The 144,179-nt window shown below is 44.4% G+C and overlaps 1 protein-coding gene across 1 annotated transcript in view; it reads right to left on the bottom strand.

The window, feature by feature from the left end:
- LOC142490679 (sec1 family domain-containing protein 2-like) overlaps window positions 1-3,695 on the bottom strand; it is a 12,737-nt gene extending 9,042 nt beyond the window's left edge. Inside the window, exon 1 of the mRNA XM_075593100.1 lies at window positions 3,269-3,695. Coding sequence (XP_075449215.1) covers window positions 3,269-3,695 — 427 coding nt within the window. The remainder of the gene's footprint in view (window positions 1-3,268) is intronic.
- Between the last annotated feature and the right edge of the window lie 140,484 nt (window positions 3,696-144,179).

The following is a 144,179-nucleotide window of genomic DNA, read 5'->3' as shown; positions in this document are numbered from 1 at the left end:
GGAAAACACGATACCCATCCCTAGTAGAGGTTATTTCCTTGATGTAACTCTTGGTCCGGTTCCTCAATCCCTTGGAGTCTCACCCACTCCATATCCATTCGCAATTGTATTTCCCTGTCCTGACAAACATTTATTTATCGTTGGATCACATCAGGAGGGTATTGTTGTATAAGAGGGGTTTCTGTCTGTTTCTATAAGGCATAAATCACAACGAGGCGCGACCGCGGGGCTGAGGTAGGGAATTGTATAGAACGCCAACCACAACTGCAAGGGCACGTCTAGAGTGCAGGATAGTCATGCAGGGCGGATCAGGGTAACAGAAGACAACCGTGATACAGGAAATGTAAGCGCAAACCCAAATTATATTAAAATAATAAATAGTTGAAAAATTATTCAAAAATAATTAATATCACCAAGAGGAGATGCTGCTGGTGTGAGGAATTTCTCAATCCCTCAAGGTTACATCTGGAGGAGTACATAAAGCGCAAAAACTCCTCTCACAGGTAAAGATGTTTGTTCACAGGAATCAGGTCTCAGTATAAGCAGCATATGTTAAAAAGAAAAGAGAGGAGAGAAGAAAAAATAGTGCAACACAGTTTTAATACATAAACAAAACTAGAGCAAGTTTGACACCCCTGAAGAAGTCCGGTCATTCGGATGAAACGTGTAGGGATATCACTTGCGCTGTGACCTGTGTTGCAGTTTGGAGCCTCTGCCTTGCTGATAGCCGTCTCTCCGCTGAGAGATCCAAATCTCGCGCTGACGCTGACTAACCAGCCGGGCAACCCCTCCCCTACCAGTGAAGGACGGAAAGAGAAGGTCCGTGACGTCAGACACCGCCAGAGTGCGGGAGTAAGAAACACGAGAAGGACTCTATTCAGCTGATTTAAGCAGAGCCAAACAAAGCTGCGTCGTTCCTGAACCCAGAGTGGTTAAACTGCTTTTTATATCCTGGAGCATGTGAGTGAACTGGAGCTCCTTGCTCTAGTTTTGTTTATGTATTAAAACGGTGCTGCACTATTTTTTCTTTTTAATATATGCTGCTTATACTGAGACCTGATTACTGTGAACAAACATCTTTACCAGTGAGAGGAGTTATTGCGCTTCGTGTACTCCTCCACTAATAGAAGACAGCGTAAGTGAGGTACTTGCCAAGTCTTGGAGTATAGAGCAGCGGATCGTTGGGGTACGTAGCCAGAGTCAGGGTTGGAGAGCGTAGAGTAGTCGTAGAGCCAAGCCAGGGTCAGTACAGGAGAGAGCAGCATTGTCGTAGTTCCAAAGCCAGGGTCAGTGCAGGAGAAAGTAGAGAAGTCGTCCAAAGCCAAGGTCAGTGCAGAAGAGTATCACAGGGTAGTATCCATGTAGGGTCAGGCAACAGGGTATAAGCAGACAGGAACTAGGCAGTGAGTGCAGCGTCACACAAACAGAGGTTATGCTCGGCAATGACTGGGAGCACTGAGAACATATTTATAGGACCTCACACCAATGGGGTCAACCAGGAAGCAGGAGAATGACACAGAATAGGCTGCTGGTCCACACAGGTGCATCCTATTACACAGCCAATAGCCAGTGTGTCAGAATGTGTGCGCACGCCGCGCGCAACCCACGCAACACGTAGGCAACCTGGTCACGCGCCATCATCGCGAGCCGCAAGGGCTGCGCCAACACAGGGGTGGAGACCAGAGGCAGGACCCGCAGGGCAGGAGGTGGAGCAATGAGCGACACCGCACCGCGTAACCATGACATCACAGCGGGGCGGAGACCAGAGGCGGGACCCGTGGAGGTAGAGGCAGAACAAGGGACGCGACCGCGCTGCGTAATGGTGATGTCAGGCCGGGGAGGGGCCGAGGGGCGGGGGCTGCAGACCACCGAGGGGACCGCGCGTGCTGCGCGCCATGACGGGAGGGATGAGAGCGCGCCCCATGGCCAGGAACCGAAGGGGACCACACAGAACCCGCGCATAAGTACCGCCGCCAGATTGCCACTCTCGGGTGCCATGGTAGTCCAATAGGTGGGGGAGGATTAAAGGGGCAGGAGCAGCAGAACGGCAAATCCTCACAGTATCCCCCCTCTAGGAGCGACCTCTGAGCGACTCCATGAAGGCTTTTCTGGAAAGTTCGTATGAAAGTTCCTGACCATCCTTGCCGCATGAACCCACGATCTTTCCTCAGGACCGAATCCCTTCCAATGAACGAGATAATGTAGAGAGCCTCGAGATATTTTGGAATCCAGAATCGATTGGATCTCGTATTCCGGCTGACCCTGTACCAACATGGAAGTGGTGGGAAAAACGGGAATGGAATGAGCGTTCCGGATCACAGGTTTAATCAAGGACACATGAAAAACAGAGGGAATCTTCATGGATGAAGGCAAAGACAAACGATAGGCAACAGGATTAATCTTTTCAGAAATGGAGAATGGACCGAGAAATCTAGGGACAGACTTCATGGATGGAACCTTTAGCCTAATATTTTTTGAGGACAGCCAGATTTTGTCACCAGGCTTATATTTAGGAGTTGGTCTACGATGGCGATCAGCTTGTTGTTTTTGTCGCTCCACAGCAAATTTTATATTCCTTTGAGTTCTTCTCCATAGACCCTGGAGTACCCTGATCCTGTAATCGGCGGCTGAGACCCCTGAGAAAGAAACTCTAAGTGGAAGAGTAGCTGGATGGAATCCGTAATTGATGAAGAAAGGTGATTCAGTGGTAGATTCATAACGAAGATTATTGTGTGCGAATTCCGCCCAAGGAAGAAGGTTCGACCAATCATTCTGAGAATCAGACACGAAGCACCGAATAAATTGTTCTCTGTCTGTCCATTAGTTTGCGGTGACACCCCGAAGAAAAGTGAAGAGATATACCCAACTGCCAGCAGAAAGAACGCCAAAATGTAGATATAAACTGTAATCCTCTATCAGATACAATCACTGTAGAAACTTCATGCAGGCTAAAGATCTCTTTGAATATCTCAAAGTCTGGGACAGCTGGGCAAACCTTTGAGAGGTACGAAATGTGATTGCTTGGAGAACCGATCTACTACAACAAGAATGATGTTCATACCTTTAGAGTTAGGTAAATCCACTATGAAATCCATTGAACCGAACCGGGACAGACAATGGCTAAAGAAGTCCAGCGGGAAAATTTCTAGAAGTCTTAGTCCTGGCACAAGTTGGGCACGCAAGTACAAAGTCCTTAACATCCTTCTGCATCCGAGGCCACCAGAAAGTCCGGGAGATGAGATCCAATGTCCTTTTGCTCCGGGATGACCATCCAATTTTGAAGAGTGTCCCCATTCCAGGACCTGTTTGCGCAAGGAGGGAGAAGTGAACAGACGACCCTCCAGGACCAAAAGATTGTCAGGAATCTGATTTTGCTGAAGAACGATATCCATTAAGGCCTCAAAATTGGTGGACGACAGAATGAGTTTGGATGGAAGAATTGTCTTGAGTTGATCCTCTGAATTATCCTCCAGCAAAAATTGATGAGACAGAGCATCCGCTTTAACATTTTTAGTCCCAGGAAGGTAGGAGATAACGAAGTTGAACCTTGAAAAGAAGAGTGGCCATCTGGCTTGGCGGGCTCCCAAGCGGCGAGCTCCCTCGATATACAGCAGATTCTTGTGATCCGTAACAATTGTTATGGGGGTCTCGGCTCCTTCTAGAAGATGTCTCCATTCTTCTAAAGCGAGTTTCATGGCCAAAAGTTTGCGATTCCCAATATCATAATTACGTTCGGATGCGGAAAATGTTTTGGAGAAAAAAGCACAAGGATGCAAAAACGAGGAGCTGCTATTCTAATCCGTCAAGGGGTCCCATTCAATGTGGAAAAGATAACCATGGAACCAGGGGGTAGATTTCTAGTGGTATATGGTTCGCTCTCTGGATTGACAGTCGCCTTGATCAATCTTTACGCGCCAAATGAAAACCAAAACTGACTTTTTAAAAAACAGTCCTAGACGCTATTGAACCAGCGTACTTGCCCTCAATGATTGTGGGTGGGGATTTGAATATGACCCTCAACTCTAACGAGGACAAATCATCCACCCCAAGCTGAGCACACGTGATATCCACCCAGAAAATGGGGGAAAAGTTTAGGGAACTCATTAAGGATTTCTCGTTAGGACGCTTGGAGAACACAGCATCAGGGCCAAAGAGACTACACTTTTTTCTCCGCCTCTCACCAGTACTATTCTCACATAGACCATTTCTTGGTAACTAAGAATGTTCTAGAGGCCTCTATAAAGTCAGACATCGGACCGATTTCCTGGTCTGACCACGCTCCAATTACACTCTACCTTAATGTGCCATTTGTGAAGTCAAATTCATTCAATAAAAGACTAAATGATTCTCTACTAAATCACCCTGAAATTGAGAGGGAAATCAAAAAAGCTCTTACTGAATATTTCACCCTTAACTCAGGTTCTGTTACATCTCCGGGGGTGTTATGGGAAGCCCATAAGGCAGCAATCAGGGGTAATCTTATCTATTGCTTCCCACAGGAAAAAGGTCAAATTAAAATTAAATAAAGATCTGACTGATAAGATTATAGAGCTGGAACTGCAACACAAAGCCAATCCATCCCAAATGTTTTACAAAAGCCTGACCGCTACCAGAATTGAGCTGAGACAGATCCAGCTGGAAGACACAGAGAAAGCGCTTAAGTGGACTAACCAGCGGTTCTACGACAAGGGCAACAAGGCCGATAGACTTCTAGCTAGCAAGTTAAGGGGAATACAGAAAAGATCCCAAATAACAGCAATTGAAAATAGGGCTGGTGAGATAATTTATAATGATAAAAAAATTGCGGAAGAATTCACGAAATTCTATACCAAGTTAAGAAACCAAAATGGAGATTCAAGGGCCTCAGCGTCAGAAGCATATGCGGAATACTTAGATAGCTGCCACCTCCCAACATTGACAGAAGAGGAAAATTTGACCTAAAATGCTAAAATAACATAAAAAGAATTAGTGGATGCTGTTAAAACCTTAAAGATCTCCAAAGCCCCGGGCCCTGATGGCTTCACCAACGTCTACTACAAGAGATTCCTACCCACACTGTCAACGCACATACTAAGTATGTTTAATTTCTTTATGGAGGGGAATTCAATCCCGTCAATGACTTTAGCTAATTTAGCTATTATCCATAAAGAAGGTAGGGACCCGATGCATTGTGACAGTTACCGACCAATTTCTCTCCTAAACAATGACCTCAAATTGTACAGTAAGATCTTGGCGAATAGGTTGAACCCCATTTTACCCAGATTAATAAATATTGATCAAGTGGGTTTTGTATCTGGCAGACAAGCGTCAGACAGTACCCGAAAGATAATACATTTTGTTGACCATATCCATCTTATGGGCGCTAAGGCGGTTTTGTTAAGCTTAGAAGCAGAGAAGGTGTTTGATAGAATCGATTGGCAATTTTTAGATAATACGCTGCAGAAATTCGGATTTAAAAATTCTTTTTTGGATGGGGTTCGTGTACTATACCGCAACCCATCAGCCGTAGTTAAACTACCGGGTGGTACCCCAGATAGGATGGTTATTAAGAATTGTACCAGACAAGGATGCCCCCTGTCCCCCCTTCTTTTTGCTCTGACAATTGAGCCCTTAGCATCGAAAATCCGAGAAAATATAAACATAAAAGGCATAGTAATTGGGAAAACAAATACTAAATTTCATTATTCGCCGATGATATTATCCTAACTCTAGCTCATCCCCAAACCTCTCTCCCCAATCTTCATAAGGAGTTGTCAGAATTTGGGAAAAAAATCGAGATACAAAATTAACAATGACAAATTCGAGGCCCTAAACCTAAATTTGTCAGAGCCTGGAGGTAAAGCTTCTCAAATTGAACTTCAATTACAGGTGGAACTCCTCACACATTAAATATCTGGGAGTAAATGTGTCTAGGAATTACCACTCATACCAGAACTACCCGACCCTATTTGGGAAAATTAAAAAGGACTTGGATAAATGGGAAAATTACCAGATTTCATGCATTGGAAGAATGATCTCTGTAAAGATGAATATACTCCCCAGGTTACTATACTTTTTTCAGACACTTCCAATCTGTGTCCCTGGCTCTGAGCTGAAAACATTCAGAATAGGATGTTTCATTTTATTTGGCAGGGTAAAAGACCCAGGGTGGCTTGATCGGTCTTGTTGTTGTCAAGGGCAAGGGGGGGTATGGGAGTCCAAGATATTTTAAAATATTATCAGGCAGCCCAATTGAGACAAGTAGTGGGGTGGAACGCTGACCCGAACAAAAATTTTTGGTTAGCCATAGAATCTCATTCTGCTAAAACGCCTTCTCTGCCAGCTTGCCTTTGGAGCGCAGATAGGGGGGGTGGGGATGTGCAACGAAATAGGTTTGAACTGGGAGCGATGAAACATACCTGGGAAGTCTGGACGAAATGCAGATCTAAGTACAAACTCTCATCTAATGGCTCACAGCTCACCCCGATTATGAATAACCCTAAATTTCCACCTGGATGCAAATTTAAGCAATTTGACCAATTTAAATTAAGGGGGATCGAGGCGATTGCTGACCTATTGAGTGACGGGAAGTGCTTGAGCTTTCAGGATTTCCGAACCAAATATGCAACACCAGAATTGGACAGGTTCAAATATCTCCAAATTAGACATTTTTTACAAAAAATATCCCCAAAATTAGAATTTCCCCCTCTCACAAACTTCGAGTCTGTGTCAAAACAGCACCATTCAAAAAGGTCTAATATCCAAAATATACTAATGCACAAAAGACACAATAATAAAACATTAAAAACCACCGAAACACCACCATTCAATAAATAAAAACACTAGCCAGCTAATGCAATTAATTAAAGCACTAACCAGCTCAACAATTAAAGCATTCTCCAATCAAAAAAATAATTAATAAAACAATGAATTAATTGTACCAGTAACCAATGAAACCAATTAATAAAACAGTTAATTAATTGTAACAGTAACCAATGAACCCAATTAATTAATAAAACAACAATGAATTAATTGTAACAGTAACCAAAGAAATTAATTATGAAAAAATATCGTCAACACAACCATTAAAAGCATTACCCAACACAAGACATCATTAAAAACGAAAATAAATCAGCATCAAAAAATTACAAAAAGCAGCCAAATGGCAATCAATTACATCCACATAAACAAACATAGAAAAAAATCACCATCAATACAAAACAAGAAATTAAAAAAAAAGTTTTGGCCTAATAATGTATTGATTTGTACCCTAAAGGGGTACAGATTAATACATTATCAATCAATGTGCAAAGAAAAAATAAAGAAAATACACATCCAATGGAAAAACCTGTAAAAAAAAATACATTTCCAAACATGCAATATATTACTTAACTTTAGAAGCCCTGGCCCTACGACTCCTGGGGAAACAGGAAGCTCACGTACCGCGAAGGCCCAAAACGGCATCCGATGCCATCTGCCATGAAGATCAGGAACCCAATTCTTCTTTCTTCTATCTTTAATCCGCTTCTATCTTCATCTTCAATTATTTCTTAATCTTCTTAATCTTCTGTCTTCATCTGTCAATCCAAAAAATCCCATGGTAGATCCCAACCGATGTTGTCTCGTTGTCTTCTTGGGCTCAAATGAGGCATCAACGACCTTAAATATGGCTTGTGACGTCACATTTGGGCGGGAACTGGTTCAACAGCCATCTGATTGGCTGTTAAAACCATTTGCCGATATAATTTTTTTTTCAATTACGTAATTTAAAGGGAATGATGCCAGCCAATCAGAATGGCTGGGCTTCATTTCCCTTTAACATGACGTCACTAAATCCAGTTTGGACGGCGTCACGTGGTATTTCAGCCAATCAGACCGTGGGAAACAATTCCCCAATTTGATTGGTTGTTGTACACCATGTGACGGAGTCATTTTAGTTCAAGTATGTGAGGTCATCCAAGTTACATGGTGAAAAAAAAACAATCAGATTGGGGAATTAGTTCCCACGATCTGATTGGCTGAAATACCATTTGACGCCGGCTTAGTGATGTCATGTTAAAGGAAAATTAAGCACAGCCATCATTGAATACTGGCACAATTAATTAATTGTTGTTTTATTAATTAATTGGAGAAATGGGAGAAAGATACCCCCTGCGATGCTAACCAGACATGTCCATGTAGATAAGCGTGCAGAATGTAGCACCTTTAATCTTGATCCTACTCAAAAGACAGCTTAATTAACCCATTCATATACCATCCCCCGTTGTCAGCCACTTAGAATACACCACTTTATATGCATGTTCAATAGCCTAGTACATTAGGTTGATCTTACATGAACTTTGCAAAGGTGTTCTTTAAACTGTGACTTGATTTGTAGCAAACAAGTGTCTAAGGGTATACCAATATAATGGTTACTCACTCAATTACGCTGTGGGACTCCGGGTGCTGTCGGCGTGCTCCTACCAGATGAATTCAGCATGAAGGAGGAGGTTTGAATGGCGGTGCAGCTGCCATGAGAGGAAAAATGGAGACCGGACTGCTGGCTTCACGGTACACAAATGTTTAATGTAGGCACGTAAAATTCCGTGCCTACATTAACCTTTTGTGTACCGTGAAGCCAGCAGTCCGGTTTCCATTTTTCCTCTCATGGCAGCTGCACCGCCGTTCAAACCTCCTCCTTCATTATGAATTCATTGGTTTCATTGGTTACTGGTACAATTAATTTATTGTTGTTTTATTAATTAATTGCTTTGATTGGATAATGCTTTAATTAATTCATTGTTGAGCTGGTTAATGCTTTTATTAATTGCATTAGCTGGCTAGTGTTTTTATTTATTGAATAGTGGTGTTTCGGTGGTTTTAAATTTTTTATTATTGTGTATTTTGTGCATTAATGTATTTTGATTAGGGTGCCTATTGAGTGCTATAGTGGCTTATCATGCCCATATTATTATATGGGTATGATGTACCACTATACTACTCAATGGGTACAGGGTGGGTATAGTGGGTCTGGGGTGGGTGCTTAGGCCTCCTGGGTGGGTAGAGGGGCAGAGTGGGTTAACCCCTTAAATACTATAGTGGTTATGAACCGCAAAGGTGATTAAGGATTTAGGAGACATTAGATTGTATTTATTATGTATGTATGCTTTCTGGCAATGGAGGACAGGGACCTGCAGTATCCTGACGAGGATGCCCTTCATATTGGCTGTGGTAAGTAGAACTGTATTTATTTACTTTATTTATGCTGGCTAATGTTGTATTTAATAATGGGCAAATAATCTATTATCCCTAGCTGGATAATAGTTAATTTGCCCATTACTGTACTGTATGTGTTTGGTGGGGGGGGGGGGGTTTATTTAAATATAGCCCATATTTTATTTTTTTACATACAGGATTAGAACCGCAGGCCTGCGGGGACCCATGGAGACAACCTGGGGATCCCCGAACACCCACGGGTACCACCCAAGGACCCCTGGACGCCCACGAATAACACCTGTGGACCCATGGGAGACAACTGGGGGAAGAACTGGGGGCCCCACAGCTGTGGGGGCCCAGCGGACCCGCAGGGACCACCCGAGGGCTCCAGACCATCGTGGCTACCACCCGAAAGCCCCAGACACCTGTTGGGATGACCCGGGACCCCTAGACACCCGTGGGACCACCCATGGACCCCATTGGGGCCTGAAGTTGACCCGCAGGTACCACCTGGAGGCCCACGGCCTAGCAGGGACCACCCGGAGACCCCCAGACACCCGTGGGCACCCCCTGGGGCTCACTGTGGGGCCTGCGGAAACCTGTCGGACCCACCGGGGACCCCCGTCGGCCCAGGGTATTAATCCTGTATGTTAAAAAATAAATTATGGTTTTACAGTGGGGGGCATGGGGGGTGGGTGGTGTATTGGTGTTTACTAAATATTTTTTAATATACATTTTCATCCTAGTGTAGATGAGCAGGGGCTCTCCGGAGCAAAACCACATTGGTTTGAGGTCCAAGGACCCCCTACTTCCACAGATACAGGCTCCGTTATGGGCTGCTGGTATCTCCTATGCATTGGATTACCACGTCATGTGACCGGGACATTTAAATGCATAGGAGATACCGGCACCCCATAACGGGGGCCTGTATCTAGGGAAGTAGGGGGTCCCCAGACCTCAAACCAACGCGGTTCTGCTCCGGAGACCCCATGCTCATCTACACTAGGATGAAAATGTATATTAAAAATCATAAATTTTGAGATTTTCGCTGGAAGAGGCGGCTCTCTCTGAGGAGCTCTCTGCAGCAGAAATGAATCGCTGGGTTAGGCCTTTTCAGAGGGTTGATCCTATCGCTGGCGGCAACTCACCCATTTTGGGAATTTTGCTATGACACGTAATCGAGGCTTTCTGAATACTGTGATAGCAACGCTCCAAAAATGGTGATATAAATGGCCCAGCGATTTTTTTTATGAACCTTTAGTGCATTGGTCCCTATGTCTCCCTTGGCCAGCAAGTATCAGTAAATGAAATTAAATCAATAGGAGAATAAAGATGGGATGGAGCGCATTTGGGAGGAACAAGACAATCTGAAGGGAACCTTCCACTGTGTCTCAAAAGGAGAGTGTTTGACTAGTGCATTATGCCTGTGATCATGTATGGATGTGAAACATGGACATTAAACACGAAGACAATTCAGAATCTTCAGACAACACAAGGAAGCATGGAGACACATATGCTGGGTACTCCTCAAATAGACAGGAAAATTAATGAATGGGTTTGAAACTAAATAACTCTGTGACATAATTACATGGGTGAAGAATTTCAAATGGCAGTGTGCTCGACATATCACAAAAAGTAATGACCATTTTAGATAGGGATGCTACTCGACTAGATTCCGAGGGATATCAAAAGACCAAAACAACTAAAAGTTAAACGGGAAGATGAAATCAGAAAATGTGTGGAGGAATGTGGGGAAGATAGGCTTGCAATTGCAATACTTGGAAGATTATTGAGGAGGCCTTCCTTGAGCAGTGGCTAAACAAGGTGCGTGTGTGGTGTGTGGTGTGTGGTGTGTGTATATATATATATATATATATATATATATATATATATATATATATACACACAAATCATGAATATCTGGCACTCCTGTAGTGATATAATGACCTGGTGCTTATGTCATAAAAAATAATAAAGCATACATTACCAGCAAAGGTAAGGAGACAACAGCACTCAGAAGGTATAAGCAGTTATAAACTGTATTAAAGAAACTTACACATATATCCAACGTTTCGGTCCACTGAACGGGACCCCCCCCTGAGGAAGGATATCTCCTTACCTTTGCTGGTAATGTATGATTATATATATATATCACAACAAGACAAACTGCCTACAACAGACTAAGCAAATAATGAGTACTTACATTAGTAATATAATAACCACTAACGGTGATTGGGACTAGAAGTAATATAACAATGAAAAGAAAAAGAAAAGTGTCCCAACTCAGCACTCAAGTATACTCAGAACAAATATCAAAGAAAATTATGATTTATTTAACAGCACAAATAATCAAACATAAAATACAAAAAATATTAAAACAAACCCTGACATCCTCCTGTGATAGAATATGTATCAGACAGGGGAAATCCCCTATGAAGATACTGATGGACCCCTAATACCCAAGGCAAGGGGAAAAACGCCTATAAGCACAAAATATATGTAGAACAAGAGGTTAACAATAACCCCTTGAACCTACAAGGCCGGCTAGACTTCACTAGATTGTTGGTGTAGGCTTTTCCTGGCAGTACCCAGCACAATGGTTCCTCACCCATGTCACCTCTTCATAAATTTCTTCCTCCAGGACTGGAGAAGAATCTTTGCCCTCCTCATAGTCATGAGCCCTTTAGCGCATTATCTCCGCCTCCTGCTCAGGTGTAAATTCTCCTACTTCCCACTAGTGTTCTACCTCATTTCCCTTCACAATGATGTACCTAGTTCTATCCATACAGTATGCGGAACATAACCCTGAAACATTGCGTCCCGCCACTTGAGTAATGCATCCTTCATAGTAGTTGTAGGCATAACATTTGCAATTAGGTTAGTATCAACACATTTGGATGTTACAGACGCTATGGGTGGCTATGATGTTCTGGGACTTAGGGGTTTACACATACCAACTAATACAGGGGATGCAGTTCTGGGCACATTAGCAGGCTTACAGTCACTTAGTCTGTCCGGCTCAACATTGTCCTGGTTCTCCGGCGGTGTAGCCACCACCAGCACCAGATGCGCCAAAGAGTCCAGGCTCACAGCCTTAGTAGCCGTAGCAAGCAACAAGTGTCCCGGTCTTAAACTCACTTGTGATCGACCCTGTCCAATCACTTCCACCAGCTCTGTGACAGCCTCCTCTTTAAGCTGTGGGCCTGGAGCCCGAGTGGAAGACTTAGCGTTTAAAGTGGCTTGCTCCCTGGCTTCCTTGATGGCTTGGCAACGAAGCAGAAACGGACTAGGAGTGTACACCTTCCTAAAACCAAGGACGAGTTGATCTCAGGAACCACTACCAAAGACAATTCTCTCTCGTTGGCAGGAATGGTCGAAGCATCAGCCGACACCTCTGCAGTCGTCGCTCTCACGCCATTCTTCTGGGGGCGGAAGAAGTGGCAGTGTCCCTGTGAGGAACCTCAGCAGCTGCCAACTCTTCTCGATCATGTATTTTTCTCCTGGATAGTGTGGAAGAAGCTCGACGGAACTTCTCCCCACAGTGGTTCTCCACATGTAGTAAGCATGAGCCCGGTTGCTCATACTCCATCAGGGAGAACGAGAAGGGCTCTGCACCTTCATCACCATCCGGCGCTGAATCAAATAGATCTGTTTTCACATCACTGGACCAGGCAGTAGCTGCATGTGGAGGAGGAAAAGGGGTCTTTCCCTCCGGCACTGCTTCACCAGTACCTCCTTCATCAGCATCGGAAGCTGGTAAGTCTCTACAAGTATCGGCCACGGACGACCCTCAACTCAGGCTAGAGAATAGATTGCAGCGCTCACCGCAGAGATTAATTACATCAGCATATCTCTCCTGGTGGGTGTCATATAGAATATCCATATAGTCCTGCTCTGCGTCCGCAAAGCAATGTTCCACCATAGCCTTTATCTTAGTGATTGGGGTGATCATTTTCTGTGCTTCCACCGGTCTTAGTGTAGAGGGGGGCATCTCACTTGACTCCACCACTGATTGAAGGTATGGCACCTCACATCACCCACAGCGGGACGTGACTTCCAGCAACCTCCCAGCTGATCACACAGCGGGCATAGTAGCCGCAGAAGGTCTTTTCCATTTAGGGTGAGCAGCAGGAGTCCTCCTGGCAGCTCGAAGCATTGGGCAATTGGTTCAGACATGGTAGTTGCTCAATGCACCAACCATCACGAATAAGCACAGTCCTGACCTGCTGAGTAATAACCGCTCCTTGGATGTGGTCGCTGCATCCGCTAAACCACACATGACAGCAATTAAGTCTGACTCTGCTCCCCCTGTTGGAACCAGGAGTCCCAGACACTCCAGGAAAGGCGCGGTAAAGCTTTTTGTGCCAACACAAAGTTGTTCTGCAAAACATTATCCTGCATTTTGCAAAATCTGCACACGGTTTCCCATTTTGGCGGGAACTGTTTGCAGCCATTGTTTTCACAGATCACACACTGGCAGCTCCAATTGTAAGGATACTTTCTTCCAAGGCCTTACTTTGGCAACTCCACATGTAGAATGGTTGATACCATGACTGTACCTCCAGCAGTCACATCTCAGCACTATCAACAGCCTCAAAAGCTCCAAAAGATAGTGTGGCTGATACCGTCTGTACTCTCCAGTGTGCATCTCAGAAGTTATACTGTGGCTTTAAAAATATTGAGGCTGATACCGCAACTGTACCTCCAGTGTGCATCTCAGCTTTGCAATTATAATGTGGAAATGTGGCACCCAATTCCGTTGTGGGGTCCCAAAAGTTCCAAACGCAGACCACCAAGCACAATTTCTTCACTCCTTTATGTGGACAGCCAAACCAACATTTCCAGCACCAATATAAGTGGGACTGGCACTATAATTGTATCCACTCCTCGAGCCCCACATTGGCAGCACCAATGTAACACCCCTATCCCTCCCTGCCCCACCATGTCTGCAGGAGATAGGGTGTACAGGATTTAGAGTAATTTATAGTCTCTTCTTCACATTCCCTGACAGGGTTTAGACCTGCTCATAGTGTTAGCTCAGTTATTGTTACCTTTATCTTTTCTCAGCGTCTTTCTCTTCCATTGGTTCAGGCCAAGGCTGTTATGAGGAATGATAATGAAGTAGATAGGGTGCCAGGAACTTTTCAACATGATTCTTTATTGGGTGCTCCACATCTTTCTAGCATACATTAGCACAGGCCCCTGCATGCATCTCCCACTACCCTCATGTGTAGGATAAGACTGAGGATCTGTATCCCCTTTCCCTGAGGGAATCTCACAGTCTGTAATGCGTAGCTCACCACAAACGAAGTGCGACCGCGGTGCTGAGGTAGGGGATTGGATAACGCCGACCCACAACCACGCGGGCGCGCCTAGGATGTAGAGAAGTCATTCAAGCCAGGTCAGGGTTATAGATTTGAGAATGGTTAAGGTACTTGCCAAGTTCAGGAGTGGAGAGTTTCGGATCATCGGAGTTCGTAGCCAGGTTCAGAATTGGAGAGTATCGGATAGTCGGGGTACGTTGCCAGGTTCAGGATAGGAGAGTGTCGGATCATTGGAGTACACTGGCGACACACTTTATTCGAGCTCGGCTAGTCCCACGAATTCGGGTATACCCGGGTGTATTGAGGTTTGTGACTGTTTTCTGCCCGAGTGCATTGAGGTATTTTCCAAGCAGGGATTGAAGCATTTTATTCCCGCTGGCTGCAATACTGCACAGTATATATATATATACTGCATTACAATTCATGAATTTATGCCATCTGGTAGACACGCGAAGCATTGCAGCCTATTAAATCCTAATCATTATCATTTAACAGATCAGCCGCCCATCAGCCAGGCATGAACCCAGGCTGGGAAGGCAAACGCAACGGGGCTTGTCAGAGGTGAGGAGCGGCGCATTCCAGGTATCTGCCAGGTACATACTGGGTATTTGCTCGAATAAAGTGTGTCGGTGCAGTACTTAGCCAAGGTCAGGACAGGAAACTGGAGAATCGTCGTAAAAGCCGGATCAGGAGTAGAGAGAAGCGGAGTTCAAGGAGCTAGCAAGGGTTCAGGCAACAAGAGGTTAAAAGCATACAAGGCAAAGCCAACAAGGATTTGGCAAGGCACGGTGTCACAATGACTATGCTCTGTGATGACTGACTGCAGAGTGAAGGTATACAAAGTAGGAGCCTCCAAAAGCCAGCCAGGGCGGAACCAGGAAGTGTAATACGATTGGCTGCTGGTGCACACAGGTGTGCCTTATGATGCAGCCTAATCAGGGTTGAGGGTGGAACTGCTCACGGCCATCCTGCGCGCGTCATGGAAGCCAGGGGGTGGAGTTTAGGTTGCGCATCACTCCAACGCCGATTCCTGGGACAAGAGGGGGCAGAGCCAGTCGCGCGTCGACCCGCGCGCGTCCAGGAGGTCAGAGGGCGGGACCTGACTCGCGCGTCAGCAGGGAGGCTGGCTGAATGTCTACGTTATGGGACAGTGATGGGGGCGGGGTCTGAATCCGTGGGCGGTTGCACAGAGTGCGCAAGGTCTACACGCGCACGCGTACTGGGACCATGGAACCACGTATCCGTCACGGAAGGTTTGTTGAGGTGAGGAGATGGTTTGCGACCGCCAGGATGGCAAATCCTCACACAGTCCTTAGGAGAGCTCATGTTCACCCTTGATGGATGAATTCCATCCTTACCCCCTTAGGGGTAAGGCAGGGCAGACTGCCCTTACTCCATAAGGAGCACTGCACAGGACAGAACTGGAACAGTTACTGGGCAGAATCAAATGTAGCAAGGCCCTAATCCTGTCATGTGGTTCCAGCAGCTTCCAGGCTCAGACATGTGCCTGCAAGTTGCTACATTATTGAAACCTGAGGGGATGTGATCTCACCGGGTTGCAACTATTAACCCAGCACTTATATTCCAGACTATGGAAATATAGCAGGGTGCTATATATATATATATATATATATATATATATATATATATATATATATATATATATTCCACACGAAGCCAGTCAGCACACTAATGTAAAGCATAAAGCAGATGCTTGTCCCATAGAAAACCACACAACATATGTACCAGCCCAAAGACCAGTGAAGGAGACAGCAAACTGCAAAATGTAGTCCAAAAACAATTGCATTGAAACAACAGTAACACCATAGCCGATTGTTTTTTGACTACCTTTTGCAGTTTGCTGTCTCCTTCACTGGTCTTTGGGCTGGTAAATATGATATATATATATATATATATATATATATATATATATATATATATATATATATATATAAAATGGGGCAGTCGGCACTCCCAATACCATAAATAGTTTGCGGTGCATGTCCTATACCAATAGTAAGAGAAAAGTAATGCACTCCAGCAGGAGCAGACACAAGACAGCACTCAAAGGTAAGTAAGTAAGAATATATGTGTGTGTGTGTATATGTGTATATATATATATATATATATATATATATATATACGTACGTACGTACATACGTACGTACATACGTACGTACATACGTACACACACACAGCAAGTAAAAATATCACTTGTCAGCACATTCACATGTCTTAGACAGGTCTGCAACCCTGCTTTTCGCCATTATCACATAGTATACAGTGCTTCCACTGCAGCAAGGGATTCTGGAAGAAGTGGAAAGAAGCTGACAGTGCAGCGGTGACATCATCGGGGGAGGATCCCAATCGTAGTCGCGTCCGTGAGGACTAGGGAGATGTGGCAGACGGCACATTGTAATTCACACGTCAAGACCATTTAATATGTGAGTGCAATTTTTGTTGTCTTGTTTTTTTTATAATACATTTTTCCATTGGTACCGTACTATGGGCCTCATGCAGTAAAGTCTGATAGAAATTATCGGCAGGGTTTTGAAATCGCCATTTTTCTGCCTTGTTGCGCTCAAATATGGCGAGTTGCTGGCGCCGAGATGATCTGACCTCCGAAAAGGGCACACCGGCGAGATGATCTGCCCTCCGAAAAGGGCACACCGGCGAGATGTATCTGCTGCAGAGAGATCCGCCTTTCTCTGCGAAAATCTCTCCGGAAATAAAAATATTTTAACATTTAAATGTTATTTCTTGTGTATTGTAGCAAGGGGTCTCCGGAGCAGAACCGCATTGATTTCAGGTCCAGGGACCCCCAGCTTCCCGAGATACAGGCCCCCGTTAAGGGGTGCCGGTATCTCCTATGCATGTAAATGTCCCGATCACGTGACGTGAGATATTTACATGCAAGGGAGATACCGGCACCACATAACGGGGTCTGTATCTCGGGAAGCAGGGGGTCCCCGGACCTGAAATCACAGCGGTTTTGCTATGGAGACCCCCATCTTATCTACACTAGTTATAAAATTTAAATTTAAAAATATTTAGTAAGCACCAATACACAACCCACCCCCTGTGCGCCCATATACTGTAAAACCATGATTTATTTTGTTACACACATAATTAATACCCCAGGCCGGCGGGGGTCCCCGGTTTTCCTGACGGGTGTCTGCAGGTCCCACAGTGCACCCCAGCGGGTATGCACGACTGTCTGGGGGCCTCCGGGTGGTCCCTGCTTGTCTTCGTGGGACCCCAGGTGGTCCCCGCAGGTCCCCGTGGACCCCATTGGGGTGGTCCATGCTGGTGTCTGGGGGGCCCTCGGGTGGTTCCCATGGGTGTCTGGGGGGCCCTCGGGTGGTTCCTGCTGGTGTCTGGAGCCCCCAGAGCTGTGGTGCCCCATTTCTTCCCCGCAGGTGTCCCCCATAGGTCCTTAGGTGGTACCCGTGGCCGTCCGGGGGTCCTCGGGTGGGCCCTGTGGGCGTTCGGAGGTCCTCGGGTGGTCCTCGTGGGTCCCTGCAGGCCTGTGGTACCAATCCTGTATGTAAAAAAAAAACATGGCCTACATTTCAATCAATACACCTCCCCCCACCCCCCCCCTTCCCCCACCAAACTCATACAGTACAGTAACGGGCAAAATAACTATTATCCAAATATGTATAATAGATTATTTGTCCATTATTAATCACAACATTAACCTGCATAAATAAAGTAAATAAAACTGTTCTACTTACCCCTGGCAATATGAAGGGCATCGTCATCAGCATACCATGTCCATGTCCATGTCCTCTGTTGCCAGAAAAAAAAAACTAGCAAAATACATTCTAATGGCCCCTAACCCCTTAATCACCTTGGCGGTTAATAACCGCTATAGTTATTAAGGGGTTAACCCACTCTGCCCCGCTACCCACCCGGGAGGCCTAACCCCCTTCCCTGGACCCACTATACCCACCCTGTACCCATTGAGTGTCATAGTGGTACAACAACCTAAAATGACTCCGTCACATGGTGTATAACAACCAATCAGATTGTGGAATTAGTTCCCATGATCTGATTGGCTAAAATACCATGTGACATGGCCATCTTGGATTTAGTGACGTCACGTTAAAGGGAAATGAAGCACAGCCATTATGATTGGAAGGCTTCATTCCCTTTAAATGACGTCATAAATTTTTTTTTTTTAAAAATCAGATGGCTGTTGAACCATTTCCAGCCCAAATGTGACATCACAAGCCTTATATAAGGGTGTGACGCCTCATTTGAGCCCAAGAAGCTGATGAGACAACATCGTGTTGTAGATCTACCTTTGGGTTTTTGGATTGACAGATGAAGAAAGAAGATATAGAAATTTAAAATATAATTACAGAAAAAGATAGAAGAAGCTGATTGAAAAGAAAAGAAAGAAGAATTGAGGTACCTGATCTAGATCTTCATGGCGGATGGCATCGGATGCAGTTTTAGGCCTTCGGGGTAAGTGAGCTTCCTGATTCCCCGGGGTTCGGAGGGCTAACACTTCTAAAGGTAAGTAAAATATTGAATGTATATAAATATACTTTTTTACAGGTTTTTCGATTTCATTTTTGGGGGGTAATTTTTTCATTGCACATTGACTGATAATGTATTAATCTGTACCCCTTTAGGGTACAGATCAATACATTATTAGGTCAATAATTTGTTTTTAATGGCTTGCTTTGTATTGGGTGTGATTTTGTCTGTGTGTTTATTATGTAGATGTAAGTGTTTGTCATTTTGCTGCATTCATTTACATTTTTTCGGCGATTGATTTTCTTTATTTAATTAATTATTTTTTTTCATTTTTTTAATGTGCACGCAATGTCTTCTATATAATGTATACCCTGTTCATTTATGTAACTGTATTTGTAACCATGTATTATTTGTCTTAACTCTGTGCCCAGGACATACTTGAAAACGAGAGGTAACTCTCAATGTATTACTTCCTGGTAAAATATTTTATAAATAAATAAATAAACTATGACACTCAATGGGTACAGGTTGGGTATAGTGGGTCCGGGGAGGGTGGTTAGGTCTCCCTGGTGGGTAGCTGGGCAGGGTGGGTTTACATCTTAATTACTAAAGCAGTTATTAACCACTAAAGTGATTAAGGGGTTAGGGGCCATTAGAATGTATTTTGCTATGGTTTTTTTTCTGCCAACGAAGGACATGGCCCTGCAGTAAGCTGACAAGGATGCCCTTCATATTGCCAGGGGTAAGTAGAAGAGTTATATTTACTTTATTTATGCTGGCTAATGTTGTGATTAATAATGGGCAAATAATCTATTATCCATATCTGGATAATAGTTATTTTTCCCATTACTGTACTGTATGTGTTTAGTGGTGGGCAGAAGGGGGAGGTGTATTGATTGAAATGTAGGACATTTTTTTTGTTTTGTTTTTACATACAGGATTGGTACCGCAGGCCTGCAGGGACCTACGGCGACCACCCGAGGACTCCTGGACAGCCACGGGGCCCACCCGAGGACCCCCGGATGCCCACGGGAACCACTTGAGGACCCACAGGGACACCTGCAGGGAAGAACCGCAGGCCCCACAGCTGTGGGGGTCCGGGGACCCACAGGGACCACCCAAGGGCTCCCTAGACACCCGTGGTAACCACCCGAGGGCCCCCAAACCCCCATGGGAACCACCCGGGGACCCCAGACACCAATGGGGACCACCCACTGAGACCACCTGGAGGCCCACGGAGCCTAGCAGCGACCACCCGAAGGCCCCCGGAGCCTAGCAGGGACCACCCGAAGGCCCCCAGGCACCCATGGGTTCCCCCTGGGCTGCACTGTGGGACCTGCGGACACCCATCGGGACCACCTTGGACCCCCGCCGGCCTGGGGTATTAATTATGTGTGTAACAAAATAAATCATGGTTTTACAGTATGTGGGGGCACAGGGTGGGTGGGTTGCGTATTGAGGTTTATTAGATATTGTAATGATTTATTGGGGGCCTAGGAGGTGGGTAGTAGGGCTATTGTGTGTGTGTGTGTGTGTGTATTTTTGTTTATTGTGGGTAGCTGGGGTGGGTGAAGGGGGTAGTAGCCCCAAGGATGGGTGTTTAGGCTTACCGGGTGGGTAGCGGGAGGGTTTAACCCCTTCCTTACTTTAGCGATATTAACTGCTAAGGTAATGAAGGAGTTAAGTCCACCCGCTACCCCCCCGCAAGGCCTAAACACTCACCAAGGACCAAATACCACCTTCTCCCACCCCCCGCTACCCACAATAAGCCTGGCACGGATGGTTAACCCTTTCATTGCCTTAGCGGTTAGCCGCTAAGTTAATGAAGCTGCCTGTAAATGCATTTTAAACGCACCTGATTCATGCCGGAGGTCTCCGGTGCTGATATTAATGGATATCAGCTCCGGAGACCCCTGGCATCAATCCGATGCAGGAAACATGCATTTTATTTTCTAAGTCCCCTCTCGCCGCTCATCGCAGCTTCTCCCCACCTTCTTGCCAACTTTTTGTGGCAGTACGATTTGGAGAAGAAATCGCAATTCTAAAGTGGCGATCAGCTGCGATACGCTGATCGGGGCTTATAGAATTGAGCATGTTTGAAAAACTGGTGATCAGTGCCGAAAAGTGGCTTGTCGACGCGCGTCTGCCGTTTTTTGTTGTTTTTTCGGGGGAAAATAACCGACGATTTTTGCTCTTGTCGCCAACTTCTCGGGGCTTACTGAATCGCTGTAGGCTGTTTTGGCGAGAAGCTGGCGATAAGGTACTTATCGCTGCTTACAACATGAGTCCCTATGTCTATTTCATGTATCCCTTGGGTACTGTGATTCGGAGAGTTCGTAGAAGTCAGGGATTTGGGGAACCCGTGGTAACCAATGATTCAACTCTGCATTTTAATGACAAAGATACCTTTCCATGCCTTTTGCTACTCACTTGCTGTAAGTAGCTAGTTATGGAGTGAAGGAGTTCAATCTTTAGAAGTTACTGCGCAATGGTTTGTTTGTTTCCTTTCTATGTTTACAGATCATTCATTTCTGAGGAGCCAATGTGAGACCAGCATTTTCAAGTAAAAGACTGACATCAATATTGTAGCGCACAACAATAGAAAAAGAAACCCCTATAACGAGAGCACTCTGAAAAGGCTACTCCACTGATAACATCGGAAGGAATATAATATTGTAATGTAATGATGAATTATTTAAAATAATCTTTATTGGGATATAACTCAAAATTAAAATAGTACAGGTAAGTTAACCTACGCCTCAAATGAGGCTAGCCTATAATCTAAAGTGCAAATTAAAATGAAGTGGGTGTGAGTTGGGGTATAGAACCCCACTATAACGTATAAGTTTGGCTATGAAGCCATCACATATAAATGCAGAAACACACCTATGGCTAATAACCAACCTTAGAATGGTTACTAAGTGTCCTATGCAGGGTATGGTAAGGATACGCTGAGAATCCCGATATGTACTGCACTCTGGGGGTATAATGCCTGTGGCCAAATATATTAGTGAGTGTCAATATGTAACACTCATAAAATCTCGGGCGTAAGCCGCACTGATTGTCCAGAGGGGGGCCCGAGATTTTATGAGTGTTACATATTGACACTCTCTAATACATACCCCAACTCACACCCACTTCATTTTAATTTGCACTTTAGATTATAGGCTACCCTCATTTGAGGCGTAGGTTAACTTACTTGTACTATTTTAATTTTGAGTTATCTCCCAATATAGATTATTTTAAATAATTCATCATTACATTACAATATTATATTCCTTCCGATGTTATCAGTGGCGTAGCCTTTTCAGAGTGCTCTGGTAATAGGGGTTTCTTTTTCTATTGTTGTGCATTCTTAATTGCCCCTGATTGAATAGCACCTCAAGCCAGGCTGTAGCGAGGGTTTACCTTTCCTTTCCCCCACCCCCCCCCTTTCCCAAAGTGTTATCAATATTGTAGTCAAGGATTTTTGCAATCATGGATTGGTATACTCTATTATTAACTGCGCCAAGGGCTTTATGTTCTCTTGCTGTTTCTACCATTCACTACAAGTCATTGGATAGACTTGTTATATTGTCCCAAGGCTGCCATTCTATAATTCACTTATTTGTTTGTTTGGGATTTATATCACTTTAACTTTTTATTGATTGTTAGTGATCCTTTTTCATTAGTCACATTTATAATTTTTTTGTGCACTATTTTATTATAACTATACCTATGTAGAGGTAATTAGTACACCACTTGTTTAATAGTAGGCGGAGCGCTTATTATAGGTTTATCTAGTATTATAGACTAAAGCTGGTAAATTCAGGGCATTATTGAAATCCCTGCTCTCTGATTGGTTACAATTCCGGGCATTATCCAATCAGTAATGGCCCGGAATTTTTGGCAGCTTGCCAAGTTTTTCAGCCAATCAGCTTTCAGATTTTATTCACAAAGAGTGAAATTTGCACTTAGACGGGAGGTGATTGGACACAAGGCACCAGCAAGGCACTGACTCCTCCCCCACCCTGTCTGCAGAGAGCTCCACACAGGAGCGTGAAGGGAAAGGTTTGTGTCTGCTGAGTATGTTTTGTGGGTGTAAAGGGTGCAGCAGAGTCTTGTTTTATTAATGTGTGTCTTCTGTTTGTGTGTGTTTTGTAGGTGTAGAGTTGGCAGCAGAGTCTTGTTGGTGTGTTTCTGCTGTGTGTGTTTTGTTCTTGTAGAGGGGGGCTGCAGTGTGTGTGTCTTCAGTGTGTGATTTGTAGGTGGAGGGGGTGCAGAGTGTTTTGTGTGTGTGTCTGCAGTGTGTGGGTTTACAGGGGGCTGCAGTGGGTGAAGAGGGGGTCTGCTGGTGTGTGTTTTGTGGATGTAGAGGTGGCAGAGTCTGTATTGTTTTGTGTCTCTGCAGTGTGTATTTTGTAGGTGCAGAGGGGTGGCTGCAGTGTGTTTTTTGTGGGTGGAGGAGGGGTGCAGAGTGTTTTGTGTGTGTGTGTCTGCAGTGTGTGGGTTTACATGGGGGCTGCACTGTGTGTAGAGGGGGGCTGCTGGCGTGTAGTTTTATGGATGTAGAGGGGGCAGCAGTCTGTTTTGTTACTGTGTATGTGTGTATGCAGTGTGTTTTGTGGGTGTAGAGGGGGGGCTGCTGTGTGTGTTTGTTTTGTGAGTGTAGAAGAGGGGAGCTGCACAGTGTGTAGGGGGTACTGCAAAGTGTGTGTTTGTGTATATAGGGGGGTTGCAGAGTGTGTTTGTGTGTATAGATGGGGGCTGCAGTGTGTGTGTGTGTGTGTGTGTGTGTGTAATTTACTTTTAATAAACTTGCAGTAAAAGCAGGGCTTTATTGGCCAGTAATGCCCTGTTCTTCAGGGATTATTACTTAATTATAGTCAAGGGATTCTGGGAAATGACATGCTATATTCTTTATGGTGGAGGGGTTTTCGTCACCTCTTTCACCCTCCATAACTTATCTAATGTGTGGTAAAACCTACCCAGCCTTAAAATTGTATTGTATTGTCTTGCAAAGCCAGTACAACCAGCCGCACACTGATGGGACCCCAAAAGGTCGAAACAACTGTCTGTGAGTAGGTTTACTCTCTTTGCATCTTAACCCGCTTCTCAGTCTTTTGGCTAAGATCAAGTGTAGTGTCTATTCCACCTGTGGCAGGAGTAGAATAGACAGTGGCACACATTTGGTCCTATGGCCTGGTTGAGAGGTGGGATGAGCCTAAGATTTTCTTGGGACCCTGCACCCCCAGCTGGAGAATCCTAGGGGGGGTGGTTTGTAGTAGAGTACCGCCTGTGTGAAGCTTACAGTGGGCAAGGTTGTGCCCTGATACACTGACACACTGGTACTTCGAACCGCTCCCAACATGGACCTTTGACGTCAAGGATTTACTTCCCTCATTCCCGCTGCTCCCTGGGCCTGCTGGCTAAGGGGGGGACAACATTTTTTAACCCACCCGGCCTATTTGGGTTGGGATGCTCCTGCACGATCCATGCACTACGGCTAGTCATCGTCTCTCTTCGAAGGGAAAATGACGGTGATTAGGCTCCGGACGAAAACCAAAATACTTTCTTGCGGGCCTTCTGGCTGAAGGAAGAGAAGGACGTTCCAAATCCTGATGGAGGATGGTGCCAAAGACTCCGAAGACCTAGGCCTACCGGCTAAAGATTAAAAAAAAAAAAAAAATGCTGTCTGTTAGTGGCTTTACTGGCTTTTCATCTTTACCCAGGCCGTGCTGAAAACTGTGTAATGCAGCGAGCATAAACTTATAAAGTCTTATGTAAAAATGGATTTGAGGCAAAAGGTGACACTGTGTGCTCATTTGCATGTAATTTCCCAGAATCCCTTGCTGAAGTAGAAGCACTGTATGCTAGGTGATAAAGGTGAAACGCAGGGTTGCAGACCTGTCTAAGACATGTGAATGTGCTCACAAGTGATATCTTTATTTACTATATGCTTTACGGTGGAGGTTATTTCGTCACCTTTTTCACCCACTATAACTTATCTAGTATATACGCACACATATATGTATATGTGAAATGTGTTATTGATTTGACATCCACCATCAAAGATTTCATATTTCCACATTTCAGATTTCTCATCCAACTATAACAGTTGGACCTATTTCAGTATGCTGTGAAACTTCTCCCTTTAAGGGAATTTTTAAGGCTGATTCAAATAAACATGGCTATTTTTTGTTCTGACAGGCTGAAGTGGGTCACAGCATGCTTGGTAGGGATCAGCAAGAGCACTGTTATATTTCAACATCTTCACACTTTTGTCTTTTGATGCCACCTGCCCACAAATAAGAAAAAAGACTTTACTTGTTTTTAAGACATCTCAGAAACCTGAGTAATATAGTTAAGACTACATTTTCACTTTTGAAAATCCTTGAAAAGACTACAGACTTCTGTCTAAATTTGAAAATCAGCAGTGTTTAAAAATGTTCTTTCACTACTGGTCACAACACTACTTACTAGCTGTCCTATTTTAGGAAATCTCATAAAATTCCTTTAAATTTTTTTTTTTAATACTTAATTCTCATTGTTTTTCTATATGTGGAGGTTAAGCTCAGTGAGTCCAAGATGAAGTGTAATTCACTTAATTATTCTTTATGAGTACAGTAGTTTACCATTGACAAGTTGTGCCAACTCTTGTGTTTAATGCAATACACTAACCATCATATAAGGTTTTATTTTACTCTCTTCTAAAGTAGTATGCACAGCATCCTATTTCTGGAGACAACAAAAATCATAAACAGAAAATGTTAGGATATAGGATGAGGAAAAATACACAATGAAATTAAATTATAATTTTTTTATCATTGTTGATGCACAAAATGTATCACTAACATTTTCACAATTTTTAAAATTGACAATTTTCAGCCCAATCTTATACATCATTCCATAATCAAAAGTGTCTGATTGTTGTGCTTGTTTGATCCATAGATACTGTATGTCTGATAGTACATGCAATGATGTAATATATGCTGTGTAAAAGCAGTATGGTTACGTTAGCTTTGATTTTTTTTAAATCACTTATTAGAACTATGTTGTCACTGAAACATATTTGATTACTTCCCAGACAGTTATCTGACGTTTGAAAGTATTTTTGTAAGAGTTACGGAGTGTAATGAATTCTGTAGACGTTATAACTGTAGTCCATCAGACTACCCATGAGATTTGTACCTGGAACCTTTCTCACAGCTTTATAGGTCACGCTATGGACTTTGTGACCAGAGTTATACAGAGATGTCCTTGCTGTCTTCTTCTGTGATGTCTTGCCAATTTTCCTCAGAGGACTAGGATCTGTCATCCATCTGAGAAGTTCACTATTTGTTGTGCCAATTCTTGATGCTTTGATCTTCTCCTGCATTGTGGGGATAGGAAAGGATTGCTGCACAGAACTTTTAACCTGCTGATAGGCATTTTACATGACTGTTCTTTAGTTCCATGACAATAAACAATGTGTTTGAGGAATCACAGTCAAGGATGCTACCATGGATTCTGTTAAAACTACAATCCTGCAGCTATTGAAATACTTACAAAACATTCATATTATACAATCTGTAGCAACAATAATTGAAAACCACACATTTACTGTATAATAATGTATAACCTGAAATAATTTTTGTAAGTGCTTAACTTCATTACTGAACATAATATAAAGTGTTGTCATAATGGATCAGCTTTTAGGGGGTAATTAAACTGTGATACATTCTGATTGGGGCGCTATCACACAGAATCTCTCATTGATTTAAACAAGTGTTTCCGTGTGATAGTGCCCCATATTGCACTACTGCACTTTGTAAATAACACTTGTTGCCGAGTCCCCCTCCTTACCGCCTGTGAAGGGGAACTGTGCTGGTCCGGCTGCAGCTCCGCGCGATCGGGAGTGTGGGGGTGGCCATTTTGCTAGTTACACATGCGCAGTGCAGCGAGGCGTGCATGTGCAGTCAGGAGTGCGGTGGCCATTTTAGTTTTGGCTCCACACACACCGCAGCGGGACTGCATGTCCCAGATTCCTCCGGAGGAGGCACTGCACACATGGGACTCTCCCAGCCAATGGGATTAGAGCTGTTGGAGTAACAGGGTATCCTCTTGGACAAGGAGCCAGAATGCTCAGTCTAGACGGAGGAGCAAAAGGAGAAAGTGGTCTCCAGGGAGCAGTGCTTCCTGGGCTAGGCCTAGACCTTGCCCCTAGGCCCCAGTTAGGCCCTGAGACACCAGTAGAGGAGTGTTGCAGGGAAGGCCCCAGATAGGGACTCTTCCCCTTATTGTTATTTCTGCACCGGTGCCTGGACGGTGACGCGATGCCCTGCGACCTGGGACCAGGTCACAGGATCCAGAGACATTGTGTGAAACCCTCCGGCTAGAGTTCACACTGTGAGGAGGATCAGGACCCTTTAGGAGACCAGGGATTTGTTTTGGAGGCCCCGGTACGTGGAACCCGCTCCAACGCATTGCGTCAAGCAGCACCTGGGTACTGGAGTACCCAGGCAGGTACCCAACATGCACCTACATCTACAGCGCTACCTGACATTTGGGTGGGATTGCTGGGACGGGACACTAGAGGTTATTGGTGCCACAGCACCCTCAATACTTTGGGGGAACCACCACGTGTTGGGTCGCTGTTTATACTGTGGGTACAGGTTATTGTATGTTAGTTTGTGTGTCCAGTAAAGCTTAGTGATATACTTTGTGTGGTGTATTACTTATTACATGTGTGTTGGTTCCTGTGAGGGGTTATCCCGCCAACGCTGGGATCCCTCATAGGTGGAGGCGCTGCGCGGCAAGGAGAAAGAGCTCACCCTAGTCTCCCAGAGGCAGATGCTTAGTAGTTCTGTTTTCCCGGGTCGGAATTCCTAAAGAGATCTTATCTGACCAGGGAACACCATTTATGTCCCAAGTAACAAAAGAGTTATGTAAACTCCTAAAAATCAAGCATCTCAGAACCTCAGTCTATCATCCACAAACAGATGGTTTAGTTGAGTGGTTCAATAAAACCTTAAAGAGCATGTTACGCCGGGCGGTCGATAAGGATGGGAAAAACTGGGATTGTTTGTTACCATACCTGTTATTTGCCATTAGGGAAGTTCCCCAATCATCCACAGGCTTCTCACCGTTTGAACTATTGTATGGCCGACACCCAAGGGGCTTACTGGATATAGCCAAAGAGACTTGGGAACACGAGGTTACCCCTTACAGAAGTGTAATAGAGCATGTTGCCCAGATGCAGGACCACATTTCTGCAGTCCTACCTATAGTGAGGGAACACATGGAAAAAGCTCAAGAAGCACAGAGGAATAAGTATAATAAGGGTGCTAGGGTCAGAATTTTTTTTCCAGGTGATAGGGTACTAGTTCTGGTTCGCACCGTAGAGAGTAAATTCCTTGCTAAGTGGCATGGGCCATATGAGGTCTTGGAAAGAGTGGGAGAAGTAAATTATAAGGTAAGACAGCCAGGTAGGAGGAAACCTGAGCAAATTTACCATATAAACCTACTTAAGCCCTGGAAAGATAGAGAGGTCTTGTTAACCCTAGTACCCCCAGGTCCGTCAGAGAATCAAGACACTGACCCAGAGGTTAGCATAGCTGAAACCCTGTCCGTTCATCAGAAACGAGAGGTCCAGAATTTAGTGAGAAGAAACAAAGAAGTCTTCTCTACACAGCCAGGTAGAACTAGCGTAATCGAACATGACCTAGTCTCTGAACCGGGGGTCCGAGTGAACCTTAAACCGTACCGAATCCCAGAGGCCAAAAGAGAGGCTATAAGTTTAAAGGTTAAAAAAATGCTAAAACTAGGCGTAATTGAGGAATCCCAAAGTGGGTGGAACAGCCTTATAGTTTTAGTCCCAATACCAGACGGTACAACGAGGTTTTGTAATGACTACCGGAAACTAAACGCGGTGTCAAAATTTGATACTTATCCTATGCCCAGGGTGGATGAACTTGTAGAGAGCCTGGGCAAAGCCCGATATCTCACAACCCTAGACCTAACAAAAGGGTACTGGCAGGTTCCCCTCACAGAAAGGGCAAAAGAAAAGACAGCCTTCTCAACCCCAGACGGCCAAAGTTCAGTATAGGGTGCTGCCTTTTGGCTTACATGGAGCCCCCGCCACATTCCAAAGAATGATGGTTAAAATTTTAAAACCACATCCTCGGTATGCTGCCGCCTACCTGGATGACGTGGTAATCCATAGTGAAGATTGGCAATCCCACCTTCCAAAGGTCCAAGCTGTGCTTGACGCAGTTCGGTCTGCTGGACTAACAGCTAACCCAGCTAAATGCACTATTGGTCTGGAGGAGGCCAAGTATCTGGGGTATTCTATTGGCAGAGGTTTACTCAAACCCCAAACACTCAAAGTAGAGGCGATACATAATTGGCCAAGGCCAGTTACAAAAAAACAAGTAAGGACCTTTTTGGGATTAATTGGCTACTATAGAAGGTTTATTCCCAATTTTGCAACTAAGGCAACCCCACTAACCAACCTCACAAAAGCAAGAGGACCGCTAATGGTAAAGTGGTCCTCCGAAACCGAACAGGCCTTTAGAAGCCTGAAAGAATCTCTCTGTGCCCAACCAGTGTTGGTCACACCTGACTTCTCCAAAGAGTTCGTAGTCCAAACCGACGCATCTGAGGTAGGGCTGGGGGCGGTACTCTCCCAGGAGTCTCAAGGTGAGGAGCACCCCATCCTTTATTTAAGTAGGAAACTAAATCCCCAGGAGAAAAATTACTCCATAGTCGAGAAAGAGTGTCTCGCAATAAAGTGGGCTGTAGAGACACTCAAATACTATCTGTTGGGGAGAAAATTCCGGTTGGTCACAGATCATGCACCCCTTACCTGGATGTGTCAAAACAGGGAGAAGAATGCTGGAGTGACCAGGTGATTCCTAAGTCTACAACCCTATACATTTTCTGTGGAACACAGGTCAGGGCACAAACATGGCAACGCCGACGGGTTGTCAAGGATGCACTCCCTAATATCCATGGTCACTCATCCCTCGGGGGCTGAGCTGGAGGGGAGGATATGTGACAGAAACCAAGGGATGGTAATAAATTCCATATATAGGGCTCCCAGGATACTGAACAGTTTCTGTCCTGTTTAGGCTGAACAAGTGCAGCCTCATATACATGCACTCCATCCCACAGTTTGGCAAGTGCTGGAACTAAGGGATGAGCGATCCAGACCAGAGTTTGTTTGCTGCCTGATTTCTGTCACCTGTCATGCTAATTAGAAATCAGGTACTTAAGACCTATTTCCTGGTTCCTCTTCCCTCTCCCCAAGAGCCTGGAGGCAGGAAGGCTGCTGAAAGCAGAGAGAGGAAAGGCCTCTCCCCAAACAGGTTAAAACCTTCTGTTCTTTTGTCAAAGACTGTGAAGTTACTGATTTTGTTGGTGGAAGTGGAGAAGCCACTTCAACCCTGAGTTAGGGAATATTTAAGTTAAGTTATCGCTCAGGTGAGCAGCTTTTTGTTTTGCTTCTGATTCTATTGTATGCACTGTGGCAGTCTCAGTGCCTGGGACTGAATAAACCAGGAATACCCTGTTTAAAGGAACAGCACGTGTCGCCTCGTCATTTAACCTACCCTAAAAGACCGTGTTCTAACAGTCCCGGACGGACGGCGGAGTCCCGGAGTGAGACGTTTGTCACAATATATATATATATATATAGTAGTATGGTGACCAGGGGATCCTGATGACCAAGAAAGACAGCACACCGCACAGATGATATCCAAAAAAGTGTATTGTGAAACACAGGGCCGCCAACGTTTCGGTCCTCGTAACGGGACCTTCCTCAGGGCAGTGCACAACAGACTGATACAAGCACCCATACATACCCCTAATAACAAACAGAAAATCACCTGCAAACAATCATGAAAAATCTAAATTACAACCCCAGGTACAACCCACAACATATTCCAGCCACTCAGACATGTTGATACTAACCAGCACCAATAAAACAGCTTGATCTAAACACTTTTACAGGATTGGTCACATAATCTGCCAATGCTGTCCACGTGGTGACGTCACCATGCTACCCGAACGCGTCATGGCAACCATAATGGGACATATGCAGTGTTTAAAAAAGAAAGAAAAACATGCTTGAACATTTCAATCTATAATGGAAACATATAAAGCACTTACACGAATAGGCATAAGCAAAGCTGCATATAGTGGCTGAACCCAATCATGCTGCGTTAAACTCACCTCCCTGGATCCTCATAAGTACCTATACTTCGTGAAGTTTGCAACCCAACAGGGTTCATAGAGATGCATTTAGTGCACGGCCCATGTCTAGCTTGTGCTAATAACCCCTGGCATCCCGATCGGAATCTTGACAAAGGGGGGGGCGGGGCGCACATACTCAATCAGTATTCACTCCTGCGCGCATGTGCACTAACCCCTAACAACCCGATCGTGTCCCTAACAACGAGGGGAGAGGTGCGCAAGTTCTCGGCTTTAACTCAACTCCTCCGCGCACGCGCAATGAACTCCCAACTTCTGATCGCATTCTAAGCAATGGGGGGAGGGGGGCAAGCATAGTAGGTTTAAACAATGATCGCGCAAGCGTCTGATCCATTTGCAACCCGATAGCATCCCTACCAACCATACATCTTATTCGCTAGTAATGCGCATGCTCAGATGAAGTCCCTGTTCCGATGTCAGCAAGGAAATGAATAACAAGGCTATAGACAAATGTAAATGGGTCAATGGTGAACACAGTACTAAACAAAAAATGAAATCACCGCAAACAACATAATATATGCTGCCCACTAAGAATGTATATGGTGAGCCACAATACCAACACATAGTGCATGGAACCAAACCGAATTATATATTAATACAATGACCATGTATTGTTTAACCTGTTAGCTATATATTAATGCAAACAGGTATATAGAGGCATAAAATGTAAATAAAGTATATACATAATATTAAAAGCCAAAATCTCTCCATACTGGATATCTAGAAGCTCAGTGTTAGCTCCATGTCAGCCTGTGTTGTAAGTTGGTCTGAAACATAAATCACTGAGTGATGCAAGACACCCAAAAGTGAAGAAGACAATCAATCAATAAAACCGATAGGGAAGGGGGGTGGAGGAACCAGACAGTGCCGGGAATATATACATACTAAATAATAATGAACCAATTTACAAAAAACAGCCCAACTTTAAATCCTCATTAAGTCCATATGGTGAAATGGTCTTGAGCTCGTATATTAATCTTGCTTCCTGTTGCAAAAGCATCTTATTTCTATCCCCACCACGGGGTGGGGGTTGCACTTGAAGGATGGGCATACACCGCATGGTAGCCAAGGAATGCCGCTTTTCTTTGAAATGCCGAGCCACCGGCAGATATTTGAACTCAGTCTGGTCGTCCGTGCTGTTCAATGCCTTTCTGATGGTGGAACGATGGATCGCAATTCTCTCCTTTAGCATTCGTGTGGTTTTGCCCACGTAGCGAAGACCACAAGGGCACGTGATCATGTAAACGACAAAACGTGACTCACAGTTAAGGAAATGTTTAATCCTGATTGGAGCCCCACTGTGTGGATGGGAATAGCTAGACCCCGTTTGCATAAATCCACAATTGTTACATCCATGGCACCGGTACGATCCAGGTTTTCTATTGAGCCAGGATTTAGAAAGTCCATATTTGTCAACTGGGTCCGCTTGCATCAGCATATCTCCTAGATTACGTCCCCGCTTGTAACAAAACAAGGGGGGATCCTTGCAGACTTTTCCAATTTTATTATCATTAGATAAGATATGCCAGTTTTTCTGTACGCTGCGTTTAATACCACTGGACGCGGTGCAAAAGATACTGACAAAATGACACCGTTGTTGAATGGGTTTATTGTTACTTGGATGTAGCAAAACCTCTCTATCCAGGCTTCTAACTTTCTTCAGGGCATCTTCAATGTCTTTGCGGTCATAGCCCCTATCTTGGAAACGTACCGCCATGTCCGAAAGCGCAGGTTCCAATTCATCCGGATTTGAGATAATTCTTTTCACTCTAAGGAACTGGGAAAAAGGAAGTCTCAAGCTCATATTACATGAGCAACCTTTAAGCCAAATGCATGCTGCTTTAAACACAGCTTTTACACTGGCGACACACTTTATTCGTGCTCGGCTAGTCCCACGAATTCGGGTATACCCGGGTGTATTGAGGTTTGTGACTGTTTTCTGCCCGAGTGCATTGAGGTATTTTCCAGGCAGGGATTGAAGCATTTTATTCCCGCTGGCTGCAATACTGCACAGTACATATATATATACTGCATTACAATTCATGAATTTATGCCATCTGGTAGACACGCGAAGCATTGCAGCCTATTAAATCCTAATCATTATCATTTAACAGATCAGCCGCCCGTCAGCCAGGCATGAACCCAGGCTGGGAAGGCAAACGCAACAGGGCTTGTCTGAGGTGAGGAGCGGCGCATTCCAGGTATCTGCCAGGTACATACTGGGTATTTGCTCGAATAAAGTGTGTCGGTGCAGTAAGCATAGGCGTGTAATATGAGCTTGAGACAAAAGGTGGCACTGTGTGCTCATTTGCATGTCATTTCCCAGAACCCCTTGCAGCAGTGGAAGTGCTGTGTGCTTGGCGATAATGGTAAAAGACAGGGTTGCAGACCTGTCTAAGACATGCAAGTGAGTATACAGTAATATTTACAGTTGCTATATGCTTTACTGTGGAGGGTTTTTGTCACTTTTTTACCCACCATAACCTTAATAAGTGTGGTATATATATATATATATATATATATATATATATATATATATATATATATATATACATATATGTATATATGTGTATATGTGTATGTGTGTATGTGTGTATGTGTGTGTATATATATATATGTATATGTATATGTATATGTATATATATATATATATATATATATATATATATATATATATATATATATATATATATATATATATGTGTGTGTATGTGTGTATGTGTGTGTAAATGTCGGATTTAGAAAAAGAAGCCAGATGTGAATGACTAGTTTCCTGAACCCCATAACTAGTGCCTGGACGCCCCCGCTTCACAATATCTAAAGCAGCAATCCCGCCTGGGATCTTACCTGATCCGCAGTCCCTCAATGTCCAGGTACCCTAATTCTCACAATGTTATACATTGGAGGGGAGGTATTTTCTACCTGTCTTCTTGGTTAGGGGGGTTCCGATGTGTTCCGTGTGAAGCTCGAGAGTTAGATCTGGAAGAAAGCAGTATAGGTTATTTCGGTGTAGGTATAGGGCAGTTAAGATAACTAGGGTAAATAAGAGATCCAGAGTGTGAGAGAGAGAGAGTGAGAGAGAGAGAAAGTGTGGGTGACAGACAGACAGAGAGAGTGTGGGTGAGAGAGAGAGTGTGGGTGAGAGAGAGAGTGTGGGTGAGAGAGAGAGTGTGGGTGAGAGAGTGTGGGTGAGAGACAGAGCGAGACAGAGACAGAGAGGCACACACAGAGAGAGAGCGGCACTCAGAAAGAGAGACAGAGAGAGAGAGAGACACAGAGAAAGAGAGAGAGACACAGAGAGAGAGACACACACAGAGAGAGAGAGACACAGAGAGAGAGAGAGAGAGAGACACACAGAGAGAGAGCGAGACAGAGACAGAGAGGCACCCACACACACACACACAGAGTGGCACTCAGAAAGAGAGACAGAGAGAGAGAGACACACACACACACACACAGAGAGAGAGAGACAGAGAGAGAGACAGAGAGAGAGAGACACATAGAGAGAGAGAGAGAGAGACACAGAGAGAGAGAGAGAGAGAGAGAGAGACAGAGAGAGAGAGACACCACCGCAGCACCCTCCCTCCCCAGAGGTGGACGCCGCCGCAGCACCCCACTCCCCCTAGAGGCGGACGCCGCCACAGCACCCCACCCCAGAGGCGGAAGCAGACGCCGCCACAGCACCCCCTCCGGAACGGACATCGCCCCCCTCCAGAGGCGGACACCGCCGTCCCCCCTCCAGAGGCGGACACTGCCACACCCCCCCCCCCAGAGGCAGACGCCGCTGCAGCACCTCCTCCCCCCCGAAGCGGAAACCGCCGCTGCAGCACCCCACCCCCCCCAAGCAGACGCCACCCCCACTCCAGAGGCGGATACCGCCGCTGCCGCAGCAACAAGCGGGGACCCCCCCCAAGCCTACCTTCTGCCCCGGGCAACAAGCGGGGACCCCCCCAGCCTACCTCCCGTCCCGGTCAGCAAGCAGGGACCCCCCCAGCCTACCTCCCACCCCGGACAGCAAGCGGGGATCGGGAGCAGGGGGGGAGGAGATCAGGGGAAGGGGCTGACCCAGAGCTGCCAGCCGGCCCTCTTCCCAACTTCAGCCCAATCAGGGAGGGGGATTATTTATTTATTTATTTTTTAAAATATTTTTTTGGGCGCGAGCAGGGGAATTCATAGAGACGCAGCACGGGTCGCCAGCGTCCTAAATCCAGTCGCCACGGGCGTGCGGGCGTCCGTATTTGTCGAACACTATATATATTTATGTGTGTGTGTGTGTGTATTGTGAGCCTGGTTCCAGCACTTCAGGGACCAGGGGTTAATTTTGTGTTCAACTGGGAATGTTGCAAAGTTGTCTGTGACCTTTCCATGCAACAGTTTTCATGTAACTTTCTGGATGTTGCAGTAAAACCCACCAATCAGGAGCTGGGTCATATTGAAGACATCTGGCCCTAACCCTCCCTTATTGTATACATGTTGCGGCACAGGGTATAAAACAGGGGGGCGCAGACTTTTGCTGCTGCATCCCCCTGTCTTGCCTTCCCCTGTGCTCACGCCCCCCCCTACCTTGCGGCGGCATCACATAACGCAGCGGGGTCATGTGACGTCACATCACATGAACCCGCAGCGTCATTTGATGCCACATTGCCATGGCTATGTGTCACAGCGTCTGAATCACGGTAGGTTTTGTGTTGCAGAAGCCTCACGCGATCCCCCAGCATTTAATTTAAATGCCTTGGGGAAGAACGTGGGGCCTCTGCAAACTGCCTGTGCCCCTCCAGAAAAATCTCCCGCCCCCCTTGGGGATAAGTTTGCGAACCCCTGGTATAAAAGATGGTGAGGAGGTCCCAGCAGTGTTAATTCCAGTGCTGGTGCCAGGCCTGTAGTCCTGTTCCAGAGGACACTCCATGGTAGAAGAACTGGGGAAATCTCTTTAGGGTGGTCCCTGCACCTAGTTCTATAGGATAACCTCAGTTTCCCCAGTTGGGAGTGTGTGTTTATCTGTGTTCAGTTGTGGATAACTTTTTTCCAATAAATTCAATTTGATGAACTCTGTTGTTCTGTCTGGCAAATTGATCCCTGGTGTGATAGTCCTGGTCTCCCGTGACAAAATTAACCCCTCATCATCTAATATAATGTAAGATGGTGTGACGGAACAGCCTGTAGGTGAGGTTCCGAGATGAGGCCACACATGCCTTTCTGGGTAAATTATAATAATAAGTGGTTTTATTCTCCACAAAAACAACTGAACATATTGGTGAAAACCATCGGAGGGTGCAGTGACTACAACTCTTCCTGTTCCGTTCCGGCGTGTGGTAACCCATGTCTTAGTACATGGAATGCTTGTTTATACTTTTTTGATGTACGCAGATTTATTACCCATTAAATACAATTTTATATTTTTAACATACTTCACTATGTGCGTTGTGCGCTGTTTTTCTGTTGTTTTTCTTGTAGTTTAGGGGTGCTGAGCTACCCTAATATTTTCAGCTGCAGACGCTATTCAACAAAGGTCATGTATTACTAACACTAGTTATTTCAGTGTGGACTGTTTGAATGTGGGGTTTTGAATAATTATTCACATATTCACTGAATATTTTCTAGTAGCGCACTTTATTATATTTTTAATAGTACCAAGACCAGGGAATATATAGAAAGTCTTATCTGTGTGTTCTGGTCTGGCGTCTCTGATTTCTTCAGGCTCTTTTGTGGCGTGAAACGCTTATAGAGAGGATATGGTCTAGCCTGTTCCCCTATGTGCTTAAATAAAGCCTTTTTCTACTTTGATTCTCCTCTGCTGTTTGCTGGATCATCACGGTGGCTTCGGATTTTTTTCTCTTCTAATCATTATTGCCAATCCAAGATCCAGGACGCCCGCAAGGAGAGAGTGCTATTGAGAAGTGCCCGCTTCAGTTTAATTGCCCGGAGGATGATAACGCGGATCACGGACCAGACACAGAGGATCTCCTTTCCCAGATCAGAGGATACACTGCACCCCCAGATCCAGGACATTTGTCAGGATTGAGCTTTACTGCTTCAGCTGAATTGCCCATCCATGATTACACAGATCATGGAACCGGAACAGACACAGCGACAGAGGATATTTTTTTGCCCAGATCGGAGGACAGGCTACAGACATAAGGAACTTATATATATTTAACTGAGCCCCAATCAATACATTGGAGGCAATTTCCCTTTCATTCCTCTCTCCAACTGACGGCACGCAGCTTGACCTATTAACACTTGATAGTGTACTAGCTACTTACAGTAGCACAAGACAGCACAAACACCATTTTAAGATGTAGGCGGTGAAGTCCTGCTGCTCCCAGTAAGTCTTTTGCCCTATCCGTGCAGACTTCTCTGCTATGTGGGGCTTTTGGTTCCCCACTGTTGCCAGACAAAATCCTCTAGTCAACAAGCCTGGATCCCTGCGGGCGGGACTCTGTTATCTTTGATCCTCTCACAGAGCCTCCAACAAGGAAACTGAAAAGCAGCCTTTTATCCCCTGTTCAATCAGGAGTTTTACTCATCACCTGCAGGAAACCTGACATCTAGTTCAGTCTCCTGATGCTTGCAAAGGGAGTTAACCTCTTTACTCCCTTACAGATGACGACATCACTCGAATGTGAGGGACAGATTGATACAGCACTGATTCTAATTCCATTATGTCAAGGTGCATATGAGATAGCTTGTGGTGTTGACAGCTATAATTACCGAGGATGCTACAATCATGTTTTATAATGATTTACATTATTAGAAGTCGTGTAGTTATTCACAAGAGATGTTTGTGATGCAACATGTTCAGTAAAAAATCCTCATGGGAGACACAGGAAAGAGATTTTCCTCAGCACACGAGGGTGCTGACATGAGGAGAGTGGTCTTGTGGTCCCTATACAGGAGGACTGTGTATTGACAAAAAAACACAAGGGGACCAGACCTCTTTTCCTGGACACAGAGGACACAGGAACTTACCAGAGGCTGGACCCTCAAGCACTCTAAGATACCTGAACATCACTTTGGTGAAGGGCCACCTGCTTTAAGGTACCGCTGAGACTTTGGGGTGGTAGGCTGGAAAGGGGCTTATCCTCCCAGTCTTGTAAGAGAGGGATTGGGGGATGTAAGTTCGCCCTTACAAAGGGATAGGTGTTTGTTGTTTTTGTATATTTTTGTTTGCTGTGCTGTTTAAAGGGACAGACTCAACAAAGTAGGCTAAACACAAAAGAATCAGGATGTATGCAACGTGGGATGCCCCAACTAAATGAGGACAAAGGAAAACACAAGTGGATATAAATCTAGGTGCTGCAGGCAGAAAAAACCTAGTCAGGGTAACAGCATTTGAAGCAAGAGCTAGGGGACACTGGGACAGTGAAAAACCATGGTTATTCTGAACCAATTGTAAAGCCCCAAAAGGCTCTTCCTCTGTCAATAGTAACGCAGGCTCTGCAGCAAGGTGGGGAGGAACTCATCCCATATGACATGGAATTAGTTATGTAGGTTTGGAGACCATTGGATGACATGAAAACACATCAATGCTTTCCAAAAGAATGAAACAGCTGTCATGAAGCGTGTCTGTGGTGGGAGGCGGCTACAGAACTGACGTCATCACGCATTGACGTCCCCATGCCGAGCAGAGGGTGAGAGGCACTGTATAGTGCCGACACGCGTGTAAAGGGAGTCTGGGTCTATATACCATAGACTCCAGGTATGTTATAGGGTATCTTCTGGCAGCAGGATTTTGAACAGGTAAAACTGCTTATGTCAGCGCTACCCCGCGGTATCAACCCTGACGAGGGCTTAACCAAACCCACAGAGATGCGGTACATATTTAATTACCTCACCTTACCCAGCACGTGTAAATGTAATTGCTGCTGACTACTTTTTGCATAGCATACATTCCCTCTCCCCTCGGCTCATTTATGTGTTTTCTCACTATGTTATCAAAGTCTGTTTACTTATCTGTTACTATGGCACATTTGTATTAGGGGGCTATAACTGGATACGGACTAGATCCGTGCCCCAGAGCTGTAAAATACATTTTGTAAGCTCCTGTGCATTTAGCTACTGATAGTCACTGACTGATCTATGTATATTGTGAGGTATTATTAAGCATGTTTGAGTGGCACATTTATACTAGGGGGCTATAACTGGATACGGACTAGATCCGTGCCCCAGAGCTAAGCACCACACTTTGTGAGCTCTTGTGCACACTATTATATAACACATCGCCTACCATATCAATCTTTCTATAGTTAGGCTTGCTTTAACCCTATATTGAGGGTATTCCTCACCATCTTCATTGTGGACTATCAAACTGCCATTAGTGAGCTTTCACTCTATTGTGCATAGCACATTGGTATATACCTTTGCATGGGAAGTTCTCCGTCACCTGTATCTACTTTACAGGCTTTTTAACCTTGTCATTGCTGAACTAGGGGGTTGACTATTCAGTCCTTGATTGTTGATCTCTGCTAATTAGCAGTTAGGTGGGTACTCCACCTCCCCCCCCTAGATCTCAGTTATAGTATTTTATATATTTTTGTCTGTTTTTTGTATTTTGTCACCATAGTAAGTTGACCATTATTTCAACAATTTTGACATCTATTTTAAATTATACGATTAAAGCATTTTAATTTTAAATCTATCACCAATTCATATTTGCTTACAACGAGTGCTGCCCACAGGGTGTCTTTTGTTTATTTGTTATAATAGTGAAAAACGGAAAGTGAATCTCTGCATTTTTGCCTAATGGGTTAACAATATATGTGAAATAAATATATATACATGATGTGCAAATCTATGAGATAAAGGAGACTTTTAGTTACATCCTTTGATCAAATAATACCTAAGCCTGCCACCAAACGCCAAGGTAAGTCTCATAGGCAGGTCCCTACAATGACTGCGACTAGTGTTATGTGAAAATGCCCCAAATGGGGTTCAAATGTCCAAGCATGTGCTTATATATCTAGTGCAGTTAAAACTGATTAATACCAGTGAGAACACTTACATGTGAAGTGAATGGATTACCCTTGAAGGAGTGTTGTACCCTCCACCGTTTTTTGAATGCAGCTTTAATAAATTCATTTTTCAATTGCCACTAGACCTGTTCTCTGTTGCTGTGCGCCACACACACTCACTTTGGATATACATAATATATAACCCTGTTCACCTAATGCAACCATGTATTTGTAGCCATGTATCTATCATCATAACTCTGTGTCCAGGACATACTTGAAAACGAGAGGTAACTCTCAATGTATTACTTCCTAGTAAAACATTTTTATAAATAAATAAAATGTCACTCTCCCCCATACATACCCCTGCTCTCCGGCAACTCTCTCTGTGACTCACATTTTCACGGCAATGCCACGTTGTGTTTGTGATGATGAGGGGGTACCCAGGCCAATAATAAAGGTATTATGCCCGGCTGGGTGCCCCTGAGCCATATTTGGGAATTGTAAAGTGCCAGCTCTGCAACCCAATGATGGCAGAAACACTGTAAATGTAATGATAATGTATGTGTGCCTTACTATTCCAGGAGTGTCCAGCAACGGAGATTTCCCTGCTTCAGCACAAACCAGAATAGTAAGACCGAGCAGGGGAATGAATTACATTTAAAGGTCCAACAGTATATGCCCGAAAGCCCAGAACTCAGATTGAGGCTCAGAACATTTCCCACCAGGTATAGGGTGTCGAGAGTAATGTCATTTCTATGTTCAAAGTGTGTAAATGTAGCAGTGTTTTCATGTGAATGCCAAAAGGAAACTTTTTTTTAAAGTCCGGCGCTTGGTAGCCTTGAAAACGGCATTTTGCTAACTTCGGCTAGGATGCTCTTCGAGCACTGAGATTTGCTGTGAGCGCTATTCGGGCCATGAACTGTCATATAGCGCAATTTTTATACATTCATATAAAAAATTGATGAATGAAAGCCCCGCTTTTTTAATTGTTCCAACATATTAGGCACTGTAAGGGAGTGAAGAGTTTAACTCCCTTCCCAGACTGCACAGGTGTCGGATTGCACACCTGAAGAGGGAGGTGTGCACAATCAATTCATGATTGAGCATGATTAAAAGACAGGAAGCTGTCAAAGACAGGTAGACTGCTTTCCCCCACAGAGAGAGAGAAGAAGTGAGAGTTCTCCCAGCCAGGGAGAGTCTGGCTGTTATGGACCCTAGCACTGAAGTAAGCCGGCCTGCGGGGTCAAGCTGGGAATCACACCCAGGATAAAGACAAGGACTGACAGATAAGCAAAAACCCTTCATTTGTTCTGTGCAGAGACTGCGTTACTTTGTTCCATATACCAGGGCATGTTTTGGGCTGGGAACCAGGTTAGTTGTCCAGCGCCGTTAGCTAGCGACCTGTTGGTGTAGTTTGCCTAACGGGAATAGGATTTGATTTCATTATTTTGTGTTTTGCTTTAAAGGGGCAGTAGCCCCAATGTTTTGTTTGCTGTTTGTTGGCAAATACACCACTATAGTTAAGTGGAAGCCTCTGTCTGTGCATCTATCTGCCCTAGCCTACAGTCCGCTCCATCACAAATGGTGTCAGAAGAGGGATGCAGCGTCTCCAGAGGTCGAACGAAGAATTGCATGCAGAGGATCACTGTGCTGGATAAAGCAACAAAATGACAGCAACAAAATGAGGCTGAACAACAGATGGTGACCCACGAGAGGTACTGATTCTGGGAGTGAAGTCTGCACCACCAGGTGTGTGCAAATTTTTTTTGCGCTGAAGCAGTGAATACAGACAGTGACCAACGAGCGGTACTGATTCTGGAAGTAAAGTCTGCCACACCGCATAAGACTGTCAGCTGTGATTGTAGTATATGCAGGAAAAGTGTGAAGGAATTGATGTGAATCTGTGCTGAAGCACAAAAACTAATACAGACGGTGACCGACGCGAAATACTGATTCTGGAAGAAAAAGGTGACTGAAAAGTTTTAATGGGTGGTTTGCTGAAATCCAGGCTGCACAGCGACCATGAGTCACAACAGCAAGATGCCCATAGGATGTTTGGAGTGCGAGGACCAAGGGCACACGGCAGAGGCATGTCCTTACAGGAATGAGCGTCTGCGTACCCAGTGTATCCCTACAGTATGAGAGGGTACACGAGAAGATCCAGAAACCAAAGCAAGAGCTAGAGGTGCAGAGACGCTGCTCCATCCCCGACAGTCAGAATGGCCAGGAGAAAGAAACCTGGGAAAGGCAGGCTGATGGGAACCTAGCAGAGGAATTGGCAGAGGTTCTGGATGTGGTGAAGGCAGAGTTCCTAAACGGAATGAAGGATGTGTTGATGCACGCTGAGAGTCAGCACCAGGAAATGATGGAGGATCTGAGAGCAGTATCGTGAGTGGTATGCAAGAAACAAGATTCTCTCATAGATAAGTGTAACGTGTTGACAAGGGAGAAAAACCTAGAAGTAGAAGCGCTCGAAAGACTGAGTTAAGAGTGTGCAAAGACTTTACGGTCAGTGGGTAAAATCTTGGAGGCTGAAAAAGATGACGTTAGAGAAAAAGGTTACAGAATTTAAACAGAGTGAGGCTTTGTTAACCAGTAAAGTACAGTTGTTTCAACTACAGGAAAAGGTATTGGCCTTGCCCAAGCGTCTGTATCCCACAGAGACTAATGCCCATGAAGACAAGGGTACAGTGAGAGATGGGGACATCACTCTACTGCAAAACAAGAGTGCAAAGTTTGAACCGCCTGAGAAAGCACTAGCTAAACATTTAGCTGCCCAGCAGGCAACAAACAAAGGTATGAATGCAGAATCAAAAGCAGAATAATCCTTATTTGATGAAGCTAAAAAGATAGGACGTTCTATGGAAATTGATATAGAATCTGCTGCTCCTGTGTTGAGTATATGGAGTGACAGGGAAGAGGAGCTGGCGAAATACTGTTCTCCAGGCCTAGAAAGCATGGTAATTGCCATGGAAAAAAAAAACATAGTGACTGTTTGTAGTAAAAAGGTGCTTGGGAAAAGAAATCTCACCAAGGAGAACCATCCCATGGATCCGGACGGAAGGTGGGCCCAGATTGTAAGTCGAGAAAAAAGAAACAGAGTTCAAAAGACTCCCCCGTGAGGCCGAGCTTTTTCCTGAGAAGGGGGGACATTTAAATGGCTGAGTGTGCGCGGGGCTACACTCTGAGGGGGGAGGTATGTAAAGGAGTGAAGAGGTTAACTCCCTTCCCAGACTGCACGGGTGTCACACCTGAACAGGGAGGTGTACACAATCCACTCATGATTAAGCATGAATAAAAGACAGGAAGCTGTCAGACAGGGAGACTGCTTTCCTCCACAGAGAGAGAGAGAGGAAGTGAAAGTTCTCCCAGCCGGGGAGAGTCTGGCTGTTATGGACCCTAGGACTGAAAGAAGCAGGCCTGCGGGGTCCAGCTGGGAAGCACACCCAGGATAAAGACACAGACTGACAGATAAGCAAAAACCCTTTATTTGTTCTGTGCAGAGACTGTTACTTTGTTCCATATAACAGGGCATGTTTTGGGCTGGGAAGTAGGTTAGTTGGCCAGCGCCGTTAGCTAGCGACCTGTTGGTGTAGTTAATTTCCCTAACAGGAATATGATTTGATTTCATTATTTTGTGTTTTGCCTTAAAGGGGCAGTAGCCCCAATGTTTTGTTTGCTGTTTGGTGGCAAATAAACCACTATAGTTAAGCGGAACCCTCTGTCTGTGTGTCTATCTGCCCTGGCCTACAGGCCACTCTGTCACAGGTGCATAGGGATTTTCATTTGAAATGCCAGAGACAGAGGAAACACTTAATTCATAATCACTGTAGTTTAGAAATGCATGGCAGGAAATTCCTGCAAATGAACGGAGCATCTCAAGCCCCGGAATTCTAAGACACCCGCTGGCTTGCTGCCAGGATATCTGAAAAAGTCCGGAGTTGAAAGGCTCCGACCTACTAAGGTGTGAAGTGGGGAGGGAGAACCCAAGTACACCCAGCTTAGTGTAAAGTCCGGGCTGTCTAGCAAATGGTGATTCGCCCAGACTGAGTTTCCCAGGTAGGGAGGATGGGTCTCATATGCTAAGCGGCAAAGGTGCGAGGTTCGTGCATGCCCTTAGCTGAATGAGAAGCCACCTCTGCCAAGCTTGTAAACTATTGACAACTCTGGGATAGGTCGGGAAAATTATTCCCAAGGAGTGATTGGCTGCTCAGGTTAGATATAGGAGTTTTAACCCTCTAAGAATCCGTGCAGCCCATCGGGAACCAGATTCATCTAAGCTTCATTTTAAAACTTCTTAACATCATAGCAAGATTCAAGAGTTCGTAAGAACTGAGGTTCCAAGTACCAATACCACAGTGGCAGACTGAACGAAGCAGTTCTGTCGGAGTACACAGCGTTGGCAACTTGCACCGCTGGCTGAGGACTGTTTCAGCTCTGCGAGCAATTCCCGCTCCTAGGAAATTGCTCCTAGACACTTTGTTTTGCAAGATTTCGTTTTGGGAACAAGATATTTCGTTTGCCCCAGTCCCAGTAAGTGTATTTTCAGTGTAATTGTATAACATAATGTGTATGTCATTTGCGGAAATAAATTAAATTTATTTTATCTCTTCGCTCTGCTCAATCAAATGATCCGGGTATAAATGTGTTAAAAGTGCTGGTCTCCCATGACAGCTTTGTCATGTGACGTCAAGTTACCATGGTAATGACTTGACATTTGACGCCACGTTGTCATGGCGACACCTGTCTGGAGAAGCCAGAGAGCAGGTAAGTGGAAATTATAGAGGCTCCGTGCTTTCCCCTGGCAATCAATTTAAATGTTGTGGGGAAGAGTGCAGGGCCTCTGTAAGCTCGGTACCCCCCTTACAAAATTGCGCGTACCCTCTGAGGAGTTTTCCCCTCCCCCCCATTTTGCACACCCCTGCCTTAGTGAATTTTAAGGGTAATATGTGGCCCTATTGAGGGCTCAGGGGCCCTGGAAGTATATCATGTTGCCCACCAATGATGTAGATGCTCACTTATTAGCACTCACAAATGCACACAGAGAACAAAAACATAGACAAGAAAATATCCATGCATATCCGTATTCATACAGTATACCAGAACACACCCATGCACACACTTACTCATACCTGACAAGAAGAACCTTTTCTTTATTGCATCAATGAGGCTTGATCCTGGGGAAGCCACACTTGGGATGCTGTGGGGTGGGGCAGGGGATTAATATCAAGTCAACTACCAACTAGCCACCAGCCATAACCCTTTTCTTCTGTCCTGATCCAGGTTTGTGGCTTTTCCTTCTGTGTAAATGAACAATTTTAAAGATCAGAAAGGAAGAGGTAGGCTGCATTAACTATATCAAAGCTGCACCCTACACAGGACCTAGTGGGAGAGGGCTGCAGCTGGTGGCCAATCGCCTGATATTGGTCATCTTTTCTGCTCCTCCAATAGCAGTGTCCCACAGTGGAACAACCTTCCTGAAAATCTCACTAAATGGCAGCATAAATGGTTATGGATGAGTCTGTGTGGGGTCGCTTTAGGTACAGGACGTTACACACCTGCCTATGTCACTGTGCTACCAGTCGTTTTTGTGTGGTGATGTCATGGTTGATAGTTGTTCTTAAAAACATGATTCTCTAAACTGAAGCACAATTTGGCATTCAATATTTGGGGATTAAATGGGGGGGGGGGGGAAGGGTGTTCAGTTCTTAAAGTGTTGTCAAAGCCTTCTCTCTTTCCTAGTACTTTTTTTTTTTTTTTTTGTCTTGCTAAGCTGTACTATCATCCATAATGAAGGTGCCAAAACTTTGGATCATTTTTTTAAAATGTAAATGTTATCTTTGTAACCTTTGGTGTGCTCTATTTATATATGTTTGATATACCTTAAGCTTGGGAGATTGTGGTAGGAAGGCCACTGTTACTTCTTTTCATGTATGTGCTGCTAGGATCTGGACTTCATTTTGTTTGGTTTTGGTATTGTTGACTACCTTTTTGTAACTAACAGCTCTGCTTTTAGAATAAGGGTATATTACCTTTGATATATTTTTAATGTTTAGCAAAGGAGCCAGTTTATTGGATAACTTTCAACTGATCATCTGCCTGGTGGCTAAATCTGAAACCGGTTGTGCACATAACTTTCTTACCACGTTCCAATGCTGATCACAGAGAATTAATAAGAAGCTTGTGTGAGGTGGAGAAAGGGAGCTTGCTGACTCAAAAGAGACTCCGCATGACGGATTATCCTCAGAATAAACATAAGATTATTGTTCATTATCTACTAATAACATATTTTTTTTTAGCTAATGCAATCTTCACACATGTTTTAAGCAAAATGTAGTAAAAGATTTTCACATCTTTTTCCTGCAACCTTTTTCCTTTGTATTATTATTAGTATTATTTGTATTATTAGTATTATTAGTATTATTAATAAGAATAAGAGTTTAATTGAATTAATTAGCATAAATTACAGAAAAGGGCTTACAGTATGTAATGTAGTAATGCCAAACATTAAAGTAGGAAATTAAAGGAGGTAAGCAGAGATTTGAGTACAGTTTTGAACTCACGCAAAATTTCCTGTGGGGAAAGGGTTAAATCTATCTACCAAAAGAACTTAAGAAACATTAAATGTAATGGAATTTAATAGGTGAGTTTTTTTTATATATTAAATGTTGTATTATATGTAGTAACAAAAGTATATTTGCTAGAATGCCCTTGTGGCAAACAAAAACAAAAATCGAAGAAAGGTCTAACCTCAATGAGGGTGTCAAATTAATAATAAAAAAAATCCACCATGTTACTCACACCCCCATGTCACTCTCTCTCCCATCAGGTCTAAAATGTATAGACATAGATTTCGTCAAAGCAGCTTAGAGAGGTTGTAATATGGTGAATTTGATAATTAGAAAGAAACCTGGATCTGGTGAAGAGATCCATACTTCTATATGGTGTAGGGCACTGCAGACTTGGTACTGCTATCGCACCAGGTTGGCAGGCGCAACCCATCACAGGAACACTGATGTTGGTGAAATAGCTGGCAATATCTATTTAAACACACCTGCAGTGCTCTAAACAGTATAGGGCACTTCTGCTCACTTGGGGGAAACTGAATATTTTAAAAGCAATAATAATCTTCAGGAAATAGCATTCAGGAACAGCACAGCAACTATAAAGGCTGGGAGCCTGTCAATATCTGCACTATGCCTTTATGCTCTGAAACAGCTTCCTTGTAACAGTTGTCTCCTGGATTGTCACTGAATTCTGGGTCAGCAACAGCTCTTATTCTATGTATGGGCTGCTGGTGCAAAAGCTACTCTGCAAGAGCTACAATACCTGATAGGTCTGCTACAGCTCTCCCTCTCTGTGTTTGCTGCTTATTCAACAGCTACTCCCCAAGAGAACACCTCCTTTCTTAGGCTGTTCCCAAGCAACCCTTCCACCTATCACAGATCTTCTCGCACAGTAGTAACTGCATAGTCCAATATGTTGTAGTGATACTGTACGCAATGCCATTAAATGCACTTAACTGCACTCATTTTTTCTTTTCATTCAGACAGAGCTGCACTAAAAAAGGAAGGGTGGGGGTAAAATTAGTGAAATGTGTGTATTGTTTAACAACAGTCATAATTTACACAACCCCCCCCCCCACTCTCAATGAACTACAGAATGCAATGCGGCCACGACGAAGAAGATAAAGGCTGTAAATTTGTCTTATTCCTCATTATTTGCATTTTTCAATTTTCCATGTTTATATTGATAAAATAAAAAAAATCTTTAAATTCACGAGACTCATTGAAACCCTCTCCACCCCCCAAAGAAAAAGAAATAATGGCAAACATTGTTAATTTATCAAAAACATGATTCGCATTATGGTTTATTTCAATCAGTCCTTAAAAAAGGGTTTATTTTATTTTGAACTTGCAATTCAGTTTGAATGTGTGGGGGATTCTCCATGAAGGGCTTATCACAGGTGAATTGCTTTGGGTAAAGTTTGACTTTGTGTGTGAAGTGGTTGGGGGTGGGCTACAGTAGGTTCTGCAGTCGCAGTGTGTGCGGGATTAGTGGTTCAGAGAAATCTTATGGCCAGCGGTTAAACTCATCCCATGCCAAAAAAAAACCCACAGCTCAACAAAGCCGCTCGAGTCATGCAAGAAGGGATTATCACACGTGCGCATGCGTTAAGCCTCAAAGGCCTCAAGAATTACTGTAAACAAAGCCTCAAAGATTAAACTAAGCCACCAATTGCAAATGAATGGTTTGGGAGAGGTATCGATAAGAAGCAGAAATACTGTAGCCTTGTGTGTGTGGGGGGAAGGGAGGGGGAGAGTGCTGTATGATGGATTATTAGTTCAAAGAAATATTTTCAAGTAGTCATCATAATGTTTTGAGCCCCACACCTCAAATAAAAATCACAGAATGCCACCCACCTCATAAAGTACGTACATGACTAGTATAGAATTAAAATGCTACAGTAGTGATTGATTCTCAGAATATCAAAAATTGTTATGCAAGCCCATGTCGAGAAACGAAAAAAGGGATTTTTTTTTCAGACTTGAAATTCAAATTGAATGAGAAGTCATACACGCATGCGCATTAAATCAAAACAGTATTAAAGCAATACATATATAATACTGTACATACAGTATACTGTAGAATAAATACATACTGTATAGAATAAAAGATTATAACTTTTTATTTTGGGGGTTTCTTATAAGAGTCCCAGTATGCCACCCACCTCATACAGTACGTACATGACTAGTGTAGAATTAAAAAGCCCCAGAAGGGATTGAATCTCAGAATAGCCAAAATTGTTATGCAAGCCCATGTCGAGAAACGAAAAAAAAGTTTTTTTTTCAGACTTGAAATTGAAATGGAATGAGAAGTCATACACACATGCGCCTAAATGTGATGACACGCATATGCGTTTCAACAAGGTTCCAATGAGGCATACAAGCATGCGCATAAATGTGATGACACGCATATGCGTTTCAACAAGGTTCCAATGAGACATTCACGCATGCGCATAAATGTGATAACACGCATATGCGTTTCAACAAGGTTCCAATGAGACATACACGCATGCGCATAAAATAAAAACAGTAGGAAAAGAAGAGCAAGTCTAGCAAAAGTATTGATTAATAAATAATACATATAGATATGTGATGACACTCATACAGTATGCGTTTCAACAAGGTTCCAATCCACATGAGCGAAAAAAATATTTAAATTCTGAAGAAGACGCGACGTTATACTGTAGTTTTGTAATACAGCAGGGCCCCGCTTCTCGGTGCTTTGCTTTTTGGCGATCCGCCGATACGGCGGCAACGAGAAGGGGGCCGTCATGTTGGATAATACGCCGCACATGCGCAGAACAGGCAGGTGTGCCCGGCGCGCATGCGTTGTCCGTAGCCTGCGTGCGCAGACCATAGGCCGCACATGCGCAGAACGGCGAAAACGCCGGTCTGCGCATGCACATAACATGAAAATCGCTGAATCCGCTTTACGCCGATTTTCACTATACGGCGGGCCCCTGGAACGGAACCCGCCGTAAACCCGGGGCCCTCCTGTACTGTACTTCTTTTCCCTTTAGTATCCTGTATACAGTACAGTATGTGTCCTCATATTTTTTATGTGTATGGCTAAGCAGCCTTAGACTACTGTATACAGTATGAACTCGTAACGTTAATCTCTGCTTCAAATATAAATCTTCAAATTACAATTACTGTACACACCCACACAGACTTGCAGAACTGTACGGCTGTACTGTGTAAGTAAGTTGAATTGCTATTAGACTTTTTTTTTTAACTTCAAAGTTTTTTATTGGGTTTTACAGCATATACATTGTACCACATCCCATTATTAAACATCTCAAAACCCACCAAGATTTTCCCCTTTCACTCTCACCGTCGGGGGTAAAATCGCTCATAATCTGCGTAGGACGGACAACATGTACCCACAGGACTAGACAGACAAAACTAACCTGACCAAAGACAAGACAACAAAGGGTGAGAACACCAGGGAGGGGGGTGGGGGGGTAGGATATCCAGCGTGTGCTCCGGTGTCGGTGGGCATTCTTCTGGTAGATGCTTACTCTCCGGGCGGCGCGTGACAACTCTCCTTCGTGGATCAGTTACTGCCGGGAGGGGATTCCTACCGGTCTCGTAGCTATGTCATCGTATGTTCCGCTCAGTCACCAGAGAACGCACTTACAGTTATTATTGCTAAATTGTGCTGGCATCTATCCCGGGGATGTCTGACTGGGTAATCCATGGATCCCATACTTTTAGGAAATTTCGGCCAGAGTTGTTGACCCAGCTTGTCAACTGTTCCATCTGGCAAACGTGCCACATTCTGTTTCGAATTTTGGGGATTACTGGTAAATCTTGCTGTTTCCACAATGCTGCGATCTCGCACCTGGTGGCGGTTGCAAGGTGTGCGACCAATTTGTGTGCCGATTTCGGCAGCCCCCGGATCCGCCTGCCCAAAAGGAACAGCCATGGGTCCAGGGGGATCTCTAAGTCGAGAATTCTTTGTGCCCACGCTCTAATGTTCTCCCAAATCGGGATCACCCTAGGGCAGGACCACAGCATGAGAAGTAACTCCGCTACCTCCCCGCACTGTTTTGGGCAGAGAGGGGAGTATCCGCTGACAAATTTAGACAGTCTTAGTGGGGTGTGATACCAGCGCATCAGAACCTTATATGCGTTCTCTTTTAACGTTGAGCAATGGAGCTTTTGGCTGCCGCCTGTAAAATCCACTCCCAGTCTTCGTCCTCTAGAGTCTCCCCTAATTCTGTCTCCCATTTAGTCATGTAGTTCAGTCTGTAGGTGTCAGGTCCGTTTAGACAGACCACTTCCCGGTACATTCTAGAGGTAAGTCCCCTTGTGTCCGTAGCTGTAGAACACAGCTGCTCGAAGTTAGTCCTAGCTGGCCTAATTGAGAATTTATTGTAAAATACTCTGATCTGGAGGTAGCGGAAGAATTCGGTATTTGGTAGGCCCTTTTCTGATTTGATGTGTTCAAATGTTTTAATATATGTACTCCCCTCCAGATCCATCAGTCGCCTATATCCCGACTGTATCCAAATTTTAAAATGTCGGTCACCGGACATCCCCGGGGCGAACTCCGGGTTATCGAATAACGGGGTCATTAAGGAGTGTTTCGTCGTTAGGTTATGTTTAAATTTGGAACTCCTCCACACCGCCAGAGAGTTCACCATGGTCCGCAGCAGCAACTCTGCCGTGTTGTCACATCGTTTTGGTAGCCAAATTAAGTTGTGTAAATCTATTGGTGCACAGCAGGTTCTCTCCAGCGCCACCCATCTCCGCAGGGACGGATCTAAATGCCACTGGATAATCTGACCTAATTGTGCTGCTTTATAGTATGCCATCAAACAAGGTACCGCTAGTCCACCTCTAATCGTTGGCCTGATTAGTATACCCTTCGCAATTCGCTGGCTCTTGTTATGCCATATAAATTTCATGATTCTTGACTGTAAGGCGAGGATGTCGGCCCGCACCAGTGGTATCGGCAGGGCCTGGAACAGGTAAAGCACCCTTGGCAGAAGATTCATCTTAATGCTATGAATTCTTCCGAACCAAGAAATTCCATACCCCGCCCACACCCTAAGATCCTCCCTTAGTGTTCGGAATAGTTTGGGATAGTTGGCTTTATACAGGGAACCATAGGTCCTAGTAATGTGGATACCTAGGTATTTGATTGAGGAGGCTTGCCATTTAAAGTTAAAATTTAGTTCGATTAATTTTTCTATCAAACGTGGGAGACTAATATTAAGGGCTTCGGATTTTGTCTGGTTAATTTTGAACCCTGAAATTTGATTAAATGTTCCCAGAATCTCAAAGACATTGGGCAGAGAGGTAAGAGGATTTGACAGTGTCAGGATGACGTCGTCAGTGTATAGTGCCACTTTGTGGGGCTGGTCCCCTACCTCTATCCCTGCATATCTGGCTTAGACGAATATGAGCCGCCAAGGGTTCTATACATAATGCAAACAGCAGCGGGGACAGGGGGCACCCTTGTTGCGTCCCGCTACAAATTTTAAATTGCTCTGAAGGGAAGCCCTGATGGCGCACCCTAGCTGTGGGGCCTTTATATAGGGCTAAGATGGCTTCTAAGATGCGTCCCTCGAACACAAACACTCCTAGTGTTGCCCTCAGATAGGTCCAATCGATCCTATCGAAGGCCTTCTCAGCATCCAGACTTAACAACATAGACGGGATGTTTTTTTATTGGCCAGATCAATCAAATCTATTATCCGTCTCGTGTTGTCTGCCGCCTGCCTTCCTCCGATAAATCCCACCTGATCCGGGTGAATTAGCCTGGGCAGGACAGTACCCACCCTGTTAGCTAGCAGTTTAGAAAAGATTTTCACATCAGAATTGATCAGGGATATGGGCCGGTAGCTCTTGCAGTCTACCGGGTCCTTGCCTGGCTTGTGGATCAGGGAGATTGAGGCCTGGAGCATCTGGGTTGGGAAGGAACCTCCCGCTAGAATTTCATTGAATAATTTCAGAAGCTGTGGCGCTAGTATTTTAAGATATTTTTTGTAGTATAAATGTAAAAAACCATCTGGTCCCGGTGCTTTAGCTGGTTTAAGGGCTTTTATTAACTCTGACAACTTTTCAAAAGTGAAGTCTCCCTGCAGTGCCTCCTTCTCCACTCTGTCCAATTTGGGAAGACGTGCCTCTCTGAGGAATTTCTGAGTTTTCTCTCTTATCTTTTGTGTGTGGCTGACCTTATCTCGGTCGTAGAGAATTTCATAGAATTGTTTAAATTCCTCTACAATTCGTCTAGGATTGGAGGTAAGGTCCCCCCCCTTAGTGCGGATTGCAAAGATACTATAGTTAGGTAGTTTGTTACGTAATTTGTTGGCAAGAAGAGTATCTGGCTTGTTGGCTTTGTCGTAGAACTTATGCTTAGACCAGGCTAACTCCCTCTCGGCTCTGGAGATTAGCAAGAGATTGAGTTTAGTTTTGGTATCAGAGAGTTCCTTCAGGGTATCGCTCTGTTTGTTGGATATATAAGTGCGGAAAGGTGTGCTAGTCTCTCACGCAAATCTTTTATCTGAGCCTCTTTTGCTCTTTTTGTTTGTGCTGCTAGATTCATTAGGAGTCCCCTCGTGGTCGCCTTATGGGCCTCCCAGAGTGTGGAGTGAGAAGACACACTCCCTGTATTAATCTCAAAATATTCCTTGATTTTATCTCCTATCGCCCGCTCCGATATTGGATTTTTTAACAGCAGCTCATTTAATTTCCAGTTCGCCCCTGGCCTGTCCAGTGACCGCAGTGTGCACCGCAGCTCAATTGGTGCGTGGTCTGACCATGAAATATCATGGATCCCAGAGTGGGAGACCATGGGAACCGCCTTATTAGAGACCAGGAAGTAGTCTATCCTACTGTATCTGTCATGGGGGTGTGAGTAGAAGGTGGATGCTCTCTCAGTGGGGTGTTGCTCCCTCCATATATCGATCAGTTGACAGTCTCGTAACCCTTGAAGTATGGTTAGTACGTCATGTTTCTGTGGTTGATTAGTCCCCGTGCATCTGTCCAGGTCTGGGTCTAGGGTGCGGTTTATGTCGCCTGCTAGTATTACACAGCCTCGTGCAACCTGGTGTAGCTTATCAAAGAATTTTGTGAAGAACTGCGGAGTTTGTTCACAGGGGGCATATATAGAGCTTAAAGTGACATGTTGATTATTAATTGTGCCCGTGACTATGACATAGCGCCCGTCAGTGTCTATATACGACTTAATGACCTGGAAGGGCAATCTGTGGTGGACTAAAATAGCCACTCCCCTTTTCTTAATAGCAGCAGAGGACAGGAAGACTGTTCTAAAGTGTTTGTCTAGGTATTTTGGGTGATTAAGTTGGGAGAAGTGTGTTTCCTGAATAAACACTATGGGCTCTATGCAGTAAGCGTTGATAAGTGTTTTTTCGCCATTTTATAGGCAAAATTGGGTTTGAGATTCAGTAAGCGCCGATATGTGCTTGATTTCGGCAGGTTTCGTAGCCGATAATTTTGTTATGGCCAGTCTGCTGTCGATAAGCCTGTTTTCGGCACTTATCGCCACTTTTTTTAATCGGCTGTATTCAAGTACCAAAATCAGCTTATCGGGGCTGATCGGCACTAAGAAATTGAGATGTTATGGCCAATTTCTCCCGCCAACTAAAGTTGGCAAGTTGGAGGGGAGAACGATCGCTAAGGCTGCCGGAACGGCACTTAGAAAAAAAAATCATCTGCACATCAATGGAGTCAATGGAGCGGGGACGTATAACATTATAGTACAGTTTATGTTCCATTGCTCACAATACAAATGTGATTAGCATTACAGTGTGGGGGGCATTCACTGCATTGTGTCACACCTGACGTGTATTATTTCATTTACATTGTACTTGTAGATGTTTTCAGCATTTGCGTGTCACATTACTCATCATGTGATGATGTGTCAAGGGAAAATCCTATACTCAACTCTTAAAGGAGAACCTCACATCATATCACACATTTTACTGAACTGAGCGACAATTATTTATATGATGTTACACATGTCACACATCTAACACATACACCGTATATTCATGTTGCTTTACATTACACAATGCTTGTAATGTGTAACGTATCTTTAAACGTTCATGTACATCTTTCTTCTCATGTTTACCTGTACTTTGGGTCCTCCCTTTTTTCATGACGTCACTTATTGGACACTCAATCACATTGCATGTTCACATTGTAACCGTTGCATTACAAGCACTTCAACCTAACTTATACACACATGTACAGTAATTAATCATTGTGACACCTTTCAAACTGATTCGATAGCAACTATCCTCATTACATAAATGTATGCATATGCACACGACAATTCATTGTTGTGAACATGTGACAATAACATGGCTAATTACACATGTTGCAGCAAACATTTTACACGGCAATCTCAGGCTTTTTGTCTATTTACATGACTGACTGTTGCGTTCAGAAGTGTTACATGCATTGCACATTACACTAAGAATTTTCAAACAATGTTTGTACAAAGCTTCACGTTACATCATTGGCAAATATCATGATTGCCTGCTCAATACACAGAACAAATAATTCTTTGTTCAAATGGACACAGCTTGTGAGCAAAGTACTTTAATATGTTAATGTAACACCTTGCTTTTTACTATGTCACCTGACATCATCACATACCTATTTAAAGGACACCCATTACCTGCTCATTCACAGCTACTCATTTCAAAATGTTGCGATTGTTTAGGAGACGGAGGAACATTCTTTTTTATGACATGCTTGCTGATGAAGAGAATGACATAGGGCAAGGGAGGGACAGAGCCAGGGACAGTGACAGGGACAGGCACGCGGATACGACAGGGACAGGGAGAGGGACAGGCCGAGGGACAGGTAGAGGGACAGGAGATCAGAGGAGAAGACAGAGGAGACAAGTTGTGCCTCGTCCGCGTGTGTACAGGGAGAGAACCCTGTTAGATGGGATGAGTGAGGAGGAGATAGTCAGTCGCTATCGTTTGAGTTCAGCAGCAATCTTATCTCTTTATGAAGAGATAAGGGGAGATTTAGATTTTGTGACAGCCAGAGGTCGTGCAGTCCCTGGGCTTGTTAAAATGCTGTGCTCATTACATTATCTTGCTTCCGCGTCATTCCAGACAACTGTGGGCATAGTGGGCGGGGTCTCGCAATCTACATTCTCGCGGGCCTTTACCCAGTTTCTCTATGCACTCAATAGACGCGCTAGGAATTATATTCATTTTCCTACAGAGGCGACAGAGTGGCTGGAAGTCAGGACTGGCTTTTATAATATAGCAGGGATACCATGTGTGCTGGGTGCAATCGATTGCACACATGTTGCTTTGATTGCACCTAGTCAGAGTGAGCATGTTTACCGTAATCGTAAGCACTACCATTCACTGAATGTACAGGTGGTATGTGATGCCACGATGGGGATAATGCATGTGGTACCCAAATTCCCTGGTTCCAGTCACGATTCCTCTATCCTGAGGAACTCTTCAGTCTTCCATGCGTTCGAAGAGGGACATTTTGAACATGGTTGGCTGCTGGGTGAGTACAGATTTGGATGTTGTAACACAAAACACATTTTTCTTTAGGAATGTTTTCATTGTAGAATCTTATCACTAATGTAAGCTTATGTGTGCTCCATTGATTATAGGTGACTCAGGATACGGAATTAGGCCGTGGCTCTTGACTCCGGTGCTAAACCCTCAAACTGAAGCAAAGGAGAGGTACAATGCAGCCCATATCTCTACAAGATCTGTTATAGAGAGGACATTTGGCCTACTCAAGACCAGATTTAGGTGTCTCGACAGAACTGGTGGGGCTCTTCTATACAAGCCTCAAAAAGTGTCTGATATTATAATTGCCTGTTGCATTTTGCACAATGTGGCACTCAGACACAATGTACAATCAGACATAGCTGAGCCTTTGGTAGACGAGCATCCCACCCATGTAGCTGCTGAAAATGAACAAACAGCCAGTGGTGGCCAGACACGCCAGAATCTCATAAATTCCTTTTTTTCTTGTAAGTAAAAACATATATGTTCCTAGTACTACTTTTATAGATTAATTATGTTATATTAACAATAATGTTTCTTTATATAACCTTCTGTTAGGACACAGATGAATATGGTTTGCACACCTTTCTTTTCTCTGCTGTGTGCACAAAGGGATGTGGCACCGGTATGTTATTGTTGCACAGGTTATATAATCCCTCTTCCATTGTAAATTAGTTGTGTGTATGTGAATACAACTGGTGTAACAATGCAGTAATATTTTAGCTTTGTGTTGTTCCTTATGCAAATACAATACACATAGTATGGCCATAGTCATTCATTCTTGCAGTATGGTTACATACAATGTTATTGTTGCAGTGTAACATGTACATCCATATGATGTGTACACCAGGCTGGTTTACATTTTGAATGTCATAAAATATACATGGTGTTGCACATTTAACACCAAATACACACTTTGCTGTGTTGCTTACGGTACTGAAGATGGCATGTCAATGTTTGCAATTTATATATTGTTCCATTGCATTATAGGTATATCTCCAGTATGACTGCTCATGGTATGTATATTTGCTGACATCTGTCATAAGATGTGCCTACTTCAATATTCGTATAATTATTTGAAGTACAAATCCAACATATTGTTAAACGATAAATGTTACATACATGTACTTTCTGTATCATGTACATGCATTTAGCTACTAATGAGGTTTAATGTGCATTGTATTATAAAATGATTACTCCCATTTCATCACATTTAATGTATGTTCCCTTATAATTTCCATTAATGTAATATAGAGGTGTTTGGAGAGAAGGGGATAACTGTAGAGATTTTTTTACTTATGGGAGCTCATTAATCACGGATGCAATTGACTGATCATAACACTCCATGCATGAATGCCTGTAATCACAGCAATGCGTTGTACATCTTATATTTAGCAATGTAGGTGATTATTAATGCTATACATTATTTGTCAACATTAATTAAACATTGTCACATGTGTATGTATAAGTCACACATGTGTGTTGATGTGACCTACATGTAACAAGTGTCAAACTGTAATCAAAACCACAATTGTGTCAGAAATTTAAGTGTAATTTTGCATTAATAATTACCCACAATCACAATGTTCTTAATATATTTGGAATGTCATTGACGTCACTTCATCATTATCATGATGATACTGAACAAGTATTCTCAAAATATAAACGTCAATCACATACACATTAACATAGGCACACTTTTTAAGACAACTGTTTGTGTCTGTATCAATTTGTTTATGATCCATGTATAACACCGACAAATGATAACAGCAGGTTTATTATGGTAGCTTATATCATCATATTGACTGTACTATTTATGTTTAGAAAGTTTAATGAACACAGTAAATTATACTTAGCTTGTTACATGAAATATACACATAAACGTACTTCATTACATGATGTTGATGTAATATTCATAACATCATGCATTGTAGGGGACCACAACATCTTGCCAATCACATTCTTTGCTACAGTCCCAAACCATTTCATCAACATACCCATGTAACAAGAAATTTTTAACTATAAATGGCTAGTTGGTTGTAAGTGTCCTTTACATTGGGAGAAGGAGTGGCTCAGTGAGTAAAGACACAGACTGGCACAGAGAGTTTCACAGTGCAGTTACCGTAACTAAAACAAAACAACACAGCCAATAGGCTTTGATGCGCGCACGTCGCTTGGGGGCGGGACTTACATCCGTAATCCTTTTTAAGGACGCCTTGGCACATGACAAGGGTCCCACGTCATACGTGGTCGACCTGGTTTTTTTTTAGATGTTGCATGATAAAAAAACAGGTGTGTGTTACAGTTATGGTAACATGTTGCTAATATGTTTAAAGGGATAGGAAATTACGTATATTTATTCCGTGAGCAATGTGTACTAATCTTTCTGGTTCTACTATATTGTAATAGGAAACAATGTGTTTGTGATCGCTACATGTTATGCAGTCTGCAATGTTACGCTGTATCCACGCATTTAAAGTAAAAATGGTGGTTACAAAAAAAAAAAACTTTTACCGCTGAGTCAAGGCATAACGATTTTTATATTTACCATTCTTGTAGAAGTAACACTTCGTCTGCCTGCAACTGGTCGCTCCAGAAAACCAATGCATTTGCATCCATGGTTGACCCAAACGCTTAATCCTGTATGACACATATCTCCTCCATGAGGCGCTCATAGGAATCGCCACTGCCTTCTTCAAACAATTGGTCCGGAGGTAGGTTCATTTCTTCGGTTACCCATTCGAATGCGTTTGCAGCAGAAAGGCTTGGTAAAAAATCGTAGTAGTTATGTTCTTGTAGAATGTGTGTTTCAGGAATGGAGGGTGCAGATATTGCAGCAGGTATCGATTCACACGGAACAGTAGTAGCGGATCCATTGCTATTGTTATTAGGAATAAATATGCTATTTAGCAGAATATATGTGCCGTGTTCCACGGTGATTTTATTTTCCTTAGCAATCTGCCAAAAACCATACCTTTCTTGTATGTTATCCTGTACACGTTCAAAACATTCATTAGTTGATAAAGTGAATCTTACAGAGGATTTAAAATTTCGCGCCCGCCCAGGTTCTTGGTAATAAGGATACTTTGTTCTAATCAAATCATAGATTTGGCCCACGTTGGCTTTCTGTTCCGCAGTTGATACGATCGCCTCAGCTATCATCCTTTTATATCCTTTGTGTGGATGGCTGTTTTGAATCATATCGTTAGCCATTGCAGCTTAACACAAAATCTGACTGAACTTGAATGTTGTCTGCTCAGAATGGTCAAACTAGTATAATGTTATCTATTTAGTGTCTTTGCATTCAAGGTCACAAAATGTTTCTTCTTTTACTCCTGTTTTCTAACCACCAATTGGAGTTGTACAAATAATTGGTTCACATTTGTGGTTTCTGATAGGCATTTCAGTGTGAATGCCACATTAAGCAACTTTTATCTACTTTCTCAAAACAACTGTAACATTTTAATTAAAAAACACTGTGGGTTGAGGAAAGAAACATTGAACGCTTTATGAAAATAGTGCTTACACAGCCATATAATGAAATACACAAACACCTGCAAATGTTGTAATCTGTTCATTTTTAATACATTTCAGTGTCTATTTTTCAGTCTGGTTAACTCCCTGACTGCATCAGAGTTTAAGTAAGTGTGTATATATATATATATATATATATATATATATATATATATATATATATATATATATATATATATATATATATATATATATATATATATATATATATATATATATTACAATATACATATGTATATGTGTGTAAAAACAAACTTTTAATGTGTGTGTATATTACAATATTTAATGGCTTATATGTAAAGAGGGATTTTAATATTGGTGTGATTTATTTAAAGGTTTAAATAATAGAGGCTTACAATGTTGTATGGCCTTTGACATTGGCTTGTGAGCAATTGTGATTTACCATCAAACAACGCCTTTTTTTAATTGAGAAGGCCTGTAGTGTTACAACCAATAATATATCTATGTAATCCTGTTCTACACAGATCAAATTGATGGCAGTAAGTAGGCCTTGTATGAAACCTAATTAAATGGTGGTAAACATGAGTGAATGAAGTGATTAATAATTGTTTAACGCCCATACTGTTATAGGCTCACAGTAAGTATCTTTCACAAACAGTAGGCCTGTATTATTACAATACTGTGTTTTGAGAAGGAAGCATTAAGTGTATGTTTTCTGAAAATACATGTATACCAGTTTAGATAGTACAAATAATATATATATATATATATATATTTATATATATATATATACACACACTGTGTGTGTGTGTACATATATCCATACATACTGCATATATATTACTAAACATTCACAGATATGTTATTGAAAACAGAACTCATAAATGATTAAAGAACAAAATTAGAATGTTCAAGCAAGGTGAAGGTAAGTAATATTTAACACTTAATCATGCTGTACACTGACAAGAAAGATGTTAGCAGTTGAATAGATGTGTGTTTTTAATTGCATGTGAATAATATTTACATGCAATGATTACATCAAGTAACACACCCAAATACAATGTTTTGCAGGTAAGTAAATGGCAGCTTCTCTAAACATAGCAAGTGGGTCCTGGTGGACCATTACTGAGCAGATGATTAATACATAAATATTCATAACACCATTCATTAGGACTGTTAACATTTCCAAAACTTCACGTGTACAATGACATACTTGAATGTTTGGAAACAACAGGTCTTCACCATACATACAATATTCATTAGATAATCTGAAGTCAACAAAACAAGGCCAAAGACATATTTACTTAATTATAACATTTATTATTTTTTTTCCTTTTGAGAGCGAGTCACAGGCCTGCTTGTTGTCTCTTGGATTTTTCTTTTCCGTTTGGCTACGACTTGAGTAACAACAGAGCCACTTTGAGTGGCCTGTGGCACTTCACGGGCAGGGCTTGTGGCCAGTGACTGATCACGGGCAGGGCTTGTGGGCAGTGACTGATCACGGGCAGGGCTTGTGGCCAGTGACTGTTCATGGGCAGGGCTTGTGGCCAGTGACTGTTCATGGGCAGGGCTTGTGGCCAGTGAATGTTCATGGGCAGGGCTTGTGGCCAGTGAATGTTCATGGGCAGGGCTTGTGGCCAGTGACTGGTCACGGGCAGGGCTTGTGGGCAGTGACTGTTCACGGGCAGGGCTTGTGGGCAGTGACTGTTCACGGGCAGGGCTTGTGGCCAGTGACTGATCACGGAAAGGGCTTGTGCCCACTGACACATGTGAGCAAGTTGGTAGACAGTGCACAACTGATGGTTGGTCCGTTTCATGTTTGTTTTTTTTTGTTTGTGTCCAAAAACTGGTCAGTAGTAACTGCTTGTGCTTCTTTGTTTTTGCCGCCTCCTTTGTAGGTGTCAGCTCCAGAATTTCTACAGATGGCAGCGGTAGGATGTTGTCAGGAACATGCACAGAACTTTCTGCTACTTTACCGGTAACATCCCGACCTGGGAAATGAACATCAGATGCATGGGGTGAAAAATGACCACCATGTAAAGATCCTTCCTGTGATGTGTTAAAGTTGAAATTTGGTACTGTAGTCATTCTCAAGTAATTAGCTTGGGTTTGCTGAACAACTAATGCTTCTAATGACGTGTTTATTTTTTGCAATTGTTTAGGCACTTCAATGAAGACTCTGTGGAGATGTGACAATTGTGATATCGTTTCTTCCTGCAGTGATATCATCCTTTCGTACACTGTCATCAGATCAGAATGGCGACGATTTTCAGCTTCAACAATTTTTCCCTCAGAAGCTACTATTGCATCGTATGTGTTAGTTGATGGACGATTTGGCTGTGTAACTGTTTCAATGGGAACCTCTTCATGGTCACTTGATTGTATTTCTGTGTCTATGGCGGCATCATCATCATCTTCATCATCATGTTCTAAAAATAAATGTACACATTATGAAATGGCATGTTAATCTCTGCTGTTTTACTATGTAATTATACTGTGTCATAAGTAACACCTAACATGTTTCCATACGTTTTATAACGTCACATTAAAAACTACCTTGACTTACGAATAATGTTTGGACTCAGTATGAAATATGAATGAATGAAAAGTTGCTCTAAACTCACAACTCCTACATGATACTTAACATCACAAACACAATACATGTTGTCTTAAACTTCATTTTCACTGACACTAAGTAATCCTATTTAAAGAACATGTGCAAAACAAATAATGAACATGACAACATAACATATAGAAGTGCACATATTATATGGCCACCAACTCATACACTCACCTTCTAGGTGTGTTGAGCTGCATGACCCAGGTGAAGACACTTGTTCCGTCTCAGGTGACACATGTCCTCCAGGGGCAACTATATATAACAATAACATCAGTTGTACATTTACATGTGTAAATATTGAACAAACAGTTATTGTATGTTCTGTATTTATGAGTAACTAACAGCATCAGTTCCTTAACCGAAAATGTGTGTGTGAAAGTGAACATAAATAGTTGTAATAACAATGTACATGCCTGTGTACTTAGAACTTTTGAGTTCCCTAACATACAACATACTATGTTTCTGCAGTAATGCGTTAGGATAAATTGATTAAATTTGTACATACAAATCATATGTTGTGTAGTCATATCAGTATCATAATGTACATAACTATCATGAGATGAACATTCACAATGGTTATCATGAAGGTGGTCATATTGCAAAAAGCTTCGTTTTTGGTAGAGGATATGTGTGGTACATTAATAGAAGCTGTGGCACACCTGAATGTGGCTGTCACTCAACAACACAACACATGCAGTGTGTGATAATGTGTTGTTGATATCAGTTCAACTATAGATATGAGTGAACAAATGTGTGACGTACGGTTTCATAACTAATGACTTGTTGGGGGATTTAGTACCTAGAGTTAAGCTTTCAAATGAGTGTGATTACCTTCAGTTTTGCTAGTCAGGTTGTAAGAACGGTATTCCCTTCCCCAAAAACCCTAATCAGGCAGACCTTTCAATTACTTCAAACAGGTGAAAATGGTGTGAACTAAGTTGACCGTAAGATGACCCTGTAATTTGGGTGTGTGCTGAACCCCAACCCCTCTGTTGACGTGTATGCTGTGATGACATATTCATTGCAGCTGCTTTAACACAATGGTAGAGGAGCTAAATAGTCGTCTGCAGTGTGCAAGTTATGAACACAATGACATAACATATGCTACGTGTGCCTCATTATGCTGTCTGTATATGACATCAAGCAAAAATGGACCTTTTCATAAACAACTATACATTTGTTAGTGCAAGTTATGTTTGTAGGCCGTTGCATGCAATATATTCGATGCATGATTAGAATAGGCAGTAATGTCGTGTTTGTAGGAGTAAAATAAATAATATACACATTAATATTATACTGTTAGGAATGTGAGCACACAGCGTCTCAGGCGGAGCTCACGGCTCTCTCCTTACACTGCTCAGACCCTTCCACTACAACCACGCAAGCCCCCTTCAGCTTCATCACTTACCCCTCGGCATGGTGGGACACTCCACGAGGTTCTTCCTCCTCGCTCTGCGCCGCAGCCGTCGGCGCGGAATCGCCGCCCCGCACGCACGTGCGCACCCCACGTTGCTTCCTCTCTTGCACACGTTGGACTTACAGTGCACACACAAAAGCCCTTGAACTTATCCCCACTCAGGCTCCGCCCCAAAACACCGCATGGTTACAATCTGGCTCTTGCTGAGTGTCACCTTAGCTCTAAGAACAGCAGCCAATGCACTGAAGCTCCCTGGGCTCCTCCAGGCACGCCCCCTCTCCTGGTTGGCTGTTCCAGCTTTATATACCCTCTCTGTTCTGTGCTTCCTCACTCGTCATAGTTTTTGTATGGGTGTTTCACAGTGCTTGTTCTTTGATTCTCTCGGTTTAGACGCGGCTTGGCAGACTACCCCCTTTGGCTCTCGACTTCAGATTGTTCCTGTTTAAGTACCTTCTGGCTCCCTTCGACCTCGGCACTCATCTCGATTCCTCCATACATCTCCTACCCCTGATCTCGGCAACGGCAATGACCATTCTCCTGGGAAAACGGTATCGGCAAGTATTCTCGCAATACACCCCATCTGGCCTGGCACCATCTAATACCACAAACCGGACATGTCCCTCGCTCTGTCGGTGTGTGTATTCATACCTGCCACCTCAGTTCTAGGGACAGGTCTGGTCTGTGGGCTACTCCGGCGTAACATTATGACGAGCCCACAAGACGCAGACCAGGCCGAACTGAGGCAAGCAATCTCTACGCTGATACAGCAAAACCAGGCCATGGCTGATCAGATTGTGGCCCTAACACGCCAAATGGCTAAACTTTTGGCTCTGGTACCGGAAGCACCTGTTCCTCTTTCTCCTCCACAGGCTGCAGAACCAGTCAGACCCAGCAGTCAGGACGTGAAGATACCGCCTCCCAAGCCGTACGCTGGCAACCTGCAGGAGTGCAGAGGTTTCCTTAACCAGTGTGAGGTTCAATTTGAAATGGCACCCCTTCAGTACGACACCGGCCGGAAGAAGGTAGCCTACGTGTACAACCTACTGACGGGCAACGCGCTGGCATGGGCCTCGCCAGTCTGGGAGTTGCGCCCGGACCTGACACAAGACTACCTAGCCTTCAAGGGTGAGTTCCGACAAGTCTTTGATTCCCCTGCACGCCGGGAGATGGCGTATGTTTCCCTCCTCCAGATAACTCAGGGGCGAAGATCGGTGACACAGTATGCAGTGGAATTTCGCACGCTCGCCGCCGAGATGAACTGGGGACAAGAGCCGCTCGTCTCCGTCTTCTGGCAAGGTCTCTCGGAGTCCATCAAGGACGAGCTTGCTCGGCAACCCAGGCCAGACCAATTGGAGGCGCTCATTGACTTGGCCGTACGTATTGATCAACGCATCCAGGTACGACGCTCGGAGCGTCAGAATGCCCGGCCACTAATCTTCCAAGCACCCATCCCCAACTCTCCTCTGGTTTCTAGACCACCTCCTTCACAGCAGCTGGCACTGGAGCCTCCCGAGCCAATGCAATTAGGGGTGCAAAAGATCCGGAATCCACTACGACAACACCGCTACGCCGGCGGACTCTGTTTCTACTGTGGATCCCCTGAACATGTGGTCTGTGCATGCCCTTTGCGTCCGGGAAATGGGAACACTCAGTGAGTATGGAGGGGCTCTCACTGGGTGTTATCTCTCCTCGTCCCCTCCCCAAGGAGGCACTGCCTAAGAAACTTACGATTCCTATCTCTCTCGCAGGCACTGAGTTTCGCACATCTACTGCTGCCTTTATCGACTCCGGTGCTGGAGGAAACTTTGTAGACCTCGATTTCGCTAAACAGAACCGGATACCTTTGGTGAAGAAAGCCCAACCTATTGCCTTGGTTGGGATTGATGGTCGTTCGCTGTCTCCACCCTTAATCTCGCTACAGACCGTACCTCTCCTGCTATCTACCTACTCCCACAGCGAGACCCTGGTACTTGACGCCATCCAGGCCCCAGGTATGCCAGTAACCCTCGGCCTACCTTGGTTGCAGAAGAACAACCCTCCAATTGACTGGGTCTCACCTACACCCATCACCTGGAAACCGAGGTCAGGGAAGTCTCCCAAACTCTTGGCTAACACAATGACTCAGGACTCCATTCTTCCCCCTGTGTATCACCCTTTCCGTGAGGTCTTTAACAAGGTCCGCTCAGAACAATTGCCTCCTCATCGGTCCTACGATTGCCCCATCGATTTGGTCCCAGGATACACCTTGCCCAAATCCAAGACTTACCCATTGTCGATACCTGAGTCTCAAGCCATGGAAGACTACATAAAGGAGAATCTTGAGAAAGGATTCATACGGCCCTCCAGTTCCCCGGCGGGAGCAGGGTTCTTCTTCGTGAAGAAAAAGGATGGTACTCTGAGGCCATGTATTGATTACCGGGGCTTGAACTGTATCACCATCAAGAACCGCTATCCTCTCCCCTTGATCACGGAACTCTTTGATAAACTGCGTGGGGCTAAGATATTTTCCAAATTGGATCTCCGTGGGGCTTACAACTTGGTCCGCATCAGGCAGGGCGACGAGTGGAAGACGGCCTTCAACACCCGCTGTGGGCATTATGAGTACCTCGTCATGCCTTTTGGTTTATGTAACGCCCCGGCTGTCTTTCAGGACTTTATTAATGACGTATTTCGGGAGGTGCTCAACATCTTTGTTATTGTCTATTTAGATGACATTTTGATCTTCTCCAAAAATCTTCAGGATCACATTCATCACACCTCGTACGTCCTCTCACGTCTACTCAAACATCACCTGTATGCCAAACTAGAGAAGTGTACTTTCCATCAATGCTCTACCCAATTTCTGGGCTACATTATTTCGGACGAAGGCTTTTTGATGGATCCAGGTAAACTCCAGGCAGTTACGGAATGGCCCAGACCAGAGACTCTCAAGGCTATCCAGCGCTTTTTAGGATTTGCGAACTACTATTGGAAGTTCATTCGCAATTTCTCCACTCTAGTGGCCCCCATCACGGCGTTGACTAGGAAAGGGGCTGATCCTTCTGCCTGGTCCGCCGAAGCAATCTCCGCCTTCCAGGCCCTTAAAGAGGCATTCGTCACGGCACCGATCCTGCGCCACCCCAACACAGATCTTCCCTTTGTCATAGAAGTTGACGCATCGGACTGCGGTGCAGGGGCTGTACTATCACAGAGGTACTCGCCCAAGGATAAACTTCACCCTTGTGCGTATTTCTCTAAGAAATTTTCCTCCGCCGAGAGGAATTATGATGTCGGCAACAGAGAATTATTGGCCGTTAAAATGGCACTACAAGAGTGGAGACATCTGTTGGAAGGGTCAAGGGAGCCATTTTCTATTTTAACGGACCACAAAAATTTACTTTATATCGAAGGTGCACGTCGCCTCCGTCCTCGGCAAGCTCGCTGGGCGCTCTTTTTTTCTCGCTTCAACTATCATCTATCCTATATCCCGGGAACGAAGAACGTGAAGGCAGATGCGTTGTCCAGACAATACTCCTCGGAATACAGGCCTGAGGCAGCTTTGGAACCTATCCTACCTCCCGAGAGAATTTTGGCTACTTCCACCTTCAAATCGCTAGACAAGATCAAAAGGGACCAGCAACAGATCCCTTCAAACACGGCGATCCCCTCTAACAGGCTCTTCGTCTCGCCCAGATTCATTCCAGAGGTCCTAGATTGGGGACACTCTTCTAAAACTGCAGGTCACCCAGGTTTCAGAAGGACGTTAGACTTAATTCGTCGGAACTTTTGGTGGCCCAGTATGTCTAAAGACATTGCGGAATACACTCGCGCTTGTCCTGTATGCACCCAGAACAAGACACTTCCACAGAGACCTCAGGGACTTCTCCTCCCATTGCCAGTGCCTGCTCGTCCATGGTCCCATATCTCCATGTATTTCATAGTCGACCTCCCTAGGTCTAGGGGCTTCAACATCATTTTAGTTGTCGTAGACAGGTTTTCGAACATGGCCCACTTCATCCCCCTCAAGGGACTGCCCTCCTCTCCCGCCCTAGCAGACATTTTCTCCGAGCATATCTTTAGGATCCATGGCATTCCGTCTTCCATTGTCTCTGACAGAGGATCCCAGTTCGTCTCCAAGTTCTGGAGGACCTTCATTAAGAGACTGGGAATTGTCTCTTCCTTCTCCTCTGCATACCACCCCCAGTCCAATGGACAGACGGAGAGAACTAACCAGTCGCTGGAGAAATACCTCAGATGTTTCATCTCTGATTCCCAGGATGATATGTCCCAACTCCTCCCGTGGGCAGAGTACACGGTCAATTCGGCCCGAAGTGAATCCACCCGAGAATCTCCATTTTTTGTCAATTATGGGTTTCACCCTCCCTGCCTACCCATTTCTAATCTGGCTTCTGGGGTACCGGCGGTAGACGAATGGATTTCCACTCTCCAAGACATTTGGTCCAAGGTACCCCACGTTGCTTCCTCTCATGCACACGTTGGACTTACAGTGCACACACAAAAGCCCTTGAACTTATCCCCACTCAGGCTCAGCCCCCAAACACCGCATGGTTACAATCTGGCTCTTGCTGAGTGTCACCTGAGCTCTAAGAACAGCAGCCAATGCACTGAAGCTCCCTGGGCTCCTCCAGGCACGCCCCCTCTCCTGGTTGGCTGTTCCAGCTTTATATACCCTCTCTGTTCTGTGCTTCCTCGCTCGTCATAGTTTTTGTATGGGTGTTTCACAGTGCTTGTTCTTTGATTCTCTCGGTTTAGACGCGGCTTGGCAGACTACCCCATTTGGCTCTCGACTTCGGATTGTTCCTGTTTAAGTACCTTCTGGCTTCCTTCGACCTCGGCACTCATCTCGATTCCTCCATACATCTCCTACCCCTGATCTCGGCAACGACCATTCTCCTGGGAAAACGGTATCGGCAAGTATTCTCGCAATACACCCCATCTGGCCTGGCACCATCTAATACCACAACCCGGACACGTCCCTCGCTCTGTCGGTGTGTGTATTCATACCTGCCACCTCAGTTCTAGGGACAGGTCTGGTCTGCGGGCTACTCCGGCGTAACATATACATATTTATGTTCTGTACCTGTAGCTAGTAATAATTTCTCATTAGCATGTGTTACACATGTTTACTACCCTGTTGTTCCCCATCTTCGCCCACCATCAATTGCTTCCAATGCAGCAATGCATTTTGGGAATTCACATGTAAATGACCACGCAATGGCACGTGGTATATTAGTTACTGCTTTTAGTAGGACTACAACATATATGTCTATTTTGAGATATATATATAGAGAAACAGACATATACATATATAGATGTAGGTATGCTTATATTGTGAAGACAGTATAAAAAGCATCGGAAATATGTAAAATAACGACACGCCTAGTACAGTAATATTTCTCACCTGGTGGAAATTGTGAGGGATAAATTCCAATGTCCCGGTCACCGGCCAAGCCCTCCACGACGACGGGAAGTAATTTTCCCCGAAGCAGCTCCTCCAATGGAGTTAATATCAGACGTTGTGGTGGCGGGCCACCTCCAGTGCCAGAAGCATGCACGCGTTGGTCTTGTATTTTCTTTTTCAATTTTGACCTAATATCGTCAAATCTTTTGCAATAATTCAGCTTGTCCCTGACACGATTCCCACACGCATTGACACCAATTATTATTGTGTCCCACATTTAATTTTTGCTTGATGAACTTGTCCGCGCTTGAAATACAAACAAAATATATGACGTTAATTCATAATAATAGAAGCACCAGTTTCCTACACTGCTAGCTGTTCCAAGAGATAGCAAACATGCTGTTTTAGGTGTAATATGTGAAGCACATGAGCATTCACTACTAAACCTAGACATGTAAGCAAGCTTGCATTAATATTGTATGCAGTTATCGCAAATTGAACGCCTGTGTTTAGTTGTCCTTGTAACGCATGATAAAAAGCTGTGTTTCCACAATAATTAACATAGACAGATATTCTGTACCCATATTTGCATATTAACAAAACTCACATGACCTAGGATCACATGTATTTGAAGAATAAATGGAAAGGTACACTTACCTATTAAATGTCCATAGAGACTGTCATAGTGCTCCAGAATCCCAGTGACAAGAGCCCTATTTTCCTGGTCATTGAAGCGAGGATTACGTGGCTTCTCCACACGTTTCGTCCGAGCAGGTTTAGGCTCAGAGCTTGGCTGCTGCTGACTGGACTCTCCTTGTTCCAATGGAAGAGACTTCAAAAGCTGGCCACCAGCAAGCACGCCACCACCAGACACCCCATCAGCAACTGAGCCACCAGCAGCACTCCCACTCCCACCAACAGCACTCGCACTCCTAGCACCAGCACTCCCACTCCCAGCAACAGCACTCCCACTCCCAGCAACAGCACTCGCAGCAACAGCACTCCCACTCCCAGCAACAGCACTCGCACTCCCAGCAACAGCACTCCCACTCCCAGCAACAGCACTCGCACTCCCAGCAACAGCACTCCCACTCCCAGCAACAGCACTCCCACTCCCAGCAACAGCACTCGCACTCCTAGCAACATCACTCACCTGAACAGTAACGTTCACTCTGACGCGTACTCGCACGAGTAGCACTACCACTCACACCAGCATCACTCTTCCCACGCTTTGCGGGCATACTTACAGCACTCACAAAAAACAGAAAACAAATATACAGCCAATCACACGAAACACTTCCACATAGAAAACAAGACAAAGATGTAAACAAAACAACAAAGGACAAAGCTTTCACAATACACAACAAGTCTCTCAGTCAATATGCAAATATTAAATCGCCCAGCTCTGTGCGTCTCTCTCTCTCTCACTCCCAACAACACAGAGAATGATTAACAGTACACGTTGCCTTTAAATATGGCGTGCTATCCAATACATGCTGGCTTTGCCTGATTCAGCAAGATTTTTGATTGGCGAACGTAACACCACCCCGCCACGCACGCCGGTACACCTGTGTGTGATCGGCAAATCATCGTGAGAGTGGGCGGATTTGTTTTCGTCTTGATTTTGAAGGGATTCGGCACTTACTGCATATGGAGAGGGAAAATCGCCAATAACATGCCTAATCGGTAAGCTTGCCGATTTCACATATTCGTCGCTTACTGCATGAGGCCCTATATCTGCTTTTTTGCGGATGTAATCTCAGAAAGCCAATCTACGTTTTATTGGGTTATTGAATCCTTTGACATTGTGTGAAATAAGGATCAGCTCATTACTCATCTGGAGAGTGGGGTGAACTTGCAGCAGGGGGCGACGGTGTTCTCCTTTCCGCCGCTAACCTTTTCTTTTGTAGGACTATGTCCGCACCGAAGGGCCCTCGAAGTTCCATGGCTGGTGGGTCCTGGCGATTGGGAGGAAACAGAAGGGAAACATGGGGGGAAATACATATACAACCACACACATTCAATGTCCTCAGAGTTGTGGCCCCGCCATCTTGGCTCCAAGTCCAACGCCTTTGGGTTCTGGGGAACTGCCACGGGATGCTCCCCGCTGTTACCGGCTGGTGGGGACTTCCTGCTCCTGCGTTCCAGCGTAGATCTCTGCCTCCCTCGTGGCAGCCACCATCTTTGGGCCTCCCACTGCCATCACTCAGGTAAGTAAATCTTATTTTACAGGCCACCATGCGGAGGCTTTCTCACCTGAGGGAATCTTGTCTTTTTTCCCTGTAGAGTCTTTAAAATCCATCTCTTCTGGGCATGTTACCTCCTCAGCTATATGTAACGTAAGCTGATGCAGGGCTGTAGCAGAGCAACTGTCAAACTTTAACTTGAAACCAGGTAACTTTGTGAACAAACGTTTTGTTTTATTTTAAGGGTCCCCCCCCCTGCTGGCCCTCAGCTTTTATTTCTTGGTGACCGGGGAGTTTGTCCCACTGTTGCCCAGCTGGGGCCCGGGATCTCCTCCGTCTCTTCAGTAGCCGTCGGGGCCCCCTTGAGACTTAGCTTCTGGAGAAATGCATCTCCCTCCCCAATCTCCTTCATGAAGATGGATCTGCCATTTTTGCTCACCGATAGCCCGAATGGAAAGGTCCAACGGTAGCGGACTGTCAGGGTCTCCTAGACCTCCTGCCTAGCCATAGCTCTTCTTTGTCCATTGGGTGTGCTGCTGTCTTCTGTTTCCTCTGGGTTCCTCTGTCTGCCTGTCTGTCTTCTTGTTGCTCCTGTCTCTGCCCTTTATAGCTTCTGCTTCCTGGTTGGTTCAATTGCCTTTGCTTGAAGTCAGACTCCTACTGCTGCGACACACTTTATTCGAGCAAATACCCAGTATGTACCTGGCAGATACCTGGAATGCGCCGCTCCTCACCTGTGACAAGCCCCGTTGCATTTGCCTTCCCAGCCTGGGTTCATGCCTGGCTGATGGGCGGCTGATCTGTTAAATGATAATGATTAGGATTTAATAGGCTGCAATGCTTCGCATGTCTACCAGATGGCATAAATTCATTAATTGTAATGCAGTATATATATATATACTGTGCAGTATTGCAGCCAGCGGGAATAAAATGCTTCAATCCCTGCCTGGAAAATAACTCAATGCACTCGGGCAGAAAACAGTCACAAACCTCAATACACCCGGGTATACCCGAATTCGTGGGACTAGCCGAGCTCGAATAAAGTGTGTCGCCAGTGTATTGCACATGCCTCTGATCCCGATCTGTTTTCTGTACCTGTACCTGTGTTATGGAAGTCTGTTCACAGTAAAAGCCCTTGCTGGTTATCTGGCTTGTCCCTGTTTGTTCCTTGCTCCCCGGTCTCAGTCCCTGCTCCCCGGTCTCAGTCCCTGCTCCCTGTTCTCAGTCCCTGCTCCCGGACCTGTCCTTCCCCGCCTGTCCTGTTCCAGTCTCCTAGTTGCCGACCTCTGCTTGTTACCTGACTTCGCTACCTGCCGCCTGCCTCGGACCCCTGCTTGTTACCTGACTTCGCTACCTGCCGCCTGCCTCGGACCCCTGCTTGTGACCCCTACTTCGCTTCCTGCTGTTCCGGCCACCGCGATCCTACCTGCCACAGGAGTCTCCTGTGACACAGACATTTTGGTCTCTTAGTATCTTTGTTATCGGGAGAAGTGCTCTGCGTCGCAGCAGTGTTAAGGGGGACAGGTCCTGGAATATGAGCATTCTGGCCCCCTCGAATTCGATCGCTGGAGTGGCGCCAGTCTTGTGGAGGATGGCCTCCCTGTTTCTATAATAGTGAAATTTCACTATGATGTCACGCGGTTGATCCGTTTGGATGGGCATCGATCTTAACGCTCTGTGGCAGCGGTCCATCTCCAGCCTCTCCTTGGGGAACTCAGGTAACAATTCCCCCAGCCATCTCAGGACAAACTCCTCGCAGTCCCCTATCTCCTCGGGGACCCCCCTGATCCTGATGTTGTTACGCCATTCTCGATTTTCGGCATCTTCTTGTTTTTCTTTGAGATCATTAATTTGTAATTGCATCTCCGCGTTTTTTTTTGTATTCCGTTTAGTAGCCTTGGTAGTTAGGTCGAGTTGTGTCTCCACTTGTCCTGTGCGCTCCCCCAGGCTACTGACCTCCCTCCCCAGTTCTTTGATCTCCCCTTGTAGTAATGTCTTTAGGTCATTATAGAGGCGATTGAAATCACACAGCCGAACTGGCTGGTATTCAGGGTTGCCGCTGTCCTCCCTCTCTCCTTCCCGCTCTGAATCGGAGCCCTGGTTTGAACTCGGCGCCATTGTGGATTCAGCCGCGCTATTTCGGGTACTGCCAAAATACTGGGGGAGCCCCTTTGATTTCGGGGTTTTGGCTTGCCTTTTTTGACATCTTGATCAGCTATGTAGCTGCTAGGAGTAGTTTTTCAGCTTTTTTAAGTGGATTAGAGGTTAATTATTAACACTATTCTATGAGCGGGGCACAGAGCTCTGGAATCACACTTCCATCCTCTCTGCCGTCGCGCATGCGCCTCTGCTATTAGACTTTTAAGACAACAGCTCGCGATCGCCCACTTGAGTTTCTAGACGGTATTGCAGACAACACTAAAATGCAATTTTCAGCGCCTGATAAATGGATTCTGCACGCGATAGAAAACCGATAGAAACCCGAGTCAATTGCTATACGGTTGGAAAACATACCGCGTCATGACCCGGTATTCAGAGCGGTATGGAGTGCGAGGCTTTAGAATAAAGGCTGGCGCAGCTGTAGGATACGTTTCCTTAAAAAGTTTAAGTTTGCATTTTTTCTTTGAAAGAAAGATAGTGATACTCATTACCACTGAGCACCATCATACAACTACTATAAAAAAAAGTGCCTCCCTTTCATTATAGCTTGTGATTCTTAAGCAACAGTTCAATTCTGCTGGATGTTGATTTCCACTTTCGGAATTGTTCTCCAGCTCTCTACTTTTATGCTTTTCATCACTGTCTCATCACTGAATTTCTATTTATATTACTCTTTTTATTTCTTTTTGATTAATTTATTTGTTTCTGTCTCTGATCATTTTTTATCGCCCAAATAAAAAAAATATTATACTGGCAGCAAACCTTATAACAAAGCTTCGAAAAGGCAGCAGAAAGCCCTCTTGATGATGATCCACATTTGTTATTATTTTTTTCTTCAGAGTAGTGCTATGGTGAGGACAGACAATAACAATACTGTATAACATAGAAATATTACCATGGTTAACATTGAAGTATATAATCAGTTAAGAGTAGCCTTCTCCAAGCTTGCAGTCTAAAAAGAAGTAATAAGGAAATTGTAAATATAATATATAGAACTTATTTACTAAGTGGTGCAATTCTTTAAAACACCTTCCAGCTCCAGTGTCTTAAATGGACCATAAAGTGTCTTCCAGCTCTAGAAGTTGCCTTATGATATAGAAGTACTTGGTAAATATGAGTCATGTTGTGGTTCAGAGAAAGTTTTCTTTGGAAAGATTGTGGACAGGTTCTGTACAATTCCACTTGATCAAAATTGCCCTTTCCCTTTTTTTTATTGTGAAAATTTTTATTGCGGTTTCCATAACAAACATACTCATTTCTACAAAATACCAGTTTACAATAATTACAATATTCCTTTATATTTAACAGTGACCTAAACCAGTAAATGATATATTAACATTACATATACTTTAGACAATGACAAACAAAAAATTAAATGAAATTTTAAATCGATGAGTCAGTTCTATCTGCATTGCATTATTTCCCTCTGTACCTTATCCCCCCTTACTCAAAGTTCCTTTAGTTGTTTCTGTGCTATAGGTCCTAATCTTATCTAGGGATAAAAAACATTAAATATTTTATTATTTCCCCTCTCATTACCTTCTGTGCCTCTCACGTACCCATCTTTTTAGAAAATACCATGACGTTTGGTCAAACGCCCGCATCACAACCTCTTTGTCCCTGTCTGGTAAAATTTCAATAAAGGGATCCCATTTTTTAAATAGTGTTTCTGTTTTTAGCTCTTTATTTTTTCTGCTTCCATTTTATCTAACATGATTAATTGTGTTAGATATTTGTTTAGCATCTCCACGTTAGGGGGTGTACTCTTTATACATTGTAACATTATAATTTTTCTGGCTGCCAATAATGTAATTTCTACGAAATTAGGTATTCTTACCCCGTTATTAATGATCTTCCATTCATCCAAGTTACCAAATATCAAACAAACTGGTTCTTTAACCACAGTTATTTTAACATTCTGCTGTATATAATCTAGCACTTGGTCCTCAAAATGTGCAATCTTGGGGCAGTCCCATATGCAGTGTTTTAGGTCTGCTTTAGGTTGTTGGCACTTTGGACATCTATTCCTGGATTTGTCTGTATTCTTGTAATTTATGTTAAAAGCACAATATGCCCTGTGTGTCAGTTTTATTTGCATCTTCTATTTAAACCAGTATTAGTGTACATCAAGTTCCGTTATTTCCTTTAAATCTTTGTTCCAGGAAACAAAAACCATTTGCAAAATCCTCTCATAATTTTTGTCTCTTACTAAATTATATATATCTGATATAGTGTATCTATTCTCTCTGGAAAGACTAAAAAAATTATCAAATATATTATTTGACAATATTTCCTTTTTATAGTTCTCCAGTGATTTACAATAATGTGTCACCTGTGCATACGAATTACCATGTGAACTATGTATCTCCCACTTTTCCTTTAATTCCTCAAAGGTAAGGAGCCTTTCCTGGTCTTCCTTTATCAAATGTCCTATAAACCTTAAGCCCTTGACTTCCCACAATTGAAAGGATGTCTGATTTTTGCCTGGGAAAAAGTTTGCATTTCCCTTAATAGGCAGAAATTTAGAGATTGTGTATGATAATCCCATATTTAAGTAATAATCCCCGAAGAACAGGGCATTATTGGCCAATAATGCACTGGCTGGAAGAGATGAAGGCACGAGGCGATGCCGAGGGATTTTAACCCAGCCAGGGCATTATTGGCTAGTAATGCCCTGTTCTGAGGGGATTATTACTATTATAGGCTAAATGTAGTTTTTTTTTCATAAATAATAGACACTTTTCTATAGTTATATAGATTTTTTTAATTAAAATAAAATGGTAAATACAGTCTCCATGGGTAATGAATTCCACATTTGAACTGTCTTTACTGTAAAGAACCCTTTCCTTTGTTGCTGGTGAAATCTCCTTTCCTCCAACCTAAAGGGATGCCCCCGAGTCATTTGTACTGCCCTTGGGATGAAAAGTTCATTTGAAAGCTCCCTGTACTGTCCCCGAATATATTTGTATATAGTTATCATATCCCCTCTTAGACGCCTCTTTTCTAATGCAAATAAATCTAATTTAGATAGCCTCTCCTCATAAGATAGATTGTCCATCCCCTTTATTAATTTGGTGGCTCTTCTCTGCACTCTCTCTAGTTCCAGAATGTCTTTTCTAAGGAGTGGCGCCCAAACTTGTACTCAATACTCAAGGTGTGGTCTTACTAATGCGTTGTAGAGGGGCATAATTATGTTTACCTCCCTTCCATCCATTGCCGTTTAATGCAAGATAAGATCTTGTTTGCATTTGCAGCTACTGCATGACTTTGGGCACTATTGCTAAGCCTGCTGCCTACAAGCACTCCTAAATCCTTCTCCATCAAGGATTCCCCCAATATATCCCTATTTAAATGTAAGTCGCCAGTTTATTCTTGCATCCTAAATGCATAACCTTACATTTATCTGTAATAAACCTTATCTGCCTTTTACCTGGCGACGTTTCCAGTCTCTCCAAGTCCTTGTGGAAGAAATTACATCCTGCTCTGATTCTATTACCTTACACAATTTAGTATCATCAGCAAAGATGGAGACTTTGCTCTCGATGCCAACCTCAAGGTCATTAATAAACAAGTTAAAAAGAGGGGAAAAGGGTTGCCTTTTGGAGAATTAATCAGACCACACATACACACATACTCCAGTCTGACTTTTTGAGACTCGAAAACTGGATTTCCCAAAACAAACTGTTTTTAAACACTGACAAGACTGTAACAATGGTATTTGGGACCAAGACTAAATTTGTAAAGCTTCCAGTGACTGAGCTCCAGATTAGAACCAACGCTAACACCACCCTAACAGCTGTCACTAGTTTTAAATACCTGGGCTTATGGTTTGACTCCCACTTAACATTCAGGATGCACATTGATACCCTGACAACCAAGACCTACACTGGCGACACACTTTATTCGAGCTCGGCTAGTCCCACGAATTCGGGTATACCCGGGTGTATTGAGGTTTGTGACTGTTTTCTGCCCGAGTGCATTGAGTTATTTTCCAAGCAGGGATTGAAGCATTTTATTCCTGCTGGCTTCAATTCTGCACAGTATATATATATATACTGCATTACAATTCATGAATTTATGCCATCTGGTAGACACGCGAAGCATTGCAGCCTATTAAATCCTAATCATTATCATTTAACAGATCAGCCGCCCATCAGCCAGGCATGAACCCAGGCTGGGAAGGCAAATGCAACGGGGCTTGTCAGAGGTGAGGAGCGGCGCATTCCAGGTATCTGCCAGGTACATACCGGGTATTTGCTCGAATAAAGTGTGTCGGTGCAGTATGCCAAACTAGGGGTACTTTACAGGAACAAATCCTCCCTAAGTCTCCTGGTCAGAAAGCGTATCGCACAGCAGATGCTAATGCCAATTATTGACTATGGAGACATAGTATATGGCTCGGCTCCTCAAACCCACCTTAGCAAACTTGACACCCTCTACAATTCAATTTGTCGTTTTGTTCTCCAATGCAACTACAACACACATCACTGCGAAATGTTCAAAGAACTAGATTGGTCAACACTATAGTCTAGGCGCAAAGTTCACCTTTCCTATCTTGCCTTTAAATTCTTCATGGGCAAGCTACCCAGCTACCTGAACAAGCTCCTCACCCCTACCACTTGCAGCACTTATCACCTGAGATCAGACTCCAAAAGACTATTCATGGTCCCAAGGGTCAACAAAGTATCCGGACGTTCCTCCTTCTCCTTCCGTGCACCCCAAAACTGGAACAACCTACCAGAGACTCTCACATCCACCACCAGTTTCAGTTCTTTCAAATCTAAGGCTGTCTCACATTTTATGTATACATAACTTGTGATCTACCGCTCACCTTGCTATGTAATATATTGTCAGTTAGGGTATACATATGGTTTACCTGCCGGTGCAAAGAGGATAGTGTGAACAAATAGAGACATACAAAGGAGGCACAGAATCCTCCTCAAAGATCCTCATTGGCTGCACACAAGGCTAGGAGTAAATTACAGGGTATAAATACCAGATATATAAATGTGGTTCAGTTAACCATTCGATACAGGTAAGCAATCGCTCCCAACATTGTGAGAGGACGATTGCCACTAAAAAGCCATATGGCAAAAATAACAAATCATTTTTAATATATAACTTGATACACAACATAAAGCGCACGCTCTAAACTAACTTAAAACCAATTAAAAATGTAATTGTAACTGGGGACAGTCACATGTGGTGCGATCAGGATTAGTTAACATCTAAATCATAAGTGAGTACATACAGCACACAGATGGTTAATAGAAAGCCAAGCAAATGACTGCTGTTGAGTTAATCTCTACTCACGATGGTAGCTATAGTGTGCAGGCTAAGGTGTAGGGTTAATACCACAGTATCAATAACGTGGGCTTCCAAATGCAACCAAACTCTCAGATGTCCCTATAGCTCTGTTGGGAGATTTCCACAAAGCCTGTCACACCGTGCTACTCACAGACTATCAGAGAGAGATAAACTGCACACACCTGGTCGCTCACACAGCGGGGCATCTACACACGTTTCAAATCACGATACATACGTGTATAGTAGATATATATAAGATATCAGGTAACCCTCAGTTCTAATACACCGCAGGGCACCCACACGTAAATTCTGATCCAGATCAGTATATAAAACATGTGTAGTACATAGCCCGCAACTTCCCAATACAAGGACTGATCTCACCCGATTACTGCCTCCTCCATGACGTCCCGGAGGAGGCAGTAATCGGGTGAGATCAGTAGGTACTAGCTATAGGGACATCTGAGTGTTTGGTTGCATTTGGAAGCCCACGTTATTGATACTGTGGTATTAACCCTACACCTTAGCCTGCACACTATAGCTACCATCGTGAGTAGAGATTAACTCAACAGCAGTCATTTGCTTGGCTTTCTATTAACCATCTGTGTGCTGTATGTACTCACTTATGATTTAGATGGTAACTACTCCTGATCGCTACACATGTGACTGTCCCCCGTTACAATTACATTTTTAATTGGTTTTAAGTTAGTTTAGAGCGTGTGCTTTATGTTGTGTGTCAAGTTATATATTAATAAATGATTTGTTATTTTTGCCATATGGCTTTTTAGTGGCAATTGTCCTCTCACAATGTTGGGAGCGATTGCTTACCTGTACCGAATGGTTAACTGAACCACATTTGTATATCTGGTATTTATACCCTGTAATTTACTCCTAGCCTTGTGTGCAGCCAATGAGGATCTTTGAGGAGGATTCTGTACCTCCTTTGTTTGTCTCTATTTGTCTCACATTTTAACCTGGTCTGTAACTGTTTCATACGCTCATAATATATATTTTCTTTAACTGTGCACGCAATGTCTTGTATATAATGTATACCCTGTTCATTTATGTAACTGTACTTGTAACCATGTATTATTTGTTTTACTCTGTGCCCAGGACATACTTGAAAATGAGAGGTAATTCTCAATGTATTACTTCCTGGTAAAATATTTTATAAATAAATACTTTAATCTCAGTGTGTGTCTATACTGCTCGTTGAGACACTTTAGCAGCACTGTTCACACATGCGCAGATGACTTAAGTTAATCGTAGCACTCAGACAAATTAGAGACTAATTTACAGAACTCTGCGCTGTAAGACATACCCACCTGACAACATTTACTAATGCTCTAGAAACCTACAGCGGAACACCAATCGCATAGTGGTATTTTACTGGAGATTTTACCAGATTACCACTGTGATTTTAGTGCGTGTCTGTATTGATTTCTGATATACTGTAGCAGCATTTCTTAAGCAAGTGTTGAAAACTCACTCTGATCGCAGCATTCAGGCACACAGAGACTGTTTTGCGGAGTGCTGCGCTGCAAGACTAATCCTTCTGATAACTCCTTATCATTGCTCTACAGAATTACACTGCCTATATTACAGTGTTTCGTCTCATGTACTTTTCAGCACACATAGGGATTTAGTGTGTGATTTAACTAGCCTCACCAATGTGCCTGAACCTCAAGGCTATCCTATACATAGCATATAGGTTCACCTTAAGACCTCACAAGTCTTAACCTACACACCTTAGTACAAGGTTGAGAGCACTTTTACAGTGCTCCCATTTCGATCTGGGTCACTACAGATGTTGTTCCAATTAAATTATTTTTTAACACCCTGTATTTTATATTCGTTTATAGACATTAAAGTTGAATTTTAACTATTTCACCAATTACTATCTGAGTGCTCTCAAACTAGGTTTCCTGTTCTTGCATTGTTATACATTTACCTTACCTAGTGAGCACCTCACTCTACATTTCACTAAGCAGTAGCGGGATATTTTCTGTATCTTTCTCTGATCTCCTTCTGTTAGCCCAAATGTGAGCTAAATAATCTCTCTCCTGTGTTTCAAATGAGGCTTTTGACAAAGCTCTCATTAGTCCAGGTGGAGACTGGTTTATTGAGTTGCTGCAATTAACTATCTCTCTGCTAGATTCTCAGAGCTCTGAGGCTGCTTTATTCCCCTGTTTGTGGGAAGCTTGGGCTTGCTACAGCTAAACCCCATTCTTCCACTCTCACTCAAGGTATCTCTGCTGCTTGAATGAGTGGATGGAGGAAGAGAACCCTTAGTCCCGCTTGGATTGGAGCCCTTTCTCCAGGTGAGTAATGTCTCCCCAAGAAGATGCTTGAGCTCAGCACTCTTCAGTCGCTCGAGGAGGACTTTTCCCAAGCACAATCTTTCTTCTGACTGCTTGATCATGTATTTTCCCCTGCGTCAGACGATCCTTTCTTCCCTGAGTTTAGGATGACCACCTGTATCAGGTTCTGTAGCCATATTCATGGGTGGTTCAAGCTGCTTCTCAGTCGTATTTCGGTTCTTCTTTCCTGATTTGTGTGGAAAGCCGATTGTAGTACTGAGATGGCATTGCAGGTGCGCTTTTAGCAATGCACAGCTTGCTTGGTTGTGATGTAGAACCTATATCTGGATTGAATCACACCAGCAGCAGAAAACAACTAAAGAAATGGCTCAACGCTCAACCCAATACCTATAGAGTTGTAGACTAGGGTGCAAAGGGTTAACGATATGTATAGCACAACATGTTAACTCTAAGATTAACGAAAAGAACCCAGTTAACTGCACTCAAAGTAATATTAATAGCTAAATTAGCCTGGGATACCAATTGTCCCACTATATGAGGTAGAATCACTCCTACCTAGTGACACACTAGAGTGAGTCAGAGCTCACAAAAACCAATAATTCAAAAGATAAAAATAAAAAATATTTATTAATTATAACAACCGCGACGACTTAAAATTACAAAACAAACAAATACTAAAATCCCCTATGGGGTGTTGAATCGAGACCTGTCTGGTGTAAGTCAATTGATGAGATAAGACTCAAATAATAGGATTATTATCCTCAACATACACCAGTTTATATGTCATCTGATGGAAAGGTGTGGATCATCAGGAAGCGCAAACATGTGAAAACAAAAACATATTCTGATGGTGCAGTATTGTAATGATAATGGCGTGGGTGATATATTATCAGGTCTATATGCAGAATACTCACAAACGTGAGATGGATATGGACACGTAAAGGTATCTTTGGGTGGTGTGCTGCAAACAATGCAATCAAGATTGCAAACCGTCACCAAACAGGTAGATCACTCCAATGGACCTTAGTATAAAATAGAACCGGACATAGTGCAGACTGTACAGGATATTTTATAAAGGTAGGTAAAATCCAATAAACTCACATGGTATAAGGTTTTAAAAAAGCATTTAGATCCAACAAATCTTTTTCTTTTAATTTTTCTTGTACAGTTAATTCCATAAGGTTTAATGAGCTAGTATCTAGACCTATAATCCATTTTTCTTCAAATTCTTTGTTTGGAAAACCAAATGTAGGTGCCTTTTTGATCCATAGACCCCTTGGGGTTCTTTTAACCTTCAAATAGTTTTCCAATGCTACGGCATCCCACCATTCTCTGGTTCTAAGAATCAGCAATTGTTCTAACTTCTGAAAGTGGATTTTAAGGTCTGCTATATCATTAGTGTCCACATCTATGATATTATCAAACATTTGAGAGGCTTTTTTATGCCTTTGAATATCATCACGACAACTGAATGCGTAGTCTGGTAGAGAGATGGACTCTTGTGAACTGCCAGTATCTTCCATATTCTAGATGGATAATACACGATTCCCCAGACAAAGGAAGATACAAACGTGTAAATAGTGTGAATAATGCATACATTCCACATCTTTGGGAGATGTTGAAATATGGGAATTGTTGGGGTAGGATTGTAAATGTAATTGTATTCATTTTTGGAGAGAACATTAGTTAACTTACCCAATTCTACGAGATCCAATAAGGATAAGGAATCTGACTCATTGTTTGGATGAGTAGAGGGAGTATTTAATATTCATTATACATTTGGCATGATCATCATTTACCCTTTGCTAAAAGTACAATGAATATCTGTACTTAATATTCTTATACATCATATTTGAAAAATATACATGCTAAGGGACCCTTGACATATACTCAATTACAATTTTGAGTTTATTTCAATAGACAATGTTCAAATGTCTGTTGAATTGATTTTGATTATTTTTTTATGTTTATATGTTCAGAAATAGGTGTTTTGTGCCATAAGTATTATATAGATACCATTATATTTCTTACGTAGACCATAACTTTTTTGTATCATTATTCAAGAATTTCAGTTAAGGTTCATGTTTATTTCATGTAATCTTTTGATAGTTTGGAAGATTTTTCATGCTCAAATGTATATGTTTTTGTTTATCCATTGTTAAATAAGGAGTTTTTTCTTGATCTGTAGTCAGATGGATTTCTTTAGATTAGAGATGTTATTATTAATTATTATTATCTTTAATATATATCCTTTATAAATATCTGCTGCACAGTTTCTTCAGGAGACTATGGTATATTTGTATGTTTGTTATGTTTTAAATTTTATTTTGCCCATTAACAAGAGTAGAAATAATGTCATTTAGCCATACTTGGGCTTTAAATGTATTTGCAATATATTTTTTTCTACTCTGCATGGCAACAAGTGACGAGGTGTGGGCGTGCCCACTCCTGGGGACATGCACCTATTGGCTCCTTGGCTTTGGGGGGCGTATTTTCTATTCTTTGTGCTTGGGCTTGAGATGGTTGTGGGGGTGGAGCCATGGATCTGACGCTGCTCATGAGGGGCCGCCCCGTTGATGACGCGGTTGACAGGGAATTCCTCTGTGTCTCCGCGCTCACCGGAACAGCGGCTTATTATGGGTAAGTGCCGGGTGGATGGGGGATACCTCCGCAGTGCTCTCGGGCCCGTTTTAGTGCAGGAGTGGGTTTTAGTACTCCGTTTTGCCTCGGAGCAGCTGAGGGGCGTGTCCGACAGGTGCTTGACGTCATCACGTTTTGTGGGCGGTCCTACGTCATCATTTTGGCACAACACCGGGGCATTTGAATGTGTATATAAGTAAGCATCATTAATACAGTGTATACTCCTTGATAAAGTGTTTTTTGGAACACAAAATTGGTAGGAGGGTTAGTGCCTCCACTTTTTTAGACGGATTAATAAAGAATTATTTTTAACATTCATTGTTTGGGACCCACTTTTTGGCTGCTGCGCCAGAATCATCTTCATGTTTACCTCTCCGCTTCAGGCTGCACGCCTACCAGGACTTCAGGATTAAGAAATTTCTGTGAGTACTTTCTTATTCATGATTGCTCAATGTGAGTCCAGGGACCATCCCAATGAGGGTTTGATTGGGGTTTTTTAGCCTCACACCTTACCCTTCTCTCACACCTTACCCTTCAGGGTATTTTGGCCTATCTGGGGACTTTACTATCTTCAAGCAGTTATCTATATCTTTATCCAGTCCAGTGTTATGAATATATACATCTAATGGATTCAGTGCTAAAGCACCTTTGTCACTTGGAAATGGGTCTCACATTGTTGTGGAGGACTTTTGGCCCACTCTTCTTTACAATGTTGCTTCAGTTCATTGAGGTTTGTGGGCTTTTGTTTATGCACAGCTCTCTTAAGGTCCAGCCACAGCATTTCAATCGGGTTGAGGTCTGGACTTTGACTGGGCCATTGCAACACCTTGATTCTTTTCTTTTTCAACCATTCTGTTGTAGATTTGCTGGTGTGCTTGGGATCATTGTCTTGTTGCATGACCCAATTTCGGCCAAGCTTCAGCTGTCGTACAGATGGCCTCACATTTGACTCTAGAATACTTTGGTATACAGAGAAGTTCATGGTCGATTCAATGACTGCAAGGTTCCCAGATCCTGTGGCTGCAAAAAAAAAAGCCCAAATCATCACCCCTCCACCACCGTGCTTGACAATTGGTATGAGGTGTTTGTGATGATATGCTGTGTTTGGTTTTTGCCAAACGTGGCGCTGTGCACTATGGCCAAACATCTCCACTTTGGTCTCGTCTGTCCAAAGGACATTGTTCCATAAGTCTTGTGGTTTGTTCAGATGCAACTTTGCAAACCTAAGCCGTGCTGCCATGTTCTTTTTGGAAAGAGGCTTTCTCCTGGCAACCCTTCCAAACAAACCATACTTGATCAGTCTTTTTCTAATTGTACTGTCATGAACTTTAACATTTAACATGCTAATTGAGTCCTGTAGAGTCTGAGATGTAACTCTTGGGTTTTTTGCAATTTCTCTGAGCATTGCACGGTCTCACCTTGGAGTAAATTTGCTGGGACGTCCACTCCTGTGAAGATTGGCAACTGTCTTGAATGTTTTCCACTTTTGAATAATCTTTCTCACTGTAGAATGATGGACTTTAAATTGTTTGGAAATGGCCTTATAACCCTTCCCAGATTGATGGGCAGCAACGATTTCTTCTCTAAGATCATTGCTGATGTTTTTCCTTCTTGGCATTGTGTTAACACACACCTGAATGCTCCAGACCTGCAAACTGCTATAACTTCCACTTTTATAGAGGTGGTCACACTTGCTGATGATCAATTAATCAATGACATTTGATTAGCAGCACCTGTCTGTTACTTAGCATCTTAATTCCTATGGAAGCAGTAAGGGTGTTAGTTTTTCCCACATAGCTTCTCCATTTTGGCTTTAGTTTTGTTAAATAAATCATGACAGTGTAATATGTCATGTGTTGTTGTTCATCTGAGGTTGTATTTACCTAATTTTAAGACCTGCTAAGGAACAGATGATTGTTATTATGTCCTGTTATGTAAAACCATGGAATTCAAAGAGGGTGTACTTTCTTTTTCACATGACTGTATATCACTGGTTCAAATATTGTCACCATGTTGAAGGTTTAACCCTAGAAGAAGGTTTTTTTAATATTAGAATATTTTAAAAATATAATTTTGATGTGTTTCATAAATTATCAGTGCATTTGAATAATTGAAAATGAAAGTACATATAGGTGCCTTTTCACTAAACTTCGATAAGTGCATTAATGTTGGTTAGGGGCCCTTTTAGAGCGATATTGCATGTGTTCTGTAGCTATTCACAAAGCTTCGATAACATGGCAATATTGAGCTAAAATGGCTTTTTAAAGGAGGTATAAAACTCTGGCTATAACAAGTAGTGCTGAAAAAATGCCCAAACTCAATTTTTTGTGCCAACAACTGCTTTTCACTAAACTCCGATATGCATATCGTACTATGAAAACTTGCATTCTTTTCTCGCAATCTAAAGGGTGGTGAGATCAGAATCACGATTTGCATATCAAGGAGTTTATGTTTTCTTTTACTGCATAGGATTGAATTAGGAAGTCTCCGGGGGTCTCCGGAGCTGACGTGCATATTCATTTAAGCTCCGTAGACCCCCAGATTCAATCCTATGTAATAAAAATTAAATTACAGCCGGTTTCATTACCGTCTCAGCTAACCGCTAAGGTAATGAAAGGGTTAAATGGCAGGAACTGATTTGTTGTTGGTACAGGGGGCAGGTGGAGAGGGTAGTTGCCCCAGGGTGGGTGCTTAGGCCTTGTGGGGGGGTTTCAGTAGACGTTAACTCCTTCATTACCTTAGCGGTTATAACCGCTAAGGTAATGAAGGGGTTAATCCCTCACGCTACCATCCCGCAAAACCTAAACACCATCCTGGAGCAACTACAACCTTCACCCACCCCATGACTACCAACACCACACTGGAATGGGTAAGAGTGCCATTAGCCAACAATGGCTAATTCCCGCATTTCCCCATTCCAAAAACAATTACAGTACAATAATAATTTTTTTTTAAATACAAACCCCCCTTCCCCCTCCCCAACACACACTGTAATGGGCAAAATTACTATTATCCAGATATAGATAATAGTGCATTTGCCCATTAAAAATAAAACATTAGCCAGCCAGCATAAAGTAAATTAAAGTTGTACTTATCCCTGCCAGGATAAAAGCCATCCTCATCTTCCTCCATGTCCTCTACATCATCTGTCGGCAGCAACATTAAAATAAAAAAAGTAACTACTGTGCACTAACCCCTTAATCACTGCAGTGGTTAGTAACCGCTATAGTAATTAAAGGGTTAATCCCCCTCCCTGCTACCCAACCAAGAGGCCTAACCTTCCTACCTAGGGCAATTACCCCCACCCCCTTTACCCATTGATTGTCAGAATGGTAAACCATGCCCCCAATATGGGCATGGATTGCCACAATGGCAATGAATGGGCAACCTAACAAAAAGAGCCATTTTAATAAGAACAAGTATTTGACAATAAAGCCAGTGATTGTGACTGTAGTAAACCATGCGCAAAATATGGAAAGTAACTGCCCTGGCAGCTTAATGACTGATGCTTGCAAAGGGATTTAAAGTCAGTTAACTAGAACACCCTAGCTAATTGCCTTTCCAGAAGAGTTTAACCTCCCGCATGCTGGAAAGCACACATAATGCATCCCACTCTAGTAAAGAAAACCCCCTGTCACATATCCCCCTCCCCAGGACAACATTGTCCTATTGAGCGGCCTATGCACCACAATAACTGTCGGAGAAGCCCGACTACAATCTTTCTTTCCTTTTTTTTCCCGACTTCCCATCAAAGAAGTTTCCAAACTTCTCACCAGTCTTTTCTGTGTCTTTCTGACTGTCCAACTTCCAACTAGATCCATGGACCTGGTTCTCCTTGGTGAAATGTCTTTTTCTAAGAACATCTTCACTCACACCAGCAACTTTGGGTTTTCCATTTGGGACAATTACCAGGCATTTAGCATGGTATTTAGTTACCTCTTTATAAAATCCAAGTCACAATGTATAGTTGTGATTGAAGAGAAGACAGGTGCCAAAGTCTTTATAACTATGCACTCACCCAGTATCTCTTCAAGTATTTGTTCTAGTTCCTCAAGCTTTAGTCACTTGTGGAGGACTTCTTGCTCAAGTTTACCTTTCAATTTGTATTGTATTGTATGTCTTTATTTATATAGCACCAAAAGTGTACTCAACGCTTCACAAAGAATACAGTACAGGGAATTAAAATACATGAAGTGCAGCAAAATCAGACAATAGGAAAGGAAATCCCAGCCCTGAAGAGTTTACAATCTAAGAGGTTTGAGGGGAAACTTACAGAGACAGCTGGTGAGGGAATAAGTGCTGTACACTGGCGACACACTTAATCGCAGTGCGGCCAGATCCGCAAGCCGGGAGATTTCCCGGCTTGCTAGTGGCCGCCCCTCGGCATGCCGCGCGTCACCGACGCGCGGTCACGCGTCTTCGGGAGCCTGCGCCCCCTGCACGCGCGTCCAGGGCTCCCCGAGGGAGCCCTGGTGTCCCGCGATGTGGGGGACGGCGGCAGGGGGTTCCGGGGGACCCGGCGGACTCGGCAGCGGTAGGGAGAGCGCCCCGATCGGAGGGCGCTCTTCCGCTGCTTCGGCGCGTGCCCGTCACCCTCCGGCGCGCGCCAGGCTACTGCTGCGGCCAAGAACGGGCAAATGCTCGAATAAACTTGGCCGCAGCAGTAGATGGCAGTGCTTGGCCACAATGGGTGGTAGGAGTGACTGTAGGACAGTATCCAGGAGTGCAGGCTGTTGGGATGCTTAACTTGTGGGGTAAGGTTTAAGGTTAGTCAGTATTAAATCAGAAGGTTAACACCATTTACAGGGGAAGAGATGGCAGGGAGGCATGGGTGAGATAAGGTGTGTATGTCTTAGTTCAGGCTTAGGGGAGATCCCCAGCAGCAGGAAGGAGTAGACAGAGGGTGTGAATAGAGGATTTGTGTGGGTGTTTTTTATTGAGGGGCAAATAAGTTGTTGGGAGAGAGGTGTATAAATAATGGTGCAGTGGGGAGTGGGGAAGATGTAGAGAACAGAAACGCTCACAAAGGAGTGAGGAAACAGTAAACAGACAAAGCAATAGGGAGGGCATAGTGAGATGCAGGAGGAGCGACTTCCCAGGTATTTGAGGATAGGAAGAGTACAAAGAATCACAGCTTTTAGAAAGTCAAGTTCTCACAGCTGCAGAGTTGTTGTTGTGCAGAGTCCAGATCTTCCTCTAATCTTCAGCTCCAATTTCAACTTCAAAATTAACTCCAGACACTTTCAAAGTTACACTTTAAAATGTTTCACAGCCATATGGCTCACAGCCAAGAGAGACTGCCTTATATAGTTAAACACATTCACTTGACTAACAATTAAGGGAGGGGTCTGTCTATTCAGCTCATACCAGTAAGATGTTAATTTGATTAAAGTTCTCTCAATTGATAGATGAAAATCAGATCACAGTCATACCTGTTTGAAGAAATTTATCAGAATATTAGTCCGGATATTCAGAATGCATCCATGATTAAAGATTAATCTCCAAAACTAACTCCAGACACTTTAAATATTTCACATCCATTTCTCCACTTCCTCTTCTACTTGCTTGGCAAAAACTACAGATGAAACTGTCAGTTTTGGCCCAGAATTTGAGGAATTCCATGAACATGTCGGGGAGAATCCTCAGCATAGTCCGTAGACGCTGTAATGGCCCATCGGATTAATACAGCGGGGGTCCCTGCATTTGAATGGGACTCACGCTGTGTGAATCCTACCGGGGTGCGAGTCCCATTCAAATGCAGAGACCCCCGCTGTGTTAATTCGATGGGCCATTACATCGTCTATAGACTATGCTGCAGACTGCTTGCAAGATGCTTGTGGATTTTCCACACACACCGGGCCAGAACCGACAGTTGCATCTGTACTTTACAGACGCCAAAAAATAGATTGTAAGCTCCACGGGGCAGGGACCTCAGCCTGAAAAATGTCTCTGTAAAGCGCTGCGTACAACAAGCAGCGCTATACAAGAACATGCTATTATTATTACTTCCATGCATCGTGTGATCTCCTCATCCATGTCACTCGTACGACCATCTGAGTCCGGCTCGCATCGTGTGATCTCCTTGTCCATGTCACTCGTACAACCATCTGTGTCTGGCTCAGCATCATTTAGCTCCATTAGATCAACCTTGGTGGAGTTCTCATAAAATTTGACTGCACCTGATGGCACCTCTCTTTTGCAGTCAGCAGACTTGTAGACTTTGACCTCTTTCTTGACTCATTAATTTATTCAGATGAAAGCACCACTGGATAACCAGTGATGTCTTTCTCAGTGTGCGATAGCGGACATATTTCTGTCTCATTCTCATCAGACTGCATCTTTATAGCAGCTGCTTCATGCAAGGAATCTACTTTGGACCACGTGAACATGGTAGTACGACTGGATTTCTATTGCACTCCATTGTAAATTGGTTCGTATATTCTGCGTTTTGTGGAAAGCAGATTGTAGTACTGCAACGGCATTGCATATGTGCTAATAGGATGCACAGCTTGGTTGGTTATGATTAGAATCTATATCCGAACTGAATCACACAAGCAGCTTTATTCACTTCATTGAAGAGACGCCTTCGGGGGACCATTGGAGGATTCGTGCAGCAGGCAGTGTTTCGTACACACAGTAGGAGAGGAAGGACAGTGATTTCTTGTGAGTATCGGCTACTCCACACCGGGTATACCCGGGCCTTAGGGTTGCAGTCAGCGAGTTTTGTCCATGTATGGCATTTACCAGCCAACTCAGGGTAATATACGTGTTTGTATACTTATCAACCCTTTTCTATACTGTATGTCTCCTCCTGCCTCTCATTATCCCTGCATATTCTTTAGCTTCACTGAGCAGCCTCTCAACCTGTTTTTTGATCCACTAATTATATAATATATTTTTTACCATCTCATGGTCTTTTGTCCCGCTTGAACTAATATTCGTTTTTTTCTGTTGTAGCATTCTCATCAGAAACTGCATCTTTATAGCGGCTGCTTCAATGCAAGGGATCTACTTTGGACCATGTGGACATGGTAGTACGACTAGATTTCTATTGCACTACTGTAACGGTCGTGCTCGCCACAAACCGGGACCGAACCGCGGGGCTGAGGTGGGGATGTGAATACACCGACCTTAGACCACGAAGCCGGGTCTGGATTGCGCAGCATAGTCATCCGTAGCAGGGTCAGGGTTGGAGAATGTAGAGTAATCCTTAGACAAGCCAGGGCAGGGTTTGAGACATCAGGGTAATCGATATCCAGGCAGAAGTTCGGCAACAAGGAATCAGGTTGCCCCGCTTCAGCCGTACTGTGGGAATGGCCTCTATGTGAGGAGCGACCCATAACGAAGGCCTCTGCAAGGCAGGAATGCAGCAGACCTCAAGGAACAGGAAGCAGAAGGTTAGCATTGGGAATCCAACACTTCAGCACAGGAACCAGGACACGGCCTCTGCAATGGAGATATACAGCAGGCCCCAGGAACCAGCCCTCTGCAAGGAAAGAAGACAGCAGGGCTCAGGGAACAGGCAAAGCTGGCGCTGGGGCTCCAACGCTTCAGCACAGGTACCAGGAAGCAGACCTCTGCTTAGGGTGAATGCAGGAGGTCTTGGGAACAAGGTAGAGTAGCACTGGGGATCCAATGCTTCAGCACAGGAGGCAGACCTCTGCAGCAGGTCTCAGGAACACGGCAAGAGTAGCACTGGGGAGCCAATGCTTCAGCACAGGAAGCAGACCTCTGCAGCAGGTCTCAGGAACAGGGCCAAGGCAGGAGTGTTTGTGGCAAACACAGTTACATCCAAGTGTAATTCGGATTATGCTCGGCAAGGGGTCAAAGAAAGAGGCCGGTATAAGAAGGGCAGATAGCCAATCCCAAGACAGGGGTGTGTGGGAATTCTTCCAATGCCAGATCAGAGAGACAGAGCTACAGTGATTGCAAACACAGGTGAAAGTACTTGAAATTCCAAGGGGAGGTATGTTTGAAAGTTCACCAGCTCTGCAAGAGTGAGCTCCCGCTCAAACCAGGAACGGATTCTTCACAACTCCATTGTAAATTGGTTCTTGTATTCTGCGTTTTGTGGAAAGCAGATTGTAGTACTGCAACGGCATTGCATATATGCTAATAGGATGCACAGCTTGGTTGGTTATGATGTAGAATCAGCAGTGGGATTCAGCCGGTTCGCACCGGTTCGTGCGAACCTGTACCTAAATTTTCCTCAGTTCGCAGATCCGGTGTGAGAAGGGAGAGAGCAGAGCTTCTGCTAAGGGGCTGGGCAGCTTGCTCCATCCTGATTGACTGCATTACACAGCAACAGCCAATCAGGAGGAGGTGACAGGAGCCTGGAGGTGGGGCCAAAGAGCAGAGAAAAAGCATGCAGCAGAGAGAGAGATGAAGCTGTGTCTCCTGTCTGTGTCTCCTGCCTGTGTCTCCTGCCTATGTCTCCTGCCTATGTCTCCTACCTGTGTCTCCTGCCTGTGTCTCCTGCCTGTCTGTGGCCTGTGTGTCTCCTGCATGTGTCCTGTTTGCACTGGTTGCAGGTGGCACTTATTTTCAGTGGTTCCCACATGGTCTCTCTGCTCCCACCCTTGGTCTCTCTACTCCTTCCGCCCTATCTCTCACCCCTGTGAGATGTGAGGGAGTAAAGGAGAGATGTGAGGGGGGGGGGCTGGGAGAGATGTGAGGCGGGGGGGGCTGGGAGAGATGTGAGTGGGGGCTGGGAGAGATGTGAGTGGGGGCTGGGAGAGATGTGAGGGGGGGCTGGGAGAGATGTGAGGGGGGGCTGGAAGAGATGCGAGGGGGTCGGGGAGAGATGTGAGGGGGGGCTGGGGGAGATGTGAGGGGGGGGCTGGAAGAAATGTGAGGGGAGGCTGGGGGAGATGTGTCTGGGAGAGATGTGAGGTGGCTATGTGTGATGTGGGGGGTGGGGGGGGGGCTGGGAGAGATGCGAGGTGGCTATGTGAGATGTGAGGGGGCTGGGAGAGATGTGAGGGGGGGCTGGGAGATATGTGAGGGGGGCTGGGAGAGATGTGAGGGGGGCTGGGAGAGATGTGAGGGGGGCTGGAAGAAATGTGAGGGGGGGCTAGGGGAGATATGAGGGGGGCTGGAAGAGATGTGAGGGGGGGCTGGGGGAGATGTGTCTGGGAGAGATGTGGGGGGGGCTGGGAGAGATGTGAGGTGGCTATGTGAGATGTGGGGGGGCTGGGAGAGATGTTAGGTGGCTATGTGAGATGTGAGGGGGGGCTGGGAGAGATGTGAGGGGGGCTAGGAGAGATGTGAGGGGAGCTGGGAGAGATGTGAGTGGGGCTGGGAGAGATGTGAGGGGGTGCTGGAAGATATGTGAGGGGGGCTGGGGGAGATGTGAGGGGGGTCTGGGGGAGATGTGAGGGGGGGGGTCTGGAAGAGAGGTGAGGGGGACTGGGGGAGATGTGAGGGGGGCTGGTGAGATGTGTCTGGGTGAGATGTGAGGGGGCTGGGTGAGATGTGAGGGGGCTGGGAGAGATGTGAGGGGGGCTGGGAGAGATGTGAGGGGGGCTTGGAGAGATGTGAGGGAGGCTGGAGGAGATGTGAGGGGGCTATGTGAGATGTGTTTAGGAGAGATGTGGGGGGGGGGGGCTGGGAGAGATGTGCGGGGGGGCTGAGGGAGATGTGAGGGGGGCTGGGGAGATGTGAGGGGGGCTGTGTTCTGTGTGTGGCCTGCCTGTGTCTGTGTCCTGTGCAGTTTGCCTGCATGTGTAGTTTGCATGTGTCCATTTGTATTTGCACTGGTTGCCCCCGTTCTCTCTAACCCCCCCCCATGTGTCTCTCCCTCCCTGGTCTCTCTCTCCCTCCCTGGTCTCTCTCTGCCTCCCTGGTCTCTCTCTCCCTTTCCCCCATCTCTCTCTCTCCCTCTCCCCGTCTCTCTCTCTCTCCCCTGTCTCTCTCTCTCTCTATCTCCCCCCGTCTCTTTCTCTCTCTCCCCGTCTCCCCCTCCCCAATCTCCCTCTCCCCCATCTCTCTCCCCGTCTCTCTTTCTCTCTCTCCCCGTCTCTCTCTTTCTCTCTCTCCCCGTCTCTCTCTCTCCCCGTCTGTCTCTCTCTCTCTCTCTTTCTCCCCCCTTTCTCTCTCTCTCTCTCTCCCCCCTACATCTCTCTCTCCCCTCCCTCTTCTCCCCCCTCCCTCTTCTCCCTCTCTTTCTCTTTCTCCCCCGTTCACTCTCTCTCTCTCCCCCCTCCTTTTCTCCCCCTCCCTCTTCCCCCCCTCCCTCTTCTCCCCCTCCCTCTTCTCCCCCTCCCTCTTCTCCCCCCCTTTCTTCTCCCCCCCCCTCCGTGAGAGAGAACCTGTTGCTAAACATTTTGAATCCCACCACTGTGTAGAATCTATATCCAGACTGAATCCCACAAGCAGCTTTCTTCACTTCCCTGTAGCATCTGTATTGCTGATACTTCCTAGCATTTAATTGTAGTAGAATCACACATTCCGTCAAGTATTTATACTTCTTTGTTTGCTGCTTCATTCTACAAAATGACTGAATAACATGATCTGTTTTTCTCTGGCGATAAAGCTGATGAGCTTGCATCCCTCTGTAGGCAAACTGTATGGCGACAGTGGAGAGTGTTTATGCAAATAGCTTTCTCTCTCCATTGTTCCTGGGATAAAAGCTCTGTTGCGTTTCTGAATTGTAGTATACTTTTCTCTCTTTGCTGCAAGATTAGTTCATCAGTGAAAGAAATCTGTTTGTTGAGCACATCCTGCAGTTCTCCTCTCAGAGCTTCCACCTCTTCCTTGTGCTTTCTCTGAGCGTGCATCAATGTATCCTTCATTATATTTTGCGTCTTTCTTCTGGGCATACTGACTGTTGGGGGTGGAGCAGCCTCTCTGCTCCTTCAGCTCTTGCTCCAGTTTCTGGACCTTCTCCTGCTCCCTCTCATACAGAGACACCAAGCCACTAAATTGACCTTCAGCGATGCTCTAGTTATTCTCAGCATGGCTTTCAGCTCCTCATGCTGCTCTGTGGTGACACACTGGGTACTCAGATGCTCATATAGCATCTGTACTTCGTTAGCAGCCTGGAAACTTTCTTCTTGCAGAATTTGCTGCTTCTTTTCGGCGTCTGCCTGTTTCCCCTTTGCCTCCTGCAGTAGAGTACACAACTCTTGCACCTGGCTCTGCAGTATGTGCTCTGCTATTGTGCGTTGCTACAGGGAGACATGTTCTTTTTGCAGCACACACTCCGCATTCTACAGTGCTTCCTGCACTTCTATCTTTTCTTGTTCCACTTGTTTCTTCACCTTTTGTACTTCGTGAGGCTTCTCATTTCTTTCACTGACCGGGCCTGTCAGATTTGAAACTTCCCTTTTTTAGGTTTGTGTTCTCTCTTTTTATAGTCTCTAAACCACTCAGGACCTTTCATAGACATCCTTTAATGTACACAGCTCTATGTTGAAACAGTGGACCTCTTTCTGAGAGACTTCCAGCTTTGCGTTTTGACTGTTTGAGCTCTTTCTGAGATACCTCATACCTCTGCTTGCTGTCAGTGATAATTTTATCACACTTGCTCTGTTTTTCAACTGTAGCTGTTGCCTTTCCAAGATCAATGGCAATGGGAAAAGCCTGGGTGCTACCTTTAGACGAAATGTATGGGAAAAAATAATAATAATAAAAGTTATTTTCAGAACGTCACAACCTTATGTGTTATATAAGGTTCCCATCTGCTTCAAAGTCTCTTCCTGTGACTCAAAACCCCAGTGGGATCTATCCAGGATCCTTATTGATACAGAAATACAAGGGAAAAGGGGGAGTACTGGTTGAGAGGTGATGGGGATAATGGATAGAATGTGATTAGATCAAATATTCCCGAACTAATAAAAGTGAGGATAGTGGAGTGTGGAATAACATAAACACTTACACTGCCTTGTGTAAATGCTGTCACATCAAGGTTTCTTTACTCTCCCTTTTTCTTCTGTATCTTCCTATTGTAGAAATTCTTCTCCTTTAATCCAGATAATCGCCTCTTCAGTCTCCCAACGAATCTCAATTGTAGTATCGCCCTCGGAGCAAATGGATAAAAGTGAAAACAAAAGATTGAGGGACAATTCTAATAAAATATGACAAAGCCTATTCCAATAGTTAAGGGTAATAAATGCAGGAAAAATTGCAAACACTCAAACGGACAAGTGTGAGTGTATTCCTGAGGGAGGTGTCTTTATCCTCTTCACATAAGGAAGTTCCCTTATGTTCTAGGTAGTGGAAACAAATGGTTAAAAAAGGATGGGGAATATAACATAGATACTCACACGGCCACGTGTGAACTCACACTGAAGTTGGTATCTTTATACTCCTCCTTGAGAATCCAGTCTTAACTTCAAGGCAGGTAAGGAAACTCGGCAGTCACTGCTGCTCTGAAAAACTCCAACCAGGCGCCATAAAACTAAAAGACTTTTATTAAATCAAAACAAAAAAGAACATCCACATAGACTAGAAAACTCTGACGCGTTTCGTTCTATTAATAGAACTTTATCAAACTTTATCCACTCCCTCCCCCCCTCAACTCCCCCCTCCACTCCTTCCACCCCACCTTCAAACTCCACTCCCCCTCCCACCCCCCCTTTCCACCTCCCTCCCCTCCCTCCACCCTCCCCCCTCCCCTCCCTCCACCCTCCCCCCTCCACCCCCTCCCCTCCCTCCACCCTCCCCCCTCCCTCCACATGTAGAAGGACGGCCTCTCTGTAGGGTCAGGAAGAGTCCACACACTGTATTTTAGGCTAAAACAAACCCTTTAGTTTAGTTCCCCCCACATCCAAAACACAGCCTTAAAGGCACACTGTCCTTTTAAGACAAAACAAAATCATAAAACAAAAGCCTACTCCACATTAGGGAGGCTAACTAGGCATAACTGCCTAACTATCTGACTGGCTAGCTAAGCTAAATCCAGTCTAAACAATCCATAATTAATGTATGGAATCAAAATATAATGGCTATGGTGCTGGGACTCCATCCCAGGAGTTTCTAGGAAATTACTCAGGAACTGTTGCAACTTCAGAAAGGACAGCTCTGCTCCCTCAGCAGGGTGTGGAGGTTCAGTTCCTAGGTAGGGGTCCCAGCAGTCCCTGCGTCCAGCAGACCTGGTTAACCGTAGCAACCAGCATCCTTCCTGTTTGGGGGAAGTCTTTCTGCTCTGGCAGTTTAAGGACTGACTGCCTTTAATCCCCTTTGCAATCAGCAGTTAACTAGAACACCCAAGCTGATTTCTTCTCCAGAAGGGTTTAACCCCACACACACTGCACCACACTCTAACATAGAGAATCCATGACTCTGTCACACAACTAAGCAGTTTTTTTGCCATAAGGCACCCCCTGTCACTGTAAGGTGTCACAAAAATGTAGCAAAAGCTAAAAAAAATAGATAAAACATGAACAAATATCGCAATACAAATTGTGAAACAAATATTAAAAGGCTATATAAAATGTTAACTTACATGGCAGATATTTTTTCTCAATATTAATTATTTTACACAATGTAACAAAAAATGCTTTTGTATAATGCTATTAAATATCATACTATTTAATACCCCATACATTAGTGTCTGCCTCAAATATATGAAAGGTGTTGATCAAGTTTAATATATCTCTTAATTAGGGTTTCACCATCCATGCCCGCGAGAGAAATACCTGTGCCCAGAACTCCAGCCTTTACCTTGGCCCAACAAAATTGTTGAGCGGAAGGCGAGGGCAAATTTGTTGATGGGAAGAGAGGGATGCTAGCGAATTGAGAACCAAGTCACGTTATGTTGACCACAGGGCGTTCTGACTGCAACCCCAGAAGTTCATGTACCTGTGGGACCATGACAGAGACAGTATGCTGGGTCCCTTTCTCCAGACCAAGGACAGAAGAAATCACAAATATAATACAGAACATATGTTTTATAATAAGTTCTAACAATTTTTTTTACAAATGATAAGGAAGGGGCAATAATGTAATCCTGTTGCTATTGTTGTGCTGATTTACTTAGAAATCTAAGGAGATGTACCATATTATCAAGGTGACCATATAAATACTCTGGAGCATATGAGTGATTTACTACTCCATGCATTCAGCAGCTGAATGAAATCTAATAAACTTGTTTATGAAGTTTCACATACTGTAACTTGGGAATTATACATAAAGTTGACTATATTAATGCCATGCAGCACATGCCGTATGTACTGTCCCATACCTTCAGCATACCTGAGTGTCATACATTCAATACACTGTATACAATGTTTGCCATGTAAGACCGGTTTCTACTGAGCAAAAAATTAGTAACATAAACAGCAGGTCAACATTATTGTGATACCCAGAGCTTATTTCTTAAATAAAGATGACACATTTCTCACACTTTGGAAAGCCCTAATACATACTGTAGGGGAGAGGTGGTATGACCAAGGACCAAGCTCCCTTTCCCCCCCTCTATTTGGTGGTCATAACCCCCAACCCCTTTGGGACCAGAATTCAATTGGATGGGAGTATTGGGTGTCAAGCCTGAGGAAGGGGCCAGGGTGCCTTGAAATATTGCTTTTTTGTCCAGTGTGTGTTTCTTTGCCTACTCTCTTGTGTATTCTAAGTGTAGCCCCCTGTAAACAGCACAAGCTATACATATCTTTCTCCTACTGAGGTAAGTCCTGTTAAGGGCAGGCACCAGTAGTAATCATGGGTTTTCCCCCATTTCAAGCCCTGCCCTGAGTGATAGATGCAGGCCCCTGACTCTGCTGCAGGCATGAGACAGAGGGGAGGTCCTGCTGACATCATGAGGGGTGGGGCTGAGACTATTTAGCAGCCCATTCCTGTAAGTGACAGTTAGTTTATTCTGGAGTCTATTCAGGAGTCTACTCTAGGAAGTCTGTCCTGGGAGTTGGAGGAGAGCGGAGTGGGTCGAGCTCTCTCTCCTGGGAGCAGGAGAGATAGAGCAGCGGCAGCTTTTATTCTTACAAATCACCGGCTTTTACCTGGCATGTTCCTGGAATGCCACGCTGTTCACCCAGAGCATGCTGCGCTCCCAGCCAGGCGCATGCCCGGCTGACGCGCGGTTGATGTGTTAATTGATAATGGTTCAGGATTTACTAGGCTGCAATGCTTCGCGTGTCCGCCAGATGGCATAAATTCATGAATTGTAATGCAATATATATATATATATATATATATATATATATACTGTATAACAACAACCCCTATAACCCCTAACATACAGTACTGTACACGTACAGTACTGTATATGCACATCAATGATACTATAGGCCGGCGGGAGCGAGATGTGTTTGCAGCAGAGAGAGATCCGCTGCTCTCTCTGCGCAAACATCGGCACATTAAAAATGATTTAAAATACATTTTTATTCATAGTGTAGATGTGCAGGGGGTCTCCGGAGCTGTACCGCGTTGGTTTCAGGTCCGGGGACCCCCTGCTTCCCGAGATACAGCCCCCTTTATGAGGTGCCGGTATCCCTCTGCATTTAAAGGTCCCGATCACGTGACCGCAGCATGTAAACAAAGCAGAGGGATACTGGCACCCCTTAAAGGGGCCTGTATCTCGGGGAGCAGGGCGTCACCAAACCAGGAACCAAAACGTTTCTGCTCCGGAGACCCTCTGCACATGTACAGTATAAATAAAACACATATATAAATAAACACTCGTTCCTTACCTTAGCGGCTATGTGCTATGGTAACGAAGCAGCATTTCTGTATTTTAATAATATTGTACAGTGAGCAGGGGGTTCCCTGAGCCAGAAATTAATGCTCAGAGGACCCCCTGCTCCTGCACAATATTATTAAAATACAGAAATGCTGCTTCATTACCATAGCTGATAGCCGCTAAGGCAATGAAGGGGTTAACCCACCGTCCCTGCTTTGTGGGTAGCTGGGGTGGGTGAAGGGGGTATTTGGCCCTTGGTGTGAGTTTAAGACTTGCGGGGGGGTTGCGGATGCACTTAACCCCTTCACGGCCGTAGCAGTTAATACCGCTACGGTCATGAAGGGGTTAACCCCTCCCGCTACCCCCCCGCAAGCCCTAAACAACCATCGTTGGGGCTAAAAACCTCTTCACCCACCCCCACTACCCACAATAAAAAAAATTCACACACAGCAGCCGCCCAAAAAAAATTAAATAAATCTAAATAAAGAAATAAATACATGAATATAAATAAATACATTTAAAATACATTTTTATTCATAGTGTAGATGTGCAGGGGGTCTCCGGAGCTGAACCGCGTTGGTTTCAGGTCCGGGGACACCCTGCTCCCCGAGATACAGCCCCCTTTATGAGGTGCCGGTATCCCTCTGCATTTAAAGGTCCCGATCATGTGACCGCGGCCTGTAAACCAAGCAGAGGGATACCGGCACCCCCTAAAGGGCCCTGTATCTCGGGGAGCAGGGGGTCCCAACACCTAAAACCAAAGCGGTTCAGCTCCGGACACCCCCTGCACATCTATACGCGGTATTAACTGCTACGGTCGTGAAGGGTTTAAGTGCACCCGCAACCCCCCAGCAAGTCCTAAACTCACACCAAGGGCCAAACACCCCCTTCACCCACCCCAGCTACCCACAATAAAAAAAATTCACGCACAGCAGCCCCACAATTAATTAATAAATCTAAATAAATAAATAAATACATGAATATAAATAAATATATATATATATATATATATATATATATATATATATATATATATATATATATATACAGTATATATATAACAACAATCCCTATACATATATATATATATATATATATATATATATATATATATATATATATATATATATATATATTTATTTATATTCATGTATTTATTTATTTATTTAGATTTATTAATTAATTATATACACAGTATATACACACACATGATGAACCAATATACAAATAAATGTAGAAGGGTTATCAAAACCATACTGTCCTACAAATAACACTTCTCCATACAGACACACTACATTACAATGAATTTCCTTTAATAATCCTAACTGATCTTACAATCTAAATCATCAAATGCCAATGAAACACCTCACATTCCAATCAATACATTGCATTTACATTGTATAAATGATGCATAAAATCTATGCACCATATACATTCTGCAAATGAATGTGAACAATATCATTGCAAGCTAAATACAAATACTGTACTCCAAACAATTCAACTATTTTAACCAATCAAGTAAACAAAAATCAATATATAAGTACCAACCAGAAAACAACATTTTTAAAACCAAAGCTAACCCTTACAATACCAAGGATTACATCTATCTAATTGTAAAAAACATTATACTGTACACACATTGAAGCATTGCAATAAACAACATACAGTACAGTACATTCCCTGTATCTCCCTGCCTTGAGTGTAATCTGTGTAAAGCCCCCTCCCCCCTAATGTTTCTGTTAAATCTCCCTGCCTTGAGTGTAATCTGTATAAAGCCCTCTCCCCCTATTGTGTCTGTTAAATCTCCCTGCCTGTGTTGCTGTGAGTGCAGTTTATGTAAATGTGGGGAGGGGGGGGACCCGATGTGCATACGGTGAGGTCTAACTACCCTCACCCACTACCCACATACCGTTACCCCCCCATCCTGGCCATGGCCCCTCCGCTTCTGCAAAACAGACACAAAAATTAAAACATCCAAAGTTATGTCCTCTAACCCCTGAATCACCATAGCGGTTATTAACCGCTACAGTCATTAAGGGGTTAACCCACCCTCACCCACCACTCGGGATGCCTACATACCCTCCCACACTAACCCCCCCCCGTGAGGCCTAACCACCCTCACCCAGTACCCACAAGGGAGGCCTACCCACATACCGTTGGGGACCCCCCCTCCACCCCCAGTACCCACAATAAAAACAACACAGTGACCCACAATAAACATCATTCTATTTATTAAATACATTACCCACCCCCTGTGCCCCCCCATAAATACAATATTTATCTTTTTACAAACAGGGTTCATAACGCAGCCCCACGCGAGTCCCCAGTGGGCTGGCGGGGCACCTGGACAGACCTACAGGGTACCAGCAGCCCTTTTTAAACAGGTTCTGGAGGCCTGCTGGTGGGTCCCGCCAGCACCATGGCCCCCAGGTGGTCTCCTTGGGTCACCATGGGCCACAATTGGGTCTCCACGGTAGGCCCAAGGATGTCTGGGAGCCCCGGGTCAGACCCACAGGTGTCTGCGGGGCCTCGGGTGGTTCCCACAGGGGTCTGGGGAACTCACAAGTGTTCACTACGGGTCCGCGGTGCCCCCACAGAAGTGGGACCACACAGCTTCATCCCCGCAGACTACGGGTCAGCGTTGCCCCCACAGATGTGAGTCCACCGCTTCATCCCCGCATGTGTCACCCGTGGAACCATTAGCCTGGTACCCGTGAGATACCTGAGGAAACCACAGGTGGTCTCCAGAGGTCCTACGCAGAACCACGGAACAAACCCTGAATGTAAAAAAAATAAACCTGGCCTATACATTCAATACATACACCCCCCCCCCAACACCTACAGTAGAATAATGTGCAAAATAACTATTATCCAGATATGGATAATAGATTAATTGCCCATTATTAAAAACATTAACTAGCATATTAAAATAAATAAAGTACTTCTGACCTCATCAATACGAAGTGTCCATCGCCAGCAACATCCTTGTCTTGCCCACAAAATACATAGCCAATACAAAGCCAATACATTGCAATTACATTCAGATATCAATTAACCCCTAAACACCTTATCAGATAATAACCGCAAAGGTAATTAAGGGGTTAAGCCACACTGGCCCGATACCCACCCTTCACCCATGAGTTTGTACAGTGGCTTCATCATGCACCTATATATACAGTATATATATATATATATATATATATATATATATATATATATATATATATATATATATATATATATACAGTATATACACACACATGATGAACCAATATACAAATAAATGTAGAAGGGTTATCAAAACCATACTGTCCTACAAAAAACACTACTCCATACAGACACACTACATTACAATGAATTTCCTTTAATAATCCTAACTGATCTTACAATCTAATTCATCAAATGCCAATGAAACACCTCACATTCCAATCAATACATTGCATTTACATTGTATAAATGATGCATAAAATCTATGCACCATATACATTCTGCAAATGAATGTTAACAATATCATTGCAAGCAAAATACAAACACTTCCAAACAAGTCAACTATTTTTAACCAATCAAGTAAACAAAAATCAATTAGCAATCATTATTTACATCCCTAAACAATTGACAGTCCATCCCGAACAATGAAACAATTAACTAATTCACGCCTGGAGCAGAACAATTTAGCATGTGAAAAAATATACCTGTAAGTACCAACCAGAATACAAACTTTAAAACCAAGGCTAGCCCTGACCTCCCTCAAACACACAATACAATATCAACAATTACATCTATCTAATTTTAAAATACTTTAAACACACATTTAAGCATAGCTGCATAGTCAAATTAATTTAAAACACATCAAATCAAGCTTTTAAAAAAACATCATTTCTTACCCTGTATGTATATATCTCTCTAGACATTTATACATACATACATACAGTGGCAAGAAATGATATACCACAAAAAAAAATACACATGTTAAAAAAGTTTTTAAAAAATTAACAAGTTAAATAAAATACATTTCTTTAGTTCACTTACCATTACTTGCCCCCACCGACTCCCGTTGCGCAGCTTACTCATGAACCAATCCATGAACAGGAACCCATAAAATAATAAACCATACAAAAAAATAAACATTAAGCAAAAAATCCAAATCAATCCACGGGTCTTCTATTTGTAAACCATCTTTATCTTCATCTGTATTCTTCTTTCTTCTATCTTCTTCCGGGCGGGGCGGGGTCTGCTTTCCATCTTCGGCCACGCCCTGGTCTTCTTTCTTCTCCGGAGGTCCTTCCTCCGTGGCGTCTGGCTTCAAAATGAGACGACATAGGCTTTTAAAGGCCTATGACGTCACATTTTCGTCATATGGAAACCATGTGTTTTGGCCGATAAAAATAAAAATGATGACGTCACTTAAAGGCAATGAAAGCACAGCCAATCAGAATGGCTTTGCTTCAATTGCCTTTAAGATGACGTCATGAAAAGACACATGGCCGCCCTCACATGATATGGTAGCCAAACAGAGCATGGGAACTCCATCCCTACTCTGATTGGCTCTAGTATACCATGTGACAGAGGCTTGGGGGGAAAAAGGATGTGACGTACTACAGCCAATCAGAGTAAGGATGGAGTTCCCACGCTCTGATTTGCTCTAGTACCATGTGACAAGCTTTCAATGACGTCACATCCTTTATCCCCCCAAGCCTCTGTCACATGGTATACTAGAGCCAATCAGAGTAGGGATGGAGTTCCCACGCTCTGATTCGCTACCATACCATGTGAGGGCGGCCATGAGTCTTTTCATGACGTCATCTTAAAGGCAATTGATGCCAAGGCATTCTGATTGGCTGTGCTTTCATTGCCTTTAAGTGACGTCATCATTTTAATTTTTATCGGCCAAAACATATGGTTTTCACGGCCCAATCAGGGCCGTGGGAACCATATGACGAAAATGTGACGTCATAGGCCTTTAAAAGCCTATGTCGTCTCATTTTGAAGCCAGACGCCGCGGAGGAAGGACCTCCGGAGAATAAAGAAGACCAGGGCGTGGCCGAAGATGGAAAGCAGACCCTGCCCCGCCCGGAAGAAGATAGAAGAAAGAAGGATACAGATGAAGATAAAGATGGATTACAAATAGAAGACCCGTGGATTGATTTGGATTTTTAGTTTAATGTTTATTTTTTTGTATGGTTTATTATTTTATGGGTTCCTGTTCGTGGATTGGTTCGTGAGTAAGCTGCGCAACGGGAGTCGGTGGGGGCAAGTAATGGTAAGTGAACTAAAGAAATGTATTTTATTTAACTTGTTAATTTTTTTAAAAGCTTTTTTAACATGTGTATTTTTTTTTTGTGTGGTATATCATTTCTTGCCACTGTATGTATGTATGTCTAGAGAGATATATACAAACAGGGTAAGAAATGATGTTGTTTTAAAAGCTTGATTTGATGTGTTTTAAATTAATTTGACTATGCAGCTATGCTTAAATGTGTGTTTAAAGTATTTTAAAATTAGATAGATGTAATTGTTGATATTGTATTGTGTGTTTGAGGGAGGTCAGGGCTAGCCTTGGTTTTAAAGTTTGTATTCTGGTTGGTACTTACAGGTATATTTTTTCACATGCTAAATTGTTCTGCTCCAGGCGTGAATTAGTTAATTGTTTCATTGTTTGGGATGGACTGTCAATTGTTTAGGGATGTAAATAATGATTGCTAATTGATTTTTGTTTACTTGATTGGTTAAAGTAGTTGACTTGTTTGGAAGTGTTTGTATTTTGCTTGCAATGATATTGTTAACATTCATTTGCAGAATGTATATGGTGCATAGATTTTATGCATCATTTATACAATGTAAATGCAATGTATTGATTGGAATGGGAGGTGTTTCATTGGCATTTGATGATTTAGATTGTAAGATCAGTTAGGATTATTAAAGGAAATTCATTGTAATGTAGTGTGTCTGTATGGAGAAGTGTTATTTGTAGGACAGTATGGTTTTCATAACCCTTCTACATTTATTTGTATATTGGTTCATCATGTGTGTGTATATATATATATATATATATATATATATATATATATATATATATATATATATATATATATATAGGGATTGTTGTTATATATACTGTGTGTATATACATACTGTATATATTTATTTATATTCATTTATTTATTTATTTAGATTTATTAATTAATTGTGGGGCTGCTGTGCGTGATTTTTTTTTATTGTGGGTAGCGGGGGTGGGTGAAGGGGGTGTTTGGCCCTTGGTGTGAGTTTAGGACTTGCGGGGGGGTTGCGGGTGCACTTAACCCCTTCACGACCGTAGCAGTTAATACCGCTACGGTCGTGAAGGGGTTAAGTGCACCTGCTACCCCCCCGCAAACCCTAAACAACCACCGTTGGGGCTAATACCCCCTTCACCCACCCCCACTACCCACAATAAAAAAAATTCACACACAGCAGCAACACAATTAATAAATAAATCTAAATAAATAAATAAATACAGGAATAGAAATAAATACATTTAAAATACATTTTTATTCATAGTGTAGATGTGCAGGGGGTCTCCGGAGCTGAACCGCTGTGGTTTTATGTCCGAGGACCCCCTGCTCCCCGAGATACAGGCCCCTTTAGGGGGTGCCGGTATCCCTCTGCTTGGTTTACAGGCCGCGGTCACATGATCGGGACCTTTAAATGCAGAGGGATACCGGCACCTCATAGAGGGGGCTGTATCTCGGGGAGCAGGGGGTCCCTGGACCTGAAACCAACGCGGTTCAGCTCCGGAGACCCCCTGCACATCTACACTATGAATAAAAATGTAGTTTAAATAATTTTTAATGTGCCGATGTTTGCGCAGAGAGAGCAGCGGTTCTCTCTCTGCTGCAAACACATCTCGCCAGGGGACGGCCTATAGTATCATTGATGTGCATATACAGTACTGTATGTGTATGTTAGGGGTTATAGGGGTTGTTGTTATACAGTATATACTGTATATATACAGTATATACTGCATTACAATTCATGAATTTCTCGGCTTCAAAGACAACAGCTCGCAAACGCCCCCATGTGTTTTTACACGGCATTGCAGTATTGCAGCCAGCGGGAATAAAATGCTTAAATCACGGGCGCGAAATAACGCAATACACCCCGGGAGAAAACAACACTAAACCGCACATCACCGGGATATTCCGAAATTCGTGGAGCTAGCCAAGTAAGAATAAAGTTGGTCGGTACTGTACTGAGAGGACTCTGGCCTATGATAGTCAGCGAGCCAGCAGAGCTCCGGTGGAACCAATGCCTCTCACCCTGATGAGAGAGTAATGGGGAGGATCTACCCCCGCCCAGAGGGGATCCTCTGAGGTGGGCCATGGGGTATTGAGGCCCCTCACAGACCATCCTGTGGAGTACCTCCTGAAGGAAAGGAGAGGAGAGGAGAAAGGCTGTACACCTTGGGATCTCTGTGTATACTGCTATTGCTGTTGTTGTTGCGGCTGTATGCTGCAAGGCTGCTGTGTATCATCTAGATACAATAAAGAGAGACATTGCTGATCTTACTAAAGACTGTTGTGTGATTCTTGGGATTTCACCCTGGGACCAGGGGTCACTTCTTCTATACGGGTCCTACCCCATACCCTGGGAAGGTATAGAGGATGGAGGCGCTGTACCACCACTAAGAGAATGAGGCAACTACCCCAGAAGCCTGGTCCTGTCTCCCCAACAACATCGCGGGAAGCTCAGGCCCTCCTGTTACCGGCAGGTATGCACCACTGAAACATGTGTAGCCAGCCCTCATACACCCTAGATATAGCACTTGTGTCTGGGGGGGGGGGGGGGGGAGGGGGAGAGGACAAGGGTTACATAAGTATTTAGCTGCATTTTAGTATTACTATAATTTATTTTCTAGACATTTTTGTATATACAAATGTAGCAAGACTTACTGTCCCCATGACTGTGAGAAACTAAGTCTAAGGGGTCTATTCAGGTAGCTTTGATGTTATCACTGCAATGTGTTTGTATGTTCCTACCGAACAATATGACATTTGTATTAAAAAAATGGTATTCAGTAAGATATATCGCTTGTTAAATACCATTTGGTACAAAAATTACATACCACACGAGATTGAATGTGCTTTTCAAGCGGTACGCCCGTGTGATTTCCCTCGTTCAGTCTGGAAGAGCTGCACAGAGAGAAGCTGCATCTCCCTGCACAACTCTTACAGGCGATCACACTATTTTAATTTTAATAATATACTGTAGTATTGATGCAAGGTGTCCGGAGCTGAACCGCATTAATTAGTCCCCCTGCCTCCTGAGATACAGACCTCTGTATTGTGTGCCAGTATCTCCTGGAAGTTTAAAAGTCCTGCGTCACGGCCCACGTGACCAGGACATTTAAACTTGCAGGAGATGCATTTTTTCCTGTATATATTTATAATCTTACATTTACTACTGATTGCTATCCCTTTTTTCTTCTATTTGTATCAGATCATCTGTTACAATTTAATATCATTCCAACCTTTATTTGGAATGTTAATCTGCGAGTATGCATTTTTCAATGCATACTTATTTATATCCATTTATTTGTGATATATATTTCATATCAGGTTTTGTACATAATTTTTTAATTGTATATGATGCTTTATGTATGAATTCACATCTTATGAATTACTATTCCTTCTTTTTGCAACTCTTTAAATTTCTGGTACTGGTTTTTGTTTTGTACATTCCATGTATATGCAACCATTTTTTCTTTATCTGTGTAGCTTTTTTGTACCCATGTGTATTCAGTATGGTTAAGTTTGTATTTGATTTAATTCGGACTTGTTTATGCATATTGCCATTTTGCACCTTTTTGCGGTGTGATGTCATGCAATTAAGGACTATTAAAAGGAGGACATTTTGATAATAGATTATAGCCCTGAGGAAGTTCCTAGAAAACAAAATGCGTAGGGCAGTAGAGCAGAACCAGACCTTTAGACGCTGCAGTGTCTCCATCCGATTCCTCCTTTTCCTGGTGACCGTGATTCTTCCAAAAGTGATGTCATCCCTCTGGTGCAGAGTGAGGCTAGTGACCGCTGTCCGTATCAGTTCCTGGACCCAGGGTGGTCTCAATGCTTGAGACATAGAGCCCTTCGTGAGTGCACTGTCTTTTTGTTTTTGTTTTTAGAAAATCGTATATCTGTTCTATGGTCTGTTTTTTCTTGTTTCAATGAGCGGAGGATCTGAGGTCTGATTCTACACTTGAACTCCGACCCTTGCTTTGATATCAAATTCTAACCTGCAATACTGAGTTGTAACCCCTAAGGTAAGGGAGGTGGTAAACCCTTCCCGGGAGGCCTAACCACCAACCCTGGGACAACTATGACAGTTGAATTTGGTCATGGTGGGTGGTAGAGCCTTCCAAGTGTGTAGTGGTAGGGGTTAACCCCTTCATTACCTTAGCTGTCATAACCGCTAAGGTAATGAAGGGGTTACACCCTCCCGCAACCCTCCTGGTAGGCCTAAACACACACCATGGGCCACTACAAGCTTCACCCACCCTCTCTACCACCAACCAATCAGGTACTGTTATTTAACACCTTCATTACCTTAGCGGTCAGTCACTAAGGTAATGAAGGACATCTGCAATTTTATTTATATCACTTACGATTGAAGCAGGGGGTCTCTGGTGCTGTATATCCTGTGGTTCAACTGCGGAGACCCCCGGCTTCAATCCTATTTAGTAAAAATAAATTATACTCCTTCATATGCACATCACAAATCTGATCTCGCCACCCTTTACATGTTGGGAAAACTAAATGTGAGTTCAAGCCGCCATGTGCATATCAAAGTTAGCTGAATAGGAGTTACTGCAAAAAATGCGCATTTGATATGGAATATGGATATGGAAATATCTGGATGTCTTGCTTTCTCAACTCTGCGATTAGGGTAACCAGTACTTTTATGGAAGTTCTCTGAACCGTTGCCAGACCAAAGGGGAGAGCTATGTACTGTAAGTGAAAGTACTTCTGATGTTTCTTGGTAATTGGAACGTACAGATAAGCATCTCTTAGATCAAGCGACACGAACCAGTCTCCGGGATTTACTGCCTGTATCGCTGATCTCAAAGTCTCCATCTCGATTTAATTTGATGCCGTAAATGATCTGCTCCATGGTCTTTCTTGATTCCTCATGTTTTGGCTCTTTTGAGACCTATTTTTGTTAAAGCTTTGAATTCCAGATGGTAAACTGATGATAAAAGTTGAAGAGCTCACATGACTAACAGTTTGAGCCAATGCAGCATTCAATCTGCAAAGCCTTCCACCCACCAGCAACTGCGGACCTCTCCTCATCTCAGGTGAATTTGGCTCCTCTTTCACTGGAGTCGCAAAAGAGATTTTATCCACCTCTCCATGCTAGACGCCTAATATAGCCCCTGCCAGGGCTATAGGTTCTTGAATCTCTGAAGTGCACCGGGTCTGGCTATAATGGGGAGCCTATGAATCGTCTCATGCGGTGCTCTTGAGAAAGAAAAGAGGACCTTCCACCAGATATCTTGACAATTATAGTTTCTAGCCCTTTTCCAAATAAAAGGTCGCCTTCAAAGGGAAGAGTACATAAGTTGTTTTATGAAATCGCATCTACCAACCAATGACGCAGCTACAACATCCTCTGAGTGGCCACTGACAGAACTATTGATTTTGCTGCCAGGCATATAAAGTTGAATAAGGTTTCTACTATAATTTCCAACACCAGTTTGGTCACAGCTAAGGTGCCAAGAATGGAGGAACTTATCTTTCCTCTGTGAAGGGCTTCCTCTATATTGGCTTGCAGGGTGCTCCTGCTGCAAGAAATGATTTACGCAACACACTCTCCATTCATATTTTCATAGGATCTTTAAAGGAAATTGCATCTTCCACCAGTCCAGTGGTTCATTTAGCCAATCTGGTAATGGTCGCATCAACTTTGGGAGGAGTCCCCCAGGCCATAGTGTCTTTATTTGTAAAGGGATACATCCCATTAAAATGTTTTGGAATAAAAATTCTTCTGTCTGGATGTGTTCATTCTGTCTCAATCAAATTCCGAATCACCTTATGAATGAAAAATAATCTAACTTTCTTCTGAGCACCTCTTGGACCTCCAATCTTGTCTTAGACTCTAAACTCTTCCTCTGGTTCATATATCTCAAGTGCTGTCAGGCTGTATCTGCTCCTCAGACGACCCCCAGTATTAATCTTCTGAATGGAATATTTGTTTCTTCTGTCCAGGTTGGTCTTGGACTTTAATCTTTTATGAGATTCCTTTGTAGTATGCATTGCTAATTGCAGGCTCTGTGATACAGTGTCCTTCATTCATGCTGAAAAGATCGACATCTATTCTGCTGGTTCTTGTGCTAGAGCTCTAGCACACTCATCACAAAGCTTTTCCCATTTATAGCAGGCTTTTCACAATCCGCACATATTTTGTATTTCTTTGCAATTATCTTCCTTTGATGTACAGCTTCCACTGCTGCTTTAGAGGCAATTTCTTTTTGCTGAGCTGAGGCACTGGCATAAGGAAAAATAAAAAATATTTAAGAGATCCCTACAAAAAAAAAAGCATTTCAAAATGTAAAATTATTATAAAAAGTATCAGTAAAAGTATTGAAGAAATCATTGTAACAATCCTAGCAACAAGCATTAAAAAGGCATTTTTTTAAAAAGCCTAATTTTTATCCAAAAGCATGTCTAAAGAAATGCTAAAAGATACAATTTCCCCAGCCCAGAAAGGGGGCAAAGATCCTTCCTGCTACATGAACTACATGAGAATGTAATTAATCAATGTAGATGTTAAGCTACTGGCAAAGATACTGGCAGAAACACTGAATAGGATCCTACCCAGCGTCATACACCAGACCAGATTGGGTTTATCCCTAATAGGCAGGCCCCCCGATAACACCATCTCTCTCCGCCTCCTCCTCATCAGCTCTATCCCCCTCCTCAGCTCTCCCCCCTCATCATTTAATACATAGGGACAAATCATTAAATATCCCTGTAAGAGACATGTGCAGAGAAGGTACGACCAGGGAGACATATATGGGGAAAATAAAACATGGCTTTTATTCATCCTGTAGCTTTAAGTAATACAGTTTAAGGAAGCACACAAATAAACAAACATCCTATCCCTTTGTCAGGGTAATTCACTTTCCCAGTCCCTATCTGCAGGGCTGGGAAGGTATGCCTCTTGCCAACATTTGACCACAAAGTCCAAAGAAGTACCTGTAAGCAGGGGGTTCTTTATGTCAGTTTCTGGGTCTGGGTTGGTGACCATTGGGGTGCCACCCTCTGGCAGGTTCCTGTGTCTGCTGTGCCCTGGAATCTTTTCCTGGGGATCTTGCTGGCAGCATAGTCCTGTGCTAAAGACTACTTGTTCTTTGGAATCTCTTCCAGAAACACAGTCTCTCTGTACTCAAGAGATCTCCCCTGCAGTTCAAGCAGGAGTATTTTCTATTTGTCTGATGAGCCAGGTGGAGACTGGTTTATTCTCTGTAGCTGCAATTAACCAGCTCCCTGCTGGATTCCTCAGACAAATACAGGCTTTCTATTGAAACCCTTTTAGAGAGGGGTTCTGCCCTGTCACAATCCCAATTATGCTCTTATTGCTAACATTGAGAAAGTATTCAATAGGGTAGATTGGACCTGTCGAAACCCCCAAGACATTTGGAATAGCAGGAAATTTCTTATCTCTGGTTAGAGCACTTTATAGCACCCCCTCAGCAAAGGTCAGGCTCAAGGTTCATGTCAGAATTACTCCCGATTCTTAATGGCTCAAGGCTGGGGTGTCTGCTATCCCCACTCCTGTTTGCCCTATGTACACTGGCGACACACTTTATTGAAGTGTGGCCAGTTCCGCAAGCTGGGAGATTTCCCGGCTTGCAAGTGGCAGCCCCTCGGCGTGCCGCGCGTCTCCGATGCGTGGTCACGCGTCATCGGGTGCCTGCGCCCCCTGCACGCGCGTCCAGGGCTCCCCGAGGGAGCCCTGGTGTCCTGCGATGTGGGGGACGGCGGCAGGGGGTTCCGGGGGACCTGGCGGACCCGGAGAGGAGAGGGGGAAGCCGCGATCGGCGGGCCTTTCCTCCGCTGCTTCGGCGCGCGCCCGGCACCATCCGGCGCGCGACAGGTAACTGCTGCGGCCGAGAACGGGCAAATGCTCGAATAAACTCGGCCGCAGCAGTATTGAGCTCTTAGCTGTAGCAATCCGGAGCGACCCTAACATTACTGTCGGGAAAACATCCCATCCGGAATACAAAGCCGGCCTCTCTACTGACGACATCCTTCTGACCATTATGGAGCCACGGACATTTCTCCAAAATCTGTATAGCCTTTTAGACAGAACTGGGAGGCTCTCGGGTTTTAAGGTTAACAACTAAAAATCAGAAGCTCTTAACCTAAATCTTCCAAAAGAAATGGTGAAACTATTATCACTCAAGTTAAACTTCAAATTGCAGTGAAACTCCCCTGTACTTTCTACCAGGGAAATTATATTAAAAGGTGCACTAAAAAATATTTAGAAATATTTAGAAATAATATATCCCGGATAGACAAAATCTACTCCGTAAAGATGACTCTCCTCCCGAGGATCTTATACCTCTTTAGAATTCAGCAGTGGCATTGCTAGACATTCATGGGCCCCCAGGCAAAAAACATTTCATGGTCCCATTTCAGGGTCCCCCCATCCTCTCTCCTCCCTCTCTCCCATTCTCACTCATCCCTCCCCCCATCCTCTCTCCTCCTCCCCCATCCTCTCTCCTCCCATTCTCTCTCCTGCCTCCCCTCCCATCCTCTCTCTTCACCCTCCCCTCCCATCCTCTCTATCCGCCCTTCCATCCTCTCTCTCCTCCCTCCCCTCCTCTAACTTCTTCCTCCCCTCCCATCCTCTCTCAACTCCTTCCCCTACCATCCTCTTTCTCCTCCCACTCCTCACCTACCATCCTTTCTCACCTCCCTCCCATCCTCTCTCCCTCCATGGGCACCCAACCACCCTGGTGTCCGCAGAGTCAACCCACCCAAGTGTGAGACAGCGTTGCCCCACTAATGTGTGATCAGTTGGTGCACTTGGAGTACCTGCCCAGGTGCTCCTGCACCCAGGTATGGCCGGAAGATGCAGCGGATACACAGATACCAGCGATGTTGGTGTTGCCACCACCTCAATGTTGTGTGGTGTCCCGTGTGGACGGTGCCACAATGATGAGTGTTTCTTTGCTGTAGATGGTGATCTGGTCCAAGACCACTTGATGTCTGGATGCAGCTGTGTTATGTCTGTGTCCCTCATGCTTATGCTACAGGGCAGTGTGCTTATCTATGGGCCTGTCCCTGCAGCAACCACAATCTGAGGGGAGTCGGGGCCTATGGGGATCTCTGGCCTAGTGCAGGGTCACAGACACCCTGCACACGCATACCCTACCCTTCTGGTGTCCCAGTTCTGACTGCCTTGGCTGCAAACGCGCAAAATGGATCTATTCTCACTGAAGAGGATTGCTCCAACCCAATTGGCTGTTACCTGCACCTGACTAGCCACCGCAGTGTCTTCTGGAGGCTGTAGTTCCCCATACAGGCTCTTACTGTAATGGCTGCTACATACAACAAAGGGAGCTGCCGGCGACTTGGTCGCCTCTCTATCTGCTGCGCGCCACCCGCAACCCTCCCCACACTCTCCCCATCCTCCACTGCCAGTCAAAGCCACAGCAGAAGGTAAGGAGATAAAGGGGGACCTAGGGGGGACAGGGCCACCTTCTCCCCCTAGTGAAAAGACCAACATCCCCACTTGGGAACCTTGTAACACAACCATCAACACACATATAATAAAAATGCGTACTTGTATATACACATGTCATAACTCTACATGAGGTTATACATTTGAGTAAACATGACAATTATGGAGTGTATCTTACTCCAAGTCCACTGCTGAGCCTCATAGTGGGGTGCCCCAATTGTATCATAGGTTACCCGGTTTGGAGAGTACTTAATTCTCTTCTTCCATGCCCTCTGGGGAGTAATGTACATAGTCCTAAGGCTCAGCCTCTCCCATTGGGGGTACAAATGTCTCTGAAAAATCCCTTTGTGGTATGAAGCACGGGCTTCTAGGATCCAGAGGTTGGCTCATTGGAGCCACCCTAGTAGGCATTTTCTGTCGGGGCACTTTACCCGTAGCTCCTCTGGGAGGTGCTCCGTGACTTGTACCATTTGAGAGGGTCCCATTTGAGAGGGTCCCTCCATAGGATCATCTGTTGTTTCATTGACGGTTTCTTCACCATCCATTTGATCCTTAGTGGTCTCTTTTATGGTTTCCTCATTGTCCTACAATCTTGAGGGCTCACCGTCCAGAGGTGTAGCCGGTATCTGTGGCTCATCATCTCTCACTTGGGGTATAGGTTGAAGATGATTATGGTGCCAGACCTTTACCCGGTTGGCCAATTTATTTTTCCCGGGGATTCCGAGGTTGCGGTGAAGCACGGCGTATCCAGGACGAATCTCCCGATGTCTGACCTTATGGTTATAGAGCCTTTAATTTTTGGCATTCAAATGAGCGGCAGCTTTCTCTGCTAGTTGGTATGCTTGCTGTAGGGTCTCTTGGAGCCACTGCAGATATTGAAAATGGGTTCAATTCAGTACTCCATCTGTTGATACCCTCAGACGAATGCTTACTCTGTCCGAACATTAGGAAGTATGGCATGAACCCTGTGGACTCATGGTGGGTGCAGTTATAAGCATGCACAAGAGGCTCCACATGCTTGCTCCACTCAATCTTCTGCGTTCCATTCAGAGTTCCAAGCATGTCCAGGAGGGTCCGGTTGAACTGCTCCGGTAGTGCATCCTCCGGATGATAAGAGGTTGTTCGAGACTTGGTTATGTTTAGTGTAGCCGATTTGGTATGCCGTAATGGATGAAGTATTTCTCCCATAATATTTTGACCTTTGGAGCTGACGCCCCCTTGGCCTCATCCTTGAGGGGTTCTATGGTCCGTTTAGTGGCATGGAAGTGTAGCTGAACCTCGTGCTTTCTGAAGTGCCGCATCAAGTCCATGCAACTAGGGGGTACTGCAGTGGCAGGAGCGGCCGCATCAGAAGGGCTACTGGGTGGGAAGGTAGTGATCCCCTCAGCAGTTGTTTGAACCGGTACTGATCCACCACTGTGGCTGAAATAATTTTCTTAGAGAGCAGTGTCCACAGCGATAGTTGGAGCCTGCGGACGAATGCAGACAATTCTTCTCCCTCCTTTTGGCGGAGAGCCTTGAAATGAGCCAGGAGCTCATCCTTGTCATCTTCGCTGATGTAAGATTGGGTTGAGTTCCACTAACTCTTGAGCGGTAATGTCTCCCTCGGTGTCCTGGTGCATCCGTACCAGTTGAGTGGGGTCGGAGGCAGTCGACCAGCCTCTGTCGTTTGACGGCCTCCGAGCAAGAACACTCGTCTCTCACATGAAGAGCATGCTCTCTCCAGGTTTTGAACCTTTCTTCTCATAAAGGGAACATTCCCAACGGTGACCACGTGGCTCAGGGGTTCTTGGACCTTGAAGGCCAAGACAGAACCTCCTGTCTTGAGGGCACCAGCATGATAGAGGATTGGAGGGATGTAAATTTGGCTGCTGATTAGGGCACCCCAGGTCTGAGATCACAGCAGCGCATTCAAATGTAGCGCACTTTCCCCCACCTCCCAGGAGATATAGCAGCTAGTATGTATGTGTGATGCCTTTACCTGCGGCTCACAGGGGGCCTGAGCCTCTGCTGCTTGGAGCCTGGAGTGTACCAGAATCGTATCTGGGTAGCGCCTCCACCTGTACAGGATCCTATGATGTGGGATAACCCAGTGCAGGACAATATAAGAAATACACACTGATATTATATAACACTTTTACTGCACACATGTTAATAATAGTAATAGACAGAACCTATTACGCCTCACAGGCCGTACCCCCTCACCGTGCCCCCCAAACACCATGTCCACATCCGGTGTGGTTTACCCCAAAGTACTGCGGTGCCCCTTGGTACCCAATCACCCTGGTGTCCACAGAGTCAACCCAACCAAGTGTGAGACAGCGCTGCCTCACTAATGTGTGATCAGTTGGTGCACTTGGAGTACCTGCCCAGGTGCTCCTGTACCCGGGTATGGCCAGAAGATGAAGCGGATCCCCTGATCCCAGCAATGTTTGCGTAGCCTCCGCTTCTACGTGGGGTGGTGTCCCGCGTGGATGGTGCCACCATGAAGAGTGTCTCTTTGCTATAGATGGTGATTTGGTCCCAGATATGTATTTGGGGGGTGTTATTTTAAAAATATGTATTTGGGAGGTGGGGCTTTCTTTTTATATGTATTTGGGGGGTGTTTTTGTTTTAAATATGTATTTTGGGGTGGGGAAGGAGCTTAGATCAGTCGTCCTGAGTATCAGAAACGAAACACTGGATTTATTGCTCCAGGGACTGATTGGTTCGCTCGGTCTGGCCATTGGTTTGAGGATGATACCCTGAAGAAAAATGTAGCGCTATTCCTAGTTGCTGGCAGAAGGAGCGCCAGAACTTGGATATGAACTGTGACCCTCTATCGGAGACTACGACCAATGGTATCCCGTGGAGGCAAAAGATTTCTTTGATGAAGATGTCTGCCAATTTGGGAGATTTGGGGAGGCCTTTTCATGGAATAAAATGAGACATTTTAGAGAAGCGATCTACCACAACTAAGATGGTGTTCCTCCCTTTAGATACTGGCAGTTCGACTATAAAGTCCATGGACAAGTGTGTCCATGGACGGTCTGGGATGGGAAGTGGTCGAAGGAGTCCTCGTGGTTTATTCTTGGAGTCTTATTCTGAGCACGTCGGGCACGCAGCAACAAATTCTTTGATGTCTTCTTGCATACCGGGCCACCAAAAGGTCCGCTCCATGAGATCAGTGGTCCTTCTAGTACCTGGATGTCCTGAAAGCTTAGTAGAGTGACATCATTCAAGAACCTCCTTAGATGATGTGGTGGGGTAAACAATCGACCATTAGGAACTATCAAACGTGTTGGCAGAAAGAATACATTTGGAAGGAAGAATAGGTTTCTGCTGATCCTCGGTTTTGTCGTCTACCAGGAACAGGCGGGAGAGAGCATCGGCCTTGGTATTTTTAGAACCCAGAAGAAAAGAGATAATAAAATTCAATCGTGGAAAAAAAAGTGACCACCTGGCTTGACGAGCCCCTAAGTGTCACAGACCCTCGATATAGAGCAAATTGTTGTGGTCAGTGAGAATAGTGATGGGGTTCTCCGTACATTCCAACAGATGTCTCCATTCATCCAGAGCTAATTTGATTGCTAGTAATTCCCGGTTACCGACGTCATCATTTTGTTCCGCTGGAGAATTTTTTTTCGAAAAAAAGCACAGGGATGGAGTCTGGCTTGAGGGTTCTTCCTCTGAGAGAGAATAGCACAGGCTCCGACGTCCGACACATCTACCTCCAAGGTTAATGGTAGCTTGGGATCCAGAAGGGTAAGGATGGGTGCAGAAACGAAAGCAGTCTTCAGGTGATCAAAAGCTTGATTAGCTGACGGCGACCATGTGGCGGGATCCACACCTTTCTTAGTTAGAACTGTGATGGGGGCTACTGCTGAGGAAAATTTTTGAATACATCTGCGGTAATAATTTGCAAACCCCAGAAAGCGTTGTACAGCCTTGATGGTAGTGCGACGAGGCCAATCCAGAACCGCCTTTACCTTAGCTGGATCCATGGTGAGACCTGTGTTAGAAATTATATATCCCAGGAAGGCTGTGGAAGTTTGATGAAAGTGACACTTTTCCAGCTTGGCAAACAAATGGTTTTCCTGTAGGCGTAGAAGTACCTGTTTAACATCGCTGACATGTTCCTGTGAGGATTTAGAAAAGCACTTCCAGGATTAGGGGGGATTATACAATTGTTGTTTGGTGCTCTAAAACATAATGAACAGCATTGTTGAATGATAGAATGGCAAAGTCTTATATGGATACCCCTCCAATGAGTAATGATTGTGCTGAAAAATAATAATTGTCCCAAAGTGATGTATGACTAGTAAGTTAAGATCCCACGTAGCAATGCAGTAATTATATTATGTTAACCACCTGCCGGTGACCAGTACTAGTATAACATCCAATTGAAGGGAACAATAAGTGATAATTAATCAGCATCCAGATGATGGTATAAGGAGCAAAGGAATAAACTCACATGAGATGTGTGTCTCCAAGTAGTGGTGAGTCCTTGAGTCCAATGATCCTGGGGTATAGGTGTGCCTCCGTCTGCAGATTTGAATGAACCAGGAGAGAGAAAAAAACGAAGCACTACATCCAATGCTATTAAGCCAGCAAAAACAACAGGAGTGCGTTCCCACGATTAAAAATAAGGCTATTTTAATGGATCATTGCAGCAAACAATACACCAACGTGTTTCGGACTAGAAAGCCCTTTATCAAGGTGAATAAAACACTTACTTACCAGAGTGTATTAAATACTTGATCGAGATGCGACCGCGGCCTATCCCCGTCACTTCCAGGTGAGTCAAATGACGCGGGGCGTATGACGTCAGCACGTCAGGATCATTGGTAAAAAAATAATAACAAAAACTTTATTGACAATAAACACTATTACTCTGGCATTGGTAAGGCTAAGGACATACAAAGTGGATTAAACATACATTTAAAAGAAAAACTGACACAAACTAAAAAATGCAAACTCCTTAGATATTGGGTATATCTATACCCTACTACAGTAAGGTTAATATGTTTGGTGTGGTCTTAGGAAAAAACGATCTGCAGATGTTTATTTAAATATCCTAATAAATAATATAATGAAGAATTGAAACATAAATATGAGCAATAATGAATAACAACTGCAGATCTATGAGTTACTAAAAAAAATACATACACGGAAGTATGTTAAAATGTATTGTGAGACTGAAATAATGAAAAAACATTTGTTATACATAAATATATAAGTATATAAACTGACATCATTTTATCTTGATGAAATCATCATCAAGTGTGTAATATTCCTGTGCAAAACTTGCAAGTATGGATTGAATAATCGATCACTAAATGTATATGTAGCCCCCTGTAAACAGCATGGGCTATACATATCTTTCTGAATTAAGACCATTGGGAATACGGGTCTGAAGGGTAAAAATCCAAAATAGTTCCCTTTTGTCTAAAATATTTAACCTGTTACCCCCTCTAATTGGACATGATACATGCTCTATACCTAAGAATGTAAAGTAATCCACATTACCCAAATTGCTATTGGTGAAGTGTTGGGACACTGGGTGGTTAATATCTTTTTTGACAATCAGACGTAAGTGTTCGAGTATTCGGATTTTTAATGATCTAATAGTTCTTCCTATGTATTGTTTTCCACAACCACATCTCAACAAATAAACCACGAACGTGGTATCGCAATTAATAAAGGAAGTTATATGATATGTTTTACCTGTCTTGAATGAAGTAAACTCAGATTTACTTTCCATGTTTTTACATGACTTACTGTACATTTGGAACAGGTAAAACTTCCTTTAGGTACATTTTTAAAAGGTGTTTTTGTGTGGAAAACAAACTAGGAGAAACATAATTGGCAATTGTTTAAAACAAACTAAAGAGAGAAACAATATACAGGCATACCCCGGTTTAAGGACACTCACTTTAAGTACACTCGCGAGTAAGGACATATCACCCAACAGGCAAACGCAGAGCGCGCATGCGCCTGTCAGCACGTCCTGAACAGCAATACCGGCTCCCTACCTGTACTGAAGCTGTGCGCAAGCGGGGAGACTATAGAGCCTGTTACAAATGGGTTATTTATATCAGGTATGCACGTATATGACGATTGCAGTACAGTACATGCATCGATAAGTGGAAAAAAGGTAGTGCTTCACTTTAAGTACATTTTCGCTTTACATACATGCTCCGGTCCCATTGCGTACGTTAATGCGGGGTATGCCTGTACATCCCCCTGACCACCTCCCCCCCCCCCGCCCCAAAAAACATACAGTACAGTAATGGGCAAAATTACTATTAGCCAGATATGGATAATAGTTCATTGCCCATTTAAAATACAACATTAAGCAGCAAAAATAAAGTAAATACATCTTTCACTCACCCCTGCCAAGCTGCCACGATGAAGGCCTCATCTCCTCACCGTCCATGTCATCCGTTGCTACAAACAATACAGAACAATAAAAAATACAATCTAATGTCCCCTTACCCCTTAATCACCTTAGTGGTTAATAAATGCTATAGTAATTAAGGGGTTAACCCACCCTCCCCCACTACCCACCCGGTAGGCCTAAACACCCATCCTTGGGGACAATACCCCCTTCACCCACCCCCGGTACCCACAATGAAAAAAATACACACAACAGCCCTACTACCCACCTCATAGTCCCCCAATAAACCATTACAATATTTAATAAACAACAATATACAACCCACCCACTCTGTGCCCTCACATAAAACCCTTATTTATTTATTTTACACACATGATTAATACCACAGGCTGGTGGGGGTCCCCAGGTGGTCCCAATGGGTGTCCGCAGGCCCCACAGTGCCCCCCGGGGGTACCCACGGGTGTCTGGGGGCCCTTGGGTGGTCCCTGCTAGGCTCAGTGGCTTCCAGGTGGTACCCGTGGGTGATCGTGGGCCCTAACGGTGTCACGGGTGGTCCCCATGTGTGTCTGGCAGTCCCCAGGTCATCCTCGGCTGGTTCCCACAAGGGTCTGGGGGCCCTTGGGTTGTCCCCTGGGTCTCCAGGGCCCCCATAGCTGTGGTGCCCCAGTTCTGCCCCGCAGATGACCATGGGTCCTCTAGTGGTCCCCATGGGTCCCCGCTGGCCTGCGGAACCATTCCTGTATTTAAAAAAAAAATAACAGTTAATTATTAGTTAATTGATAACCTAACACACCTGGTGGGCAGTGGGTTAATTTATTTTTAAAGTGTGTTGTAATTGAAGCCTGTAGCTTTTTTCCCCCTTTCTCCTGCCTGAGGCAGAGTGGGTGTGGTTAGTTAATTGGCTGGCCTAACACACCTAGTGGGTGTCCCTATTTAAACAGAGGCTTCTAACGAATCCTGAGCTTGTGTATACTGATTTGTGTGGTTGCTTTGGAGTGCTGGTTGTTTAAAGTGTGTGCAGTTAGAAACAGAAGCAGTTTGAACAAGGAAGCGGTTTTAACCAAGGTATAATATATTGAAGTACAGTTTACTGTTAGCACATATAAACTTCATAGTTGCTAGAATGAGCAGGATTGAAAATGCCACTCAATGCACATCTTGCCACATGTATGTGCACTTGGAGCAGCTGTTCCAAGGAGCATACCCCTGTGGGAAGTGTGAGTGGGTGGTCTCTTTAAAGTCAGAGATTGCTGATCTGAAGAGGCAACTTGCAAAATTGGGGTACATTGGCAATCGTGAAAGGGGTTTAGAGCTCACTGAGCAGGCCCTTGCTTCAACTAGTGGTGCAGATGGGGGCGCTGTTAGTGAGGAGCAGGTAGGTAGCTTGGTTGCTGTTAGTGAGGAGCAGGTAGGTAGTTGGGTGACAATTAGAAGGGGAAGCAGGGCAATAGGGAGAGGCAGGTCGTTTCTGAGCTGACCCATCCCAATAGATTTGCCATGTTGAGTGAAGATATTGGGAATCTCGGGCAGAAATGGCAAGGCTGGGGGAGACTAATTCCTCTAGCAGCCAGAGGAATAGTTCCTCCAGCACAGTGGGGACTCGCGATGCTCTGATACAAAGAAAGATTGTGGTGGTAGGGGACTCCATTATTAGGAAAGTAGATAGGGTAATCTGTTGCCATGACCGCATGAACTGAACAGTGTGTTGTCTCCCGGGTGCTTGGGTTCGACACATTGCGGATCGGGTAGACAGATTGTTGGGGGGAGCTGTGATTGACCCGGTGGTCTTGGTACACGTTGGCACCGATGACAAAGTTAGAGAAAGATGGAGGGTCCTAAAAAATGATTACAGGGATCTAGGCCAAAAGCTTAAGGCAAGGACCTCCAAGGTAGTATTTTCTGAAATACTACCAGTGCCATGCACAACTGCAGGGAGACAGTCAGAGATCAGGGAGGTTCATGCATGGCTAAGAAAGTGGTGCAGGAAGGAGGGGTTTGGGTTTTTAGAGCACTGGGACTCCTTTTCTGAGAGGTGCCATCTATATTCTAGGGACGGATTTCACCTCAATGAAGAGGGATCTTCTGTGCTAGGGGGGAGAATGCGAAAAAGGTTGGAGGAGTTTTAAACTAGGATGGAGAGGGGAGGGGAATGAAACAGATAATGAACTAAATGGAATAGAGGAGGATACAAGGTGGTATGGAGGTAGAATGAGGGCAAGTGCGAGTTTGAAAAGCAGTGGGACACCCATAGTAAATACAGATAATACTAGAAAACTTGTAAAGACTAAACCAAGTGAGCGCAGAAAGGAAGGAGCAGATAAGATAATAGTACAGACTGAAAAAAAACTTAAATGCATACTTACTAATGCAAGAAGCCTCACAGATAAAATGGGGGAGCTTGAATTAATAGCTGCAACGGAGCAGTATGATATCATAGGCATTACTGAAATATGGTGGGATGAAACTCATGACTGGACAGTTAATTTAGAGGGTTATTCCCTTTTTCGGAAGGATCGAACAAATACACTGGCGACACACTTTATTCGAGCTCGGCTAGTCCCACGAATTCGGGTATACCCGGGTGTATTGAGGTTTGTGACTGTTTTCTGCCCGAGTGCATTGGGTTATTTTCCAGGCAGGGATTGAAGCATTTTATTCCCGCTGGCTGCAATACTGCACAGTATATATATATATATACTGCATTACAATTCATGAATTTATGCCATCTGGTAGACACGCGAAGCATTGCAGCCTATTAAATCCTAATCATTATCATTTAACAGATCAGCCGCCCGTCAGCCAGGCATGAACCCAGGCTGGGAAGGCAAACGCAACGGGGCTTGTCAGAGGTGAGGAGCGGCGCATTCCAGGTATCTGCCAGGTACATACTGGGTATTTGCTCGAATAAAGTGTGTCGGTGCAGTAGAAGGGGAGGTGGAGTATGTGTATATGTTAAACCGGATCTAAAACCTATTATAAGGGATGATGTTTATGAAGGGAATGATTAAAATGTAGAGACTTTGTGGATTGAAAATAGCAGTGGAGGTAAAAGTATAAAGAGAATGTTTGAGGGAATATGCTATAAACCTCCAAATATCTGTGAGATTGAGGAAGCTAAAATAGTTTTGCAAATGGAGAAGGCATCAAAACTGGGGCATGTTTGCATAATGGGGGATTTTAATTATCCAGACATAGACTGGGGCAATGAGATTAGCATTACAACAAAAGAAACAGGTTTTTGGGGGTGCTTAAAGACAATTATATGACCCAAATTATTGAGGAACCAACCAGGAGAGGGGCAGTTCTGGATTTGGTAATATCAAACAATGTAAAAGTAATAACAAATATTCAAGCCCTGGAACATTTGGGTAACAGTGATCATAACATAGTCTCATTTGAAATTAATTATCAAAAAACAGATTACTTGGCTTCAACAAAGACCTTAAACTTTAGAAAGACAGTTTTTAATAAACTGAGGTCTAATCTACAAGTAATACACTGGGATGATGTTTTTGCAGGGAAAAATGTAGACGATAAATGGGCAGTCTTTAAAACATTGTTCGAAAATGACACTTATCAGTGTATACCCTATATCCGCCGGAATCCGATGTGACGTCAGACGCCATCCGAAGCGACCATGCTGCGGGAGGATTCCACTAACAGAGACTGCTTCGACTACCCATCTTCAAAGTTGCATCCTATCTGATGTGTCTGTATTTTTTGTACAGAATGTGAGTACATTACTGTTTCTTGTATTTATGATGATACATTTTATACTGGTCTGCACTATTGGTTCTCCTTTGTCTTTATCTGAGACATACAAGACAAGACTGGATCCCAGATCTGCCAACATTATCCATACCTACTGTTGGTTTATATCTGCTATGTAAAGCGAAAATGTACTTAAAGTGAAGCACTACCTTTTTCCCACTTATCGATGCATGTACTGTACTGCAATCGTCATATAAGTGCATAACTGATGTAAATAAGGCATTTGTAACAGGCTCTATAGTCTCCCCGCTTGCGCACACCTTCGGTACAGGTAGGGAGCCGGTATTGCTGTTCAGGACATGCTGACTGGCGCATGCGTGAGCTGCCGTTTGCCTATTGAGCGAGATGTACTTACTCGCGAGTGTACTTAAAGTGAGTGTACTTAAACCGAGGTATGCCTGTATTTATTTAAAAGTATTGTTTTTTTTGGGGGGGGGGGCACACGATTGGTACCTCAGGCCAGCGGGGACCCCCGGACTCCCACTGGGATCACCCGATGGCCCACGGACTCCCGCGGGTGTCACCCGGGGACACACGCTGGCCTGTTGTATTAATGGTGTGCCGGAAAAAAGGTACACAATTTTTTTTGAGCGTCTTCACTTTTTTTGCGCCAGCCTTAACTTGCGCAAAATTCTGGAGTCCTTTAAAAGCACAATTGAGTTATCACTGTTTAGTCAATCACGCGGACTGACAAAAAAAACGGCGCGTTTTGCCGTTTTTTACCTGATCGGAAGTGTTTTGCTCACAGGGCTGAAAAAATGCCTTTTAAGGCCAATAAAGCGCTGTCATCACTGCTTAGTGCATCGCCCCCAATGAATGGAAGGGCACAAACCTAAATAATTCCATACATCAGGGTCTGAGTGAAGTAGTAACTTGCGGCAACATATTACAGTACATAGCCTCAGAATTAAAGAAGGTCACCCTGCAGTAGTGTAAGTATGCCCTAAATGCACAGTTGATGAGCTCCTTCCTTTTCTGAAATTTAGATCTCTGATAAACCTTTATGATGGACACTATCAAAATGAATGAATCTATGAATTCCCTATACTGTGTGCTCTCAAACTGTTCTCAACAGCTCCCCGTGTTCACTGCTCAGAAACTTTGGTCCGTTTTGGGGGAAAATGTGTCTTTGCAACAAAACCCTACCAGATTTCTTTCAGTCATCCTTTTCATGCATATCTTTGATAAGGATAGTCTTTAAGATACTGCCTTGCAGATCCAGATGAAGAGATTTTAATAACAAAAAATAGGCTCCATTGATATTGTATGCCAGTTTTTGCTTTTCGGTCACAATGCCATATACTATTTATTAATATTCTAACGTTGCCTCAATAACAAGCATGGGGCCTAGAAGTCATCATGGACTTCTTGTTCTCCCCATATACAGTGTACAGTATCCAAATCCAGCCATTTCCACATCCGTAATAACATCAGAATACAGGGCGTGGTCCAGGAAAAGTCCTATGTTAAATACTGTTTTAGTAAGTCCTGTGTTAAATATTAGTAAAGGCTATAATGCTACAGGAATTGGAGGTGTTATAGATATGTTAGTAGTGCTTTGTTTAATTATTAAAATAACATTTCGAAGAGCTGTCTATCAATCTTTGTAAGTGTGTGAAATTCATAAAGGGAGGCATTTTAAATGGGCCATTCCACATAATGGTAAAAAACTGTTTTTAAACATTGTGTCTACTTAATTGGCTTCCTTAGCCAGGTGTATTTATCCTTCATGTCAATTTAATTATAATTGCATATAGTTCTGCTCCTTTATATCTGTAGCTTATGAGAGTAACATAATTAGTTTTTTTTATTATTATTATTACTGTTATTTTTATTATTACTATTATTATTTATACAAAACAACAAAAGGAAAAATGTGTTTTCAAAATTTGCCTTTAAAGGAAAGAGTTCACAAACTGTTCTTATGAAAGAGATTAGTTTAAAGATTATTATTTATTTGTAACATACTAACCTTTTTAAGCAGTGCAGTACAAAAGGGTGAAAAGGATAAAACTACAACATTAATATACACTGGACACAACCCCTTCTGCTCTCTCTTTTCAGCTCTTTGCTCTAACAGAAAACTGGATCTCACAACATGACTCTGCTTTGGAGGCTGCTGTCTCCTATGGTGGTCTCTCTCTTTAACATTTCACGGCCCAATGGCCAGGGTGGAGGGATAGGTCTCCTCCTCTCCTCCTGTTGCCAATATCCTCTCTACCCTATGTCTTCACTGGCTTCTCTCCTTTCATCTGCTGTCCATATTTTCTACCCTCTTTCTCTGCATGTGGCAGTCATCTGCAGACCATCAAACTCTACAGCCTCTACTTCCTCCGTTCTCTCTAACTTTAAATCCTGGATTTCCTTCTTTCTCTCCTCGGACTCTCCTATCCTTTTACTGGGGAACATCAACTGTTATATGGATGATCCTTCAGTCTCCAGGGCATCTTTCCTTCCCTCATTAACCTCCTCCTTTGGTCTTCACCAGTGGTCCAATTCCAACAACCACAAGGATGGTCACTATCTAGACCTGGTCTTTACTAAAATCTGTTCCCTTTCTAAATTCTCAGTCTCTCTGTTTCAGCTCTCTGACCATCACTTCCTATCATTTACCACCACTCATTCACCTCACCCCCTTCTACCTGATCTACTTGCTACTCTTGAGACCTTAACTCCATTGACATCTCTGCTCCAACTTGAACGATAACCGCTCTTCTCTTTCTCCTTCTTCTGAAACTGACAAACTTATCAACTCATAACTATCCTCTCCTCTCCTGATCTATGCCACTTCTTGACTCTGGCACACTCGTTCCGTTTACACACGGCCTGAGTTAAATTCACAAATATGCTTCCTTTTTCAGTTGCACTCGCTCATCTGAAAGCCTTTGGAGGAACTCTCACACTCTGGCTGATCCTCCTGTTTTAACTCTGCCCTTTCTAAGGCCCAAACAACACTACTTTTCCTTCCTTCACTTATCCTCAAGCCTTTGCTGACCACTTTAAAGGCAAGGTGGATGCTACCACAAGGAGATTCCTTCTGTACTTCCCCCCTGGGTACATCATGATCATAGCGTGATAGCTCCTCAGAGTCATCACTTCATCCGGAAATGGATTTCCCTGCTTTTCCCGGCATGATGTAGCCACTACATACATACATAGTGGCTATGGCCTGGGGCACCCAAAGCCCCTGGGGCACCTAAATCCCACTGTCATTTGGTCACATTGATCTTAGGAGGGGCTGATATTTCACATGCACATTTCTCTGCGGCAATACATTAAGCTGTATGGCTACTATTTTGCTACACTGGCATCACCTTGCCATTGAGGAACTGGCTACAAGCAGCAATAAGTACTTTGTTAGAGGAGGAATTACACTATGCACTGCACATATATTGGAATGCATACAATTTGACATTGAGTATATATGTGCAAAAGTGTCCCAATTGTGTTTGAAAATTTAATTTATTTGCAAAATATTTAGCCAAGTCTTACAGGGTTAAAAAAATGAGTGAAAGTTATATAAAAAAATAAAAAATGAGCGAAAGCAGTTTTAAATGCTCTCTCTCGCACAAAACCCCAAAAAATATCAGCACATTTTCAGGAGAAAACAAATGGGCCAATTTTTACATTCACAAACTTGGGCAACAATTTTGTACATCTTTAATCTTGACTTATCCTATTTTGGCACTCTACGGGCATCCAACATTTAACACAGCCACAAGCAAAAGATAAAGTAGATTGTAAAGAAGCAATTCCCATTCTCTACCCTACTTGATTTTTACATGTTAAAAAAATATATGCCATAATTCTAATTGGGAATGGTACTCAAGGGATGAACCACACTAGTCCCAGCTGCAGGGACCTTCCAGTCATAGATTAATTTACTTTTGTATGTGCTGCTTATTTTTTCCCGTTTTTGGGAACGCTGACTGGTGGCTGTGTCTCCCTTACTTCCATGAAGCAATAGGAAGCCGTGATGTCATCAACATGGCAGTTTCCTATTGGATGACCTGCCAGCCATCCATCCATTTTTTTTTTTTTGCTGTTCACCTGCGGCTACAAAGGTACATTTCTAAGGAACTAGGTCCATGGAGCTGAGAATAGCAGCTCCAGAGGACACCGCCTGGACTTTTGATTTGAAGAGTTAGTAACTTAGAGTGGGCCATAAGCACAGTTACACATCCATTAGCACATGGTTAAGCACTCAAAAAGATATCCATCTATAAAATGCATAAGGGGAACTTTTACTTTTGTATCTGCATGACATATTTATGTTTTTTTTTTTTTTGGAGTGTAGCGCACTTTCCCCCACCCCCTGGGAGATGTGTGGCTACGGTGTGTGTGGGTGTGGTGTCATACATGGGGCTCACAGGAAACTTGAGCCTCCACTGCTGGGAACCTGGGATGTACCTGAGTTGATGATCGGTAGCGCCTCCACCTGCACGGGATTCTACTGTGTGGAATTACCCCGTTACAGGAACTATAGCCAAACAAAGAATATAAGCTGCACACCAAAATCATTCAATGCATACAATATTACCGGTGCAGCTGGTTCAAGGGGTACAGCTGCATACAATATACCCGTTACAGGAACCCCATGCAATAAAACACACTTGTGTATGTACAACAGTTTTACTGCACAGACTAATAATAATACTCCAAAACATACAAGCCTAACAGGGCCGGGCTCCTTCACTGTGCTCCCCTTTTCACCGGGTCCTCACCCTCGATGGGTTTACCCCCAAGTACTAAGGTGCCTCTGAGCACCCAACACCCTGGTGTCCACAGAGTCACTCACCCTCCCACGTGTTTGTGACAGTGCTGCCCCACTAGCCCATGTATGGTTGGTGCACCTGGTGAGTGAGATGAGGTACCTGCTGGGTGAGTCCACAACTGGGTGCACAAGGATGAATATGGGATCAACGGATCCAAAGCGATGAACCGTGATGCCTCTGCCTCTACGTTGGGTGGGTCCCGCGTGGATTGTACAGTACCACCGTAAGAGTCTTTGTGGTCATAGATGGATGATCTGGACCCAGATCACCCTGGTCCAGGATGCAGCCACATCCTGGCTTTGTCCCTATGCTCTGGTTCTACAGGGGCAGTGTCCCTATCTATGGGCCTGTCCCTGCAGCAACCACAAGCTACACAGGGGAGTCGGGGCCTAGCTGGGGCCTAGGGGGTCTCTTGCCTAGTGCAAGTGCCACAGATACCTGCACATGCACAACCTACCCTAACCTTGTCCCAGCTCCAACTGGCGTGGTCTGCTGTGTGCCAAATGTATCCTTTCTCTGGTGCAGGGAATGCTCCAGCCCTATTGGCTGATTCGCACCACATGATGTTGCAGCCCCATTGCATTATGGGGCTTGTAGTCCCCACGGAGCCCTGCTTCCCTAATGGCCGCCTCGTGCGCGTAACACTGCACATACGTGAGAAGCGCTGAATCAGTTGCAAAATGGTGTTGTCCTGTAGAGGGAGCCGCTGGAGCCTCCGGTGAGCCAATCGCTGCTCCATAATCCCCCGCAATGCTGTCCGCCCGTCCCTGCCTCCGCTGTCAGGCATGACCGCACCGGGAGGTAAGGGGACACAGGGCACCATGGGGACCCTGCTATACTGTCCCCCTGGTGAAAGAACCAACGTCCCCGCTTGGGAACAGCGTACACAACATAACCGTATAATCACAGAAATCATATAATAAAAATGCAGTTTAAAGTACAATGTAACACATCATAACTTTATACCAGGTTGTACAGTGCCTTGAGCATAGTGATCACGGACTGTTTTTTGTCCCAAGACCACTGTTGAGTGTCATAGTGGGGTGCCCCAATATAATCATAATTCATCCTATTAGGAGGATGCCTAAATCTTTGGCTCCGTCTGAACGGCTCTTCCCCTATTCCCTCTGGGGAGTAATATGCATAGTCCTGAGGCTCAGCTTCTCCCATTGAGGGTATAAATCTCTCTAGAAAGTCTCTCTGCGATATGAAGCATGGGCTTCTAGGATTCAGAAGTTGGCTCATTGGAGCCACTCTTGTAGGCGTTGTGCGTCGGGGCCCTTTACCCATAGCTCCTCCGGGAGGTGCTCCATGACTTTGGGATCACCTTTGAAAGGGTCCCTCCATAGGATCCTCTATGGTCTCGTTGACGGTTTCTTCGCCGTCTGTATGATCACTGGTGGTCTCAGAGATTTTTTCAGTTATAGCCTCTTTGCTAGCTTCTGATTGTTCCGGCTGCTCATCGTCCAGTGCTGTAGCCGGTATCTCTGGTTCATCGTTTCATACTTGTGGGATAGGGAGAAGGTGGTTAAGGTGCCAGACCCTTACCCGGCCATCCGCGTCTTTTATGCGGTATAGCGGGAGGCCCGGCATCTATGACTTGACCTCGAACACACTGTCACGCCAACAGTCGGATAGTTTATGTTTCCCGGGAATTCCAAGTTTGCTGAGAAGCACGGCATCTCCATGACGGATTTCCCGGTGTCTGACCTTGTGGTCATAGGGCCTCTTGTTGTTGGCGTTGAGTTGGGCGGCAGACTTCTCGGCTTTCTGGTAAGCCTGTTGTAGGTTTTCTTGGAGCCTTTGCATGTATCTGAAGTGTGTTGCGTTGTGTATCCCATCTGTTAACACCCCCAGACGTGCAGTACATCTACAGGCAGCCTGGCTCTCATGCAAACATTAAGGTGAGAAGGGGGGTACATGTGGAGGGGAGAGGATTAATCAGGCCTAAAATAAGGGTTATACCCGGCTGACTAATCCTGACCCGCAGTGGGAACGAAGGGGTTAAACTGGTTTGCTATGCATCACTGTGTTTGCCCTGTCTCAGACGTTCTTATCCCCCATTTGCAAGCCATTCCCTGCCTGCTATGTTAAAAGACAAAACGCATTGCTTGTTATTCCCTCTCACAGACACATGATGGCGTAGGAGCGCCCAACGCTAGCGCTGATTGAAGAAGCGTGGCAAAAGTTTAAAGGGCTGTCTGTGAGATTGGTATCCATTACTTGCGGTAAGAATCTCAAGTACTTTACCGACACAATGTATCCGTCTCTCGTTAACTCTGTAATTTGAAAGACGGAAAGGCAATTGACAAGGGAACTGTGTCAATTGCCGTAAGAACCGGGTGAACTTGCGGTTTCAAAGCCGGCATTTCAACTAGAAATGCTAACTTTTGGGGTGCAAGTACAGTAAAACACCACATGCACATACATATACAAATTACAGTTGTAACACTAACAGAACATGATGTTTTAATAAAGCATTTAAAAACTGCAGATTTAAAATGTAAGGCAGGCTGTATTCTGTAAGCCCAGGAAGGAATTCCTCGGACATACAGATGTGAGATGGGTGAATGAGCTGGGGTTATTTTCATGCTTGCACTTCAAAAGGGTCACGCTGATTTAGCGCCCCTCAGTCTAAAGAAGTGTCAGGAATGAAAAGACCCAGAGACCAATAATGTATACAGGTCCGGCATTCTGATATATAACAGATGCCGGGCTATTGACACCTCTGGGCCAAATCTCAGACTCAGAGGCGCCAAGGTGTATCCCAGGTATGCTAAGTGGCATTGGTGTCAACCTGACCCATGCACTTTGCACACTGGAAAGCCTTTTTGCCCGGTCTTATGAACTGTGGGCAACGCAGCTATTGGTGGGTTAAATTGTTCCCACGAGGGGTTTGGGTCCACATGTTAAAGATAGCCTTGGCCAGTCTATAACTGCGGCTTCGAGGTATCCCCGGAGTGATTCGTGATTTTTGATCCATGATGTAAAGACGCAAGACTTTGTTCCAGCACAGCGGCAACCGGTCCCGGTGAGAAGGGGTTAATAACACCGTAACCAAGGATTTGCCCCAAACTTCGGAATTCGTTAGCCCTGGTGACTCTTGAATGAATTCTAACGAATTTTAATGAAATTCTTCGAGGTGGCGGAGATATTAGATCAGCAACTTGCGATCTGGCCACAGGACCTTTAAATCAAGACTGCATTTCTTGTGCTTGCAGGCAAAGGACAATCTTTTTTGTTCCCTTATCCCTGTAAGTGTTGTTTAAAGTATATTCTGCAGATGTCGTGTGTTTGTCTATTAAGGAAATAAATCACAATTTATTGTGCAACTTGTTTTGTTCAATCGAGTACCCAGAAATATAAATGTGTTGGTAAAGTTGATGTCCATCGTGACAGTAGAGTTGTACACATGTACCAAGGTTTCCACATGCCAGCTCCACTCTGCCTTCTGAGCGCCTTTCAGCATTTCCAGCATGTCCAACAGCGTCCTGTTGAACTGCTCCGGCAGAGTGTTTCCCTCTGGATAGTACAGTGTCGTCCGGGACTTGGTGATCTTGAGGATGTTGAGTAACTCCCGAATGAGTTTACTCTCAAAGTTCCGGCTTTGATCTGAGTAAAGGCGGTTAGGCAGGCCATAATATAAAGTATCGTTCCCACAGGATCTTCACCACCATGATAGCCTTCTGGTCTTTGATGGAGAAGGCTTGAGCGTACCGTGTATAATTGTCCAAGATGACAAAGACGTTGCCAATTCCTCGAGCGTTGGGTTCAATGCAAAAGAAATCCATGCGCACCAAGTCCATGGGGACCGAGCTCTTCAGGTGAGTCATGGGTGCAGCTCTGATAGGAAGAGTCTTGCGCTGGATACACCTTCAGCAGCGACAACAGTGTCGCTCTACTGACTCACGCATCTTTGGCCAGAAGAATCGGTCTCGGAACAACCCAAAGGTCTTCTCCGCACCGAGATGGCAATTTTCATCATACAAGGCTTTCAGGACATATATTGTAGGTTCCTGGGCAGAACCAGTTGTCTTCTATCTGGGTGGTTATGATATTGTACTACCCGATAGAGTAGGCCGTTATCGATCTCGAATTTATCAGCTTCTCGCATGAGGATGGCGACCATGTCGCTGGGGGCACGCTTCAGAATTGCAGGCTTGTTTTTCTGGACAGCCTGGCAGATAATGCCAGCCACAGTGTCCCGGATCTGATATTGGACTATATCCTTCCACGCTATGACCTTATCATGGGTGATGTTCATCCCTGCTGGGTCACAGTAAGCATCGGGATGGCTTTGGATTGGCATCCTAATGAATCTTCAACCCTCAACTCTAAGAAGGCCACTCTATCTTCTATGACAGCGGCCGTGTTGCACATGACTCTCATCCCTGGTCCCGGGATCTCCTCCCAGGGGTCATCATGTGAAGTGGTGCTCAGTCCTGGTCTTCGGGATAGAGCATCTGCTCCAATATTCAGGGGCCCAGGTTTAGATTTCAATGTGAACTTATAGTTCGTCAGAGCTGCCAGCCCTCTGTGGCCAGTAGCATCCAACTTGGCGGATGTCAAGATGTATGTTAGCGGATTGTTATCCGTCCTCACTTCAAAAGTGATGCCATAAAGATAATCATCAAGTTTATCCACGATTGCCCAATTGAGAGCAAGAAATTCCAATTTATGTACCGGATAATTCTGTGCGCTGGGAGTCAGGCTGTGGCTGATGTAGGTCACTGGTCAGAGTCCAGCCGGATACTTTTGGTGCAGGACTGCACCTAGACCATTGAGACTTGTGCCTACATGAAGAATGTATGGCTGCTCCGTATAGGCATAAGCGAGAGCGGGTGCCTCCGTTAAGCTTTTCTTCAGGCCGAGGAAGGCCCGTTCGCAGCCAGTCGTCCATTTTTCATCAAACGGCTCTCTGGCGGATGTGGCTTTGCACCCTTTATCCTAGTTGAGGTGATTGTTGAGGGCCTTGGCCTTACTGGAATACTCCTCCACAAAGCAGCGATAGTAACCACAGAAGCCGATCTGGGATGGGAAGAGGACATTCTCGGGTCGCGGCCAATTCACCATGCTTCTACTTTGGCCGGATCAGTGGCGATTCCATCAGCAGACACAATGTGTCCCATGTATGTCACAGACGTATGGCAGAACCGGCACTTGTCTAAGGACAGCTTCAGGCCTTCTCGACCCAGACAATCAAGCACCTTTAGCAGCCATTCCTCATGTTCTTCCAAGGTCTTACAAAAAACGATAATATCGTCCAGGAAGACCAAGCATTCTTGTGGGTTCATGTCGCCGATGGTTTTTTCCATTAGGCGCTGAAAGGTAGCGAGAGCTAATGCCACCCATAGCCGCGAGGGTGCGTCTGGAGTGTAGATTGGTTGACGAAGCTGGGTCGGGGTTGGAGAGGTACGAATAGTCAAGATACTTGCCAAGGTCTGGGTTGGAGAGGTGCAGATCATTGCAGGTACTATTAGCTGTGGTCAGGATTGGAGACATGAGGATAGTTGTGATACGTTTGCAGAGGTCTGGGTTGGAGAGGTGCGGATCGTCGTTGGTAGCCGGGGTCAGGAGTATAGAAGAGCGAAGTCCAAGAGATTGCCGGGTCAGGAACAGAGTAGCTAGAAACCAAGATTTCAAGACAAGACTGTGGAGGGAAGGGTAGCAGTGAACACTTTGAAACAAAAAGGTTTATGCTCAGCCAATTTGCCAGAGGGCAAGCTGAGCATATATAGGGAGCAATGACCAATGAGTGGACGGACAAAGTGAAGGCGCGTCTTCAGTACAAATAGAAAAAATAAATAAGTGTGCACTAAAATATATACTTAATACAAAGTGTTAATTGTGATGTCAATTTAAATCAAAAAAACACACCCACCTGTGGAAAAGGTAAATAAATATATACCAATGTAGATGAGCGTCTGCTGCTGTGTAAAGGGTAGCCCAAGACCCTAGAATCTAGTAACATAAAAACAAACAAAGCGCACAACACTCATCGTGAAAAATGTAATAAACTATGTTTATATATAAGGTGTTTCAAGGTTATGCGTACATCAAGGTAGATTAATCAAGCATAGAGCCACAGAGTGGCAGTTACCAGCGTCTGCAACCAGGAACCACCAGAGCTTCACTCTCCTTTCCACCTACAGGTAGGTGAAATGCCAGATAATTGATGACTCTGCCACAGTCTCAATGTCCTGTAAATAGCGTCAATACGCTTAATGGATCCTGGGGAGTGGTTGTCCTTTGCTCGCAAGTAGTACACATGTTCCTCTGCAGACCTCACTGTGTTTCCCGATCAGTCAGGCAGTGTGACGGCGTGGTCCCATGGGCCTTTCTGTGACGTCACTGAAGAAGTGGCCTGTTGAGCTACGAAACGCCACGTAGGAGAGATACCATTCAACCTATATACTTTTATTATTCATATTCCAAGGTGTATTTTATTGTTGTCAAACGGTTTGCTGAACACCGAGTTGATTTCCTCTTCTGCGCAGGTGCCGTGCTGTTGGCTGCCTCTGTGGTTGCCAAGTGAGGTCTGAATCATTACTGGCAGACGCTGTTAGTCAAAGCAGAGTGGGCGCTCTGATGTCACAGAAGGGCCCACGGGACCACGCCGTCATGCTGCCTGACTGATCGGGAAACACAGTGAGGTCTGCAGAGGAACCTGTGTACTACTTGCGAGCAAAGGACAACCACTCCCCAGTTTATTACATTTTTCACGATGAGTGTTGTGCGCGTCTTCAGTACAGGCTGTGATTTCCTGAAGTGGTACAGGAGACAGGTGTGGGAAGGATTGCAGATGATGATAGGTGATGCAGTCCATGTGCGCGCCACATGCTGATGCTGTCACCGCGCGGGCGCAACCTGGAGGCGGGGCCAGAAGATTCCACATTAGGCTGCGTGCGTGATGTGCGCATGCATGTATTATGGCAGTTGGTGGAGGGGGGGCCCGCTGTTGTGTTGCCGGAAGCGGAGCATCAAGTCACGCCTGAGGTAAGACAGTAGCGCGCAGAGGGCAGCGTGACTCCAGGTTCCTTACAGTACCCCCCCCCCCCTTCAGGAGCGACCTCCGGGCGACTCCAGGAAGGCTTGAGAGGATATCTCAGGTGGAAGTGCCGTACGAGGCCGGGAGCATGGAGACGGTGGTGGAGAATCCAGGAGTGGTCCTTGGGTCCAAAACCCCTCCAGTGCACCAGATATTGGATTGATCCTCTGAGATCCTGGAGTTCACAATAGACTGAACTTCGTACTTCTGTTGGCCCTGTACGAGGTGAGCGGCAGGAGACGAGGGAGAGTTGGAGAAGCGGGAGTTCAGAACAGCCGGTTTCAGCAAGGACACATGGAACACCGAGGGAATCCTCATAGATTAGGGATGGCGTAGGCGATATGCCACTGGATTAAAAAAAAATATTGAAAGAGGTGGTCACTGCCTTCCGATAACAGGAATCACCAAGCGTAGTATAATAAAAGTGAATATTTATTCATGATAAAACGAAAGAACACTCAAGTAGTGTATACTCTAACGCATTTCGTCTCAGTTGAGACTTTATCAAACGCGTATGAGACGAAACGCATTAGAGTATACACTACTTGTGTGTTCTTTTGTTTTTTCATGAATAAATATTCATTTTTATTATACTATGCTTGGTGATTCCTGTTATCGGAAGGCAGTGACCACCTCTTCCAATATTTTTTTCTACTTGAATCTCCAGCTGGAGCACGCACTGTGAGCAATTTGTGTGGGGGTCCTTTCATCGTTACAGCACAGACAGGTGGACATGGACAGCTCATCGTGAGTACCGGCCAGCTGACGGAAGGTATGGGACACTGGATGCGGCAAGGGAAGCAACAAAGACGCTGTAAGTACTTTACAGACATATTGCAGTACAATATCTATCACTTGGATTATCTTTTGCTTATACAGCCCCCCACCCTGGCTGCGTCCATTACAAACACACCTTATGGATTGATTTATGCATAAAACTTTTCTCCCCCACACGCTCATTTAAAACCGAAGGAATCGGTGCATGCTGGGAAGCAAGGAGCATGGAAGCTTGAACTGAGAGCTCTGTGACTCACTCCCTGTTTTTCTAAAAATACGAACAACAAAACTAGCAATACTTGAATAAAAACACCACCTTATACTAACTAAACATCCAGGATGTCAAAGAAGATAGCTAAAACCCCTAAAAAAAAGGGACTCCCAGAGTATTTTGGCAGAGGTAAACCGAGCAGAGCCACGGCAGCAATGGCACCCACCTCCCGCACTGGATCAGAATCAGAGGAGGAGGGGGATACAGGGGAGGATCCGGGTCTTTTACCTGTAAGACGCTGCGATTTTGAAAGACTATATACAGACTTAAAATCCATGTTGCAGGCTGAAATTAGAGCCCTGGGAAAGGAGGTAGGGAGCCTGGGGGCAAGAACGCAGGAGCTTGAAGTGAAGGTGGATGCTAACGCCAAGGTTGGCCTGCACAATACAAAAAAAACAGCGGACCTGCAGGCGCAAATTAACGAATTAAAAGACAGACAAGAAGACGCAGAAAACCGCGACCGACGCAATAATGTCCGCCTACGGGGCGTCCCAGAAACTGTGGGAGACTGTGAGGAGTTCGTGGCGCGGTGGATCACCCATATGTTCCTGGATTCCCCGCAAGATAAACTGGGAATGGATAGATGCCATCAGGCGCTCCGGTCAAAGCCACAACCAACAGAACAACCGCGGGACATTATAGTGCGGCTCCATCACTATAAGACCAGGGAAGCGGTGCTGCAGCACGCAAGGAATGCACCCCTGAGAGAATTTGAGGGCACCAAATTGGCAGTATTCCAGGACATTGCCCCAACTACATTTGCCCGGAGAAGAGAGCTGTGGCCCATAACTAAATGCCTCAGGGATAAGGCCATCCGCTACCGTTGGCTATTTCCCTTCGGGCTGATGGTGATTAAAAATGGATGCCCAATAAGTATGAAAGCCCCTGGAGAAGGTGAGGCGTTCCTGAAGAAGCTGGGGCTGTGGCTGACCCCCACGGGCTCCGAGACGGAAGAACCGGCCCCGGGACCATCCTGGACCACAGTCGGAAGCACAGCTTCTGAAGGGGCCACTCAAGGAGGAGGAAATGTTTAATTTCTATGTTCCACCACAGTTTGAACTATAATAAAGTTGCCAGTTCGGTGTTCGAAAAAGCAGGAAAACTATACCTTTGCCCTGGACTAATGTACCTCGTGCCCCCCCCCTAGCAGAGCCGGTGGATGTCACATGCCCGGGACGTCGGGCGCCTGTTTAAAAAATCTATGGGACTCACCTCGTGTTGGTGGCATGGCTCCCAAGATGGCGGAGACAGTTCAGACGGCGTGGAACGCAGAACCAGGAAGGCGGGAGGATCGAGGTGTGCAGGAAGCAGTGATGATGCGTCTACCTCGGTGAGTTGGCAAATCCAAGATGGCGGCCGGAGGAAGTGCGTCACCGGAAGGGGCGAGAATCGGAGCGGCCATCTTGGAGGTGGCGAGGAGCAGAGGAACCGCTGGCGGTGACGTCATCTCAGAGAGCCAGAAGCAACAGCGCCTGCGACCAGGGAAGCGTCCACCGAGCGGAAGGGAGCAGCTGTGTCCCTGGACACCGACACGCAGGCCAGGAGGCCGAAGGGAGAAGACAACAGAGCGGGGTTGGACTACACTGGAGATCATTAAAGAATACTGTTGTGGACTTGAGTTATTGCGGAGCGAAGGGGGGATAGAGGGGTGAGAGACCAGAGAGCCGGGGAGGCGGATAAAGACGACAAGAGTAGCGCAGGGGGAGGGGAAATAGAGGAGGGGAGGGAAATTGAGGTGAGCAGGAAGGAGGAGGAAGGGTAATAGGGCGAGACAGGATGGGGTAAGTAGATTAAGTAGGTGGTTCAGGCCAAGTGATTAGGATGAGAGGAGCAGTAGGTACTGTAGATGGGGTGGAGGAGGGATCAGGGAGGGGAGGAGTAAGGAAGAGAAGCAGAGAGGAGTAGGTAGGTTGAGGGGAAAGGAGGGGGATGTGATATATTGGAAGGTAAGAGTACATTAGCGTAAGAGAAGGATTTATGGAAGTGATGGAGAGAGATAAGGGAAGGGAAAGAGATAAAATAAGAGAAAGATAGAGAGGAGAAGGCAAGACACTCGCGGGAAGGTAGATAGAGGGAGGGAGAATAGGAAGGTGATCAAAAGGCCTCAGCTTACCAAAATACACCTGATTCCGGTACAGTCAACTAACTAGATGCAGTTATCTCTTTAAGCGGTGGTCCTGTCAGCCAAAGACAGGGGAGGGGTGCGTAGCACCAGGCCAAGCAAAGCCCGGACGTGCCACAGAGAGACACAGGGGCTAGATTACTATCTCCAAGCAGGGGTGCGAGGCTAAGGTATTACAAAGGGAGAGGAAGGTTACTGTAGTGAGGAGTACGTAGGGCAAAGGAGTGATCCTAAGAAAGCATTGTTTACTAGTTATTGTTGGAAGATTTTATAGGAGGGAGGCCGGATAGCAGGGTTCGAGCCTGCTTTTGTTCCTGCATGGACCGACAGCCGGAGCGGGAAAGGACATCAACCCCAATGGCCGGCAAAGTCCCTTGGGAGGGGATTTCAGTGAGGGAGGGAGGGGGGCAGGGGGGGAGGGAGTACCTGACCGCCTACATTGAGTACCCAAGGGCGTTGGTCTCACAGCCAGGGTACTGGTACCGAGGCTCTGAGTCCACTGTTTATATGTGTTGTTTATGTCTGTCTGGATGTTCCCCCCTCCCCTCTTGTATCTCCCCCCATAGTGCACCAACCTACAGGAAGATGGAGAACTACAGATTCCCAGAAGCAGTTGGAGTATGCGGACCAATGAACGGCCCAGATGATCTTGCCAATGGAGCACACCTCTTCTGCAGACAAGATGAGTAATGAACTAATAATGATTACACACAATGTCAAAGGGTTTAACAGCCCGGTTAAGCGTAGAATCGCATTTAAAGAGTATAGCCGCCTGAAAGCCGATATACTTTTTCTACAAGAAACCCACTTTTCACGCTCCAATCACCCGAAATATTTAGACAAAAATTACAGAACTTTTTATCTGGCCTCTACCAAGGCAAAGAAAAGAGGAGTGGCTATCTTAGCACACAATATACTAGCGTTAGATATAAATAAACAATATGCGGACCCGGAAGGTCGTTATATCATCCTTACGGGGATGGTACAAAGTCAACCTCTGACATTAGCGTCAGTCTACGCCCCATGCGAGACGAGCGTTACATTCTTTACACAGTTCTTTAATAAACTACACACTGTCGCGAAGGGACATATCTTCATAGCAGGCGATCTTAACCGCACACTAGACTCTGACCTGGACAGATGTACGAGACCTAACCCATCCCACAAACAGGACGTACTAACCATACATAATGGTATGCAAGACTGTCAGCTAATTGATATCTGGCGGGAACAACATCCTAATGCACGGGAATATACCTTTTATTCCCACCCACACAATCGTTACAGTCGGATAGATTACCTCCTGGTATCCAATAGAGTGGTTCCGGTGATAGGGCACACAGAGATCCATGGAATCTCATGGTCCGACCATGCACCGGTAGAGCTGCGGTGCACATTAGACGCCTTAGACAGACCTAGAGCAAACTGGAAGCTCAACGAGCTCCTCCTTAAATGCACCGTAACTGCAAAAGAGATTGGTGAGCGAATCCAAGAATATTTTAAGGACAACAAAGGCAGTGTGACGGCTCAGTCCACGCTCTGGGAGGCCCATAAGGCTACCATGAGGGGGGTATTGATGACCATAGCAGGAAAAAGAAAGAGAGCAAAAGAGTCGAAAGTAAAAGAGCTACGGGAGAAATTGGCACATCTCACTGCTCAACACAAAACGCACAAGGATAAATTGGTTTGGAAAGAACTGAGCGACACTAAAATTAAACTTAACCTGGTCCTGTCCTCTCAGGCCGAGAAGGAGTTGGCATGGTCAAAGCGCAGATTCTATGAGAAAGCCAACAAGCCAGATACCCTATTGGCCAATAAGCTCCGAAACAAGCTTCCAAATTTTCGCATAGCATCCATCAAATCTCAGGGGGGGGACCTTACCTCTGATCCTCGACAAATAGTGGAGGTGTTTAAGAATTATTACGCCACATGATACGACGGAGATAAGGTCAGCCACACACAAAAGACCGCAGCAACTTTGAACAAATTCCTAAAAGAGGCAAATCTACCTACCTTGAGCAGAGAGGATAGGGAGGCACTCCAGGGCGACTTCACCCTTGAGGAAGTAACAGAGGTAATGAAGTCCCTTAAACCCGCTAAAGCCCCTGGTCCAGACGGATTTTCAAATTTATATTATAAAAAATTTGTCAAGATTCTGGCTCCCCACTTGTTGTCCCTATTTAATGGGATTCTAGCAGGAGAGCCCCTCCCGGCGCAGATGCTCCAGGCGTCTATCTCTGTGATCCACAAACCCGGTAAGGACCCGGCAGACGTCAAGAGCTACCGGCCAATATCCCTGATCAATTCAGACACTAAAATCTTCTCAAAATTGTTAGCTAACAGGGTGGGCATTTTCTTTCCGGGGCTGATTCACCCCGATCAAGTAGGCTTTATTGAGGGCAGGCAGGCGGCAGACAATACTAGGTGGATTGTAGATTTGATTGATTTGGCAAAAAAGAAAAATATTCCGTCTATGTTGTTGAGTCTGGACGCCGAAAAGGCCTTTGATAGGATTGATTGGCCCTTCCTCAGGGGGACGCTGGGGGCGTTTGGGTTCGGGGGGCACCTCCAAGAGGCAATACTAGCCCTTTACAATGGTCCCACTGCAAGTGTGCGACACCAAGGGTTCCCCTCGGAGGTATTTAACATCCGTAGCGGGACAAGACAAGGATGCCCACTTTCACCGTTAATATTTGCCCTCTGCATAGAACCGTTAGCGGCTCATATCAGAGCAAGCCCAGATATAACAGGGATAGATATAGGGGAGCAGCATCATAAAGTAGCGTTATACGCAGACGATGTAATCTTGACAATGTCAAAACCCCTCACCTCCTTGCCCAACGTCTTTGCAATCTTTGGAACTTTCTGCTCGGTTTCGGGGTTTATAATTAACCAGGCCAAGTCGGAAGCGCTTAACATCAATCTACCCAAGCCGGTCGAAAAATTGATAGAGCTTAACTTCAATTTTAAATGGCAACCCTCCGCTATCAAATATTTAGGGGTATATATCACAAAGGACTACAACACACTATACAAAGCAAATTTCCCCAGAATAATGAAGAAACTGAAGGAAGATCTCAGGGTTTGGGCGGGCTATGGCATATCATGGTTTGGGCGGATCAACAGTGTCAAAATGAACCTGCTGCCTAAATTGTTATATTTGTTTCAAGCCCTCCCAATACCTCTTGTTGGGACTGAGGTCCTCACGCTACAGGCTCACATTATTCAATTTATTTGGAATAAAAAAAGTCCACGAATTGCGAAAAACATACTGACAAAACCAGTAACAAGAGGAGGTTTAGCGGTACCTTGCTTGTTGGCATACTACAAGGCGGCACAATTATGCCAAATTGTCCAGTGGCACTCGAACCCAGCAAATAGAAGATGGATGGCCCTAGAAACAGAATGCTGCGCACCAGTAAAACTACATGATCTGATTTGGCTTCCAAAACAGTGCAAGAAATCAATAGGGATGCCACTCTGCGCAATTGCGAACTCGCTAGCGGTCTGGGAGTCATCTAAATTTAAAGCTAAATTGACCACACGACAGTCGTTGATGACCCCCCTGGTGAGAAAGCCGGATTTTGCTCCAGGGCTGTTAGGTGACAAATTTGTAAAATGGACACAAGCGGGTTATTTACGATTAAAGGACCTGGAAGGAAGTAAATATATCAAGACGTTCAATATGATTAAGGATGAGAAAAAGCTACCCAACACAGAATTATTTAGATTCCTCCAGGTCAGGGCTTTCTATAATAAATTCCCGGTTCGCCCAGCACGAACCAATTGCGAACAGCTGTGTTCCAGAGAGACAGACACAAGGGGACTAACTTCTCGGATGTACAGGGAGGTGAGCTGTCCGAAGACTTCCGACGCCCCCCGACTGAAATACATGCGACAGTGGGAGACAGATTTAGGGGAGACGCTAGAGGACGAGGAATGGGATCAGATATTACAGGCAGCTACCAAAAGCTCAATCTGTGCCACGTTAAAGGAGAACGCATATAAAGTCCTAATGCGGTGGTACCATACCCCATTGAAATTATCTAAATTTATCGAGGGCTATTCCCCGCTCTGACCAAAACAGTGTGGGGAAACTGCTGATTTAAAACATATGCTGTGGTCTTGCCCGAACGTGGTCCCGATTTGGGAATCTATTAGGGAATGGCTAGAAAGAATCCTCAACTTGGAGGTCCCCCTGGACCCGTGGCTGTTCCTCGTTTGCAGACGGCCTCAGGACGTGTCTAACGCGACACTCAAATTGGTTGCACATTTCGCAACCGCCACGAGGTGTGAGATCGCAGCAGTATGGAGACAACAGGAATTACACACTATAGCCAAGATCAGGAACAGAATTTGGCATGTCTGCCAGATGGAACAGTTGACGAGTTGGATCAACGACTCTGGCCCCAAATTTCTAAACGTATGGGCCCCATGGCTGGCCCAAACAGACATCCCGGGGGTGGACGCCGCCACAATTTTGCACTAATATATATAAATGTGTTCTCCTTGGACAGAGCAGACCCGACGGGATGATGACATAGCGACGGAGAACGTAGAACCACTGAGATATCCACAACACACCCTAGCGTACACATAGAGCAAAAAGCAGTTCCTCCGCTCCGTTGCAGCAGCTCCAGGTGCCCCCCACCCCCACCCACCCTACTGTGTCTCACCCCAGTCTTGTTTGTCCTGTCCGTCTTAGTGATGTGGTTAACGTCTGGTTCGTTACGTCTGTCTCATGTCCTGTCTACGTGTCACTGTTTTGATGATAAAATTGTGTATTCTGTAACGTATGCCAATAGGTGGTGATATTATGTACGCACTGTAATACCAAATAAAAATGAGAGTTATAAAAAAAAAAAACAAAGGAATC

This window comes from Ascaphus truei, chromosome 3 (assembly GCF_040206685.1).
Source record: "Ascaphus truei isolate aAscTru1 chromosome 3, aAscTru1.hap1, whole genome shotgun sequence".
Lineage (NCBI taxonomy): Eukaryota > Metazoa > Chordata > Amphibia > Anura > Ascaphidae > Ascaphus > Ascaphus truei.
This window is presented reverse-complemented; position numbering and strand designations above follow the sequence as displayed.